Source organism: Cinclus cinclus, chromosome 2 (assembly GCF_963662255.1).
Source record: "Cinclus cinclus chromosome 2, bCinCin1.1, whole genome shotgun sequence".
NCBI lineage: Eukaryota > Metazoa > Chordata > Aves > Passeriformes > Cinclidae > Cinclus > Cinclus cinclus.
In genome coordinates, this window is record NC_085047.1 from 71,542,887 (window position 1) to 71,687,065 (window position 144,179).

Genomic DNA, 144,179 nt, shown 5'->3' on the forward strand with positions numbered 1-144,179 from the left:
CTCTCACCCCTGCACTCTCCCTTTCATTTGAAACTGCATTAGCTTTCAATTAAGTTGTTGTATCAGTAATTGTTCCCCCCTTTGATATTACTGCTGTACAGTGTACAGCTATTCTTTTTTTTCTTTTTCTGTACTTGCTTAGATTTTTTTTTTCTGTATTTGTTTTTGTGGGTTTTTTTAAGTTTTAGCTTGTCCAATAAGAAAATCAAGACTTGATGGATGACAGAGTAGATAATTGTCAGCTAAATATGTGGTAAGCATACCAGTAATATATGCACAGAACTTAGCATCAAATGAGAGTGCAATTTCTTCATCTGATCAAAACACTCTCCAGTCAGCACTAATAGCATCATAATGAGGGAAAACTGTCAGGGACTTTCAGCATATTCCGGAAGAAATTACAGTAAATTATCAGAAAAGAGCTGGGAGACAGCCACCTTCTCCACTAGAGAGGAACTCCAGAGGAATACATTCCTACGGGAGACCCCTGACACTCCACTTCCTTGCTGGGGAGGTCTTTTCCCTTTCCCTTTCCCTTTCCCTTTCCCTTTCCCTTTCCCTTTCCCTTTCCCTTTCCCTTCCCCTTCCCCTTCCCCTTTCCATCTCTGACTCTCTCTCTTTCTCTCTCTTTCTTTCTCTCCTTTTATTTTGGTTTTACCCCAAATTGTTTATACCAATAAGAGTCAAAACATGACATCATATACACCTTGCAAGTATTTTTATTTGTATATGTGTGTATGCCAACCTGATATCAGCAAAATTTTTAACAAGTAAGTAAGGAGCAGAAGAGCTTTCAGGATATAGTGTAGCTGTTCCATGAATAATAATGATTATAAATATAATTAAGGCAGATGGGCCCCCACTTCTCTCCCATACTTCCATCTTTCACATTAAAAGACATTTACATGTAATTAATAATATAAGTAGAGGAAACTTCAGATTAAGATATCCATTATGATTAAAATTATATTATCCTGCTTATTATCCAATAAAAGTGTACAGCATTGATTAGGGAAGGAAGTTATGTTATTAAATAAAAAACCAAAACCAACAGGGAGTGTCATCAGGACACACAGGAAGCACAGCCTACTCTGCCAGGCTGGTGCTTGCTTTGCTCACCTGTGGTGTTAGGCTGCAGCCTCTATAGTTACTCAAGCTGGCTGTTGGCTGTACAAGGCTAACCAGGAACTGGAGGTCTCCAGAGGGTCAGAAAGGCTCATCAGACAGTGCTTAGAGGTTGTCTGGAGCATGGCAGTGTGAAGGACCAGGCATAAGCATGGAAGCATGTTTTGTGTAAAACTGCCAGGGCTGCAACCACAGGGGCATTACCAGCAAAGAAATGATCATCCAAATCTACTCAGAAATTGTCAGGCTGCATCTGGATTGATGAGTGCTCTTACTGTCAACACAATTCAAAAGAGACAAGAGCAAGCTAGAGATAATCCAAAGGGACACCACGAAGATGATCAGAAGGAAGCAGAAAAGACCCTTTCTCTGCGAGCATTGCTCAGTAGTAACTAAAGCATCTTTGTTTTAGCAACACTGTTTCAATCACTAATCCAAAGCTCAGCCACGTATAAGGTACGATGGAAAACACTATCTCAGCACAGTGTTATTTCCTTGTTTCTTAGTGTTCTACATTTATAATGAAAAAATGCACATAGAAGTCAGAGGCAAACTTTCACATCATAGAACTGTTTTGTTGAAAAAATGTGAGAGAATATGGTATTAGTTTAAATCTCTGTTTATTTGCTTAGAAACTTTTAATCAATATAAGCATTAATTTATTCTTTTGGCAAAGTATGATAGAAAAATGTTCCAAATTCTCCCCAGTGATTTTCCTCTGTATTTGAAAAATTCATGGAATGGGGACAAAAACATTGAGCATTAAATGACCAGTAAGTTCATGGAAAAATTGCTAACTTGCAGTACTTCCAGCAGGCAGAGGGAGGAAAATGTCTTTTAGGTTTGACAATGAAATATATTTTCCACTCAAGCTGAAAATCATTAGGACCCATGTAATATTTTCTATGTGCTTATTGGAGTTGCAAGTTTTTCACCCTTTTGTTCCAATTAAATAGTTGATTAGTTTAAGTATTATTCTAAGGCACTCCTTTATTCCTTTTCCTTTTTTGATCAGGTTTCCCCCCCCTGTCCCCCCCCCCCCCCCCAGAAAATAATGCAGAAAGCCTGACAACAGGAGAGATGTATTAAGATATTCTGAGTTGGAAGGGACCCACAAGGTTCATAGAGTCCCATTCTTAAGTAAACAGCCTGTATGGGGATTGAACCCATGACCAAGGCATTATTAACATCATGCCCTGACCAAGAAAGCTAAAATATCAGGTCTTAATTATATCCTTACAAGGCCTGATAAAAGTATATCTTCTTAAGCATTTGAAATATTTTTCTTGTTTCCTCATTAAAAAAAAAAAAAAGGCTTAGTTGTTTAGCAATAGGTGTTTAGTTTTCTATGTCTCTATGAGAGGCTGTGCATGGAAGATACGCCACAGGTCCCGTAGCTGTAGAGGATCGGCTCCCATTTCAGTCAGCAGCTAAATGTTGGATAAGATTCCTCTAATCTAATAACCTCAACTAGCACAGGAGTTATGGCTATACAATTGATATGAACCCTTGGACTCATGCACTTCACTCGCAAATTGCAAATACATTTAAGTATCTAAATATACGTATCTACTTGGTAACTAGCCATTTAATCTCCTGCTACAGTCAATGGAGGCCTAGTAAAAAATCCTTCAATATCCAGGGGCAATGACTTTCCTTCTTAAATATTCATGTAGCATCAATAACTTCCTCTAGGCAAGACAGTTCATGGGAAGCTGACATTAAGTAGCAAGAGGAGCAATTATTCCACTGGGATCCTAGAATACTTGTAGAGACAACTTACCATTGCTTATAATCTACTGATTTGTTTTTCCTTTTTTAAAACTGTTTTCAATTCCTATTACCAGGAAATTATTTTTTTTCATTTTAGAACAAATATTGTTCTCATTTTTATATTCTTCAGTATCTTGAGAAAATGAAAATTACCTGATAACATAGTCGTGTTCGTCTCTGCAGAAATTTCAGTGATTTTTGGAGGAAGTTTGAGAATATTAATAATTTCCTACTAAATTACAGATTAGAAGTGGATTGTCATCATCAGGACTGAAAGGAGTTCTCTGCTTCTGTGCTTCCATATTCAACTACTGAGTAGAGTTTTGCATTTTCATTTGTTCTGTGGACAGCCCAAAACCTTGTTCTTTTTAGAGTGCTTTGTACTGACTTTTTAAATGTTCTAACTGAAACGAAAAAGTATTGCAAGTTAAATTTGCTAAAAACATGGAACAAGCATACATTTTAATTTCTTTGTTATAACATGACAACTTGCCAAAGAACCCAGTTTACTTTCTGCTATATAATAATTACCATTCCCTAAACTTGAAGTCAGGTTATTAACTTCCAGCTGATCAAATATTTTTATTTAATGTTTCATGCATCCCTAGCCAGAAACCCTATTTTACTGTGATTTAGTAGTATCTAAACTGCTTAAGAGATTGGGGTAGGTTATGCATGAAGCCTGGGGCAGAACAGGAAGAAATCTTCATGTCATGATGATAATGAATACAGTCATACCTGTAAAAATATTCCTTATGGAAGATTCATGGCAGTTTAGCAGACAAAATCAGAGTGAGTTTTCTCCAACTATAAAGTTTCTGCATTAAAAAAATAACATCCAAGGTGCAGAAGCAGAAATCATACAGTCTGTTTTCATATTTCCATCACTTTCACCTTAGGTGAAGGGGATGCTTCAGCTGTATGAATCTATCATCTTTGCTTTCCTGCTGCTTTCAGCTTGTTGAACAAATGTTTGCTTTTGTAGAAACTTTGAGACTAGAGAGAAAAAGGAAGTTTTAAAAGTAGTAAGTATAATCTGTCATTTATATTTTTTTATTCATGTGGAATACAGAAACTACATATTGTTCTACTTGATTTTTTTTTAATCTTTGATTACTAGAATTCAGTTGAAAGGAAAAAAATATTGACATGCAATTCCACATTTGCAAGACTTATCCTCCTGGTAAGTAAATTATCATGAGATTGTGAACATGACTGTATTTCCCACGATTCATCTGTTTTTCTCTCAAGACAGCATTGTTTTCAGCATAGAAAGCAACATTTCTTTCATGTTCTCTTATCTCATCCCTTTCTATGTGCCACAAACAGAAAGAAAGGAAGCACTTAATCTAGGCAGTGTGATGTTTTTGACATCTTTCCTAGTACCTTCAGTCTAATGATTAGTCCAGAGTTGTGCTGGTTCTATACTTTTCCATGCATTGCACTATTTCCATTTGGATTCTACCATATAGATTAATATGGAGGTATAGAGAGAAGGGCCATGTACATCTGGTTGTGAGTTTGATTAAGTATCAGTTACAAAGCAATATTTAGCTTTACCTCTGCCTGATCGATCAATCTCTGCACAACATACCAGGCAAAGTTAATGTGTAATTTACCTCAAAGCACTGAATCTTTGCTAGGCCAGCAGATCACAGTGCTGCCACACAGCTGCCACTCTTGACATATTGATGGTCTATGTGCTCAAAGGTACAAAAATGTTTAGTTACTACAAGCTACTAGTGAATCAGTCCTGCTTCAATTTGATTTCTGATTGCTAACTTGTCAAATAACTCTGCGATATTCAATGAAAATATTTTCTTTTTGAGGCAAGAAATGTTATAATGTCATCGAACAAATCTTTTCACAATGTAATTTACTCTTTGGTTTAAATACTTACGAAAATGTTTCATTGAAAGGAAATGATATTTAAAAACATGTCAGTGTAACTTGCTTATTATTTCTCTAAAAATATGAAGGAGATATGTCTCACAACATGCCGTACTGGATGACAGTAATATTAATAATGAAAGCAACAACACCTACATAATACATGTGCTCAGGCCTGTCAAAAGCATGAACTGATGTGTTCTGTTTCTGCTGTTAACTCCTTATGTGGTTAAAATAAATTAAGTAGCAAGAAGACATAAGAGTTACAACAAGTCCAGGAATGGAAACAAATACAGACAGAGATCTATTTCAGTCTGAGACTCACTGGCTAAGGACCTCAGGTGATTGATGGTATTACTTGAACACCAACATGTAACCCTCCCATCTAGCCAAGGAGAAAACCTACTTTTTATTCACTCCTCATCACATTTCTCTGCTGAAGAAACAGCAGTCATACATAAAACATTATGAATGACAACATAATTAGGTTAAGTAAATTAGAATTCTGAAACTCAGTGTATGTTGTGTTTCTGCTTCAGCCTTCCCACATGACAACATAATTGATACCACATTACAGAGTCAGAGTAAACTAGGCTAAAAAACTATCAGTTATGTGGCAAGCATTAAATTTTTAAGTGCAAAGCATTTTGTCCACATGCATATTATACTCTGTCCTTTTACTTTTTCCAGTTGTTCAGCTTCCAGATTAAGAGTACATATCTGCATTCAGAACTCCAACCATTCCCTGGCCAGGGCTGCACACAGCAGTGACATTCCTTTCCTGCTCACTCTGCCTCTATATGTGAGCAGAGATTGCAATAGCTTTTCTGGCTATAGGATTGTACTGGCAGCTGTGCTCCTTAAAAACCTCCCGTAAAGTCAATAGGACCGATGCTCTGACATGTAGATATAGTAGTCTGTATATAACTACGTTAACATATATCCTGCTTGAATAAAGTAAGAATATCATACTGTCTTGGAGTTTTGGAGTCTGATTCCCTTTCAGTGGTATCTACTCTCAAATTTCTTTTCTCTTATAATATTTTTTCTTTTTCTTTTTTTTCTTTCTTTAAATTTAAATAGCAATATAATGTTTATTTGTAGGCACTTAAAAAACCAAACATAAAACATTATTTTCATCTCGAGTCTGGTGAAAAATCCTTGGTAATAATTTCTGTCTTCTAAGTTTTCTCTTCCCTCATTAAGGAAAAAAAAAAAAAAATTTGAGAAATATTTAAGAAAAAATATTTCATCTGTCTTTTTATTTTCCACTTTTTCCCTGTCTCTATAGATTACATCACAAAAGATTGCTCTTTATTATTTGTAAAAAAACCCAGAACAATCTCTGGTTGAAGAACTTTTATTATCCTCTGTATATATTATGACCAGTAGTGAAACACTCTGAAGAATTGTCTTGGTGTAACTGTAATAAATATGCTACTTAAAGACAATCAACTTTTATCCAGTGTCAGAAATGTAGTGGTGACAAGAACCCCTCATTTCTAGAGTTTCAGTGACTATTGACAGTGGAGTTGCATCGTTGGTTTGCGAGTAATGGAACATCAAGAGGGCAATGCTTGCAAATAAGTCCAATCAGGAAAAAAGAAATACAGATGCATTTGAGGCACCTTGCTTTTTGCTTTTGGCATAACAGTGTATTCCTATTCCTCACATATAGCATCAGACACATATATTTACCAATAAATAAATTTATAAAAATGAAAATTATACAGCAATATTTTGTGTAAATTTTTCCTTATTATTCTCTTTCTATGTGTTTTACACTTTCCTTATCTTTCTTGAAATGGCTTACCTTTCACTGGAATGAATATTTATAAAATTTGATATTGCACATTCTGTATCAAATAATGGACAGACCTGATGTAAAGAAATAAATTGATTTGTTCCTGCACATGTAATTTTTCTACAGTTTAAAGTGATACCAGTTTAGTATTAAGTGTATAATTACCCTTGATAAACATATTTTGGGAATTGTGTTAAGCACAGTTAAATATTACAAAGTATAAAAGCTTTTTTCTTTCTACTGTTCTGATAACTTTAGACATCTAGGTTATTAGAACTTATGCAGATTCTTTCTTGATAGAAAGAATTCATGTTAATACATTATTATGAATTTAAAAAAAATCATTACTTTTTAAAAATTCAGTTAAAATATTTCTGAAAATAAGACACAGATGATCACTGGAGAAGGAAAGAAGAAAAAGGAGAAATATAAATGGAATAATACTGAAGTGATTGTCATTAATATTATGAACTTTTTGGGCTCAATTAGGAAGTTAAAACCTACATATCCATGGTATTTATCAAAATCCTTTTGCTATCCTGAATAATCTTTTTTTGGCTTTTTAGCTCTTCTCTCTCTGACACATTTTTAAACAAACTGTTATTACACACATACTTATTTAACTTGTAGTTCTTTGGAGTTCTGTATATTTCAATACAGTAGCAAGAAAAAAGTATCTTGACAAACTGGAAAAGCCAGCTGATTTGCAAGCAGTGTCCAGTAGATTTATTCTTTATTGGGAAGATAAAAATGAGTAGGTAAACTTTCCATCTTCTACCACTCTTATTATCTTGTTTTTTTACAGTAAAATAGAAAAATAAAAATGCTGATATTTCTAGTACAGGCAGCAGACTTGGTGCCATGTCAGCACCACATTGCATAGAAGTGCTGGAAAAAAAATCTGAAAGTACTCTGTCTCCTGCAAAGAGCCACCAAAAGTGGTTTTGCTACAGTAGTTTAGGTTTAGTGCAGATTTGCCTGGAGAAGGATGTAGTTTAAAATTATGCTGAGTTCTGTCTCAAATGTAAGATTTCAGATTATGACTCTTTTTCTTACATCCAATTAATTTTTTTCTCCTTATCTCTGTTTTTTTTACATAAATGATGAAGTAGAAAGAAGAAAAGGAATAGTACTGAGTATTTTCAAGGGTAAAAATAGTCTAAGTGGAAATTAAACAGAAAATAATGACAGTGTATTTTTAAAATATTCATAACTAACAACAGAAAAAAAAAAAGAAAGAGAGAAATAATTTTCTTCTTTATGATTTTTTTTGGTGAGAAAGAAAAAAATCTAACCAAGATTTCATTACTTAGATTTTGTCAGAGTGTTAGTAAAAATCCCCAGGAAAATGACAAATCTCTCCAACTGGAAAATTTATTAAAGCATAATTAGATTTTTATGGATTTCAGATTTAGCAAGACCAAATACTCTGTATGAATCAGAGTGTCATAGAGATGAAATTAAATTATTAAGAACACATGTAAGTGGATAAACCTAAGAGCAGTCTGTGCAGGTGAATGTCACTGAAAAAAGAGACCAGAAAAATAAAAACTCAGATTAACAAAAACCTTACTATGTAGAACAAGCAAAGGGATAAACCACCTAAATCCATTCCTCCAAGAAGGAAAAATAACATTCTCATATATTGCAAAAAAGATTTATTACTTGAATTAGGAATGTTCCATATGACTTTTCATGATGGCTTATATACTGTGACTACAACATTCCTAATTTTGTACATTTTTTTGTTCAAGAAACATGAGATCAGAATAAAAAAACCACAGACAATGAGTAGACTGAGAGGAATCAAGAGTCCTTTTTTTACACAGGAGAATACCGGAGCTTTTTCTTGTTTAGTCTAGAAAAAAACATCTGAATGGAAAACAAAATATGGATGGAATATGACAGCTTTCTATAAATACCTCAGGGACAGAAATATCAGAAAAGTTAAGGAGACATTTAATATACAGAAAATGTTGGCATGATAAAAAACAGATGGAAACTCTTCCTGAATAAATTCAGAAAATAATATCCTTGAAGATAGAAACACAGTCCACCCGATACGAGGTGATAGGATTTCATAACCCTGCAGATTCTCCCACCTATAAAGGGAAGATACTAGGTAATACTGAACTCACAAACATGAACACTGCAAAGGATTTAAGAAGTTAAGCTCCAAAAAATGATACAGAAATCAAATAAAATCTAGAGTCTAACCTGATAGGGAAATAAGTTATGCAAGGCATAGATACTGGGAGAATTCCTTGGCATTGACGAATCCCCACCTGATGCATTAGAACCAGCATTTGAACTTCAAGACAGCTTCAGTTTTCCTAAGGCAATATGAGCATAAAAAAAAAAAAAACAAAAACCAAAAACCTTGTGGCTAAGAACTTTACATGGCCTTTTTTAGCTCCACTCAAAACAGCAAAATTTCTGTGTTCAATAGGGGTGGGCAGTGACTGTCAGAACATGTCTAGGAAGACTGATACCTGCATTCCAGGCCTTCTCCAATTGTTGAAATTTGTATTTTTCACATGCAAGAGAAGTATCTGACATGCTACTTTAGGTCATTTTTCCTGAAGCTAGGCCATGATACGTGAGCTTTGGTGCTGAAAAGAGCAAGGTAAACTAACAGTTGTCTTGGCAGTGCTTCCAAAAGTCAGAAAGGAACAGGAGTACTGAAGTTTAAATACCCTGCTTGTATGTTAGTTCTGTTCTGTATCTAACAGCTCCCTAGTGTAAAATTAATGAACAGCAGTCCCTGGCTGACAAACAGCCGCAACTTATAAATCGGTATAAACAGAAGAGCCTTGAGACCTTAAGTTATCTTTTCTTCCATAATATTTTTATTTTCAAGTACAGTCTGAAAATCTGAGATTGTATTTTCTCTTTTGAATTTTGTAATAACCTAAGTGCCAAAACTGAGGAGGGTATACTACTTGGAAACGTTGCAGTCTCTTTGGAAAAGCTTTTATTTCTTTAAGCATTCCTAAATCAATAGCTTTTTTTCAAAATTGATGGAAAATAAACCACTGTGAAAACATGCATATCAAAAACTCGATTAAAAAAATACAGTACTTTTTTTTTTGTTGTCACTGAGTCTGTATCACCTATCTATCTATTTAATAAAATAACAAATTATCTTGTTATCCATGTCAGAATCATTCCCTGAGGACCTTCTTTGTTGCTTGCATTTGTAAATCAGTATTAAATCTTTTCATTAGTTACACATCTGTTTAAGAGTGTTTACCCGGTTTATTTTCCATAGAAATGTCATGTAGCATTTGTTTGGCACCTTCTCCTCATGTTCAAATTTGCGTTGAATTCCTCTGAATTCTGCTTAGCGTGGTAGAGCTTGCCATCCTTTGCCTCTTATAAGATATTTCTTCTATTACATTCTCTACATCTAAGAGCTTAAATGTTGTAATTACATTGTTTTGTGTTTTGTTTGAGTCAAAGAACAATTCCAGAAGTCTGATGGTATGCTTCTGATTCCAAGTCCTACACCAAACAAAAATTTACAAAATGAAACATGTTTTTATTTGTGTATAATGACTAGGCACAAAAACAAACAAACCCACTAACAAAACACAGGGGAGCACCTGACTGTTTTTGTTTGTTCTGTTTCTAAAAGCAATCTGAAGAGTTGACATTAATTTTAAATGTATTCTTCCCATTATTATTCTTCATAACAGTATGACTATCTAAGTTAAATATTTTGTGACTTTTTTGTGCAACTATGTTTTAGGATTTGGTTAAGTAAACAGCCATGTATTTTAAATAACTCCCTTTTTTTGTTCTATGTTTTATTATAAAATTCTGTCACAACATTCTTTAATTTTGCTTCTGATGTACTGCATAATTTAGTCTATTATTTAAGAGGCTTTTTATATATAATTAGACTACTGTTACTTTGAAAGTTGTAATTTTCTTTAAACACCACAAGAGAAACAAATTATATGAATATTTATATATTTTCAGAATGTGATTTCATTCAAAAAAGGGACATCTGGAAAACATCTGAGTTTTGAGCAGCTATGAAGAAAGTCTTGCTAAGAAACCAAGAAAACAAAGTTGCACAAAAAGGGAAATCTTTCTGAAGCAAAATAAATTGAGTGATAAACCAAAAAATATGAAAAAACCCGACATGCAATGCAATGGAAATATTGCAATATTTCATTGTTAGTTGCATTCAATGAAAAATGAGTAACTGATCTTAAAAGTTCCAATAGATGATCTCATTATATTAATGAGTTTCCTTCTAGTAGGAAAACAAAAACTTTTCATATTAATATATTCAATTGCAGATGAAAGCGATGTGAATTTACTACTCCTTTAACTTTATTTGAGTCGTCATTCCCTGAATATGTAATTTCTGCAAGTAATAGGCTTTCAAGAAAGATGAACCTAAGAGCCTTAAGACAAATTGTAATGGTGAAATCTTAGAGTTCGTTGTAGTTCTTTTTTTGTTTATTTGTTTGGGGTCTTATTTTGTGTTGGTCTGTTTATGTATTTGTGGATTTGGGGTTGTTTTGGGGGGGGGGTGGTTGGTCTCCTCTCATTACAATGGAAATACATTGTCCAAAGAAGAATATATTTATTAAAAGGAAACAAATATTCAGAACCTGCATGGAAAAGAGAGATGGAAGTGCAAGAGAGGAAGGGAAAAGTCTGTTCCTGTTCCCCAACACCTCTAAACTGAAGTCTGTCTGCGGTTTGTATAGTACATTTAAAAATTCTTTACATTTCACCTTGTTGAAAATAAGTTCATAAAGTTGACTGATCACATGCAAATTAGATTCCCAGGAAGAGGAACCCAGGGTTGGGAAATTAACAGCCAGCAACTGCACACTGAGATCTCCACAAGTTCTTAGTGTTTATCTCTATCTTGATTGAAATACAAAAAATACCACCCCTGTCATAAGAAAATCAATTATTCTTTTAACAAAATCACAGACTCCCATCATTTATCAACTTCATTGGTATAAGCAATTTTGAGAGAAAAATTATATTGACAAATGATGTGATTACAATTTATACTATTACAGCTATATTACTGGAGTGTGGTAATACTTATGGCTTGATAAACCTACAGATGTGACAGATAAAAAGCGATAAAAGAGGGAACACAACATACTCCAGAAATTTTTGGCTTTTATTTGAATTTTTTTAATGAAATTAATTCAGATAATTCTTCAAATTCAGTTTTGATGAAAATCAAAATTGTACGTGTGATTTCTTTTCAAAATTCTCCTTGTATAGTTACAGAATTTAAAAGAAAAAAAAAAATCTCACACATTTATTCAGTATAGAAGTGAAAAACAGAATAGAATGGCAACTGTACAAGTTTTTACGAAGTATATTGTGTATTTTCTGGGTATTCCACTGAGGTAATGTCATGAGCATAAGAAACTTATGAAGAGATATAGTTCGGACATATAAAGATTTAGATAATTTTTCTTAAGTGTAAAAGAATAATTATTCAAAAATTGCTGCCCAAAGCACTAGAAATTCTATGGAATAAAACTGAGTACAAAATACCGCTATTAAAATAAGTATATGGTGACATACATATATATAGCATGTATTTTGGCATTTTTCAGAATGAAATTAATGTCACTGTGTTGCTCCTGGGTTTTGTAGATTTTCAAAGATATAAAATATTACTTTTAATATGCTAAAAGAGTATATATTGGAGAACTTTATATCTTGAGTTTTGGGAACATTTAATGCTTTGTGGTGGGCATTTTTATGTCTGCTTTAGTTACTTTTAATGTTGTTCAAAGAAAGAAAAAAATACTGAAATATAAAAGCTATTGTAAATTGATTGTGAAGTGAGGATTATCACCTTGTTTTAGAATACTGTGTTGAACTAAATTCTCCATGTGCTGACCTCTTCGAATCATTTTTTTGTCAGGGACTTAAGGAGAAGGAACAAAATATTCAGATCTAAATCCTTTACAAGGCTTCAGTCTGAGAGTTCCTGCTTCTTGAAAAACCTATGTCTTGAAGGAGTTCAGTTACTACAGTTATGCCAATTCAATGACTGACAAAGGCAGTTGCTCAGTGACCTGGCTGTTACATCTTTATGGTAGAAGAGGCTAGCAATCATCCTTTTCTGTCTCCCAGAATCTTGCTGCCAAACTCCATGCAGTCCAACTGATTTCATATTAAACAAAAATGTATACTGTTTTTACTTCCTTCAAGGAATAACAGTTTTATGTAGTAGATCAGAGTTCACATTTTCTATCTGTCATCTTGTTTTCCCCCACATAAATTAGAGACTCCAAAAAAATTGGAGGATGCACACTTAAGTTAACTATGGATTTATTGTTCAATTAAAAGAACCAAGAAAAAGAACATAAAGTTTATGATATGTTGGTGTAAAAGTACATATACCTTTTTCCACTAATGTCAGAAATGTCCCCTCCAGTAATGCCAAAAAAACATTTGGAAAAGAGATCTTTACCAAGAGGATATATTTTTTTAAGTCCACAGGGAAAAAGATAAAAATATATTCCATAAGAGAAAAGGAAAGGTAAAATAAATACTTTACTATAAAAATGGAACAAATGCACTGAACAGTTCATATGATTATTGTAAGGGTATGGGGGAAACAGAAAGACATGAGTCTTAAATTTTTCACGGACACACTGTATGACATTGACATCAAACTGAAACCTTCCTTAGTGTGTTCTCATAATGATCAGATTTAGACTTCTGATAACCACAGAAGATTATTTTGGTTTTGAAAACATCCCATGACAATTTGCCATGAATACAACAAGGTTTTTTTAATTGAAAGTGCGAGGAGTGTGTTGTATGTAGTAAATTGAAACCGGTACACTGTACATGAAAAAATAACTGAGAACACAACTGATATATCCCTCTGTGTAAGTGAATCCTGTTCAGTGATTCCTTAGAGCTTAGTTCAACAATACTGGAAGCATATGACCTTGTTTTTGGGAAACATGATGGCATCGTAATTTAGTTACTTGTTCTGAGAAATCTAGAGAATTTTCATGGACGAGCTGCTGCTGAAGTGATTGTAGATCAGCTCAAGCCCAAAGCTCATAGGATATGATGTTTTCCCTGCTCTATTCAGGGCAATGACTGTGCATTATTCCATAGTACTTTATTTTTAAATTACTTGTAAAACATTTTTAATTAGAAAATTCATTAAATTCCTGAGATTTGTATTTGTCCTTTCAAGACTATTAACAAAATTTTTTAAATGTCCTATTTTTTAATGGCTATAGAAAGCTTAACAGAAATATTGTAATAGAAATTTATTAAAATGCATTATCAAATTTCTTATTAAATTATTATTCAAGATATTTTTAAAAAATATTTCTGTTACAGATTTTTTACAATTTTTTGGTATTGATTTATTATTATTGAAAGTAAAAGAAAAAGTAAATTTTCCTTAAATTATTAATTTGTCCAAAGCAGATTTTTACTTTATATTAGACAAACAACAAAGATACTAAAGATCTATGTTCTGTCCTTCAACTACAAAGGTATAATTGAATTACTGGAACAGATTCACATGTCTGCACTGAAGATAATTATTTATATTATCATGTGATTTCTACCTCTATGTTAGACTCTGGTTTTTGACTCCTTGGTGAAAAAAAAAAGAAATAAAAGCAACAAATGCTTCAAACCAAATCAAAGAAGTGAACTAAAGTATGACCTAGACACAAAGAATGAAATTATTTTAAAAGAAATATGCTGCTGGAAGAGAAGCATGAGGAGCTGATTGAAATATTAGATTCTTTTTAGTAATCTAATTTTCAGAAGCATAAATCAGAAAAAAATATTTGCAGGGTTTAACTCTGTAAACTAATCTTGGGCACTAGTTTAGTTTTTTTCACCATTTGATAAATTAGTTTTAAAATAAAATAAAATAATTCATGAGTACTTTGTTTTGTGTTGTATGCACACTCAGGGCGTTGAGTCTTCCAAAGAATCTGTTATATTAAGATTTGATCCTTATTTCCGTAGGGAGAAATGAAGCCATGTGTAAACGTATTATAGGAACATAGGTTACCAATATTATAACAAAAAATCCCACCCAAATATATCCTGAAAAAAACTCAAAACTTCAGTAATGGACTACATAATATTCTCCACTTCTAAAGGCATTAAACATGGAGTTTGACAGGCAGCAAAATGCTGAGAGTCTTAAAGCATTAACTGAAAATATTTATTCCCTTTCTAAAAGAAAAGTGAAAAATCAGGTTCTAAGTCAATAAAATAAGAATATTTTAAAAGTATTCTTTTCCTATCTTTTCAACTGTCACCATTTGTGTCAAAGGTTTACATTTTGCCTCTGTAGTTATACAATGCAAGACTCATATGAATACAAGTAGATGTCTGTGTCTCACCTAAACTCCCTAAACTCCCTTTACAAACAATCAAGATGAGTAGGCACTTCTAGGGCATGGCTCATCTCATTTTAAAGCAGATTCCCAAAATAGGTCAGATTAATTGTGCCTTAAAACAAGACTCAGTTACAAAGTCTCCCATCCTACTTCTGTAAAAACACATTAATGTTTACTGATTATTTATATTTATATTTATATTTATATTTATATTTATATATTTATATTTATATTTTTTATTTTTATTTTTATTTTTATTTATTTATTTATATCTTTAATGTTCCATGCAACAGCTCTAATTTTAATGAGGAATCAAATTTTACAATGTATCTATTGTAATCTTGTACCACTGATCTCACAGGGAAGCAGGAATATTCCTTGGCAACATACAGTACTTGTGACAAAACAGTAAATTTCTAAACTTTTATTCTTTTTGAGATGCACCATATACGAGGTATCTGTCAAATGTGATTTAATATTATTTAAGATGGAGATAGAGCCATTGAATAAGAACCCATTCCCAAAGCCAAAACAAAACAAACAAACAAACAAAAAAAGACAAGCAAACATAAAATACCCAAAAACAAACAACAACAACAAAAAAATACTTCATTTTCTCCTTTCAAATTTTTGTTTGCATTCCTAAAATACTTCTAGGCAAATAATAGTATATGCTCTATCCAGCTATTGCACTGATTTTGAGCTACCCCAATTCAGCTTTGTCAGTTGAAATATTTGTTGGAAATTGATATTTATGTAGTCAGTGCTTCACATATCATTTAAGAAACCTGATATGCTTTTCTCTTGCCCACTGTGGCACTGGTGTTTGATCTCATTTACCAGAGCACATACTATTCAGAATGTATTAAACAGCACCATTTCTAGTTTTCTTTTATAGGTAGAATTTTCACAAGAATTAAATAAAATAGGGTTATTTTCCTAACCTTGGTTAATAATTTTTTATTTCACTTTATTTGGATTATAAAGTACTTTAGAATAATTACCTATAGTTTATCTGTCAAAGATAATTTGTCAAAAATCAAAAAGATAATTTGTCAGAATTTAAAAGCTTTTTAGATATTAGACCCTTTATTCTTGACTGGAAAAAGTATTCAGGTCTCCTTACTCTAAGTGCTTTAAGTAGTGAATTTTTCATCTGAATGTGCAGAACACTTAGAATACAAATGTAGTCAGGGAAAGTGTTCTTCATTGATTGTATTTCTGAGTAGAGTCCTGATCTGTATTTGTTTTAGTGAACTAGTGCAATATTTCACTTACTGAGATTTTACCTGGAGCAGAGATTTCCAAGCCAATATGTAAACAATAATAACATTTGATTGAAACTTTCACCTGTAACAGACTGTCTCAGTTCAGTAAGGAATCATCCACGAGTTTAGATCTCTCCATTTCAGTCTGACAATTTAAATAATTGACAGCTAAATTAAGTTCAGTCAAAGCAGGTATGCATAACTCCAGAGCACCATACTAATCATTCCATACTTATTAGCATTGCTCATAGGACACAAAGGATTACAGAAATTAGTAGCAACAGCAGTACTACTACAGTAATGATATAGTAGTAGTAGAAGTATTCTTCTTCTTCTTCTTCTTCTTCTTCTTCTTCTTCTTCTTCTTCTTCTTCTTCAATTTAATAATAATAATAAAAAATAATAATAGCAGTAGTAGTAGTAGTATAAAACAAATTTATAATTACTGGGGAAATTCTGGAGCAGGAAGATATTATCTTCGAGGTCTTATATAGATTTCAAAGGCATTATAGAAATAAAATGAAAGGCTACCTGTGCCAAATGGATAAATGCAAAACTACAGATGAAATGTAGAGGGAATTTTAATTAATTGTCTATCTTCTAAAAAATTTCAGTAGTATTTTTTTTTTTTCAAACATGGTTAAATTAAAAGAAAAAGTGCATTTACATTTGAATTCCCTGAGGTTTTTTTCTGTTCTTTTAAATTTATCTTCATGTTATGCTTAATTAAGTGAAATGGAAGAATTTTAGTATTTATTAGATAATAACAATTGTTATTTTACCTAATGATTTTATATAGGTTTTGTAAAATATCTTGTTAATTAATCAAGATTACACAATTGTCCTCTTACTGCAGGAAAATATAATAATTTCTGCATTAAAAATATGGAAATAGTTAATTTGGCATGCCATCAAATACACTTTGACAAATTTGTCTGAGAGTCAATATCTGCCTTCTTTATTTTCCACTGAATAATTACCTGCTTATCACACAGATTGTTTATCTACTTTATATACTTCAAAGTCACAGAATTACTGTTTTTTCATGCTACTTGCCACCACACCCTAACACAGATTTAAATCATAGTAGTAATATTTGTAGGAAGTGAAAATTACAAAACTTTAAAACACTGCATGTTGTTTTATACTTTTTCTGTTTCTTCAAGACACCCATTGTTTGGAATAATTAAAATATCTACTAGTCTTCAGGCTGTGAACTGGAATTCATTTAAATAATCATGCATGCTTCTTATTGTTCCTAAACATATCTAAGTACATAGAGGAACTAATTTCTACATCCCTTTAGACCTACCAAAAAAGCACAAAAATTTTGCTTGAGTGTTTTTTTGTTTTTATTCCATACTTTTGTTGTTGTTGTTGTTGTTGTTGTATCCCCCTAATGCTGGAAACAGACACCTAACATAAATTGGATAAGCATGCCATAAAAATTCCTGGACCTCTCTGCTTTTGGGAAGAACCCCACCAGGAAAAATATTCTATTGCATATCTTCAAGAGAAACCTTTAATTTCTTTGTCATCTTTCATTCTTATTAGCTAATTTTGGCTAAGTAGTGCTTTCAGCTCAAACAACCCCATCTTGAGGCTCTTTTTCTAACAGATGTTATTGGTACTTCAACCCAGAAGTTTCAGATTAATCAGTTTTGTGGTTTTGTTATTGACTTACACAGAGCCAGGTGCTTTTTTGCTTTCCCTATTGCCATGCTGGAAAGAGAGTTGAGGGTTCCTTAGTTGATTAACTTCTTCATAGCTCATCCTTACTTAACTTCTGTCATAAGTCTCATTCATTTTGACGGTTTGAAAAGTAAGATTGAAATTGTGCATTAATTCTAGATAGTGCACTATTGGATGATGTCACCTGATACTTAGTAAATCCTCCATAGATATTCTTTGAAATAAATTATTTCAAAGATAGCTTTTAATTTCTTTCCTCCTATTTTGTGAAGATGTAGAACTTAAATAGATTCTCTACAGAACTGAGGTGCCTTTACATTTTGTTGGTGTTTAATAAAGTGGAAGCGTTTTGCTCTCATCTGTTAAAACAACCTTTGCCATTTTATTTATGACTTGGCTCTTAAAACACTGACGGGATACTAGACAACATTTATAGAGCGTGGCTGGAAGCAATATATTTGTTCTCCTTAACTGAAATCCATTCACCTTGAAAGTATGAGCTCATGAAGAATAAATGACCCAGAAGATAAGATCATTCTTATTACGAAATAAAGTAACTGGACTCACAATGATTTAAATTAAAGTGAAAGCATGTTTATCATCTTAACTTATTCAAGCAAATGCAAAAAGGTAATTTTTTTCTCCTCTGTATGTGTATGTGATCACACTTAACCAATTTACATTTAAGGTAATTTATTTGGTAATATTTAATGATTATTTATTCCTTACTGTACACATATAGGAATATGGTTTTTTTCTCTCTCTGGGTAAGGTTTGTTGTAATTGAAAAGGAATTATATGCATATAAATGCAGGATAATTTGGCCTCCTACTTTTTCTTAGTTGCTTGCTAGCTCAGTACAGTAAAGAACAACTTTTCTTCTTCCAAGTTTCTACTTTCCAGGAAAGATGTGGCTAAATAGTTTCTCCTCTCTATCAGCTAGGTATTTATAATCATATGTGCCTTGGATCTTGTTTTTTTTCCTTTTACTTCTCTCTTTAAATTAACTTTATTTATCTTCTGTCTTCACTGTTTTCTGTATATTTCTATTTTTTTTTAATTCTTCACTTTTCTTTTGGCTTATAATCTGTTCTTACCATTGTTCTTATTTTTTTTAAATTATCCAATCTTTGCCACTTGCTTAAAAATCTTACCTTCATTCCATACACCCACAACAAATGGTTAAAATCCTGTATATTTCCAGTCCATTTTCCACCTCCTACGTCTTCTGTAATTCAAGGAGTTGTGTCACGTCCCTCTACAGGTAGAAATAAAGAGAAAACAAAACAAAACAAAACAAAAAACTGATAAAGAAAAACGCATTGCAGGAGTATGGACGCTTTTTCACAATACAATGAAACCAGTGAAACAGCACTGAGGTGAGAAGTACATTGATATACTGACACTGAACAAGATGATGGTTCAGCAAAAAAAAAAAAATAGTTCAAAACCATCCGTTATTTCCGTAGCTCTCATCTTGATTTCTCTCATCAAGAGCCACATTTGATAAATTTTTTTTGTCATCATTTCATGAATGAACCAGGAAAATATTACTTCTGTATCTTTTTTTTTAATGAACAGATTACTTTAGAGATGTATTTGTCATCATGGAGCTTGCCACCCTTCTTCCTTGATCAATCAAAGCATTCCTGATGAGCTACTAAAATTAATGTTCTTTTCAATTAACATATTCATGTGATCCATGCAAGCAGTCTGCACATCCTTGATAAACACAGCATAATAATCAGCCCGTTCAAAGCTCAGTTACAGAGAGAAATATTTGCTTTGCAAATCACTGACCCTACAACTGTCAACATCAACCAGACTGTTTAACTATGACTGTGTAACTGAGAAATATTAAGAACTTGATTCTGGCCTGGCAGCACCTTGTATAGATTCTGATGCTGAAGAGGTCTGACAGGACTGCAAAGCTGATATCTAAAATTCTAGATGCAGTTTAAGGCATCTGAAGCTAGAAGGACCAAGCAGCCATAATATTTTATGCTTTCAGTTCTGCTCCAGAACCAAAAAATACACAGAAGAATTATTTTTTTTTCAGGCCAGGTTTATGTCTGATTTCACAAAGTCCTTGTGTGATCTCTTTAGGGCATGCTGCCTCTTTGCAACGAGACAAAATATACTGCAACTTGCCTATGGTTTTCTATCACATGCTTTCTTAGTATCTTTTTTCCCATTTTTTTCTGTCTTAAATATGCTTTATCCTCACAGCAGATTCTACTCTTCGGCACCCACAATGAGAGAATGTGATGTGAATGGAACAGTATATGGATATAGCTGCATGAGCTAAGAGTCATCCTGCATCAGCTGTCCATCAGAAAGCTTACCTTTCACAGTGCATTTCTAAGGACTGAAAAGATTAGCACAGAGCAGTGTGTGGTTGTGGGACAGGATATTTCGCCACTGAAAATAAAAGACAAATTTGACTGCATGTGTTTCAGCATACTGTGTGTGTTACCTTGCAGATATGGATACTTTATACAGAATGGGCTCATTGGACAGTGAAAGTGCACCCAGATTACTATTTTCAGTCTTAAGTTCTAAACATAATTTTTCCCGCTAAAAGAGATTTCTCTCGTTGCATGAATAGTATGTAAATTCCATCCATTTGGTTCATCCCTGCCTGTAATCTTTATCCAGACCTTCATTCTATCTTATCTTTCATTCTGTGATTTAACTATTTTATTATTATGTCTCTTACTAATTTAAAGTATTTTCTCAAATGAAGTCCCTAATTCCTTGGCTTTACCAGTCTTCCAATACAGAACTGAAAATTTTTATGTTCCTCCAGCTGGAAATAAGATATGATAGCATCAGTCTGACCTCATGACCCCATTTTCATTGCTCTTCCACTCACCTTAAGATCAATTCAGAGAGTTTAAAAAGGCCTGCAAACTGTCCCTGAGATTTTTGCAATCCCAATGTTCATGCATCCAACTAATTTTCTCTCTGTCTATAGTACCTATATATAATTAGATAACTCAGTTATAAAAAAAAAAAAGAAAAAAAAAGAAGAAATAGCACAGGAGTATTTTTTCTTCATATATATGTATAAATATATAGGCATAGAAAATAAGTGCCTAGGTTAAAATTATGAATAATAAGGCCATTTATAATTTATGGGGGTTTTTTGTTAACAATACGTAATGTTTTAACCCCAATGAGCAGGCAAGCAACAAGCAGCCTCTCAATCACTCCCTCACCTGTAGGATTGGAGACAGAATTGAAAGGTAAAAGCCAGAAAACTTGTTTAATAGGAACAGCAAAGCTACACACACAAGCAAGGCAAAACATGGAATTAATTCCCTTCTTCCTATTGACAGAAATGTAACAACAATTGGGAAGACAAACATTCCCCAAACATTCCTCCACCACTCTAAGCATTCCCCACTTCTTCCTTCTTCCTCCCAAGCTTTATATACTGAGCATGATACCATATGGTCTGGATCATCCCTTTGATCCTTTTAGATCACCAGCTCCTGCTGTGTCTCCTCCCCACCTCCCATGCACCCCCAGCCTCCCCTCTGGGGTGTCAGTATCAAAAGCAGAAGAGGCCTTGGCTCTATGTAAGACCTGTTCAGCAATAACAGAAACATCACTATATTATCACACTGTTTTCAGCAAAAACAACCAAAACACAACTCCATACCAGCCCCTGGGATGAAAAATAACTCTGCCCCAGCCAAACCCAGCACACAGTTCAGTAAGGACTTTAAATAGCTCTATTACTTATTGAATGTAAATTGATTTCAACCCTCTGTTATTGGTGTTACAGCACAATGAGGTGGGTGTGGAAAGGGTGAATTAATGAGACATCGGATGAAACTGAGGGAACAATCTCACAGCAAGTAAAGGAGCATTTTTACCCATTAGACAATTGAAAGAGTGGCACTTCCAGCCAAAGAACACTTCTGATGCTAAGGGTTTACAAGGGCTCTGAAGATGTATGAAGATTGAAGACTGATAAAAGCCATCTAGGAGGACTCTCATTAGTAACAAAAGTGAGAAAAATCTACCTCAGCAAATTAATGAACTCCAAATGTTGGGAGGGCAGTAAGATGAGTTCTTTAAATAAATATTATCTATGATACAGTCTGACCCTATTCAGAATGTAGATACTAGGAAAAGTGATTAGACCTGTCATCACATGTCTACAGTTAAAAAGCCAGCAAAACCTCTATCTCCTCTAGAAAGGAAATACAAAGGGAGTTTAAACCAAGTATATGGATTTAGTGAAAAATTACAGGAAAACATTTACAAACTCATAAAAAAGAACTGCAGAGAGATAGAATGAGACAATATTTCCTGGGTGAGATGTTATTTCACATCAATAGGATTTATATCATGTTCATGAAATATTTGTGGTAGAATACTTGCAGTGTAGGTAACTAACTAACTAACTAATCAGTTTCCTACTTAATTTTTTTTTTGTTTGTTTCCTTTAAGGGAATAAATATCTCTTATTTCCCACTCTTACAGTTTATAAGTTTTGCAGCAGAGCAGGATTTAATTGTTGCTACTTTTTGAGATATCTGACCATCCTCTGATTTAACATCTAATTTGTCAGTTTTTTAAATGACACACATCTCATCACTGTTATGATAGAACCTCATTCTTGCAAGATCTGTTTTTCTGCTTTGAGAAGACAGTAGGTCAAGAATTAGAATTAAACTTTAATTCAGGTAAACTTTAGGGAGAGCCAGAAAATTAGCAGTTTAAACCTTTCATAAACATCAGACATCCAGCTATTCAGTGGATTCATATAAATACTGAGTGTTACATGTTAACCCCAGTTGAAGTACAATTTTTTAAGAGATGGATAAGCACAGTAGAAAATAAAACTAAAGATGTAAACATTGAAAGAACCATTATGTTGCAGTAAAATATCTTGACAGATGCTATTAATCATTTGTAGAGGATAACATAATAATTTACACTCAGTATTAAAGTCAGTATAAAATCCTTCATCAGTGGTAAAGGAACAAGAAAAATATTATTCTACCTACACAGCACAAAAATGCTCTAGGGAACTTCAGTATTTCATTAATAAATTTTTAGAATGTTTTTTATATGTGGAGTTGAGTAGATCTTGGCATTTTATACGAGAAGAGAATTCACAAGGTATGCATATCATGGGAAAAGTCATGCATGCTCCAGAAAATAATCTTGGAAGAGATAATATTTATGATTTCAAATAACACAAATCCCATTTTTTATCTAATTTCATATGTCCTTTACATAGTCAAAAAACTGAAAAAAATATATTTTGGGTTTTCAAGCAAATACCTCAGGAATTTCAGGTAAAACTCAATATAGTTCTTATTCACCATATGACAAAGTAACAGTACACTCACTGCGTCTCCCATGAGTTATAGAAAGCTGCAAAAATAAGGAATTAGAGAAGTATCGCTCAAAGTACTTCTGGATGTCCTGGACAATTCATAGAGACAATTATTATTTTTTTCATTTGCACATAGCTACAAGCACGACTAATACAATGGTAGAGCGCTGTTCAGCAACACAGTTTCTAAATGAAATAACTGTCGCAGCTCATGCATGTGCATCCTCTATCATCCTTCCACATGATGAAGAGAACAACACAGCTATAAAATATTTTCAGAACAATAATTCACAAATTGATGGTGTTGCGGTATCATGTGGTTTATATAAGTCTTTCCTGTCTTCAAAGCATGCACTATTTTGTTGTCATGTTTAAAAGGAAGATGGACACCTACTTGTGGACCAAACTTGTTTTGGACACAAGTAGAAGACATTCAAAAGCACACTATATGTATTTTATGGAGAAAGCAGAATGTCAAGCTGAAAGTCAGTGTGACAAAGACCTGATTATCTAATTGTGGAGGAAAACATGACTAAAATTAAGCAGATATAAATTTCTACAGATGTATTGATTTCAAAGTATTTGTGTGATAAAAAAAATCTAGTCCACTTGCCTACTTTTTGCAAATGCATGTAAACTCCGTCTTCCAAATATATGTCCAAATTATTTCCTTCCCTAGAAAGCATCTTTTCTGACATCATTAGTAGAATATTTCTTGTAAATTAGACTTATAATTTGGACACTAAAAATCAAACTATATAGAAATCATAATGAATGTGAACCAAATAATCTTATATACAGTGTGTGCGCTTTTTTTCAATAAGTTTTGTAAAGCACTTGCTGACCTAAGGTATTACTCCATTTTCATCTTCAGCAATGAGGAATGTACAAGAAAAGGAAGGGAAAAAAGTACATTTACGATTTTTTTAATGGATGTTAAACCTCTGTGTGAAGATTAAAAATGCAGAAAATGAGCATGGTAGTAAAAAATAGAATAAATTTTCCCTTCCAGAAGACCTTGAAAAAATTTTTGCATTTAGTAACATGTGGTAGGACATCCCAGAGAAAGGAAAAGTGAATAGACACATTTCACTATTTCCATGTCAATGGATAAAAGCAAGGAGAATTCATTTGAAATTCAAGTAGGCTAAAACTGGATTTTTCCCCCCTTTGTGACGCAATGTTTCTGGCTGAAAATGAGAGGAAATATTTTATTTTTATTTGATGCATTTACTGTGGAAGTAAAGCAATGAAGAACTCAATAGCACTAATAGCAGTGAGTCTATACTGGGGCTTTTTCATCTGCAACCTACAGAGGCAAAAAAATAGAAGTCTAATATTCTGAGAGTAATGGAGAATGTTGTTTACTGTCTTTCCTAGTCAAAGGTCCAGGATGCCAGATTCAGAACAAAAAAAAGGAAATACTCAGCTATTGAACTGTTTGCCAGAGGACGTTTTGAGCACTCCAAGTTTATGTGTGTTCAAAAGAATATTTGGACAGATTTTTCAAGGAAAATCCTTTGAGGTCTATAAAGATGGATGAAATCACATAAGAGTCGGGAAGACCTTGAGCCACAAATCATTGTACACTGGGAGAATGCAAGTGTTTGGGAAAACACCAGTACACATGTACTGTTCTTATGCTCTTTGCTAAGAACCTACATTGCTCCAGTCAGAAGCTGTACACAGAACTATAAGAATTTCATTATTGAATTTCTATGTTATTTTATTGTTATATTCTCAAAGATGCCATTTGCAAGTAGGTACCTAATATGTATATGCAATCTTTAAAAAATATTTAAGTGACGAGTACTATAAAGAAACAATAATGAAAACAGTACAACAGTAAATAATACATTATTTTCATATTTATTCAAGTCATGTCACTAGTAAGGCTCTCTCTGAATCCTCTTGTAACTGCTACAGATGTGCATTGAGTTCAGGACTCAGAGTAATTCCAAGACTTTCTCTCCGTTTCAACCTCCCAAAGAGGGAAGGCTTTTTTCTGTTTTGAAGTTAGTCAAAGGTTGTAAAATTGTTTAAATATATAATTATATGTTTATGGATTGAAATTGAAATTGAAAAATCAACACAAGTATACATGACAGCTTCAACTTAAATTCTCTATTTCTATTTTTCTTTCAGAATTCTAAAGTAAAATGAAAATATACACTTCCATAATCATGATGTTGCTGCTACTCATGGTCAATTTAGTTTATGATAATGTGATGAGGAAGACATAATTTTCTCTATTTAGTTGATGAGCTTGGAAATGTTATGATGGCAATTGTAATCTTATGACAAAACTAATTTTTGTTTGGTTAATATTGTTACCATATTTTGTTTTCCAGCTCAGCTGGGGAAAAAAAAAATAGTTCTCCATGGGCTAGTAAATTTCATATGCAAGGGTTCTAATAAAAAATGTGTCTGAGTTCAGAATAGAAATGACTCATTAGTAAGAAATAGTTTAACAATTGTAAAAATACAGTTGCTGAAGTCTTTTTATGGATCCTTGAACTCATGTTCACATATGGATAATTGACAAAGAAAATTTCAAATTTGCCCTGAGATCTCAGACCATACATGATTTTGCTTGGTTGTGACTATGTTGTTATTTCCAATGACAATAGAAATAAGAACTTGTTAAGTCATGATCTTATTGTAAGACTCACAGTTAGTGTTAAATTCAAACTCAGAATTCTGTAGTTGTGACAATACCTTAGAAGCACCAAAATGCTGAAGAGCTAGATGTTGAACTTTCATGGGGCTTACTACACAGGGACAATTAATTAAAACTGTTTAATAGAAGCACCTGTCCTGGTTTTTTGTTTTTTTTTTTTTTCTTTTTTTGTAACTATACTTTTTTCTCTTTAATAATCTAGTAATACAATAAAACCGTATACTTAAGTTTGTGAGGAATGAAGCCACACAAAGACAGTAAAAACAATTTTAAATTCGCTCTGCATATACTCCACACAAAAAGTACTGCAGCTTCACTTTTTCCAGGTGGTTACTTGTCTAATATTTAGTTCTGCTGAATTCATTTCTTTAGACCAATTGGGTCAATATTTGTTTCCAGATCCAAAGAGATCCTCAGTGCAGCTCCATAATGGTTTTGCCTGGTATAGACGTTATGTTTCTCAGAGTAGTTCATTTATGGTACCTCATTTCGGATTTGTAGGCATCCGTTGTCATCCTCGAGTCAAGTGAGTTTCTGATGAATCTTGGGGTATCATAACTCATAGACCGGTCACAGAACTCCAGTTTGTTGTTGCCTAAATTGTGTGAATAGGTATATGTGCATTTGGGGTGGTTAAATTTATGGTTCTTGTCTTTGGAAACAGTTGGAGAGCAATCCTCAATACACTGATACATTTGATCATCCTCTCTGTTTTTTTATGAATATGCAGAAACCACAGCTTTGGAATCTACATCCCAAATTAATTAGCTTAAACTACAATTCATTGTTGGGTATTGATCTGCATGAAGCACTGACTTCTGTCTACATCCTTATCTCTGACTAGAAAGAAAAAGGATTCAAAATGTCAGAAGAAATTTTTACAACTTCAGTTAAATTTTTTTGAACTTGTATGAAATCGCATTTCACAATCTCCAAATTGATTTTATTTTAGCTTTACTCAATAAAAGACGGATGCAATACAATCTCATGCAGGTTTGGAGTCATGCTCAAGACTAATTTGACCTAAAAGCTATTTAATGTGCTTAGACTTCAGAATCTTGTGTGATGGAAATCAATAAATATTCATGAATACAGATGCAGGTATAATTTACAGCAAGCAAGAATATACACCCACAAGTCTCTTCTTTGAGATAGCCCTGCAGCCCTTTCACTAATGAGCTTAATTCTTCATACACAATTACTTCATTTTACTGAAGTTCAATGAAAGTAATGGTTAGGCCACCATACTTACTGCAGCTTTTCCTTAATGAATAGAGCCTAAAGTGCTATAGTTAGGACCTTTGTTAATTAAACATTAATCTCTTCATTTACTGTATGTGTAACTTAATTATAGAACTAGTTTTAGAGTAATTTATCATTTATGGATTATGAAATAAAAATAAATCTGTTTAATCATGATTTAATCAAACAAGCAATTCATCAATTAATTCAGCATATCACACCTACTCCACAGCTTGCTAATTAATACCTTAAAATTCCCAGTTCAGAGTAAAATAATGCCTTCAACTGATACCTTGGAGTCAAACTTCAATATCTATCTCTAGGTTTTGACAAACTGATCACAGTTAAGGTGAAAAAGGTTTTCAGATATCATTAGGTTGTGATTTTCTTCCTAAAGAAATTAGCCAGAGGTTCAAAATTAATTTTATGTTTTTATTTTTAAAAAAATTTAATTTCTCATTTGCACCTTAAACCAAAAGATCATCTCCTTCTGTAGCTAAGGCTTGAACTGATTTCTTCTTCATTAAATAAACCATATTCCAAGAAGTAAAAAAAAAAAAAAAGAGGTTCAAAAGTTCCAACTGGAAATAGTTATTCACATTCTACAAAACTACAAGCCCACTTTTTTGATTCCAAGTTAACATTATTATACCTCTTAGTAGGAAAATTTAGTCACATTTCACAGCCTCTTGATTTACATTCTGCTGGTTGAAGTGATATATTTCAAATAAACAAATTTTTTTTAAAAAAAAAGCAAATTAGAAAACTATTTAGAAAATGGTCAGAAGGAAACTTTTCTGATGTGTGAATTGAATTCTTCCTGGGACATAAATTATTCTAATAAAGTCCCACTAACTATTTTGGTACAAGATTTATAAAGGTGTTTTTTTTCCCCATTATTAAGTTATGACAACAAAATATAATTCCATTTTCATATAGTTCCTTTATTACTAAACACTTAATATTAGCATATTTATCAAGAAGTAATTTAATTCCTAAAGCAAAATAATTTTCATTGCTTTTTTTAAATTCCATTTAGTCAACCTAGTATGCATTTTGCAGATGTATGATTTAAAGGTGATGTAAAAAAGGTTGAGGCAATAACAAAACTTAAAGAAATAAAGTTTAATCAATCTATTTCTTTGCTGAAAGATTATTTTTTTAAACCACATTTGCCTTAAATATTTCAATTTGAGCTAGCTGAAAGAACTTGTTTATCTTTGTCTGGATAAAGGAGATGAGTGGGAGATTACTATGCGTGTGTGTGTGTGTGTGTGTGTGTAACTAAAGACAGGAGGCAAATTAACAGGAACACTAATACAAGTTCAACTAGATTAGAAATGACCTCAACTGGCTTTTTTTATTACAAATTTGGTGAGATGCTGAAGACTGAACTGCCAACTAGCTCTCTATTTCTATAGAACTGTTACTTACAGACCCTAATTGGAAGTACTGACTAAATAAGGAAAACATTAATCTGCATTTCGTCATATATGAAAATAAACTGCTTTATATAAAAACTTCCTGTGAGAAAAGAAATTAAGATGATATGAATATGCATTTTCCTTCATAAATTACACAAAGAAGGCTACATTCAGATCTTAAGTAAATATTGATGTAAGCAGAGTTGTGCTCTGCTTACATGTCACATCTGCCCCTTGCAAAAACAATTAACATAAAAATAGCAATAAACTTAAAAGAAGGTATAAATCTAATTTATTTGTATCTAAAAGATTAATAGATTCTATACCCTACTTAAGAATATTTGGGGTTCTACTGAGCTTTGATGACCTACTGTTTTCCATGCTACAGATCCATCTTTGAAAAGCCACGGATCTTACTTCTGCAGCAAGTCAGCCTGCTCAACAGAAAGGTCAAACTTGTGCAAGCTATTGTTTAATAGCTTGGATTTAACCCAGATGGCAACCATGCACCAAAAGTCACCTTCCCTTTACAAGATAAGTCAGGGGTGCAAAAATACATTGAAGAACATTTTTGGTAATGAGCTTTCCTTTTGGTGCAGAATTTTATTGGACATATTTTCTTCCTAGAATGCTTACTGATTTCAAATAAGCACCTAGGTAGGTGTTTCTACATGTACCTTATAAGATTTAAAGCAATGGATAAAACATGCAAATTAAACTTTGTTTCTATTATACCAACAGCAAGCCCATAACACTCAAAATTTAAGAAACAATGTGTTCAAAAGCCAAATATTTAAACGCTTCAGGATTTAGGATTGAAAAATATCACTGTATTTGACATTTCTACTTTTCTGTCTTTCCAGTTTCTAGTTCCTCTGCTACTTAATAGTTGAGCCTTTTAAAATATGGCAATCATTTAATTTTTGAATCCATCTGGTATTGCTCACTATTACTGAGGAATTGTAATGCTGTGGTTTTATTAGTAGAACTTGTACTACTAATGAAGACTGCATCACCATCTATACTCATTAACCCCTTCTTGTTTCCAGACTTACCTGCAAACACTGTGTCAATGGGCAGGAGTCAATGAGCTCTATCATTACAAAAACTTCTAGACTCTTTCTGGGAGGAGTGCTTTCCCTTACTGTGGCCACTCCTTCCCCATAGCTTTTAGAGATCTGTCATCTTGTTTACCTCACCACCTGATCAACCACATAAAAACACTGAAATTAAAAGACTGATATGCTCCTTGCAGTTTCCATTTCTCCTTTTCCATTACAGTGAGGCGCTGTATTTGTTCCTTTATTATGTTGTAAACACTCTTCAGCAGAGATGACGTTTCACTTTGCCAAACCTGTCGACTCTAATCTTGCTTAGTACCTTATATGGTGACACAACTAGTGTTGTAATAAGGCAGAATGACAGGGTCTGGGATGCTTCCTGACACTCTTTTTGATGTGGTAATTTTCCATTTGGCATTTTCACATCCGTTTTTCGTGATAGCTAGACACATCAAAGATGATAACATTAGGAGATAATATTTTAACTAAAAGATAAAGAACCATACAGATATCAGTGGAAACAGTAGCTACATTCCAAATGAAACATAAAGAATGAATTCTTGGTACATTTTCAGATTGGTAGAATTAATCTCTCATATCCAATATGTTCAAAACTCTCCATAATTTGTATCATTTTTTTTCTTAATAGAGACTGGTTGTGTTTCAGAAGTACTTCTTCAGCTTCTCATAAATACTAAAGTATAATTTAGATTCCAGTGTTCTGGAAATTTAGCCCTGGCAACTCAGGAGTGCTACAAACCAATTTAAACACAGAAGAGCAAAGGATTGTGTGTGAATAAAAGAGATCAGATCCAGAAAAATTTGAAATATACCCAAAAATATGATTAAACCAAACAAGGTTAGATGTTTATTCCAAAAAACTTGATGCATTTTATTTTCTAGTAAAAGAGGAAAAGAGATACAAAGAGAAAAGAATGAAAGAAATAAAAAAGAGTTGTGTGTGGAACACTTAGTATAGGTTTTAAAATGCCACTCTGCATTTTTCAACATGCGTTTTTTTATTTGTTTGTTTGGTTTGGTTTTTTGTTTTTGTTTGTTTTGTTTCATTTTTGTTTAAAAGATGCCTAGAGAACACACATAAGAATCAGAAACTATGACTCCCAGCGGAGTACCCAAGTCAACACAGGGTTATGTAGGTAGAAGTCTCCCTTCTGTAACTTAAATGAAGAAGTTTGTCTTCAAGAGAAATAAATCTCTGTGTTCTGGATCCCAAAACAAGGTCAAGCACAGTCACTCAAACACATGTATTGAATACAGAGACATCTTTTTGCTGCCAGTCTAACAATGATACACCATTGCTCTGAACACAAGTTATCAGGAGGCTGTCTCACCCTTCCATGGATCTGGAAACCATATTTTCCTATAATGTGGCTGAAGCTGAGTACTGAATGTTCAGCCAAATGCTTTGGATCTCATTCAGATTTTAATTGCAGGCAACAAATGAAATACCATTTGCAATTAATTATGCTTGTTTCCTTTTTGGATGTACACCTCAAGCCTATATGATTCAGGCAATATTTATGTCTCTAACTGGATCAAATTCTGCTTAAAATCTTTCCAGTTTTTATGTTTTACTTATAATTCTATTGCATGGATATCTTTGCCAATGATATTAACAGCTGTCAATGTACTCTTCAGAATAAAAAAAATATAACAGGTCACCTATAATTTCTGTGGCTTGAAAAAGAATTTATAAAATGAGAGAAAGTTAAAAAATAATTTGTTATCTCAAATTTATTTTATGTGAATTATACTAATCTTCCCAATGCAGAAAACATATTCTGAAAAGTCTAACATGCATTTTTCTTCACACTTAAAAAAATTAGCCATTGGATTGCATTTCATTAGGTATTAAAATAGGGACACTATAAGTGAAATTAATTTTAGCCATACAAAAATATAGATGAGGGTATTTTTTCAAAAATATTTAAGTAAAGTCTTTTTAGATAATGATTTTACAGCATTTAGTGTCAGATGCTTTGGAAGTTGCAAAACTCTGCATTTCAAATAACTTCCAACATAAGACCCTACGGAAAAACTGGAGAATCATGTAGACCAAGCATTAAGATGGGACTGAAGTCTCTTTTCCCGCTGAAATCAAAGATACATTGCTTCACACATCATAGTTTAAACCTTCAGAAAAAGATTGTGACTTTGCTCTCTGATGATGAATTTTGTAGGTAAGAAGTTCATATGGACTGTTTTTTCTATCTCTTAATGAGATACAATTAATCAGCTGAAGTTCACACTTCATTAGAAGACTTACCAAGTGCATCTTGCACTTTGAGTCTTAAATGGGAAGAGCTGGGTAATTTTGCAGTATTTGCAAGAAAGTTGTGCAGAGAGTCTTTCCTCTAACAGTCCCCTGTAAAAGCAGCCCAAGACTAAAAAGAATAACAAAAATTGAAATAATGCTGTTGTACTATTGCCAGAAAGAATTCAGAAAATGTACATACAAAAAATATTCGGTTGTTCTTTCTACCCTACAAAATACCTTCCTTCTGTCTGCAAAGTTTGGACAGACAAGTGTTGCCTTTCAAAATATAATTTACTCCCCTGTCAGTAGCTGTGTAGGGCCTGAAAATTTCCAAAAATATCATAGTTGTGCCTCTTGGGGTTAAGATGATTTAAAATGAAAATTTCCAGTATAAATAATTTCTTTCTTCTGAGAAGGACTTGAGGGTGTAGGTGGATGTGAGGCTTGACATGAACCAGCACTGTGCATTTGCAACCCAGAAAGCCAAATATGTCCTGACCAATATGCAAAAGAGCATGGGCAGAAGGGCCAGGGAGGAGATTCAGAGACACCATCTGCAGTTTCCCAGTCTGGAGAAGAGAAAGTGCTGGGGTGACTTTATTGCAGCCTTGCAGCATCTGAAAGGGGCCTATAAGAAGGCTGGAGTGAGACTTTTTACAAGACTTGGTATTCATATGACAAGGGGGGATGACTTTAAACTGACAGTAGGTTTAGATTAGATATTAGGAAGAAATTCATTACTGTGAAGTAGATGAGGCAGTGGAGCAATGGAGTTGTGGACGCCCCATTCTTGAGGTGTTCAGGTGCAGGTTGGATAGGGCCATGAACAACCTGGGTTAGTGGAGTGTCCCTGCCCATGGTGGGGAGATGTGAAACTACATGATCTTTAAGATCCCTTCCAGCCCAAATAATTTTTGGTTCTATGATTCTATGATTCTATTTCTTGAAGTTTATTGTCAAAAAGTTAGAACTGTTTTGAAAGAACATGGCATAGCTGCACATAATTCCTTGCTCTCCTACATCCCAGTGAGTATTCTACACCTTTTCAGTAAGAAACAAACCTTTTTTTTTTTTTCTACACTAGTGATAAGCAGACATTTTATGTACATATGTAGCACAGAGATGACATTTACTTTTTTCCCCCTCTCCCCATTAATTCCACAGCCTTTAGTTTGTGATCCTTATCCAGGCACCCTGGGCAGAACAGGACTGCTTCATTTACTTGGAATGCAGATGACTGTCTAATTTAGCATTGCATAGCTAAGAGCAAGTTCTAACTAGCATTGAAATTGGCTGGCTGCTTCTAGGTTACTTTCTTATTAAAGAAAAAAAGTGGTACGCACAAAGCTAAATCTATGAGTAATATTTTTAGAGTAAGCATTCTTCATGGAAATTAGTGTGAGTATCATGTTTTAGATATGCATTTCAATAATACTGGGTTCCCCTTTGCATTGTGCATTATCAGTTATTTCTTTCTATTAGCCATAACACTTTGCTGCAATTCATCATTCTTGGAGATAGGTTGAAAAGGAAGTTGATCTTGCACATTTCTGAGAATGAGCTCTGGAGCAGAATGTTCGTGTGTTTGAAGAAAAAAAAACCACATTTTTGCCCCCTACTTAATTTTTCACTTAATATTGAAGCAATTAATCCACACTGATAACAATTGGCATTGGTCATGGTTACATGTATTCCTTTTATTGGAATATGCTCTAACAGAGACCTGCTATTTGAGGCATTTATTGTACCTCTTTTAACTTTTCCTTATGATTCTCTATTTTGATACAGATTGGGGCCCAGTGGGGTAGATTAGAGTCCTGAAGGGATAATGCACAATTAGATTGACAAAAGGAGCCCTAAAATTGTCTTGTATGAAAAGGGCAGGAAAGGGCATTAAGTCCCATTGAACCTTTGTCACTTGGTATAAGCCATTAAATACTAATTAGGATGAGGACATTAAGAGTGATATACTGTGACTGTTGCAATTCAGAGAGTAAGTGACTTCTTACTTTAAATTAAGGAATCCAGAGCACATTCCAGTTCTGGTTTGCAGCAGTGTATTCCAGTTGATGGCAAGTCTAATTATTTTAGATAATCATATATCAGCAGAAAATTCTGCAGCAGACATTTACATGTGTGCACAAATATAACACAGAGTATGTTAGTAAGGAAGACCAGTACAGGCTATTTATATAGGGAGAAAACAAGAGTATTAATTGTGATACACTGGAAAACAGGAAAAGAAGACCACTAATTTAATTAGCTAATTTTTCAGTCTACTAGTAGTAGACTACTTTTTAGAGATAATTTTTTTCTTCGCATCTGACAGTCTCTTGTAAAATAAGAGATGCCCATGTCTTCTTTGGTCTTTCAAGAAGCACAGAAATTTTGTGCTGAAGTTTGGGGTAGACCACAGTGATTCATCTGTATTAAAGGTCCTGATGAAGAACTGAGTATTTTCATACCTGTTTTGTTGCTGGAATACAGTTCCACACTTTTCAGTGTATAGAGTAAGATTTCTTATTCTGATGTTATAGAATTTCAAGGAGCTTTGTAATTTAACTGAAGGATTTCATTACATTATTTTGACTCAAAGAAAACAGCTGTGATGCAGTAGAAATTAAATCACTGAGACCTGCATGTTTTTACAAAATACTTACTGGTTTTGATTTATTTTTTCCTAAAATCAGATAAAATTTGATTAATTTTTAGTTCATCCAGGAGTTTGGTACACAAATGCTGCAACAATCTCTCTATCTGCCATGTGGATAGCTACTGTATGACAGGTTTTCTCCATAACTCAGATGAGGTCAGTTTTGTAACTTCTCTTGCCTTGTCAAAAGTGGACATGATGTTTTTTATAAAGACCTGTCAGTTCATTGTTCCAGGGTAGCTGAAATAGTTTTTTTTTTTTTTAATTTTACACTAAGCACACAGTATGGTATATCCTTCCTACTCAAATCCTTTACCTTATTTTCCTCTCTCTGAGCAGTGCAGGAGGATGAAGAAAGAGAGCTTATGGTTATTCTGCAGCAGACTTTAAACCACACATGGCTGTTTTTTGCTATGATATATGCAGAATTTTGTCAAGTTGTCACAAAAATGTGAAGAAAACTCATTGAGAATAATTCCATATTCCTTGGGTATATTCAATGAAACGTTTTGAGTGGAAGATTTTGGTAATTCTTATTCCTCACCTTTGAAACACCGTTCACCAGATTATTCATTATGCAATGATTTGATGTTTGAAAAGATGGGACTGAGTACTGAAGTATTTGTGTTCACTACACTTCATACACATTCTTATAGACAGGAGCACACAAAATAATCTTGAGGGAAAATAGCAGGTCACGGATATTACTTGACATCAGAAACACGTTTGAGATAGCTTTAGGATACTGTTGCTGAACATTTTACAGGAGAGCCAGGGACACTTAACGAATACAGGACATTGAGGTTAGACTCACTGCATAATGTGACAGTGATCAGAAACACATTCTCATGAGAGACTTTTTGACATCACAATATTCAACTTATGTGAGATGCATTAACAGGTTGATTTAAATCTGTCCATCAGCGTATTAAAAATAATAATGCAGATACTAGAAACTACGAAAAGTTTTGGTGGAATAAATTTTGCACTGAATGGCAGTTCCTAAAGTTACCTTGAATCTAGAAGTAACCTTGGAAATTCTTCAGGAAATAAAGTATGAATACTGATAGATTATCCAATTGTTATCAAATTTATTTAACACATACCAGGATATGCCTTTGGTAGGCTTGAACTCTCTCTACCATACCAAAGTTCCTAAAACTATGTCAACTTGATATTAAAATCCCTAGACAATATTGTTTGACTAATTTAACTGTTCATTAATTATCTTTGCTGTTAATATTACATGTTGCTGTTATTATCAGTGAAATACCTTAGACTTTCATTCTTTGGCCCATTATTACAATGTCTCCTGTCTGAGAGCAGAGGTAAACATTGTTGATCTATAAAATCAGGAAGTCTGCAAAGAAAAATGAATGCAGCAAATAAAGTAAACACATATTTAAAAAAAAACAATAAAAATTGCTTGGACATCTCATCCCAAAACTTATCTTCATACTGCTCATGCCCAGCAAATTCTTATTTCCATTCTCCCTAAATTGTGGTTTTGATTACTGGAGAAAAACTTCCCATTCGCTCACTACATCAGATTCATATTCAGAAAACCTGATATTCTCTAAAACTGGGGAAAAAATCAATATAATCTCAAGAAAAATGCACATTTGCTGGGGATATTTGCTACAAAGAGACTTTTTTTTCTTGGAAGCTGAGTTTCATATCTTGGAAAGATAAATATATATGTATGTATATATGTATATATATATATATATATATATATATATATATAAAGTATATTGCTTACTTTGAGAAAGCAAAAAATTGAAACCTTTGCCTTTAAATTCACTATTGCCTTTCAATGTCTATTATAAGTTCTGATACTGATGGCAAAATTCTAACACATATTGCTCCCAAATATATATATATACATATATATATCACTATTCTGGAAAACACTTGTCTTGAGATATAAGGGACAATTCTAATTAAGATGGTCTTCTGTATTTGAAAATATCTTGGACAATTTCCTGCTTCAAAATGTCTTTGTAAGCTTCTGCCTGTCCACAAGTGCAAAAGCTGATATTTGTTTTCTCATAGCAGGCAGGGGAATCATGACTTTTTGCTGAGCAGAGAAGAATCATTAAAATTGCATCAGAATAGTCACACAAAAAAATCTCTAATGGCACATATGTTTATAGATCCAGCGCTCATTCAAATTTTGCATCTCTGTTGCAGGATCCTTAAGAAACTATTTCTACAGTGAAGAGCTCTTCCTAGAGCCTAATTCTTATCAACTGTGATAACTACTTATGATTTTTTTCTGGATATTCCCTCATGAAAGACACAGCTGGGAATAAAGCTACTGTAAGCCTGTAGCTCAAGAAATGTTATTACCATTATTGAAATTGTCAATACAAGGGAACCAGGGAGAAAAAAGTCTTAGCAACTTAGACACCAGCAAACACCTGGGTCTTCAAACCAGCATGTATTTGTTGCATTCAATTAGTATGTAATCCTTCTTAACAACAGAGAATCAAATGTTAAGAACATATAATAATGAATCAATAAGTGCATTATAAGATTTGTGATTCTGATAGCTGCAGTCTTTGTAGATTCTTATATTCCAAGATCAGGAGAGCCGTACTCTGGGGAGCCATGCTGAATTGAGCTAAAAGCAAAGAGATTATCTTCTCTGGGACCCAAACTCTAGTGTGTATCACCAGTATCTATGTACAATTCTCCATAGATCAAGATATGCCTAGGATGAAGAATGACTTGTTGCTTTCGTAAGTTAAAAAATCAGATTACTCTGATTTCTGGGATCTGGGTAATATCAGCTCATTCAGGCGTGTGTTCACATCTGGTCATTGATCACTTGACTCCCATTTAAAGCTAAAAGATAAATACTGCTATCTTCCTTATGTGACTATGCCAAGCCATATTTCAATATATGACTGGGTAAAAGGCAGACTGAATATCACAATTCAGCCTGAACAACTGCTAATAAAGCTGAAACTCTGATAACAGCAGAGTTAAGAGACTTTGCATTACTTCTGCTGAGACCAGGACTGCACCATGTTGAATTTGCTTTACCCAAATTTGACTTAAGGCTTGTATGAAGCTTTTTTTTAAAATTATTTTTGAAATTTACCTGTAAAAACAGTTTTTACTGACCACTAATGCATATCAGCTGTTTTATTTTCTAACTTGGACAAGAATAATAGACTCCCAACTACTGCTAGACCAAACTTTCCTTCATAAGAAGAAGATGTCTGTGGGCCAGTTAAGCTTTAAAGGCAATTTGCTTCACTCACCAAAGGAGCACAAGTTCTTCTGGCTCCATAATAAAGAGGAAAAGGACATGAAATCACTTTCTACGCAAACTGTCCTGTTTAGATTGCTTAGACCTTAATCTCTCCAAGAATGCAAATTTTTCTGAGTCTAGCAAACAATATTTCTCTAGATTAACAAGATACTTGCACAAATGAGTTTTGATATTGATAGGCACATGAAAATTAATCGCTTCATAGGTTGTAATGAGAAATGGTCCAATATAATAAAGCAAGATTTTCTTTATCGCCATATTTAAATTCTTGTGAATAGAACTAAGTGAAGAACTATGCAGAAAAAGTATTTAGTAAAACCCTATAAAAAATAATGCCCTGAATTTTTTTATTTACTGAGAACATTTATTAATAAAAGGACTTACGAAGCTACTACTTTCTTAAAGTTATATATTTAAGTACATTTGTTTCATAGCCATATTAGTAAGATAAAAATGGCTTTTAAATATTGCATTCACACAGAATATTAAAAATAAAACTTGACTCTCACCTGTATATTGGATATATGATTTATTACATGGATACAGTTTGAAAATTTGCATTGCATGCCTTCATATGAATTGTATCACATAAAATTGCAGAAAATAATGAGGAATTAGAAGAATTGTAAGACTTAATTAACTAAACTCATTCTGAAAGTATATGATAAGTTATAGTCATGAATTTCATTTCTCCTGTCCTATAAATATCAAGACAGATTCTTTGTCCTAAGCAAAACAACGATGAATGCCTAACTATAATTATTTACTGTAGGTTTTCACTCAATATGTCTTGAGATAAAGGTAGTGATTAACTACATCACTGCAGTTCTGTCTAAAAGGTAGGTATAAAATTTAAAATAGTTACCCAGGTTCCTTCAATGAAAAAACAGATATTTCCACTAAATATTTACGGAGAAGAAACTGGCCTGTGAAAATTCTTGTTTCTATTGACAGGTTAAAGAGAGAGTTTACAGTAGCTGCTAAAAACATAAACTTTAAGTACCTGTCTATATGTTCACTGGATATCTCACCAAATATTTATTTTCCACAAAAAAAAAAACCAAACAAAAAAATAACAAACAAACAAACAAAAAAAAACCTGTGCCATTTTCAGTATATGCTTAATTTTACAATCCTTGTGTCTTCCATACAATACTTCTATATATATGTTGCTCAACAAGAAAGCTAGAGTTTAAAAATAAAATTCATTTTATAATTAAGCTAAATTATTGACTACTCAGATAAACTTACCACAGAAGTAGAGTAATGCTACGGGTTAAAAAATAAATAGAACAATAGAACTTTGGTTTCAGCCAATTTCACCCTATCTATCATAAACCTTAGAGGCAAAATATAACAGGTATGATTGATATGACAAACAATTGCTTTCTGACCCACTAAGCAAATACATCTGTATAAAAATAACTCATGTCAATGGCAGTGTCTAAATTATGGCCATTGTATTATTCTAAGAGTAAAGTAAAACGCACCGGTGGCAAAAAATATCATCTGAGTGCAACATGATAAATGCAACATGCCTCTCAAATCCAAATACCAAATGGAAAAATAAGCAGAAAACAATAAAAATTATATTGTTAGTTGTTTGAATTCAGAAAATAAAAACCACAAAAACATATTCAATATCATACCACCATTATACACCTGTGACCTGCTATGTATTATATTTAGAAGTTATTGAGAAATATTTTAATGCAAGTAGACTGACCACCTTCCTATTCCACATTTGTAATTCACTGTGTTTATCAACTCTGTCCTATCTGTCTTCCAAAAAGCCACTGAAACTCCCTTAGAATGATGAATGGCAGGCCCAAAGCTGATCAGAACTTACTGGCCTGTGAGCTAAGCTTTTTCCTTTATCCTAAGTTTAGTGGAAAAGAGACAAGAATGATAGACTTTTTTTTTTTTTAAATTCAAAGTCCAGCTTGAAATAACATTAACTAGAATTACATTTTCAAGAAACTGAAGCTATTTGGTTTTGCCAATGCTACATTTTTTCCATATTAAGTTTCACAATTTGTCCTTTAACAGTTTTAGACCTGGCTATTGTCTAACAGCTACAGGTGTTGGAATTGTAGAAACTGTGGGGCAGTAAGTCCAGGGCCACCACCTGAATCCTTCATTAAAACATTGATATGGACCCTCTTCCTCTCAGAAGAAGAAGGGACACCCACAGCCCTCTTCTCTGATTCTTTTTCTTCTTTTCTTCCTTTGAATTTTATCCCCTATACTTTACAGGGTTCTTTAGAAGACTATGTTCCGTTACCCACCAAAAAAGGAAACATCTTCCTTATCCTTCCTGCTCCTTTTGGAACATTTCCAATCTCAGCCAATGTCTATTTAAAGGCATTTGACACTCGAATTGAGAATTGGCATTGTTCCTCAGTGCAGCTTTTCTGCGTAGATGAAATAAAAGAATTCTGAAATATAGAATTTTGTAGGATGAGAAAATGGTATGATACTAAACAAAATCTATTGTCCTCTGAATTGTCAGAACATTATATATAAATTCCTTGTTTAATAAAAATGGAATGAAAAATGAGGACAGCAACAAACACTGGAATTGGAACAGATTTCAAAATTAAGTATTAAATGCTTTAAAGTATGCAGCACAAAGAAGAAATTGCAGCAAATTAGTTCCAGTCATATGCTTTTAGTTTCTTTGAAAACAGAAAAAAATATTTTCAAAAATTAGACTTCAAAAGAACACTTTATTTTTTTTTCTTTAGCACAGGCTACCTTGGTAACATCATGGCATTTCTATGAGAGATACACGTGTGGTCCTTGAACTACCCCATTCACACTTATTATTCTGATTGAATGCACAATTTCTTCCTTGAGAGAATACTAATGAAGATATTCATTCCAAGGGCACTCCACCAAATCTGTTTGAAGTTTAAATTTAAATATTTCAGATCAATGGAACATAAAATGTCTATAGCTTTGCATATATGAATTAATATATTTAGGAATAAGCATTATTACGAGATGACAGACAGAAGTTTGAATAGCTACCCATTGCTTTTGTTAAATGGATGCCAATATTCCTTCAGTTCTTTCTTCTTGACTTCATTGTATGTCTCAAAATTTATAAAATCATACAGAAATCCTAGAAATTATGAAGATTTAGGTTCTGATCCTAAAACCAAATCTTCATATATTACTTTTCTATACTTTTGTAGATGAAAGTCAAGAAGCCATTTTCTAATTAAAAAATTATTTTCTTCTCTACACTTGTACATTTGAATAGAAATAAAGGTATCTCTTTTCCCTTGGCATTTCCCACTGGTATCTTCCAGTCTCTGTAGATAATTAGGATATTCCAGGGAATTCTGAATGGCACTGGGTGCTTATCTTTAGGGCTGTAAGCCTTATCTAACTCTTGACTATTTATAATTTTGTGTGGACACATCCAAAACAGAACTCAGACCTTGCAATTAACTTTATTAACTTATCTCCAGCAAACAAGCTTTGTGACTCCTGAAATACTGTGAATATGCTGTAGTTGATAGTCTCAGTCAATTGGAAGCAGCATGAAAAGACTTCAAACAAGAAATTGAAATAATTTGAACTTGATGCTGGAAAAAGAAAATGCAAAATCTATACTACCTAGAGAAAGAATAAAATCTTTCTGAAGTCTTGGTATGAAAATATTCTTTTAATCATGCATGTTTTTTCCTTTCTAAAGAAAATATCATTATGATAATAAATATATTAGAAGAGCAAAATCAAATTTTCAAAATCTGAAAATTCAAAAGCACTAATAGGATTAAGTTATTACAACTGTATTAATATCTAGTGATGACACTTCAACAGCTATTGCTATTCCTGGGTGGTACTCCATGAACACATTTCAGCACAGATCACTTGATTCAGAGAATCACAGAATGGTTTTGGTTGGAAGGAACCTTAAATATCATCTAGTTCCAACCCCCCAGCCATGGGTAGGGAGGGGTGCCATGGAATAGATAATCTTAGATATAGAAACTCATCCAACCTGGTCTTGAATACTTTCAAGGATGGAGCTTCCGCAGCTTCTCTGGGCAACCTTATCCAGCGCCTTACTATGCACTGAGTAAAGATTTTTTTCCTCAGTCTAATCTAAATCTCTTCTCTTTTAATTTTAAACCATCCCCCCTTGGCCTATCAGTATCTGCCCGTTTAAAAAGTCCCTCCTCAGCTTTATTGTAGGGCCCCTTTAGATGTTGACAAGTTGCTGTAAGGTCACCCTGTAGCTTTCTTTTCTCCAGGATGAACAATCCCAAGTATCTCAGCCTGTCTTCACAGGAGATAATTTTCTTTGATAGTCAATAGGCTAAGATATATATTTAGATCTTACAGTTTCAGAAAAGTATGGAACACATCAACTGTGTCAGCTGCTTAACTTGAAATTTATGCAGATTCAATAAAATCAGTGCATCTCAAAATTTTTAAGCAGAACTCTGTTTTGTTTGTTTGTTTGTTTAAACTTACTATAAGAATAGTTATCCATGAACAGAAGATTTAATTAATTTAAATTTTAATTCTATGGTAATTCATCAAAATAGTTAAAAGAGAAATAAATTTAATTAACGTGTGATCCTTTCCAACTTCATGTTGAATCCTGGGGGTGTACTAATCTTAATTGGAAGGCCTGTTTTCCTTGATGTTATGCTTCGTCTTCTTTTATGCAGCAGTTAATTTAGCTCTTTTTACTTACTCTCCTCCTAAAGTTAAAGGTGAAATCACAATCCATTTCTAAAATTGAGAAATACAGCAGAAAAGAAGGAAAATTCATGGCTCTATTCATCCCAAGAAAACTAAAAAAATAAAATCAAACTAATACTTCTAAGCAATTTCCATCATTTGAGGTATGTCATCTCAGAACTGAACAAGGGCAGATGTGCAGCTTGATTATGCTGGCTTGTCTCATCGCAGCAACTTGAAAAGCATTAGTAACTGAAACTCAGAGCATTACACAAATATATATCAGAACATAATTTCATAGAATGGTTTTGGTTATCTTACTCTAGCAGTTCTAAATTTATGTCTAACCTCTGTCTATGCTGGAGGGAGAAAGGTTTCTGGACCATGTCAAACTCTTCACAGAAATTTCATATTTTTTCTACTCAATTGTATTAGAACATATATAAACAACACAAAAGCTATTATTATCTCTCTAGTACACAGCATCATTTTCACATAGATTCTTTTCTAAATCACAGAAAACTAGCATTCTCTTTCAGACATCAAAGGAAGTACAGTTTCAAGCATCATATGTAAAAAAAGTAGATAAATATGAAAAATGTGAAGTGTATAGAAATCAGTGGGAAGCAAAGTGCATCAGAGAGGACAAGAAACAAATAAAAGGGATAGGTTTCAGTGGAATTCACAAGAACACCTACTCTTTTGAACAGAATATTAGCATGGCTGAAGAATGTCACCATAAATTAATTACCAAAATATAAGAAAAGAAAAAGAAAATTTAAGATACCCAGATTACCATATTAGTCTTAGAACCTACTTCTACCCACACTGTTTTCTAAATTATAAATGAAAAATATATAATTCTTTTTGCTTTTCCTTCAAATCAAATATAAGTTTATTAAAACAGTAAATGAACAAGTATATAAATATTTCATAAAATTGTGACGACATAACCTGGTACAATATGAGACTTTTCCGTAAGAGTATAAGGAGTGGGAATACCAAAGGAGCAAACAAAGACATGAGTTTACATACAGGAGCACACACATTACAGAAAAAGAAAGAATTTGGTAATTGCAACCAAGTAGTATACCATCCCAAATACACAAAAGGACTGCCAAAATTGAGACAAGTATTAACAATATAAGGGACAGACAAGAATCCCTTTTTCTTGGGCGTGGGTAAAGAAGAGACCCATATCAAGAAAGAGAAAACATGGAGAAGAGAGAAATCTACTTCTGTTATGACTTGTTTTGCAAGGAACACTCAAGCCTGGTCATTCTAAGAGTAATCAGGAACTGCAGTCATCGGTACTAAATGCATGGCATGAATTCCATAGTTCTGCTCACTCACAGTCAATATGGTATAAGCTTTTTAAGGACTGATAGTTTTGAATGCATAGTAAATAGCAATATAGTGGATAAGTATCCTGTATGAATACCTAGCAACATGATCTAGTGGAAAGAGTATCCTTGCCCATTTCTCTGACATCCTAATGCCCACGTATTTTGAATTTTCAATATACCTTTATTCTTATTGCTACAATATTTTCAGAAGGAGCAAAAGCATAAAAAAACACAGGAGTGGAGCAGATGGAATAAAGGAAGTGGAATAAGTCCTGATCTCTTATTCATCAGAGCTTGAGTTATCTTTTAGTCTCTTAGCCAAAAAAAAACACCCTTTTAAATTCACAGTGCCTGTAAGAGGCAGAATCTGGGCTATAATGTCTATGACACTCTCATAAAATATCTTTCTTTTTCCATTTCTCTAGTTAACTTCTGTATAGAGTTTCTGTATTTCTCCTACCAAAGACAATATTCCCTTCAGATTTCTTTCCCACGTATTTTGAAGTACAGTTGATCACTTACTTTCAAATATTTTTGACACAAGCATTTCTTTTCATAAGCCTCCCTATTTTCACTTCTCTTATCTGCACAGCTACTTTTTTTTCATCTTCTCAGTACTTATACTGTTGTTGTAGAAGTTATTGTTTTAAATAAAATTTATTCCCCAAACTGACCATCACAAATAGCCACTGCTGGCCCAGTACTTCTTAAAACTCCAAAAGGAAGAAAAGGAGAGGAAGAGAAGACAATTTCTTCATTTTCATAATTAATATTACTTATAAAGCTTCCTTTTACATATTATGTATGGTGTATGCATTTCATAGAAGGCAAAAAGTGGACACTGTGGGAAACAATTTCATTAGCTGATTTTTCTCTTTTAAAACTATCTACTGTTCTTAGTAGAGAGGAGTATAATTTGTATAATTTGTATAAAGCATTAAATTATTTTCTCTAGCTTGTAGATAAATAGAGTAATTTGTTCTGGTTTTATAGTCCAAAACTCTTCAACTCCCCAGCTTAGCATGCTTCACTTCTGATAAGAGCACTATCTTTAATATAGTACTTTCCAACTCTGATAAAAATGTTATTACAATATTTTACAGTATTTTGCAAGATATGATCCTTAATTCTAACTCAATTCTACTCTCAGCTTTATCAGCGGGAGAAAACTAGTAATTAGAAAGGCAAAGGTCAAAGATAGGCAGGTTCACAGCCTTAATTTAGAAGTTTCTTTATAGTCATTCAGAAATTACAGTATCAGTGAAACAACAGCAAAACATTAGTTTTGACCTTATAAAGTGACCAGAGAAACAAACAGACAAAAAAGTGAATTTATAGCTGGCTTACATTGCCAAATACTAAGTGCTTTTATAGCAGGCATACACTACTGAAACAATATGTGCACTTCAGCTCCAGATTACAGACACATATATGGAATTGCCTGTTAACAACTGAACAGCTGCTAGAGTATTTATTCAACCGCCTACACAGACACATAAAATGCAATTTGAGATTCTGTAAGGTATCTGAGACGTGTACATGATACTAGTATGTGACAAAGGACCTACAGAAATATTTTAATTTCTACAGGAGCTGCTGCAGGCTACGAGAGTTTTTCTCTGACATTCTTATTACCCTTGGATGCCATGCTGAGAAAATGAGCTATGTCTCTGTTTCAGGTGACATAGACTTCTGTACAGACTACATTTTGTTGGACTACAGTGACATCCTGGATTCTTACTGTCCATGTAGATGCTTGCGTGAAGATGACTGTACTCCTGTGTTAAAAGTCTGAAACTTAGCTGCAAAAACAAAGTCCATTTATTTCGCCTAATTTTAACTAACTTATAGCTAAGTATCTAACCTACTGGAGTGATTTATGGATTTAATAACATACTTATATATATTTAATATCTTTCAACTGGCTGCAGTGTAGCTGAGATACCCAGAGGAAAACTTCACATAAAAAATTTGTAAAAAATCATATTCTTCTGCAGAGGCGGTTGACCTCTCAGTCAGATCACCCTAGCAAATCTCAGGTGAAAACATTCCAAAACTTAAGCAATGGATATAGCTCTTTCATAATGAATCTGCTGTGATAATCACCACTATATGGTGATGTACCCATTTCCAAAACAACAGTTTTGGAATTTTGGAATTCTAGTAATGAAACAAAGGTGTAATTAAGTCCATCTTAGATAATTCCTTGAAAATAAAGAAAGTAAGTGGTGGTTACGAAGAGCTACCAGCTAGAGAGAGAGAACCTAGAATAAGGATAAATGCTGCTTATTGGCTACAGTTTGGTAAGGATATCCCACTTTAAAATTTTGAAAAATGAGTCCACCAGCCCTAGTCAATACTACAGATATATATAGCAAGGTATAGAAAAATAAGGTGGAATCCTATGGCATGGGCAGTCACTTATTCTGCCCATCCATTTGTGAAAAGACTGCCCATGACTGAACACTTAACTTCTATCCTGTCTTCCAGTTAGGTATATGCAAATAAAAGGAAATATTAAGACTACAAACAAAAAATGAACAGCTGGTGAGATCAATGCAAAACTTTTGGTGATAATACCTAAGTAGTTAGTTGTAGGCAAAAGGATTTCTGAGTTCATGCAGACACCTTTGGATGTTTTGTTTCTTTGTGATGTTTGAAAATCGGGAACATTTAAGGTTTGAATTTAATTATATTTTATTAATTCATCTCTTCAAAATGCCAAGAAGTTAATATATCTCTTATTACATTTGCTGTAAATATTATATAGATGCCTGATAGCACCAATTTCAAAATGAAATTTAAACAACTTTTCCTCAGGGTGAATCCACTTTTCTAGTAACTGTCATTACTAACAATGCTGTATTTACTATTGGATTGAATAACCCTAACCAACAACTAGGCTAAAGCAAAAAATAAATTCCGAAAGGTTATATGAGATTACTTTCTGAGTTGTGGTTTTCAGGGGAGATTTCTTTTGCTTGTATACAAATTCTTGAGTTTCAGCATTTCAAGTATCATATTTATGTAGTGAATCATCACCTAGAGAGGATTAATTTTGTTTCATGACTGTCATCTGAAATGCAGGCATCTAATCTGAACTATTTAAGGGATCCTTCTATATTCACTCTTGATGGTTTTTGGTGTAGTTACCTCTTTCTCAGTTAGTTGTGGATTATACCTTAAGCATGTGGCATGTGTTGTCAAACAATACACAAAATAAAGCTTTCACTCCCAACCTCCACCATCAAAGAAAGGATCTTTTGAGGAATTCAGAGACTTGTGTTGGTCGTAATGGTAAGGGAAAGACAAAATACGAGATGAAAACAAAAATGGGGGAAAAGATTGCCGAGTGTACTGTATTGCTGTATCTTTAACAGCTAAAAAATCTATTCACATCTGTTGTGGCGAAAATTTTCCTTTAAACATAGATTCCTTAGGATAGCCACAACCACAGAAAAGTCAGTGCAAGAAATTTAATTCTGTTATAAATATTTATCTTCTGCTTGAGCAATTCCTATTAGGTGTGCTTTGCTTTAGTATTTATGAATCCAACCCATCTAGATATTAATCTGCTTGACAGTGTTAATATCCTGTTGTGTAAAATCTTGTTTATGTGCCCTATAACCTGTTAGCAAACAAATCCCTATTGCCAAATGGGAAAACAGTGATACAGTTTCAAAGACTGTGACGATAGAAGACTTTGAGATGATCATTTACTCTTATACCCTGCAGAACACAGATGATAAGATAAAGTTAATTAATTTCCAGTTCAAATCCCACACTTTGTATAATTTATTTTTTAAAACAAACAAACATTTGTTTTCAATGGATAGTGTGGAGTTGTGGAAAAGCTAATTATTACCCTTGATAACTTGGCCCAATGGCAATTTGCTCCAACTCTGCTTTAGCAACTATTAATTTTCCCCTCTTCTAGCTAGCTAATCAACATGAGCTTGCTTTGCTTTGCTTTGCTTAATTACAGTGTGACTTTTTCCCCTCTAATTTCTGTCCATAAGCTTTGTGCTATATTCATCTTTTATCCACTTGGTTTTACAAACAGCTTGTTATACCATATTCAGTCCAGGAAATTACATTGTTTTAAGTACAAATCAGTAGAATTTCATTCATTATTCTCCAGTTGAAATTCAGAAGGAAAAAGGAATGTGTGGACAGGCTTTAACATCACATAGCATTAAATGTAGTTAAGGAATCATGCTTTACATAATTACCTGCAACAAGAGGTAAAAATACGACTGATACCTTAACCAGGTGCATTTGACACTCTCATCTGCCTGAGTAAATATCTATTTGGTAAAAAGCAATTTTGACTATAATTACAGATAAATGCTAAAAGTCATACTTCTAAATCTCAGGTGACACTTTATTTACTTACTGAAAAATAAAACCTATGTCACTGTCAGTCTTCATTGATAATTTAAATCTTTTCCCTTATTTCATACACTGGCATTACTTACACCTGTGTTGTTATATTTGTCTGGGTGTGAGGGGGGTTGATGTTTGTACACAACAATTAAAATGTCCATGTTTGGAACTCTGTTGAGGATTTGACTAGACCAATTTAATAGATACAAGAGGCAAAGCTGACAAAATTTGATAATCCTTTTTAGTTGCTTATGGATAAAAAGGGACTGGTGAACAGAGAAGGAAATAAGGACTTTAAAGGAGGGAAAAAAAAAACATTATGGACCCAAACTCACTTCACTGTTAGATCATTTAATTCTCCATAAAACAAGAATCATAAAAAACCCAATCATTCAGTAATCACACACTGATGTCTTGCAACAGAGAGGCAAAAGCCACCTAGACTAACTAAGCACTGCTGAAGAAAATTAAAACCATTTTTTAATGGCATAGCTTGGCAGGCACTTTCTTAAAATGGGCAAGGGGTACGGGAGGGAAGCAGAATTTTGGATAGGCACTAAGTAATTTCTTGCACAAATTCAGAATGATGAGGAGCAACACCAACTGGAAAGGTTCAGTATGGACATTAGATAAAAAAATGCAGGATTGCATGATATCCTGGTGAGACCTATACTTTTGGAAAAGAGATGTAAAGTACCAAGGCACCTGAATCCATACTTAGTGGATTCTGTGTTTGCGTAGGACATTAGACTTTGATGCAGATTTTAAATTTTTCTGCATACTACATGAAGATATAGTAGATGTTTTATTTGATACCATCGCCCACCCAACAAATAATTTATACAGTGTGTGTCCGTTAAAGTAAAGAAATAAAAGGTTTTCTATATAATTCTGCACGTTCCAAGAAGACAGTTATTGTTTCAATCATAGCAGAGAAAATTCAGAGAAAAATAAATAAATTTCAAGTATCTCCTTAAGGATGACAGTCTTGTGAGGAAGGTGTTTATTTCATCTCTCTAATCACTGATAATGACAAAGTAACTAAGGATTTACACATCTTATTCTTCACTTATTTCCTGTCTTGAAGTGGGCATCCTTTAATACTCCTAAATATTGTGTTAGAACATTAATTAATAAGAATTCAAGACAATTTATTTCTAAATTGTTGTAAATTGGAAATACCTAATTCTATTTTTATACCTAATTCCACAGACACCTCCTGATTGATCTTTCTTTTAGAAATAGCTTTTAGTATGGGGTATTATTTTTTCCCTAGTGCTATAGCAGAAATTAAACAGTTTTGAAAAATTAGGACAATCATGTAGAACACCATTAGCTAGTGTGAGAGACAGTAATAATGTTTAATCTAACCTTGAACATAATAGAACATGAAATATTATATGACAATATATGAATATTAGAATAGAAATACTACTTCCTTTCTCTCTCACCTCTTCAAAAAATCACACGAAGATACAAATTAATTGTATTTCAATAGATTTAGCTGAATAGTTTTAGCCAAATTTAAGGATTATTTTAAGAATGAGGCATGTAAGATGACTTGTGCTTATTTTAGTAATCTGCAGATATCTACATTTTTCTTGTATATTAGGAAAGATCCTTGCTGCCCAGATTTCTAATTTTTTGAAATTATGAGATTTATCAATGTTCATGAAATTTACCAAAACAAAGAAAAATGACACACAAAAAAGGATAACAAAATAAAAAAGCAACATCAAAAAAAGTGTTTCCAATCAGTGTTATTTCTGTGCAAATAATTTGATCTGTTAAGGTGAAATATTTTCTATAAAGACCAATATATGGAACAAAATGTTCAATGTCATGACAGGTATATGCTAACTGTGCTTCAATTCTTTTTCTTCTTCACTGTGGGCTGTTCACTAAATTACTAATTCAATTATGCAAATCATTTTACTTAGCCTTCAATAACAAGCCCTCCAAGATGGTTTTCAGATTCAAAAGAACAACTTTTCAACAGGCTCCTCTTAACCATTATCCTGACTATTTTGCTGAAATCTCAACTCAGTATTCACCACCACTCCTGTGTGTAGGCATTTGCTGCACACCTATTTTCCATATCTGTGTTTTCACTCATTTTCCATCTTCTCAGTGTCTTACTTTCTGTGTAAAACTGACCTGATTTTCAATCCACATTCTACTTCACCTTTGACACCTTGTTCTCAATTTCTCACCAGGCATTTCTTCCAGTATTAATCAACCACTAGATTATTATTATTCTGGGATAAGGTCTTAAACTATGGTTGATGGTGCATTTAAATTACTCCAATTGTCATAAAGTATTGAAAAGTTTTAAAGATATGCCTGCTAATCATACTCCTGTAATATACTCTCCTTTTTTTCTTGCCTCCTACTTCACTGCATATCACTGAATTCAGTTCTTTTGTGACTACCACTTCTTTATTTTATATCAAGAATATTGCAGTACTTCCCTAATTCTATGTATGGTCTTATATCTTTCTCCTATAAATCTTAATGAAACCATCAAGAAAAGTCCAGACAGAAATTAACGTGGGCTATCAATAAATAGTCTAAAACTAGTTATATAAGAAAAATAATCTGAGATACTTATATATGTCCCAGCTATAAGCAATACAGAAAGATTATTGTCTTCAAAGAGTGTCAATTTCCCTACTGCTGTTGCCTGGATTTTCTCCCTGGAATACCTTAACCCTTTCATCACCCCAGGTAATTTTTACTGTATTTTCTTCTCAAAATCAATATATTTTAATCCTTAGCAGTATGTTACCTCACAAATTTAAGTTTTGGGTGGTAAAGAGGCTAAATTTATTTTCTTTGTCTTTGTAAAAATGTATGTGGCCTATGTACATATAGTTTACATAATACAAGCCAAAAGAACCAGTATTGAAAGAAGGGTTGTGGGGAGTTATCCCTTGCAGCAATTTTCCAGTCTTTGCATTTCAATTAGATTAATTTTGTGAATATCTATACTGTCTTCTGATGAGATCCAGGCAACTCTGCCAATATAAAGACCTAAAATTGTAAAGTTATCATGATCCATTATTGAATTGATAAAACAAAATATTATCAACAGGATATATAAAAATAGCACATTTTCATATGTAACTGTCAGAGTGCTATATTAAAGTTTTCAAATCAAACTGTTCTATTTATAGACAGAGAGAATGGTGCAAATAATTTGTAACCTAGCCAGGATGTAGAGGTTCAGAAACACAGTTACTGCAAACAGGCCAGCAGATGCTAACATCAATCAATGCCTAAGGAAGGAATGAAGGATGAACTCAGTCCAGTTTTACTGTATAATCCTTGTCAGGAAAAATAATGTTTTCTAAACCTCTATGAAATAAGTTCATTTTTTTTTTTCCCTAAGACAGATTTTCAGGAAAACCTTGTCTTTTCTCAGATGCTTCCTGGCAAGGCTGGAGAAAGGTCTGGAACACAAGTCCTGTAAGGAGTAGCTGAGGGAGCTGGGGATTGTTGAGCCTGGAGAAAAGGATGCTCAGGAGGTGACCTTAGCCAGATGAGGGTTGGGCTCTGCTCTCAAGGAACCAGCCACAGGACAAGGTCAGAGCCTTAAGCTGCACCTGGGGAGGTTTAGGCTGGACATTTGGAAGAAGTTCTTCACAGGAAGGGTTTGGGTAGGTGCTTGTTTTATCTCTTTCTAAAAGACTGAAAGTGGACTACTGTTTGACCTTCTATTCTGCCCCTCGTTTTTAAGGCTAGGAAATATAAACTTGATCACAACACAAATAATAGTCTAAATCAATGTTCTTCCAAACTGTTTATCATCCACCCTTGTCAATGAAAGTTTTCTGATTGTATGTCCTCAATATAAGTGTAATTATTTATAAATTTTACATGTACTACGTACTACTGAAGTTCTAGTATTTTATTCCTAAACCACAATGAATTGGGATTTGCACCCTTGTCTGCACCCCAGATTGCAGCCCACTTATCTAGGTGGGAGTAAGGAAGAAAAAAATTATTCATTTTTTTTTCCCCCCACAGGACTGGGACGGTGGTGGTAGAGAAATAACTTAGAAAAAATTGTTTTATCATTGTATTGTTTGTTTCTTCAAGAACCTCTAAAATACATTTAACATAATTAGTTCTTCAAATTCTGTGTGAGAACACAAGAAATTAAAAAAAAATACCTTTAATACTCTCCCAATCAAAATAACAAAACAGCATCAATTTAAACTTGTAAAGATACGTACACTGAAGTCTCTCTATCACATTCTCATAACAGAAGTTTCATTGACAAATATCATCCGTTCTGCTGGAAACACAATCTTCTTGGCTTTCATCCAGAAATGATTGCTTTCCATTCTTATACACAATACATTTAACGTTTTTCTACACAACCCCAGAAAAGTAATTTTAAAGCTGAAATTATTTCCTCTATTGGCATCCTAGCTAACAATAGCAGTCTAAGATTAGGACTTCTAAGATTATCAAGAATTCATTGGTAAACTCCAAAACTCCATGCAGTCTCAGCAGAAGAGAGGGCTATCGTTATCATCAGTGCTCCTGTTTTGTAGAGTTAGATTTTTTAGTTCAGGTAATCAAATTTTCAGTGTACTTGGTCTTGGCCAAAGTTAGAGATCTAATAACCAGGAGAGGTGATGAGGCTACAATTATGGAATTACAACTGATCATTAAAGTCTACTTATCTCAAATATTATATTACATTAAAATTACAGTGGTTGCCCTTAATATATATTTAGTTAGACAATCACCAGTTTGTTCTTTGTGAGATTTCGCACAATTCAGAATCTGAAAATATTTAAAGATGTATTACTTTTAATAGATATGGTATCACAAATTTGGCTGATAACATGCTAGGCTTCATTAAGTCTTTTCAGATGTATCAAACAAAAGTAAAAATTAGTAATAAAATACTTTAAAGAGTCAGCTATTTTGAAGGAGGTGACAGGTAATCTGTTTCTGAATCTATTTGGCAATGATGAAGCAAATGCATCTTACCATAATTTAAAATATATTTTTTCTGTATGTTACTTTGGAAATTCTTTTCTTAATATCCCTCTTCAACCAACCTCTCTGTCCACAGGACTATTCAGTACTGAGAATCTTCATATTATACTTATGTTCTTAAGAACTTATGTGACCTTAAAATATCCTTCTGAATTATGCTGTGTCTCTGTCTGAGTGTAACTTTAATTTCAAATTTCATTCCAGTTATACCATCCAGTTTCTATATTTTTTTCTAATTGATTGGGAGTTACTTTCTTGTTAAGCTCAAATTCAGCCATAAATGAAAACATTATCACACCAGATTGTTGTCTTCATGAATGTAGTTGCTAATTTAAGTATGTATATTTTTTATTAATAACTTGAATTATATATTATTAAACTTATTAATTTATAAAATAAAATACATAGGTGTATGGAAATTTAGAGAACAATTTAATCTAACAGTATTTCATTAACATGAGGCAGCACACCTACTTGTCTAGGCATTCAGTAGTTATTGCACAATGTTGAGCTGCAGGAAAAAAAAACTACAAAACCAAATGAAAGGGAAAACCATATAAAAGAAGAAGAAAATTCCAGGCAAATTGTTTTTCATTTTATATTCTCTGAATTGACTATGTAACTCCTTCCTGTGTATCTTATTGGAAAATTTTATGTACCTCACTAGTGTACATTAAAATGGAATTGCAGGTATCCACACCTAAGAGACTGTCCTGAAAACAGTTATTAAAATGTGCAGTTGTTACCTAGCCTCAAAATCTTGGTGTTCTGAAAACACCTATGAATTTGATTGATATTTTTCTCAGGGATCTAAATGTTGCTTTACGTCACATACCAAACTGCAAAAGGTTCTGGAATAGACTCAAGCCTCAAATGTATTCAGAAGTAAGACTTTGCCTTGGGCACATCAAGCACCTAATTTGGCCAACATTCTCAGAATACAACTAACAAACAGAGCGTTAGACAAAATACTGCTTGCTGTGCTTCAGTGTAATTTAATTTTTTTTTCTTACTGACGAGTCATAGTACTCATATGAAGGTAAATAGAAGTTTAATTTCTGAGTGGTAAATACTGAGTCCCTGTATTTCTTTAGATCCATTTGTTATTTGTACAGTACACTGCAGAAGTCCCAGCCCAAAGTTCTAAATTCTCTTCACAAATCCTATGGGTAGATAGAAACACAACCTATGGTTTCATCTTTCACTTTTAGGGTAACTGCATAAAATAGGTCTTCCACATTTACAACTGCAACATCACTGTCTTTGGTACAGGTCTTCACTTTCTTTCCCTTCTATTTCCAATATTAATGTGCATAACATATTACATTTTCTGGTTTTGTATATCTTTTCACATTGAACAGTTAAGTTTAAAATAATTATCCGAATTCCCATTACACTAAAAACAAGCTAAGAGGTAAATGAGGAATGTAAATTATCTAATGATTTAGGAAGGATAAACTGCTGCATGGTTATAACACTTCCTTCCATAAATTATGAAATAACTATTAAGACAGAAAACTGCTAGAGTTTTAACCTAGCAACATGAATCCTACCTAGTTTGTTCAAAAATAAAATATACTGATGATACGTATTTTGAAAATTTATCATCAATTGATATGTGAAATTTTGGGTTTACCCTGGCTGGTAATAAGCCTCACACAGCTGCTTGCTTACTCTCCACACAGCTGGATGAGGAAGAGAATCAGAAAGGTAAAACTGAGAAAACTTGTGGATGGGTAAGTAAGGGGAAAGCTGTATGGTCAAGCAAACAAAAAAGGAATTAATTCACCATTTCTATGAGCAGGAAGGTGTTTGGCCATCTCCAGGAAAGCAAGGCTTTATCACATGTAATCATTACTTGTGAAGAGAAATGTCATAAATCACAACCAAAAACCAAACCAAACTAAACCAAAAACCCTAAAACACCACCACCACAACAACAACCAAAGAAATAACAAAACAAAAGCAAAACAAAACCAAACAAAATAAAACCACCCAAAAACACCAACAAAATATGTTTTGGGTTTTTATCTGTAGATTGCAAGTTTTTCAAGATTATAACAGTTTAAAAATATTAGCTACTTATGACATTTCTGACCATTTTGTGGTTTTGTTTATTGTTTCTATTAGGTTGTTTGTCTGGCTGCCAGATCCCCACCCAGATGCTCTCTCACTCAACAAGGAAGGAAAACAAGATGAAAAGCTTATTGGTTGAGAGAAAGACAGTGAGACTACTTGCCAAGAGCACATGGATAAAACAGACTTGCCTTGAAATAAAAATAATTTAATGCCAATTAAATTAGACTTGGATGGTGACAGACAAAGAAACTACAAGTTTGCCTAAACTTTACTCATTTACCTCCACCTCCCTTGCCTTGAGAGGACCAGAGGAGACAGCTCATAACTGTTGCTCTTTGCCACTGCTTCCTTCTCATACCTTTCCCCTTCTCTAGAGAAGGGTTCTTTCCAGCAGTTCTGGAGGATGAACTTGAAGAATAAGTCTCCAATGGCTGTAGCTCCTGCCAGAAGAACTTGCTCCCTCGTGGCCGTCCACGGGCTGCAGCTTAGTTCAAGAAACACCTGTGTGATCCACCTTGGTCCTCTCCATCAGCTCTAGGGAAACCTTTGCTACAGAACCTAGAGCATCTCCTCTGCCTTCTCCTTCTCTGACCTTGATGTTCACATGGCTGTTCCTAATGTTTTTCTTCATGCCTCACTGTTTATGGGCAACATTTTCCCCATTCCTTAATAAGTCTTTCCATCAAGATCCATGACTGCATGACTCAGTCAGCCATTCTGGTCGGTCTGCTGGAGCCATCGGGAACTGTGTCCAAAATGGGCAGCCCCAGCCTCATCTCACAGAACCCACCTTTGCTACCAAAACCTTGCCCCCTACATTCCATTCAACTGTACATCAGTACACTTAAATAATTAGATCAGTTCTAAGAGCAAGAGCAAAGGCTCAATGTAAGCTTCTGATCAGAGAAGCTATTTCCCCAGGCAGGTAATTCGCAATATATAAAGTAAATAAGAACACTACGGACAACAATATTTGAAGGCTTACAGATATGACAGACTCTGATTTGCGATAAAGGACAGAATGGAGTTTTCAATCTGTATTTTCCTATTATTTTCAATCCATTTAATAGGAGTGACAAAAATAAAGCAGGATAAAGTTCAAAATTAAAAGAACCCATCTTGATATAGTGAAAAGAGCTTTCAAGTAATTTCCTTTGCACAATGGAAATTCTTTTTCTTCTTTAGAAATTGTATAAAGTGGAAGATGACTTTTTGAAGTTACTCATTTCTCTGAGTGCTACCTTGTTCTCAAATCCTCTATGATAGAGACTAATCAAAACAGTATCCAAAGGGCACCCATACAGGAAAGGACCAGAAAGAGCTGTATAAAGAATTTGTATTCTTTACAAATAGCAAGCATAAGATCCTTGTAGATGCTACGATAAGAAAAATAGCAGAGTGACTGAAAACAGGTTGGAGAACAGATCTGTGTTAAATAATCAAGTGGTAATACTAAATAGGTGGTAGGGGTTTGGGTGTCTAGTGACACATGCATGCACATTTAGTGCCATCACTATCAAAGGGTAGCTGAGTGACATTGGCAGATAAGTCTGAGAGACCTGAATATACATATTTAGGAGCAACACCTGGAAGCTGAGAAATATATCCCAGGACAATAAAAATGGCACAAGACAGCAATTTATAAATAACTGAACTGGGCATATTCACTCAATAAGTACATGTTCAGGAAGCAAGATGTTCCTGTTAAATACTACTGCTTGTGGAAAAATGTTCTTCATTGTAGGATGAGCCTATATCAAAGCTCTCCATATACCTGAACTACTAAAATATTAGCTATGTCTGTCTTCAGAGATGTGGGATGCATGAGCAGGACCCCTGTTTTCAGTAGTGTCTTCACTTCCGGGTCATATGATTCAACTAAATATATGGGGGGGGGGGGGGGACAGGAGGGGGACAAAGGAACACAATTTTTGAAAGGTATTTAATATTGAAAGGTGCTCAGAAAAGTGTTTACTAACATTTTTTAAGTGTCTACAGCTGTGTTTTATTTTTGAATTGCTGATAGTAATCCTGGTGTATCGTTCATTGATTGCCAGCTAATTTTATGTCATGATGGAGAGATTAATAAGCTTCATCGGTCCTAATTTAAGTTAAAATAGAGATGCATTTGCCTGCAATGAACATGGCAACAATAAACTTCGTAGCCCTAACTCAGGTAAAAATTATTTAATTAAATTTAATTAATTCAAATAGAAGGATTATTATGTACTTTGGACTAGAATTATTTTAATATAATCTTTAAGCTTTCAGGAGAAGAAAATCAGGGCAAATTGTATTTAGGCAAAGTTATTGGGTAAGGTCTAGATGCTAAGGCTATTGAAACTGGTAGAAATAATCATACTGTTTTTGGCATCATGTTGTTTAAACCATAATTGCATGTATTGAGATCCCTTTGTTTTGTTTTGTTTTGTTTTGTTTTGTTTTTAAATTTTATTTCATTCCTGGGTGGAGGCTATAAAAGAATAATGACCTTAAAAAATTGTGAAGTAACACCACCAGATTTTCTACAGTCAAATACTACATACAGAGTCTATGCAAGAACAATTTCCTGACAATTTTGAATTTTTTAATTGTACTACAATTCAGTTTTCTCATGTTTAAATCTTTTCTTCATTACATTTTTCTGATGTCACAGTCATTTTAATACTATTTGCTACTGACACTAAAATTAAGGTTACAGAAACAAAAAACTAACTAACTAAAAGCACAACAGCAAAAACAGCCACAAAACAAAATCCTGTTTTTCTTCAAGTCACATATTAACACTTTTATTTTGCTACTTGTATCCCAAGTAGGGGAGTAAATTCTTTATCAATCTAAGCGTGGCATTTATGTAATTTTAATTCTATTGACATCTCAACTACCATTTTGCACTCTCCCTTTCTCTCACAAAACACAAAATTCGGAACATGATTCTTCCCTAAAGGTTAAAAAAAAAAATCTGGTATATCTAAGCTATGTCTTTTTGAAGATATGTTTCCAAAACCAAACCAAACCAAACCAAAATGAAACAACAAAAACAGCCAACCCCCCCCCCCCAAAAAAAAAAAAAACAAAAACCAAACCAAATCAAAAGCCAAAAGCAAAAACAAAACAAATAAAGTAAATAAATAAAAAAAGAGAGCAAAATCAATTTAAAACTTGACATTTTAATGAGGACAAGTCTTGGAACGAGTCCTATGTGGCATTCTCAAACAAGCATTCAAGAGTCTTTTAATTTGTTTGGGTTTTTGTTTTTTGGGTTTTTTTTTCAACATTAACGGGGCAGATATCTACGTGTTACAAATTCTAATTATATTGGTCAGCGTTTGAGAAGCATTGCTGTGTTTTTCTAAGAAATGTATTCTATCTGGGTGTCATTACTTCTATTCTAAATAGCAATGAAGTTTAAACAGATGAATTTATGTTTCATACTTCCTTTATCTCTCTCCATTCAGACATTCAGGAACTCTTGACATTTTAGTGCTTTATATACCTTGCAGAGCTTTCAATATTCCTTAAGCACGTCTCAGTATGCATCTGCAATATGTATTGATTCTCCCCAGGGATTTACCAATTCAATATGAATAAATTAAAAGAAAATATTATGAAGAAGTTCTCTTTAAAACCAGTCATCACATAAACCTGCATTTTCCCCTGAACAACTTAGGAACCAAGGGACACCTCTGAATAAGTCACCTTTGTCCTTGTGGGGAAATTCCACTTGACAGGTGTTAACTACACACTTGGTACAAGCAGATCCAGGAGATTCCTAAAACAGTGGTGTGAAAATTTTTACAGGTACTCAGGGAGCCGAAGTGGAGACATGCACTCTGTAATTTGTGGCTTTTTCCCAGGAAGGGTCTCATGGGTGGGTAGTTGGACGATAGCAACCACAAAGTCATCAAGCTTCAAATCTCTGTTGCCTTGCCTGCACCCAACTTGCTCCCGAGATGGACCAGGCACAGGCAAGTACAGTAGGAAAATCAGCAGCTTTTATTAATGTGTGCATGATGAAGTTACCCTAGGTCACTCCCTCAGGATGCCATGCCAGCTCCTGGCCAGCTGCCATCTCAGGGAACTGGCCTGATACTGGCAGCTGTCCTGCCATGTAGGACACTGGAACAGCCTGTGCAGAGCCTGGAGCCCCTGCTCTGAAGCAGGAAGGCTGTTTTTTTGCTCCTGAGGGCATGGGATTCCAGCTGGTGAGGTGAGGGGAGAGGCTGGGGAGCAGCAGGGGCTGTGCATGGCAGGGATATGGCTCTCTGCCCCTGCTGCTGTCACCAGCTCTCTGAAGTCATCAACAATTTAAAAATGAGTACTCCTATGATATATAATTTGTAATCCTCAAAAATCATGCTATGAATTCAAATTATTGTGCTCACGAGAAATAGTTCCTTTTATGATTTCAACAGATAGTACCACTCAACCCTTCTAAAACTCGTCCTAGATGCATTCAAGGGAGTACTGGCCCTCTGCAATTGCAGCTCTCTGGCCAGCAAAATATGTAACTGTTGTGATTCTCAAAAAAGCATAATTAAATTAATGGCATACTCTATTTTTTCCCAGTAAACAGCAGCTGCTGCAGGAACCATATTTTGTTGGTTCACATGATAACATGATTTTCTGCAGTTTATATTCACAGTGCAGGAAACCATCACTTATTACCACAATGACTGAAAGTGATGTAGTTACCGTCAGTCAAAATTGCTGCAGCTTTAACAACTGTCATTTGAAATCCTAAAATTCATTTTAATGCTACATCTCAGGTTTTCTGTGGTATGAAATATTCCTTTTTGCTTTGACATTGTGCTGTTACTCCAAGAAATGTACTGGATCCAAGCAGCATCCTCATGATGGTGAGGAATTAGTCTTGTAAGGGCCATGTGGGGAGAAAGAATAAAGTGACTGCAGCAGCCACTTCTGCCTGAATTCACAGAAGCCACATTCCTGAACAGTTACCAGAAATAAGCTAATGCACTGATCTACATATATCTGCTACAACCAGCTTGTTACTTTAAAAATGCAGCCAACAGGACAAGCAGAGATCTTTACAAATATTTCATGCATGTTTCATACGCAGAGCTAGATTATCCCACTTTACTGCTGGCTCTGCATTTGAGCAACAGCCCTGCTGATCTCCCAGAGGACACAAAAGAAGGAGCTGTAATCTGCTGGTATTTTGGCAGCTGATAGTAACAGCATGTTCAAATGCAGTAATAAATTCCCATTCCTTATATAAAACCACTCATCCAAGGGGGCAATAGTGGGTAAAATGTAGCTGATTTGTGTAGGTGCATCATATTAATTTATTTTTTATTCTTTCTTTGAAGAATCGAGAACTTTCAGTTGCCAGAGGCAATAAATTGGACATGACAGACTAGCGAGTTGGGCAAGTCCTGTGCTTATTTTTTAAGTACTCCCTGACAAATTCTAAAAATTTCTGAGTCATCTGGGATTATGATAAACTTAATAAAATTCTGATCAACAGCTACATTTTGTATTTTTTCTCATAGCTTAGTAAACCAGTGTTCCAAGACATTTCTTTGGACAGTGTGGTACTTGCAAAAATTATGAGATATAGGACAGTATACAAAGTGAACCTTGAAGGTCTTGGTGTTTATTTTGTTATTTTTGTTGCATTTTTGTAATTCTTTAAAATTTATTTATGTGGTTTACTTTATATAAGAAGTTTTCTTCAAAATTGCAATATTTGTTGCTTCAGATTTTTTTTATAATTTGCTCTGAGTTCTGCATCATGGTGACCTTTCCTCTCATCCAGTCAATTTGTCACAGATTCAAGATCTTATACTTGCTGGGGTGTGTAGATCTGGGAAGACAATAGATGCAGTTTTCTCTTTGGAATCCTTCCTGACTGGAAAGATATTTGTGATTTGGCAGCAAATTTAATAGCTTACCATTGTGTACCAATGGATAATAATATATTGTCAGTATTTAGTATCTATTCCTAATAGTATTTTTTTTCAAGCTGCATTTCTCTAAATATATTGGGGTCTGCTGTAAGACTTTGAAGGGATTTCTAAGCAAAATCCTTCCCCATCTAAAGGTATACAGGAAAGAATTTGAACAATCTCTCTTGCTCTCCTGTAGCCACCATTCAAACTTCAGATGATTCATTGACAGTCATCAGACAATAGGTACATTTTCAAGAAAGCCTTTTTATTTTATTTTATTTTATTTTTTATAGTTCCTTCCCTATTAATAATCAAGATCGATCTTCCCTACAAATTTGTGTGGAAACTTCGGGCATTGATATTCCCGATTCTTACTTACACTGCTGACATTTAAATCTGCCGAGTCAGTTATACATAATTTACTTCTTAAAGTACATTTGATATTAATGCTGCTTAAAATCATAGTTCCACTGTATATACCACTATTGCAACTACTACAAAAGGCCTACAGACTAATAAATAAAAAATACATTTTATATATGGTTTATATTCATGATATGTTTCACAATTTAATTTTATTAGAACTCAACTTCTTTCACTTCCAACTTATTTTGTTTGAATTCCAAAACTGTGTAGAAAGTCTGTCAACAGCAACAAAGCAGTTGGTAAGAAACACCTCTTTTTCTGTAATTTCTTCTTTTTTATTCCACTTTCATAGCACTTGAAAGAGTACAATCATCTTAAGATGTCACACTTCTGTCTTTCAGAGCCAGTTACAATATTAAAATGGAGCTGGATGCTGTGATTGAGAGCCTGTGTTCTCCTCCATGTTATTTACAGTGCCCTTGTACCCCTTGATATGTTGTGTTGAGCAGCAAGCACAAACCAACCATAACAAAACAATTTACTAGTTGCTGCCAGATTTTTTTTAAAAGATTACTAAAATGTCAAGACTTTCAAGCTCTTCACTCTTTCAAGCTTTCTGACACTTGTGTACTCACAGAACAACACAGCAAAGCTATTGTTATTTGTTGTAATCCTTTGTTATAGCAAGTGCAGTTAATGAAGCTTCATGTCTAGCAGAGAAAGCATTTCAGAATATTTTTTCTTTGAACCACATTTCATCAACTGCTGCTAAGCTATTACTTCTCTTTTCTAAGCATAAAATAAAGGAATGTAATAGTAAGTTGCAGTATATTTTTAATTTTTGTGGTTGTTCTCTGATATTTGTTGGTGCATCTGAAAAATATCACACTTCATAAGGAGATAGGTATCCCTTTCAGGGATGCAAACTGAGTTTTAGTTATTTTTTAGTTAAATTAACATTTTCTAAGGATAAATGATGGACATGGTGCACTCACTCTACAGATGGTCTGTTAAGTTATTACTTTAAGCAGTCAGCCAGAAAGTAGTGTGGCTGGAATACAGTTGGCAGTCTTTTCTACTCATCAAATAAGTCATATGAATATTTATGTGGTACAAACTGTGTATATGCATATACATATATACATATATATATGTATATAACAGTAGCAAAATTTATTTCACTTCACAGACACCTTAAGTTCTTCTGTATGTACCTTCCAGTTCCTTCTTTGCTGTGTCTTATGTTTCAGTTGACTGTATAGAAATAGTACTACTTTTCATAACATATGCCCTTACCAGCAAGACATTATCTTATGCACCTAAGAATTATCTTAGCATTCTTATCCACTTTTTATGAAACATTGATTAGGTATGTATAATGAAATTACGAGCACTGATAATTTTGGCAGTAATTTAAAAGTGGTCTTGATTGCTGAATTCCCAAGGATATTATATGTAAGAGATGATTTGATTTGATTTGATTAGTTGTACCTTATTTCTTTTAAATTATGTGAATATTAAGTAGATGAAAACAACCCAACTCCCTAGTCATATGTTTTTTTCTGTTCTTCTAAGAAAACCAAGCGTCTAGTATGGAATCCAGATGAATTCTGGGCAGAGGAGTTTGCCTTCATCACCATGAAGCTCCTGCACTGGTCCCTCTCCTGTATGGAGGACCTTATTCTTTACAAGTTTTACAGTACATGAGCAGATGTGAGGAAATGGGCCATTCTTTACTCCTACAAGCAGAGTCATGTAAATGCATCAGACTTTTTTTTCAAGATAAAAACAACAATTTACAGAATTTCTTAAAGATGTTAGACAATTTATAACAATGAGAATAATCTAATGGATTGAGAAGGATAATCATGGTTCTATTGTTTTTGTTTTTTTTTTTGTTTGATGGCAATCTACCCCACAGAGGCTGGCTTAAAGCAGAATAGGTCATGCTGTCAAATGGATCAGCTCTTGAAGAAAAAATCTTATGTCACAGGCCTGTTATAAAGCCTGCACTTTAAACACGTGAAATTCTTTTTCCCCCTCATTGTGTAAGGATCTGGACAGGAGCTCCAGTAGATTTACACATAAAATCTCGAAGAAATGTTTATTTCTAACATTTACTTAAAAGTCAAGTTTCTCTTTTACATGATAGGAATTTTATCTATAATCTTCTCAATTTCTTAGTCTTAACCACTGCTACAGTATCATCCTCCAGAGCTTAATATCAATAGGATATTATGGGATTTCAGGCTCTTAATTAACATTAGATTTCATTTAGCCACGTATAGCTAAGGAAGATGAAATCAGAACTTGGAAAGCATACAGAAGGAAATTAACTCGTTCACCTGATGAAAGATGAGCAGAATATTGAAGTTCTGGACATAATAGAGAACTAAAGTTTCCAATATTTAGATCAAGCAGTGTGCAGGTTAAACAAGCAGCGGATAACTAAAATTGACACATCACAGACTAGTCAATCAATCAAATTGTGGAGCCACAGTTACTGAGGCTACCAAGAAAGCAGATATTTCTTAACCTATCTTAATAATAACTTAAAAAACCCTCACCAAACCCACAATAAACCCAGAAAGCAAAACAAATTAAAGCAAAAAAAAAATAAAAAAATAACAAGCCCACAACTGCAAAATGCCAAAAACTCACACCATAAAAAATATACCCAGGCACTGGAAGGCAATCATGTCCACTGTTAGTTATTAAAATGGCTCCAAGTATGCTTTTGGCCTTTGATGAAAATCAAAGTCTCTCCAAAAATTCTTAGTTGTGGTCCATGAATTATGATCATAGCCAGGCATCATTCCCAGCACATAGTTTAAATTTGCCCACCTGATTTAGAGAGTAAATGTGTTTGTATTGCTACAGCTTTGGGCTGCTCTGTGTCATCCATCATGTTATGTATTTAATTTATTTTTGGAGATATATTTAATGGGAAAAAATAGGAGTAAAACTACATACTTAAACCTTAGAAGATAAACATCACTATAAAATGCAGCAATAGGTGTAAAAAGAAAAAGGGCATTTACTTCCTTTTAAAGCTGGACATAGATAAGTGAGACACTGCAATAGAAGTAGTGTACATGTAAAGACTGGATGAAATTCTTCATGCTTAATAGAGGCAAAATAGATGAATCTTGGGACTAAAAGTAATGAAAAAGTCAGGGAGTTTGTGAAGAAATTTCATAGTGAAATGAAAAATTGAAAAACACAGAGTTTAAAGAAATACCACAAGAATAAATGCAAAAAAACCCAGCCATAATGGGCATGAAAATATGTCAAGAATTTCATTTTGTCAACAGAACTCACTAACTGGATACGTGTGAAAAGAAATACACTAATTGTAGTAGCTAGGGGAAAAAAAACAGAGCAAAAAAACAAAAAAAATTTCTAATGTCTCTAAGGCTGAAAGAAAACTCTTAAGCAAGTGTTAGCACTCCAAAACTTTATTTATTCAGTAGTTAATTGTACTAGTATAGCCCCTCTTTTGCTAAGGGAGAAATTACTTGAGGAACATTACCATTTCTGAAGACTTAGATCAGGCAAGAGATTTATCAGTGGATAGATTTACTGACATTTTTAAGAAATAGGAAAAAGAAATAAAAAACAAGCAATCTCTCCTTACACAGCAAAAAGAAGAAAGAATAAAAAAAAGGATAAAGCAAACTTTCTGTTAAGGTATAAAAGAGGCAGGGGAAGGGGAGATGTGTCCAAACAAGTTCAAATAGCTTTCAAAAGAAGAAGAGTTTTAGTTTGAGGATAAAGAAGTAAAGGAATAAACTAAAATCCTTCTAAAATCTAAGATAAAAGGGTAATGGCATTGATGACTAAAATACTAACATAGAGAACAGTAGAACAAATTAGTGCAAAAAAAGGTAGTTCAAATTAAAATTTAACTTGGAATTAATATGTTCCTTCCTCTGCCAAGAAAAATGTATGCCTTACCCTGGAACATGAAAAATGTGTTGCAAAATGTAATGCTCAAATTTGACTATGGTATATGGGATACTATAAGGAATAGTGTTCTTAAACCAGAAGCTTAATAAACTTTTTTTTTCTTTCATTCTATTTTTCACATGTAAAAATTTAAAAATAGTAAATAGGATGAGAAAGTGATTTTCTATATGTCAACAGTAGCACCAAACATGGTAAGCACTTCACTATCAATGCCATATCAGGAAACAAAAACAGACTTTCAGTTCTAGAGCCCAGCAAGAAAAAAAATAATAAAATTTACTTACAAAGAGTAGTTTGTGTACAATGCTCTCAGCTGCTGGCAATTTAAATAGGAACTGTCAATACCAAAGCTGCTTCTAATAAAATACCTGCATAAATATTATACAAAATTGTATCATACAATCTTTTTTTATCTTAGATCAGATTTTAAAGTCCTCAAGAAATTATTTTAATTTAGAATTAATTAAAGACATGAACATAGGTGGTTTAAACTTACCTCAGTATATAAACAAATTAAGAGTGTGTTGACACATACCAAATGAAAGGTGAAGAAAAATATTCCTCATTCTACTTACAGAGAGTAATTAGAAAAATTAGGCAAAGATTCTCTGATATAAATTATATATTTTTCATAAATTATTGTTTTTATTCTCCTGAACTCATTACTAGAAAATAGCCAAGCTAGGGAAAAGTTTCTGTACAATGTTTCTTGATTTTTTTTCTTATTAGATTTCAGAACATGAGGATTTTGTATGGTATGTGGATTTTTCCTGTCACAGATGTGGGTGATAATGAACTTCATATGGGCACCATTAAATAAAATCCTTCATGGTCTAGCCTTTATCTCAGAGAGGAGGCAGCATAGTACAGCTCCCATCCACATGAACACTCTCCTTTTCTTTCCTTCTCCAGGGTTACCTTCATGCTGCCTTCCACAACAGTCCCAAGCCTTTGCTAACATCAGTGTGAGCACTGCCTCAGAGAATGCCTATACCCAGAAACACACTGGCATTTAAACTTGAAAAACGACAGCAAAACCAAGACAGTGTCATGAGCTAGTTTTGGACAGTCTTGATATTTAGCTCTTCCTCCATTTCACTTTCCGGCTGCTTCAGCTGCCTCCTTTCAAAATCTGTCTGCAGAGGGAGCTGAGTATTAACAGCACAGATGAGAGGAAATTGTTGCCATTTGGAATCGGGGGCACCAAGTCTTTCATTGCTCATCTTATCTGCTGAAATACATAGCCACCTACAGAAGTGGTCACTGGTTTCATCCAGGCTACTTCTACTTTATTGTGCTTAGGTATCCTGTGCACTTTCTTGATTCAGTATCATGTGGAACAGTACTCTTACTATACCTAGATTTCCTGAAGTTAGTCTGGTAGAATGCTTCCCTGAAAAAAACTTCATAGGCATGACAATTTTGCAGAGAAACAGAATATAAATGTCTATAGTATGTACCAGTTTGCAAAATTGCTAGTTAACAAAGAAAACTTATTTCTTACAAGTTGAGGATAGAGTAACAGGTAAATGAGATATATAAAGTAGTTAGCAGTATTGCACATTTAAATATGAAAAAAAAATCACAAAATATGAACTAATATGCAAATGAGACAATGTATAGAAAAAAGGGATGTTAATATGCTGTTCACGTATTAAAATTCAAGAAATAGAAATGTGCAAGTGTTTACATGGGTATATACAGGGATGAAGAAGGATGAAAAATATTTGACTTTAGTAATAGAACAAAATGCATAATGCATAAAAGAATGCTGCACTACACAACCTGTTTATTGGATAAAAAATAAAAAATTAATTGAAAAGTCAAGTAAGGCTAGCACTCTCATTAGATTCAAGTGATTAACTTTTGATTTTTGTTCCTTTGATCTTGGCAGAGTTCCAGGTTAAATTGCAATCTACAGAAGTAGCAAGATTCAATATTATTTATCAGCAGTATCTCTTGCATAGCAACTGCTTGAACTCAAAGTCAGATTTCATAACTGAGAATAGTTTTCCAGGACATGAACCATGAAGTACAAAAAGACAGTAAATAACCACAGACCACAGGTTTCTTAGGCATAGAGAAGTAAAGGAAAAGTGACTGGTTTGGTATGTTTCCTAAGAAAAAAACCTACTTTTAGAGCAATTATTTGGGAATGCAGTAAGTCTTCCTGTACACTGTGAAATGGTTTAATAAAAGTGGATAATTCTCTTTATCACCAGAAAAAAAAACAAATCAAAATAAAATTTCTGAAAATATTCCTTACCTTAATGTGTTAAATCACTTGTGGAGAAACACTTTAAAAGTATGCAAAAATCCTTAGTTAAAAAACAAATAAACAAACAAACAAACAAAAACAACAACAACAAATTTGGTTTTTTTCACTCAAAAACTTTTTTCATATCAGCATAACTGGATATGCCTGGGAACTTATAAAATATGACTTCAATATAAAGGTTTTAGAAAATAAATATTTTTACGTATGTATTTACACACACACACACACAGAGTGGTAGAAGTGCAAGCACTTATAAATGGGGCTTAGAGTCGTCGTCAGCCCTCTGAAATCATTGGCTCAATGTGAAACAACTGCCTTGAAAGAAACTGACAAAATGTTTCAGTTCATCAGGAAAGGCAATGTGAATACAAAAGAGATCATCTTGCTGCTGTAGAAAACCTTGTTGAGCTGACATCTTAAAAATTGCACCGTTCTGCACTTTTGAGCCTGAGGGAGGATACAGTAGAGTAAGAACAGGTAGAGAGAATGAAAACCAAAATGATATAGGAGATGGAGCATTGGCTTTGAGAATGAAGCATGAAAACAAGTAGGATACACTTTAGAGAAGAGACAGACAAGGAAGTTGGTTAAGCTTTAAAAATTCATGAATATGGCAAATAAATTAACACTACATTTTTAATATATGAAGGGAAATACCTCTTTGCAAAACAGGTAATGAATTTCTGTGACACTGCTGTCTTAGTAGACAATACCATTAGGTTTGAAATGGTATTAAACAGATTAATTAACAGCAGCATATCAGCAAATAACAGAGAGAACAACAAGGAATTCACCATCTTAGAACCATAGTAAAACTACAGTGAATTAGAGGAGATGGTAAGGGTATGAAGGAAACAGCCAAGTTCTTCTCCCTTCTTTTCATGGCCTATCCCATTGTTATTCCTGTAAAAAAAATATTGGGCTAACTGAATTGCAGTTTCCCTTCCAACTCGCCCTGAAGGTCCCAGGCATGTGACCAAGCAGGGGATGAGGATCCCATCACAGGGGAGGGAAATGCAGTGGCACACAGACCACAGTCCACAAAATCAAATCAAGCAGCTACAGGTTCTAATGAAACCTGGACCAGAACTGCTGCTGGATGGCAAAACCCATGATTCCACCAGTAGTCAAGGACCCCTTGGCCATTGTTTGCTTCCTGTAAGGATTGAGTGACTTGTTCTATTTTGTAATTGGAGTCTCCATTTAAAGACTCTTATACTGACACAGCAGGCCAGGTCTTAAGATTTGACCTGATCTGTGGAGGGTCCAGGTGATTAGGAACTGTAACCTAAGCTGTACTGTAAAATTCTCTGCTATGGTACTTATAAAATTATACTATACTGATTCTGTTTATAAAAATCTGTGCTATTCTGATCATAAGATTCTATAAGAAGCTAATCAGAAAAATCTATTGAAAAAAATTAACTGTAACTGCAGCTTAGGGCCGGCATTATTCTATCAAGGATCCCCAAAACAACCTATCTGTCCCCACAGCTTGGAGTTACAAATCTCCATGTTTTTAATGCAAATGATCTTAATCTTGTCTTCAGGAGCTAGAGAAGTAATTGAAAAGGAATTAAATAAATTAGTACGACTATGGAAAGCTGACATATATTTCTTTTCAATTTCCAAAATTATTTGTATGTATGATAAGTATTTTGGATGGAGAATAAACAGATTAAAAAAATGTATCCAACTTCTAAAAAAAAATCCTTTAACAGGTCCTTGTGGGGTTGTGTTGGGGGTTTTTGTTTTTGTTTGGCTTGTTTTCATTTTTTTGAAGAAACAAGAAAACTATGTAGAAAGATACAGAAATATTGTCACTGATTGTAAAATAAGGGAAAAATAAGTAGCACAAAGCAGGATGGCAAAAATACAGCAATCATGCATATAGTATTCTGTAGATTGGCTGCTGTTATTTATGGAATGCGTTATTGATTCAGAATAATAATAATAATTCTGAAAATTTTAACAGAATCCCAGGATCTATGAAAAGTCTGAGGTTCTGTAAAATTTGAAGCAATATAAACAATTTGCTTTATTTAAATCTAATTTGGCAAAACTCAGGAAGTGCAACTACACTACATGAATTGTTCAGAGACTGGTACCAAAACTTTAGTTACAGAGGAATAGATAATGGAGACATCACCAAGCTGAGTGGTGCACTTCATGTGCTTGAGAAAAGGGATGCCTCCTAGAGGGACTTTGGGACATGCTTGAGAAATGGACCCATGCTAGGCTCATGAATTTTCAAGTGAAAGTTAGGGGCAAAATCTCTTGCCAGGACTGGCTGCCTGTAATTTCTCATCACACAGCCCCACATAGAGCTCGTTATCTCTGCAACTGGCTCACATCCAGCTCACTGCCCCAGAGCCTTTCTGGGCCTTGTGGTTATTCCCAACTTGTCTGTCGTTACCCTGTATTAGAACAGAATGGCTCCAGTTGGAAATAGCCTACAGTGATGTATTCCAACTGACCACTACAGGGACGACCAAAAGTTAAAGTGTGTCATTAACGGCATTATCCAAATGCTTCTTAACACAATCAGGCATGGAGCATTAACCACCTCTTCTAGGAAGTGTGTTCTAGTGTTTGGCTATTTTTTCAGTAAAGAAATATTACCTAACATTGTCTCAACCTTCCGTGTTGCAGCTTTGAGCCATTCCCACACATCCTGTCACTAGATTCCTGTGAGAAGATATCAGCACATCCCTTATCACTTCTCCTCTGGAATCTATGGAAACCAATGAGGTCATCTCTCAGTTTGCTGCTTCTTTCACAGGGGCAGAATTTTGTGCCTGTCCTTTTCGAATTTCATGAGATTCCCTCTGGCTTATTCCTCTAGCCTGTTAAAGTCACTTTGAATGTCTTCCCTTTGCTCCAGCATAGCTGCTGCATGCCTCACACTTTGGTGCCTCCTATGACCTTGATGATAGTTCAGTGTCACCTCCTCCAGATCACTGGTGAAGATGTTAAACAGGACATGTCCCAGTAGAGACCCCTGCATTTCTCTTCTTGATGCCAGCCTTCAGGCAGAGCATGACCCATTACCCACAACAGGTTTTATCTGTCTAGTCGTCTGCCTATTCAGACTGTAATATATCAATTTAAATATAAGAAACAGGAGGAAAGGCTCACTAAAATCAAGATAAAATTACATTCTCCACTCTCCCTTTATACACTGAATAATTTTGTGCCTGAGAGTAATCAGACTGGATTTTTATATTCTCCTACAAGCTGATGCTATGTAAATCCAAAGCAAAGTAATCAAGAGATGGTTTCAAAATACATTTTAGATTTTCATAATGTTTCATTAAAAAATGTGTAGAATTGGAACTTGCTAATTGCATCTTGAAAGGCATATATAATAAAATGAAACTCTGACTACACTTAGCAAAGGAGTGCAGAAGAAAAAAAATAATTCATAGTAATACAAGACTCATTGCTAACATTTTTTTTGCAAATGACTAAGGACGCAAATCCAATTAGCCATCAAGGTTGCCTCCACACAAAATATACTGTGCTCATTTATTTTGACAAGTGAGTTTTTACTTTAATTACTTACAATGTAATTGTAAATTTTGCTAATAAATCAGGGATGTGTATCTTACTAAAGCAAAACTTCAAAGTAGTATGAGGTCCCACTGAAGCTTTCTTCTATTAAGTCTTCTCTGCAATAAGCAATAAACAGCTCGATACATGAAATGGAACTTAACAGCTACTCCAGAGAAGAAAGGTCACACTCAGAAGTTTTATATTATTTCATAGTGAGGGAAACAAATGACAATATGTAGAATGTATACTAAGAAGGCAGAAGGGTAAATAGTCAGTGGGAATAGCCTAATAGACCCTGGTGGGGGGGAGGGGGGTGGGCAGGGAAGGGAAGAACCACAGCCATTTGTGTCACAGGGTGACCTGCTGCCCTTCCCTATTGTACCCCCAAAATAAGTGGGAGGGACAGGGCAGGTGACATTTTGTCACATGACATAGTTCCTTGCTCTGACTAGATCACCTCTCTGCCTGCCTGAATTTTCTTTATGGAAAACAGAACCCACCAGAGGTCAAATCTTGCCTAAAATATTTACCTGGATACAGCTTTGCCAAAATGATGCTGTTTGGACTTTGCCTTTTTCCATTATATGTTGTCTGTATTCTTCGCATATATATTTGCAACTCTGTCACCTGTTGTATTAGTAGGTAATTTTCCCATTTCTTTTCAATGGCCATTCCCTAGGCAGAAAGACAAAAGAAATTACAGAGCTCCTAGCCTCAGAGTGTACAAGGCCTCAGTGCTGTCTTGGCTCTCCTCGGGAACCAAGGTTGAGAACTCTTCGAAACATATTATTCTGGAAAAAGTAGACCTAGTGCTGAAAGGGGGCTCCAGAGAAGGGGCTTGACCTGAGGGGGAATTGCATCACCATTGTCTGCCCAACTGGTCATTTTTATCAATTATGCTAATTTCCTAAAACGATTAAAATTGTACTCATCCTTGTAAGAGTGGGCTTTTGTGGACATTTTTTGATTACTGCTCCTGAAGGCTTTCCTTAAAGATCTGCTCTTATATTACCTCCTTACTAAAGTTATCTTGATTTTCGTTTCCAGGTTGGGAAAAGGTAACAACAGAACTAATTCCAGGCATTGGGAAATGGTTCAAAGCAGACCATAAAAAATGTGGCTTCAGTCAATCCCTCCTTTCACAACCCTCCATGTTGTAGACACATTGTAAGTGGCTGTTTCATAGAATCATAAAATCATAGAATGGTAGGGGGTGGCAATGGACCATGAAGATCATCTATTCACAACCCAGTTTGCCATAAGAAGGGAGACCTCTCCCTAGACCAGGTTACTCAAGACATTATCCCACCTTGGATTTGAACACTTCCAGGCTTGGGGCATCTATAACCTCTTTGGGCAATCTGTTCCCGTGTCTCACCACGTGCACAGTAAAGAATTGCTTCCTGGTATCGAATCTAAACCTATTTTCATTCAGTCTGAAAACATTCCCCCTTGTCTTGTCACCACATGCTCTTTAAAAAATTCCCTCTCCAGACCTTTGTAGGCCACATTACGTACCGGAAGGCTGTTATAAAGCCACTTTAAAGCCTTCTCCTCTCCAGCCTGAACAACCCCCAACTCTCTCAGCCTTTCCTAACAGGAGAGGTGCTCCATCCCTATGATCAACTTAGTGACTCTCCTGTAAGCTCATTCTAAGAGATCCACATCTTTCTTGTGTTGGAGTCCCCAGATCTGGACATGATGCTCCAAGGGGGGTTCTTACAAAGACAGATTAGAGAGGGAGAATCATCTCCCTGGACCTTACGGTCACGCCTTTTGATGCGGCCCAGGATGTGTTTGGCATGCATACATTGATGAATCCTGTTCAGGTTCTCAGCCATGAATGCCTCCAAGTCATTCTCCCCAAGGCTGTTCTCAATCCATTCTCTGCCCAAACTGTATTTGTGCTTGAGATTGCCCCAACCTAGGTACAGTACCTTGCACTTGGCCTTTTTGAAATTTGTGAGGTTCATACAGGCCCATCTCTCAAACCTTTCAAGATCCCTCTGGAACTTGTTTTAGTTTAGCTTAAAAAGGTTAGTGGCTTATTAATGTTTTCAATTGAATTAGGTGAATTAATATGGCTATCACAGTTGTGCCAAGCAAAAAGAGAAAAGCCAAGTATTTTGACCCATAATCCTCACAAAAAATACAATTCATACCTAGCAGAAATAGCTTCTAAGGTATTCCCCCTTTGCATTCCATAAGTAATAGATAATTAGTAACCAGGACATGAGTTGCTAATAACAGGAATGCTTATTTTTCTCATTTTGTCCTTGCTCACATTTTATCTCATCTTGTTCTAAAACATATTAGAACAACATAACTGCAAAGGAACATTCTGTGAATAGGAGAAACTTCTCAATAAATAACTGTGGCCAAAAATAACCATGGAAAAAAATAACCAACCTGTGCTGGGAAGAAGGCAGGCACAGAGAAGCCTCAGTGGAGTCTTTAGCATTTATCTACGGCAGCAAAAGGGAAATGACACTGAAAAGCATACTTTTGCCAACGTATTGGTCTCAGAAAACATTGAATAATAGCAGTAATTTCATTTACAGAGGAATTACATTACAGAGGAGTTGTTCCTGGGGAAAGCAAATGGTATGCAGAAAAGAAAAGAAAAAGAAAAAAATAAAACAGAAGGCGAAAAGGGGGGCTGCTGCACTGGTAGTTGCAATAACTAAGTATGGATTTTCTGCTACAAATAAAGCCACAGGAATAATAGTACAATGTAAAAGTAAGTAGGCCTGGCTATAGAAACTTATTGCCTTGAAAGAACAGACGGAATTGGTGAATAAACCCTGGATAAGCATTTATCTTCCCTGCACTAGGCTTCTCTGAACTTTTCAAGAAGTCCATCATAGGAGCTGGCAAGTATGTGTTTACCACTATGAAAATGAGATCAACACACCTGATCATTTGCAGTGCAGATTAAGTGGTAGCTTAAACCCTAGTTCTCTTTTGAACTGTTTCCATGAAATATTAGGCAGGACTGAGTCTAGTTGCAAATATCATTTATGTTAGCCAACCACGTAAAATTTTACTTTATCTGGGAGATGGGAATTGATAAATTTGGGTCTTGGATTCAGTAGTGCAGCAGAACAAACATAGCCATAATGTTTTTACAAGAAATTTGAAATATTAAGTATCTAAGGGATCTGGACTTCTGTGATCTTAAAATGCAACTCCTCATTCAACCTCAAATATTATGTTTTAGCCTTTGACCTCTCTACATGATCAAGGTTCCATAGTTGAATGCTGTGAATCCAGGCAACAGCATATAATCATGACATAGCTGGTGACAGTATATGAATACTTTGTAATATTTATGATATCTTAGCACCATTAATGACCACAGACATTAAGCTAGGAGTAGACAAAAGAACTTCATAAAAATATGAGCAAGAATCTAAATCTTTAAAGAAAAGAAATCTTGAGGAGCGGGTAATGATCCCCAAAATAATATACTAAGATGAGATAATTTCCTTCTCTTTGGGGGTAGGGTCAGAAGCATTGGCCCTGAGATAGGAAAGAGAGGCATCAAAAGATACGTCTCAACTTCTGTTCCAGTTTCCCTGTCGTAGAACACGATCACTTTGATATAGATGACTAAGAATGATCATTAATCACAGCCACCAGTGTTAAAAAAAATTACTTGCATGGTTCTATATATTTATGACTAGCTTAGGACAAATTTGTTAAGTAATAACTGTTCCATCTATATGCTGATAACACTTGTTAGTGATTAAATAGCAAATCATGTGTATTGTTAATGTGCATTGTTAATGTCCAGCAAAAGATTTCTTTCAAGTTTGAAACAGCTTGATTTAACCTCTGCCCTCAGAAAAATCTTCAATTCCCTAACTGATGTATAAATCTATAAACTGAGCTGTAACAAACTCTATTGGCCTTTGTTTTTACTTTAAATATGTACTCTAATGGTCAGTGGGAGAAAAATGATGGTTACTATGCAACCTTTGCTAAGGCAGCACATAGCAATGAGGTTTCTGATCCATTCATCACCAGCACACATGCTTGTCTCAGAAATAGCTATAAACAGCATGCATGAAGGTGACTACTAAAATATCCAATGCCATACTAAACTTTTGATTGTTTGGAACATTATGCATTTTAAAGAGCAATCCATAATCTTATGAGGATCTATATTTTCAGACTCTCTGCTTGAATATTGTTAAGAGTGTACTTTAGCAAATGTGTCCTCACTTTGGCTAAGAGAGATTCAATTTTCTTCCTAGTTACTTATACAGTGCTGTGGTTTGGAGTTAGTATGAGAATAATATTGATAATGAAGTGATTCTTTGTTGTTCCTAAATAGCATTTTTTGTAAGCCAAGGACTTTTCAGGTTCCTATGCTCCACCAATGAGCAGGTGCACAAGAAGCCATGAGGGAACACAGCCAGGACAACTGATGTGAACTGGCCTAAGGGAAATTCCATACTGTACAGCACTTTGGCCAGTAGATAAACTGGGTGGGGGGGGGAGTTGGCTAGGAGGCACTGATCACTGCTCAGAGACTGACTGGGCATTGATCAGCTGGTGGTGAGCCACTGTATTTTGCTCAACTTTTTTCTTTTGGGATTTACTTCTCTCTCCTTTTCATTACTCCTCCTCCTATGATTATTATTTTTGTTGCTATTGTAAGTATTATTGTTATTGTATTTTACTTTATTTAAATTATTAAACTGTTCTTACACTGACACGTAGGTTTTACCTTTTCCTTATTCTCGTATGTATCCCACCATAGAGTGGGGACTGAAAGAGCAACTGTGTGGAACTTATTGCTGCCTTTGGTTAAACCATAATAACTGGGGAAACAGGGAGATACAGATGTACACTGACAGCTGGTTCTTCTAGTTCTTCATCTGCCAGGAGAATAGTGTGATACAAATGGTTTCTGATTTTGGTTTTCTGCTACTGAACCTTGCATGCTGCAATCCAAATCAGCTTTTTATTAGGCTGTTTCTATGCTTAGAGGTTAACTGCAGTATATTCCTTGCTTTTAAAGAGTACCTGATAAGCAATTATTATCTTTCATTTAGGAGGTATTCCAGTGTATTGCTTCACTGCTTTGTCAAGCGTTAAACAGAATAAATATTTTAATAATGTCATTAGTATAAAACAAATATTTTTACAAATGTGAAGATCTGCTAAGATTATATTGCTTGGGAGTTTTTAATATCTGCTGACCTTAAACCATAGGGCTCAAGAGCAGGCTGGATGGGGCCTTGAACCACCTGATCTGGTAGAAGGTGTCCCTCCTCATGGCAGAGGGGTAAAGCTAGATGATCTTTAGGGTCTCTTCCAATCCAAAGCATCCTGTGATCCTATGACCTTTGTTTTTCAAACAGGATAACTAATTCCTCTCATCCTTGCATGTTTGCTTGGAAAAGACCAAGATAAATGAAATAAATTTTATATGAAGGTATTACAAACAGATTGGAATTTAATTGCAATAAGAGCTTGCTTTTATTTATAAAAATGTCAGATCATAAATGCATATCTGTCAGAGTATTATGTCCTTTGACTTGGAGCTGAAATGCTATTTCATTGTTAGAAGTAGTGTTCAGAGCATTTGATTTGTGCTTCTGGCAATTATGTCATGAAAATGAAAAGCATGACAGCAAAGATACTAAACTTTTACTGAATTCTGTGAAGGAAATATGAAGAGCTTCATAAGATTTGCCAATGTGAGAACCATTGCTTTGACTGTATAATACTTAAAAAGTCCCAAATCAAACACCTTCTAAATTAAATTTATTTTAATAATAATGATGTATGACAAGTCTTTCTCCTTGGTGTTTATGTTTACTCTGCTGTATTCTGACACCTCTTGATTGAGATGGACCACAGTCTGCCTGTTAGGGAATTATTAAATCAGAAGTATTTTCTGGCTAGAAGCCCTGCTTGATGTGCAGGACCAAAAAAACAGAACTTTGAAAACAAGTAAGAGGTGAACTCTTGAAGATAACTGCCAACATCCTCCCTTTTCTGGACGTATTGTGAAAGGCCAGACTGCCTAAATAACTGTAAATTCAATGCCTTTGCTGCAGAGGTACTTCAAACTTTGAAAGTGAAAGGTTGGTTGTTTATATCAGACAAAACTCTCAGTGTTGCCAGACTAGTTCAAACCTGTCGTTTACTCTAGTCATTCAGTTTTGCGATGGAAAAAAAAAAAAAAAAGAAAAAGAAAAAAACCTCAGAAATATAGCTATAGCCAACATACAATAAATACTATATTAATTTTCACTGGAGATATTCAAGAACCTCAGCATTGTGCTCTAGGGTGACTTTGCTTGAGCAGGGAATTTGGACCAAATGACCCACAGTGGTCCCTTCCAGCCTGATCCATTCTATAATTTTGTGATTTTCCATTATTTTCACAATCAATCACCCAATTAATCATTTTTTTCCAATTTAAATTACCTTTTATTTTTCTGAATTTGTGAATTTGTTTGTGCATAATTTTCTCCTCCACTGATAAGAGAATTGCTTCATAAAAAAATAAAAGTAATAACTGTTGAGTCCAACTGGAGCATTTTCCTCACAATTTTATGCCCTGTGACATCATTCCTTCCTAATCGTCTTTCAACTGAACAAGGTCCCATCTTGTCTTGGTCTCTCCTCTTTCTGCACAAGGGTCTCACTTCAATAATAAAATCCGTTCAATTCCACTGACAAATGGTTAGTAAATGAGTAAACAATTGCTACAGTCTTTTACAGACACTATGCAGCCTTGGACATCTTAACACTGTCCAAACCACCAAAACAGAAATTGTATAGAGACTGCAAAGCGTTTGGAACTAAATGGGGACACTGAAAACACAGGGAATTGTCAGTATAAGCAATTTATTTTAAAATCAGAATGAAGCTAAAAAAATGGAAAAGTTAGCTGGGATTTCCTATTAAGTTATATAATTTCTAAAAAGAGGCTTAAAAATGGTATTATTATAAGATTGCCCAGTTGCAAATTGAAAGGAAAAAACTATGAAATTACGTTACATTACTGCATCTGCTTGCGCTCCTATACCTATATGGTATTTTTATCTACTACTCTAAAATGTTCTTTTGAAATGTTTGTTATTGTCACATATAAACACAAATGTGATTTATATAACATTTGAAAACACTAGAGCCAAAAGGTGACCTGAAGAACTAATTTTGTGGAAAAGTCATTAACAAACATAACGAAAAACTTTGTGTCTACTTAAAAAGTTGCATAAACTTTAGAGCTGAGAACCATACCAAGTCTACTTTTAAACTTGCATGAACTGTAAAGCTGACATTGACATCTATTAGCCATTAAAACAAAAAATGACTTTGAATGCTTGCTCTAAAAAAAGGGGTAGAGAGCAGTGGCTTTGGAACAAAAAAATCTTTAATAATACAAGTGATATTATTAAATCTTTGAAGTTACACCCTAATAAACAATTTTGAGGGAATTATCATATGTAAATGTGTTGTATTTTATCCCTGGGCCAGATACACTACCTTGATTTTGAAACCTCTTACAAATATGGTTTTTCTCCTTGTCTCTGTGCGTGACCTAAGGAAATTATTTTTAACTCCTCACAGGTCTATGGGTTAAATGGAAATAGAAGCCAAGTGTCAATGTAGTGTCCTTTTGTACTTGTAGAAAAATGTCCTTCAGGATCTTACAGCACCAAGTGGTATATTAATAAACAAATCGACTTAGTTGTTTCTTGGGGTTATAAACATTCCACAACTGAATAAAAGAGATGCCACAAATGAGGGAGCAAAAAGTATACCAGTTCTCACAGTATTAGGCATCTGAAGGGCATGGCCTATTTCATTCACATCTTTTACTTAGAGATTCTTCGGCAATTTTCTTTTATAGAAGAAGAAGCAAGACTTTTTAAGACCCACTGTGTTTATTTTTTTCAGTTCCTTATCAAAGTATAGAGTCTGCATTCTAAAATCCTTTGGGCATAGCTGACCAATTAACATTGAAACTAACTTTTAAATATTAGGTTAATACTGACCTTTGGAAGAATATATATTTTATCATAAAATATTTTGGTAGCAAAGTACAACAAATGCTTTTTATATGACCAAAATTATTTATAACTAGTGAGATTTCATTTCTGTCCTTATATGCTGACAAGACATCAGTTTTTTGGTTTCTCTCACCTTGTCTCCCAAGAACACTTCAATGTGTTCAAAACTTAAAAAAACCCCTAAGAAATAGTAAAAAACATCAATTAAGGTACCAAACAGAAAAGAGGAAAAAGAAGACTTTACAGCAGTAAGAATTAGGATTTAAGGTTTGGGAAAAAGATGGAGAGAAAGGAAAGGAGCACAGAAGGAAAGTTGCTGTAGATAACATCATTTGGGAAAGCGCTCTTAAAAATAACAGTTAAAATAATATCTTACATCTAACATTACTCCATTGGTAGATAAATATAGCAACATAATCAATACAAATGTAAGACCCCAGAAAACTCACTCAATGGGACTTTTAACATGGCTTACAGTTCTTATGTACTCTGAGCCAGATGCAGTAGAAATACCCTTAAGATATTCTCAAGAGGTCAAAACAACAAAAAGCTTTACTGGCAACTTCAGAAAATTAAAGACCTTTGCAAAAGTTTAGAGCAGCATTCAACCAACATAAAGAAGCTCACAAATAATTTACTTAGACCCTTCAAAACTCCAAGATCATTCAGTTTTAAGTTTTTCAAAATTCCAAGAAGAGGAAGTTAGAAGCAGAAAGAGAAGAGAGGAAGACAGAAAAGATATAGAAAGGAGCAAGAATAGCTGATAGCAGTCCTGGTTTCACAGTTGTTCAGCTGATAGAAACGTCAAGAGATGTTACAGTCAAGAAACACCCTTGCCTCGTGCTTTGGCTTAAGTACCCTTTGCGTTTCCTGGGCGCTGCCCCCAGGTGGGACCTGTGGTCATCTGGCCACTCAGGAGCTCCCGAGGGCTCCAGAGGCAGGTGTGGAGCATTGCCTCTGGTGTGCGGGGATTGGTGGCCACTGCAGGGCTGGGGTACAGGCCTGGGGTGTGCAGAGCAGGGCATTGCCTCACCCGGGCAAGGCATGACCCGTCCCTTCCCCCACAAATGCATCCAAAAATGTTTCAAACCAGCAATCCTTCCAGTCTCTCACAAGTAATAACAAAAATGTGCTTATTATGTGTGTTAGGGAAAAAAAAGGAAAAAAAAATCAGAACATTGACTAATTTGGAAATGACCTGCAAAAGTATAGACCTAGTTGATTAAAACAACAACAACAAAAAAAAAAGAATAGAGAAACCAAATTCTACAGGGAGGTTGTACAATTAAAAACAAAAAATCAAAATAGGCTAAGGAAGGTGGGTCTACTAAAGTAATTGACTACTTTCTTTTAAAACAACATATCTTGTTGATAAATTTAATAATATTAATATAATATATTTGCATTTCTGTTGCACATTCTACTATGTATTGTACTATATTTGAGTTAAGAGGCTTGCACAATGCAAAATTTAATGATAAACACTTGGTAGACTTAAAACTGTGAAGTCTGAAAATACAGCTGCAAACAGACCATTGTAATTTAATTAATTGCAATTTTATTCTAATTGGGCTATGACCTCTTGGGGGTCATGAATTGTTTTTTATATTACTATTTGTAGACTCTGGCAAGAGCATAATTGACAGGGTCATGGTAGATGATACATAATTTAAAAAAAACAAACAAACAATAAAACCCATGAAAATAATGGTTGCTTAAACACCTGGACAATATTATGCAATATTATGTAAAAAAAAAAAAGTAAAAATGATAGAAAATTATAGTTATCACATATGTTCTAATACCTTGACTCAGGCTGAGTAAACATGGAATGACAAGTAGTCCAACTGAACTGGTGTTACTCATAATGTCACAAGTAAGCATTGAAGATTTGCTCCTCATAAAAGAAAATCTATATATTATTTCTTCTTTGAAAGAGAACACAAACCACTCTAGTAAACTAATGGGTTTATGTCTTACACACTTTCATGGACCAGAGTTAATCAGGAGTGACTGTCAAAACTGAAGTTAACACCAGAAGGACAGAATCTTTAACAAACTTATGAATCCAGTGGCAAAACATTTTCACCCAACAAAAGGCTATGCTAGATCATAATCACCACTGACAAGTGTGAAATTCAAATTACACCTTTTTTGAAATGTTAGTTGTAAAGGCACGAAATTGCATCCTTGTTTTGCAATCAACTCAGTGCTGTATAGGAGGAGATCTAATTCATCACACACTAGTCTTTTTTTTGCATAACTGCCCTTTTATAGATGATTTTAAATTCATTCTTTTGCAACTTGAACCAGCATCTAGAAACAAATTTGAAAAAAAATAATGACTAATTTATAATAGGTTATAATTTTTTCTTCACTTTTGCATTTGCAAATTATGGTGAGTACACAGACACTGGTTTTGCCATCTGTCACTGTGCTAGAGCAGTCCAGTTTCCACTCAGTGGAGAAAAATATGGATCCTGGTTTAAATTTATTTTGAAAATAAAACACTTATTCTTTCTTGGAAATCAGAAGTAGTCAAGTGGCTAATACACAGAATAGAGATCAGGGAGTTATGGATTCTGCAGTAGGTAAATCTCTTCTTGTTCTTTGCTTCAAACCAGCCCTCTACCCACCGGCCCCCAAAAAGAGGAGGAGCAAATTTGAGCATGTCTCACAGACACACATCGAAGAAGACATGAATACACATGCACATAATCAATCTATAAACATTATATATATATATATGAGATGTATAAACCTACTATATATATATTAACTGGGTTTGAATAGAGTACAGCAGGGTTGAAACATCATACAAGAGACAGACTCAGTGCTGCTATAGCAAATAGATTCTAGTTAATATAATTTGAATAGTCTATACAAGGGAGTTTTAACTATTTAGACTTGTTTCCCCAGCACAGTTACTTACCCTTAGTATTATCAGTCAATAACCAGTGCCATTAATTTGTGACACAATTTTCATTTCACTTTGTGAAAACCTTCATGGTCTGCTAACTCCTAACACATTTTATTATATATAAAATATTTTTATATATGTTCTAAGCCCTTGGCTATCTTTGCATGACTTTATTTCTCTTAATTGACTGCAAGTCTACCACTATTTCATTTGTTGGGAATTAAACATTCAAATGAAATATTTAAGAAACTTAGTTCAAACTGATTATGCACTTTAAATTCCCTATTGTAAGTAATCACCTTTATATTAGTAGTTGTCCCATAGGGTTAAATTAATGCAACTCTACATGCAGAGCTTAGTGCCAATAAAAATATAACAACAAGCATATCTTTTTGAGGTGTTTTAAGAGAAAATATATTATATCAGTTTAAATTAGCTCAGACCTCAAAAATCGTTAGGTTTTTTGTGAATTAGAGTGAGTTGAATCTATTATATGAGATTTTTAAAATGCTTTTAAAAGGAAGCTTGCCAGATTTTCACGCAGTAATTGAAACACTGCTACAGCTGCCAAAAAATTACTTTAAAAGGCTTTAAAACCTTGCAAAAACTTGTGTTCTTTTTTCAGTGATATTAATAAGAAAACTTATTCACTTGGATCTGTTCTATAAACTATGGCTTTCTGGTTTGCTTTCTGATTTCTTTCCACTTAGGAAACAGTTCTGTAACTATTTAAGTACTGGGCATGTTATTTTTTAACTGAGTTGGTAGATTTGATTTGATATTTTTTTTCTGTCAGTGAAAAGACAAAAAAATATTCAGAAGTATATAATTTTTCCTTCCTTATTATTTTTGTTATGTAGAAACTGCTTTCATCCTCACATCTGTAATAGCTAACTTATTTCAGTGGAAATATACAAAACTTCAATGTGTTAAGGGAAAGCACATCTTGCAGATTGTTGAGACTATGAAACAGTGCTTGGATAGGGGAAATTTACATCAAGCTAAAACTTCTTTGATAAAGGTTGTCAATTGGTCTGAGGATATTTGTTATAAGAGAATTCTAGAGATCCTCTCACAGCCAGCAGGCAGAGATTGATACTTTTCATGTTGAAAAATTCTTACCAAGTGCTTTCACCTGTGCTTTGTATGTGTTGTTTAAGCCCATCAAGGACCACAGAAAGTATATTTGTACTCACAAGTAAGTGTAGTGGGTTGACCTTTGCCAGCTGCTAGATATGTGCCCAGATTGTCTTTCATTTCCCTTCTCAATAGTACAGGGGAAGAAAACAAGATAAAAAGCTGCTGATTTCAGATAAGGACACTGAGGTTGCTTACCAACTGCTGACACAGGCAACACAGACTTGACTTTGGAAAAATGAAATAAATTTATTGCCAACAAATAAACATTTGATTAAAAGATTAAAATAAAAAAAAAAAAGACAAAACCTCTGGATGCCTTCCCCACAATCTGCAATCCCCTCTATCCCCAGGCTCAGGTTTACTCCTTTATACCAACTCATCTGCCCATCCTCTGGGAATGAAGGTTCATGGTTAGCAGAACTCCCTCTCCACCACTCCTTTCTCCTTACACTTTTTCCCTGTTCTAGTTTGGGTCCCCCCACAGTCTAGAGTCCTTCAGCATATGGATGTTCTCTGATATCACCTCCCCCAGTTGCTATCTTTATCTTGACGCACAAGGTCTTTCATCTTATTTTCTCTCTTTCCTGTTGAGGAGGGGGATTGAGATTGAGATAGACATCAGGATGTCTATCTGCCACCCAGTCAAAGTCAACCTATTGATGAAGACAGTATTTTGCACTTCATTATGTTAACATAAGTTTTGTTTTCAACAAGCCATTCACAAAACTGAAATAATTTATACTACAACTGCAGACTATGCTAAACTGTGAGGGACCCACAAAGATAATTGAAGTCCAGCCCTCCATGGGACATCCTGAAGAATCACACCATGTGCCTGAAAATAAAATGTACCTGTGAAATAGATGTCCTTAGACACAGCTGTTTTTACAATGAAAATTAATGGTAAAGCAAGCAAATAATGTTCACTAATTATTATCCTGCATTGAAGGTAAATTTCTGGAAACTCAACCTCATTAGCTACTGCTAATCAACACTATAGCAAACACACATTTCATTTCCTCTAGACTATGGACTGCAAAACCTCAAATGATTGGTACAGTTAAGCATCATATTTTTCTATGTAAGCTGGGAGTATCCAAAGGTCTTGACTTACAAACATAAATAATCTGTGCAATGTGAAATCTTGGCTGCTTCATTTGAGTGTTTGGATCTACTTCAAGTTCAAACCATTATATTGAAGAGACAAAGGAGTAATTTAATTAGATGCCATAGATGAATACCCATAATAATTTTTGAAAGTCCTGGTTTAATATTTGCATTCATTTTGTCAGCAAGTTCCAAATTATGTTATCTTCAAACTTTGCAGTCAGGTAACTAATTTTTTTGTTCACTTTAGAAGGCAGGGAGACATTAAGAATATTTAAACCCCCACAATATTAATTTATAAGAAAAGGTATTTGGATCAGATTAGTCTGCAGATCAGCTGGCAGATCAGATGAAATATTTTAAAAATAAAAGCAATTAGCACAATATATCCAACATGGGCAACTAAATACAAGCAACCAAATACTTTGCTCTGTAGGTACCCAAACATAGGTGCATGATACTTGAAAAGTGATGAACTAGTAATTTAAAAAGGCTCAAGGATTATCTGTGTACTGAATTAGTGATGCAGACATAACTGAAGACTTTCACAGAGAATCTGTGTCTTGCATTAAGGAGTCCAACACTGACAAAGTGTTGAGTCCTGCACTTGGATCACAACCTCATGTCGAGCTGCAGGCTTGAGGATGAGTGGCTGGAAAGCTGCTGACAGGGAAAAGGACCTGGCAGTGTTTATTGACAGCCAGCTGAACCTGAGCCAGTGTTTGGGCCCAGGTGACCCAGAAGGCCACTGGCATCTTGGCCCGTATCAGCAATGGTGTGGCCAGCAGGACCAGGGCAGTGATTGTCCCCCTGTACTCAGCACTGGTGAGGCTGCACCTCAAATCCTGTGTTCAGTTCAGGGCCCACCAAGTCTGGAAGGACTTTGAGGTGCTGGAACCTGTCCAGAGAAGGGCAATGAAGCTGGTCTGGGGCCCAAGTCTTATGAGGAGCATCTGAGGGACCTAGGGGTGTTTAGTCTGGAGAAAAGGAGGCTCAGGAGAGACCTTATCACTCTCTACAACACCCTGAAAGGAGCTTGTAGTGAGATGGAGGTTCAAGTTGTGCCAGGGAAAGTTTAGATTAGATATTTGGGGGGGGAAATAATCACGGAAGGGGTTCTAAAGAACTGGAACAGATTGCTCAGGTTAGAGTTAACATTCCTGGAAGTGTTCAAAAAACATATGGGTATGACAATTGAGAACATGGTGTAGTGGTGAACATGGTGATGGTATTAGTTTGATGGTTTAACTTGATCTTAAAGGTCTTTTCTAACTTTAACCATTCTACAATTGCACTATAGTTACAGGTTCAATTGAAGCTCTGAGCTGGTCACTATAATAGTTTTGATAATAAAGAAGAAGAAAAAATAGTTTTAGGATTTTTAATCTGAGTAATGTTAGATGTTTATTTTAGGATCATATGAATTGTATACACAAACTGTGTGAAAACTGTTGTGTCACGGACACAGTTATTTGATGGTTTAAAATACAGATGGAAAATGCAGTAGCATCTATGTTGTTAAATACCAAAGTGAGAATATATGTAAAAGTCAGTCACAGTTATCTTAAGCACTTATCCGTGATCAAGGATCATATTAAAGCAATAGAAACAACAAAGGGTGCCAGTTTTCTCAGAGAATAGTACAGCAATCAGGAAATGCAGCAGGTTTTAATGCGTTCTTTGTGTTCTTCATCTTTTGGCTTTTAATATTAGTTTCATCTGTGCTCATCTGTCTTACTACATTGTCTCAATTTTTAAGTGGAATTTTTTTTTCAATATATTAATGACCTTAAATCCTCACCAGGCAGACATTTATTTTGCCTTATTTTTATTATTTTTTTTTCTGTTTGGTTAATCATGTCTGTCTTGAAGGTCATGCAGCACATTGTGATTTGAGCCCACTTAATTTTATGACTTTTTTGGTCATGGATTTCATCACTTTAAGCTTCCCTTAATATGTCAGGACCTATTGCTAATTTTAGATGCCTCCTCTTTCTTTATATTAAAAAAATGTTATTTTAGAGTTAGAAATTTTAAATGGGAAAAAGAAAGAAAGAAAGAAAGAAAGAAAGAAAGAAAGAAAGAAAGAAAGAAAGAAAGAAAGAAAGAAAGAGAAAGAAAGAGAAAGAAAGAAAGAAAGAAAGAAAGAAAGAAAGAAAGAAAGAAAGAAAGAAAGAAAGAAAGAAAGAAAGAAAGACCTACTAAAATTTATCTTTCCTTTGCATTAACTGGATTTTAGAAGTCGATAAAAAACATTTTGGATAATGTTAGATCATAATAAAGTTTTGATGTCAATGCAATTTAGAAGAAAAGCATAGAACTATTTGAAAATAGGTTTCAAATTTTATTGTGAAAGAAAAGGAGAATTTCATTCCTGCATAGTCAAGAAAATGCAGATCAGAAAGAGGTCAACACTAAAGAGGCTTTCTGTATACATTAGGACATAGTTTATAAATTTTACTATACCATTAAAACAATTTTTTATCATACAAAGAAAGAACACAGAAACATGATGAGAGTAGTGAATATGCATTTCTTAAAAGATTATTTTGCTATTGTTATTTGTATCTAGAAATAAATGAAAGTATTTTCTATGTCAATCATAGGAGAAATAAAACATTTACAAAAAATAAATGTTGTAATTTAGTTTGTTCTAACTAGGCTCATAATGACACTAAAATCTTATATTACATGAGATAGGCTAATGTAGACTGTGTATAAAGTGCTTTTTTTATATACCCTTATATGAAGTACAAGAATAAATACTATTTGACTGTCATATAATAGATACTCACATTAGGAGTGTTGACTATTTTAATTGTAAAGTTCAGAAAATATTCATAAGGACATAGATATAACTAACTATTCATGTAGCTCCTTTCCTGTTTGAGAACCAGTTCCTGGGCAAGCTGGTAAAAAACACTGGATTTTTGGCACCTACATTTATGTCCCCTGAGAGTTATTAAAATCTTAATATCTACCTTTTTTAAAATATCTCCCCCTGACAAGGCCAACCAAAGTTAGGTAGTAGTCTATCTCCACTTCAAACTTTCTTAGGAAAAAAGAAATGTTTATATTAAGTAAGATGTTTTCAATATTTTTCAAGTTATGCTATGTAGGCAATGACAATCTTTCCCCCAAGAAATCAGATTCATATTTTTTACAGCCTAAGTACTAAAATATCACAACCTATCTAAGCTCATAGACATCCATTTTCCAGTCAAGATAATTAGAGCTGTCAAATATTCTGCTGCTAAGGGACTCAAGTCTAGAGGATTATTTGTGTCTGTGTTTCAGTCTTTCATCTTAAGCTGTCAATATGCAGAACTCATCAATGTCAGTGTCAGAATCTAGAACCAATATTTGTGGCAAGGCAAACACCTGTAGTTTAATATGTTTGTGTTAGAGACTGTCAACTTTTTCACAGTCTTTCAATTTTGAGATTGCTTTTAAGATAACACTGAAAATAAAAAGAAAATCTGAATATATATCATACTCAAATGAAAATATTTATTACGTACCTTGTGATTATCTTTTATAAATTTGAGATATCTGCGATGTCTTTTTTGCTATTTAAGTAATTCACTGGGGGAAAAAAAACAAAAAAGCAAAAATCTGTCTTAAATTAAGTCTTTTGACATAACAATGAAACTAAGGACTGAAGAATGTGGAAGAAAGGTTGCTCAGGTAAAATGATGCGTAAACAAGTGACAATTGCTTGATTCAGAATGTTGTTGCAGTCAGGGATATTTGAGGTAAATTTCTCAGAAGGAACTCTATAGAGTGTTATCGACTTTGATCAAACTAGCATTCATATTTGCTACATTTGAGGATGCGAGAAGGATGTTGCAAAATCTGTCATAAACCTGTAATTTATCTGGTGGTTAAAACAAGCTATGATTTCATCTGTCTGTTCTGAAATTTAAGAAAAGTCTAAACAAATTTATTTGTACTAGTTGATTTGGAATAATCAGTTGGAATAATGATAGAAGTTCCACAAATACTTCTAGGTACTGAAGGACTTCCTGGAGCCTTGCTTATGTATGTCATGAATTGGAGTACTCCTGTACTTCTCTTTAATTGTTATTTGAGTTTTGGTCAAAAAATGAAGCCATGGGAAAATATATAAGGATATTTAGAACACATCAGATCTTTTCCTAACTAGTCCCATTCAGTAAAGAAATTACACATGAAACACTGTGCTCTCTTTTTATCTCCTCCCATTTGAATATTATATTTGTATGCTTCCTCTTTTCCTCAGTTACATGTGAGGAAAGCAACGTAAGACAGAAACAAAACTAAAATATGCATTTATTATCCCAGACATCCTTATTCAGAGAAGCTGAAGAGTACAGCATTGAGTGACTTTCCCTGTATTTTCTTATAGATTATCACATCCATAATTAAACTAGAGTAGTTAATTGCTCCCAGGAATCTGTACTCTCAAATACATATTATAGGCATGTTCAATGCATTAATTTCTTTCACTTACATAGATGTTGATACTCTCAGTCAGACCAGCAGCTCATTCTCTGCTCCATGCAGAGGAAATGGCCTGAATGTGCAAGTGAAATGGATTGCCAATGTGTTTCAATTTGCAGCACTGAATGCCTGCTGGCAAAGACACCACAAAGAATGTTAAAAGGCAGAGCGCAGGAATGCTCAGTGGGAGGGATGAGAAGATATAGACTGGTCACATATTCCTAGTAGTGTCTGTAAAAAATACTGTTAAATGGATAAACATATATATTTGGAAAGCATAGACAGAGATTTTACTCATAGTCTATTTTAAATGTTTACAAATTTACGAAAGAGAAATAATTGTCCTTTCTAATTCCCTGCTGTTGAAGATAAACTTTCACTTAAGTCTGCATGGAATGCCTCAAATGATGTTTTTCTTAGGCCAAGGTGCAGAATTAAATAGATTTTTAGGTCCAAAGTAAAGGATTTTCTAGTGATTAAGGAACTTAATCTAATATTTAACAAAATTGGATTTAACTCCCAGCTATGCTGTAAACTCCTTATATTACACAGGCACTTAAGGCTAATTTTTCAAAGATAATTGAGCACATAAAGAGACATATATATATTAGTGAGATTTTCATAAATGTCTGATATATTTGTACCACCAGCTTACTTACTGTTTTAGATAGCAAGCTATTGAAAGATCTGAGCCCTAACCATCTCCTTCCCTGCTGTTGTCTCAGTTCAACTGCCTGTGAGGGTGTAAAATAAAACATGGATGTTTCACAAAGAGGTAGGAGAAGAAATACATTCAGAATTTAAAAGGGCTCAATATACAGTACTGGGAGCTGTATACATTGCCTAGCATAACTGATTTTAGTGATAAACCACCTCAAAAGGTTACATGCAGAACTTACAGCTTCTGTCTGCAACCACAAAATGTCATCAGTCAGGAGAAGGAAGCCTGAGAAATATAATGGTCTCTCTGATACCAACTTGCTTGAGGGACTGTTGCTTTGGCTCTGCCTTTTCTTCCAGGAGTTTCTGATACTTTAATTGTGCACATTACTAACTAAATGAATTTATTTTTGTGAAGAAAATACGTCTCCTGTCAACAAGAGTGGGAAGTATATACCAATCTCTCAAGTACTGTGAGGGAATCTGTAAGTATCTAGGGAGATGACATCACCTGCTGTGATCACTTCTTTTTAACCTATTCCATCTCTTTTTCTACTGCAGCTGCTGCCTTTTTCTTGTCCCATTAAAGTATTCCAAACCAAATCAAACCAAACCGAAAGTGAGCATTGTACTTAGGACATGTACATGTACATGTAAGGTCACGTTTTGTCCTTGGTCTTTTTTTTTTCATCATAGTGTTTCTGGAGCCTGTGGCATAGTGGAAACTGTGGAAAAGGGGGAGTATTTCCAGTAGTCACATGGAGACTTATTGAATAATATAAAAAGACAATGAGGAAGATATATATGGGCATATGGACATGTATATAAAAATGTACTTATTATAAGCTATGTATCCAAAATCACTGTACAGTATTTGCTCATGTGATACCCTAACTTTTCTGGAGTTTAAAAAAATTCAAAATTAAATTGATTTAAATTATTTACTGTTTATTAAAATCCTTTAATATAATATGCAATATATTTTAGATCATGTCATAGAAAATGTTGTGCATCTAATTTTCCTATGATGATGACAAAATAACAAATCATCCACCACTAACTGAATGAAAAGGTTACAGTGGATAGGAATGATATGATCTTTACACAGCTAAGACACATTGTTCTTTCCATTTTTAAGCAAGATTTCACACTGGCATTGGAGACAAAAGCTCCAAGACATAAACACCACGATAAACCCATGGGAGATAAGTCAAAAACCTTCACTTTAGAATAAAAGTATCCATTCTCTAATTGTATTGTGTTTAACTGGAGTTTGAAATTATTATAAATATATATATATATATAAATATTGCATTATATAAAAATATAAGTAAATATACTTTCTGTTTCTGCTACTTATGAAAAAAATCCGACAAAAACCAACCAAGAAACCAAAACAACCCAATAAAAAATAACATAGATGAAAATCTGTTCTCTTATTCTGACAAACCACAAGCTACACTGGCAAGCTGACACGGCAAGCCTAGATGGATATTTTTTCATTTATTTTATCAATGGAAATATCTTCTTCTGTGACAGTTGCAAAGTGTAAGATTTAAATAATTTATAACACTTCTTCTCTAAATGTTCTTCAAGGTATTATCCTGTGTCAAAAGGTTACATTCACGTCCAACATTTAATATGCTAAATTATGCCACTATGTCCTTTTCTCAGTTTCGCATTCCTCCCTAGAGTTTGATGTTTATGATTAATAGCTTGTTCAGAATTTCAATAATATACATAGACGTGTATTTTAAAATACAATTAGACATAGAGTAACTTCGTAAGCACGTTCTGAACCATGTATTGACATGGTTCATGTTTGCTTGATTTTTTTTGACAGACTCATTTCAGTCATGCAGACAGAGGGATCTGGTGCAATACAAGCTCCCAGAGAATCTCCATGTGAAATGCTTGGCCTCTGGATTGGCATGGGTTATTGAACTGTGTATGTGCCATAACATTCCTGCAAATTCTTTGAGGATGTCTCAGAAGACCTCGGTATGCCAAATAATACAGAATATTTGGTTGGCACAATTAAATTGAGCCCAGATTATCTGTTCCCAGTGAAAGCACCATAGGATTTTGTAGACATTTTACTTTTAACAGTGCATCCACATCTGCATACAATTTAAGTAGGACACATTATTGGCTTATCCTTGTCTTGTTCTGTGTTCATCTCACTTTATATCATCCATACAAAAGTTATTGTCCTGTTACTCTTTTACTGCCTAAGCTTTGTAGTTTATTGTTAATAGAAAAAGATAGTAATGGAAAATATCTTCACTAATTTAGACATATTTATTTAGACTGAATAAATTACTCTGTGAGGGTACCTATGCCTCCTAAAAAATGTCAAATACTCAATAGATTCCAAAGCTATCTCACAACTACCTTTTAGGTAAATGAAGCTCAATATTAATTGAAATACTGATGCATGAAACAAAAGCTTTCAGAAATTATAGTAATAAGCCTGGGAAGGAATATGAAGGACCCAAATAGTATTTAATTTTTTCAACTTGCTGTAAATCTTGCTAAAGGTCTGATTTTTGGACACCTGCTCACATGCACATATTTCCAACTTTACATTAGATTTGCAACAATAAATTACCCAATCAATAGAAAAAGAAAATAGTCTTCTGCTCTGAAGATTTATTATTTCTAGTGCAGAGAGATTTCACAGAATGACAAAATCTTTGAAGTTGACAGGAAACTATTAAAATTGCCTTGTCCATCCCCTCTGCTGAGGGGAATTGCCCCAGGATGTGTCAAGTTAGGGATTGAGTATCTAGTGGAGTGGAGACTCCACCTTAACCCCTCTGGTCAACATGATCCAGCACATAGTAACCCTCATAATAAAAATATTATTTTCTCACATTTAAGTAGTATTTACTGCATTTCAGTTTGTTCCCATTTCCTCTTGTCTCTTAACTGGACACTATTGAGAAAGGACTGACTCTGTTTTCTTTACTCCCAACCCCAGTATTTAAGCACAGTGATAAGTGATAACAAACTCTCCCCTCGCGTGACAGATGCTCCAAGACCTAAATCCTGTTCCTGACCCCTTGCTAGACTCGCTCCAGCATATCCAGGTCTCCCTTGTGCTGGGGAGCTAAGGGCTGCACTCAGCAGTTCCCGTGTGGCTTCAACAGTGCAGGATGGAAGACAAAGGTGATCTTCCTTGACCTACTGATGATGTTTTTACTAGTGCAGCCTAGAATACTGTTGACCTCCTTTGCTGCAACTTTGATCTACTTGTAGCAGTGAGGGAATTCACTTGCGATATTTTGCTTTGCTTACAGAGTAAAATTATGAGTTATAGAGTTTTGGTTTGGTTTTTTTTTTTCTATTTTACTAGAGTAGGGTTTATCAAAAAATTAAATAAATCACTTGCTTAAAATAAAAAAAAATCAATTAGGATAAATTATCCATTATATTTACAATTAATTGATTTTAAATATCATATATTAGTAGTCCTTTACCGATAACAATGCAATTGAAATACTAAATTCAAACAATTTAGTCTATCTGATTTAACTCAGGATCTAAATTAGTAGTTCAGGCAATTTACCTCACTTGCACACATTATTGTTTCATTAGCATCAATATCCTGTTTTTGGCAATGCTGTTGAATGATAATTCACAAAAACACTTCACCCAACAACTTTCCTAATTTATCTAGGCAGCTGTGCTATGCTTTTTGTGAACAAAAAAACCACTTTATGCTACATAGAGGGATGAATTACTGTCTTTCCACACAATGTTTGATTCTCATGTTTTAGAGAACATCATCATAAATTCCAATAGTTCATGCAATTAGTCAAAAATATCAGGCAATAAGCTGCGGCCCCGAATCCATATTTTCTGAAATATATATTAAAATATGTGAACCAGATTAAAAAAAAGAACAGGAAGCAATGTTGAACGTTAACAAATAGTTGTTATTGTGAAACATTCTCGGAATATTCTTTATTTTACTGTGGATTAGAAGGATTAGGGGGGAGTGGAATGTCTTCACCAGTTGGAACAGGATGCTTTTAATATCACTGTCTTAGATGACATGAAAATCAAAGTCCTGAAGTTTAAGTTTAGATTACGGAAAAAATTCTACCTCTTTTAACAAGGAAAGCCAAAAGTCAAAAACAATTTCACAAAATGTACTTATTGCTCTATGTGAATGAAATAAAGAAACATTAGCATTTTTAACAGATAACTGTAATTAAGTAACTAGCACAGGAAAAAAATATAATAACAGAGGAGGATTCTATTGTCTGCAATAACTAAAACAAACAAACAAACAAATAAAATCAAACAAAATCCCGCAGAACAGAGGACTAAAACAGACTTCAGATTTTTTTCTTAAGGCTATGATCTTAAGAAATTTTATTTCTTAAATGCTGAATGATCTTCTTCCTCTGAAACTGAAAAAAAATCAAAATCTCCATGTGGAAAAGTAAATTTGACTCCAGCCACTGTTATAGTTCATACACAATACAGAGAATACAAGTACCTAGAATAAAAGGTCAAGTGATTGTTTTCTTACAAGTGTTAACATTATTGGCACTGGTACTAAACTGATATCATTAAAAAGTATTTTAGATTTTTATTACATCAGTCAATTTTTCATGCAAGCCTTATATGCTGCTTATGGCTCTCTCTCTTTTATTATTTATTCACATTTGAGTACAAAATATGCTTGCATTTACAATATTTTAAAGTAAAAAAAACCCAGAAACTAGATATGAAATTAGATAGTTCTTTGTGAAATTCATAATTCTGAAATAAGTGAGAAAGTTCCTTTCAGATACATATAGGAAGATGGAAAGATTGTCAAGGAGACAGTCTTAGCTAAAGTTGCTGAATTCAGACATCTTAGATGACATTTGGCTTTTACAATCTTTAATCTTTTTCATTTAATTTATTTTTTGTAGCATTAGTGAGGTAATTAAATATACTTACGGGAATATCTCTGTTTGCACTTTAATTACCCATTTACCACACTGTTTCTTTTACTGTATTGGCATTTCAGTAGTGAAAAAAAATAATAGCTCAACAGGTAATTGAATGTTAATTCATAGATCATTCAGTGTTTGGTAGGCTTTTTAGCTGCTTAAATAGACTGCCCGTTTGCCATAAAATTTAATTTCCTCACTTTTGAATTTTTAAGGTACTATGATTTGCTATTTTGTTAAAAGTAGGGAAAAATTACCCACTCTACAAAAATAAAAAAAAAAATCTTATGAACCTTCGCACTGTTGGGATTGAACAAGGAGGAAGTGGGACAAGTAGGCTGGATGACTCTTCAGAAGCAAGACATGGGTCATATAGTACAAAACTACTAGTAATCAAAATAATTCAAGTTTTGACTTCTATTGAATTATATTTTATGAAAGAAACTAACAGGTTAAAATGCTGCAGTAGAAAAATAGCTATTTAAAAGTATAGTGTGTAACAAGGTTTAGAGATAAAAATTAAATCAGAAATATAATCAAAAGATGAAAAAAATGAAAACAAAATTATAGGAAAATACAAATAAATATATTCCAAAATAAAATTGATTTAAAGGATGCATTGTATTTCAATTTTTTTTTTTTTTTTTTACTTATTATTGTAGGACTTACAGTCCAGGACTAATTTATTAACACTAATGAATTTGGATTTGTAACATTCCAGCAAAACATTGTCTAAGACATTTACGGTATCAGTCTCAAAGAACATAAACAGCTCTTAATTTTCAAATCTTTCTTTTTTTACTGAAAAAAACATGTATGTCATGTCAGTATGTATAAAGTTCTACAAAATAATCTAACTGTATCAAAAAATTGATGGCTTCTTCAACTGTGAATATGTAAAAATATGTCAGGGTTTTTTTCCTTAAGCATTTCTCTATTTTCCCTATAATATTTTTATTCAAAATTGAATAAAATTTGTGTATTTATATTTTATTAATTGAATCCATTTCGAATTTTACATGACTAATACTTGAAAGCTGTATGCTTTTGGAACATTCTTGATTTGACCCATCTTCAGCCTGTCCTAAAAGAAGAAAAATACTCTTCATTTTTAATTTGCAAAAGGAAAGTCAAAAGATAAAGTATATACAGAATGAGATAAAACCCAATCACTGTATTTATTAAAAGAAATCCAAATGTTCCAACTTATAAATGTGTTAAATAAGAACTGCTTATTTTTCTTATCACTTATAAATTGTAATACTCTAGATTATAATATTAACTCTCCTAAAAAATTGCTCACCAACTAGTTTAGTTTGTCTTATAAATATTTGTTGTTAGATTTAACCTAAAGATTTTTTTTAAACTAAAATTCATATATTTAAAAGTACAGTTGTGCACATTTGTTTGTTTGCTTTTTCCTACAGTGCCAGAATGTAGATATTTATTCTAGGTTTAAAAGCAATTGTCTGAGGCACTGACTCAGCACACACCTGAGATTGAGTTAACTAAACAAGACAGGAGAAGCTGCCAGATATGAAATGAGAAATTGCTGGAAGTCATAAATAGAAGAGTGAGAAGTTTACAAGAGTTACAGAGCAAATAAGTGTGAGAAGTTTACAGGAGTTACAGATAGCACTCCAAGCTGCTGAGTGGGTGGCTAAGGGAGATATTTGAGACAAATGGCCAAACATGCCAGGCAGCTGAATGGCAGCACTGTGGACCTTGTGGGGAGCAGCAAGGCAGGCAGTGCCTCAGTATCTCCATCTGTGATACTGCACTAGGAACGGATGCTTTAGGTACCAGCACTAGATAAACCAAATTTGGACATGGGCATAGCATACCAAAGTTGGAATTAATGGACTGCTTATTTGGGAATAGAAAAAGGCAAAGAAAGAGAGATATTAAGCAATAAAATGTAAGGTCAAGAAACAGGAAAAGGAATGGAAAGATAATGATTTAACCCCAGCCAGTAACCAAGTACCAAACAGCTGCTCTCTCTGTCTACCACCGCTGGGGTGGAGGAGAGAACAGAATAATTAAGGATAGAAAATTCATGTGTTGAGATACAATTTAATAGGAAATGCAAAAGCTGCACACACAAGCAATGGGCCACATCATGCTCAATGGTTACCCAGGAAGACAAATACCATCGCTCCAACCATCCTCCTTATCTTCCTTCCTCATTCCAGTTTATATCCTGAGCACTATGTCATATGGTATGGAACGTCCCTTTTGAGTCATGTGTCCCAGCTGTGTCTCCTCCCAACTTCCCATGCACCCCCAACCTCATCACCAGCGTGATAGCACAAAAAGCAGAAAAGGCCTTGGCTCGGCGTAAGCCCTGCTCAGCAATAAAAATCTCTGTATTATCAACCCTGTGTTCAGTGCAAATCCAAAACACAGACCCACACCAGCTGTTGTGAAGAAAATTAATTCTACTGCAGCCAAAATCAACATAATGAAAATCAGGTGACTGGGGCTACTTGGGGATCCCTGCCAACCATTTCTGTCTTACACCTGATTAGTGCAATCTAAATCAGAATAATAACCCAAACTTGTGGCTCTGACCGTACAATATGTTTCAAATCATCTTCCAGGGCCATGGTGATCCAGTGTGCTTTCTCTTGTTAGCAGGACCAGACAAACTGAACATCCTGATAATACTATCTCTGTGTCTGATTTAGACCACATGCCATCAGCATCTGCCCATCCATTCTGGATTCCTTACATGAAATACGCTGGGAAATAAAATAAACATTGAGGTGTTTATACATAGCATTGTCATAAGAACAGTCTGTGTAACTAGCATAGCTTTAATATTTTAATCTCCCAGAGGAAATGGTAATTACAAATCCTATTTCAAATATTCACAGTAAGATCAAGTACTGCTTTTTTTATATATTATCTTGTTAAATTATTATCTCTGGATTCATGTTATAAAATATGCATCATATATAGCAATACTAACTGCTGTTAAACTGCCCCATGTGTAAACCATAAGACTCATTCCTTCTGAAAAGAAAAATAGTGAGAGGTATCTTCTCTAGCATTAGGAGCTAGTTTTGTAGAACCCTTAAAAAAAAAAGATTAGAAAAGTACATCAGTGTACCTAATAGTATAGTGCTAGACTTAATTTCTGTGAAGTGTTAGACTTTGTTTTGTGAAAAATCTGTGATATTTGACTGAAATTGTTAAAATTGCTAACCATCTCTCTGTCTCATTAGTTTGTTTTTTTTTTCTTTAATTCTTGTGAAGATCTAAAGGAAATTGTGTGCCACAGCTGCTTTCCCAGTTAAGATTGGTTTTTATATCACTATATTGACCCTATGGGAACTTACATTAGAAATATTGCACATGAAAGCCCCCTTAGTTTCCAAGTAAAATTGGCATCCTAAACAACAGTTCAGCTTTTGTTATAGTTGGTTTTGTTTTTCAGCATTTTGTTTGTCTATTTTATTATTGTAGGTTGGATTTTCGTTTGTTTGTTTGCTTGTTTTTTACACAATTTTCTTCTGAAAGATTAGAAATTAGTATAATATGAACTCTATATTATTCCAGTCTAACTACTGCTCAAGAGTCCCCATACCAACAGAATAAAAGACTTTAATCACAATTCTGGTAGCGCCTGTACAAGAAACATCAGAATGAAGGGTAAATTTAAAAATATATGTTTGTTTTGACAATTTTCTGAACTGCAGACCAGAACCACATTTTTATTTTAGGGTAGAGTATTACCTGTTCCTGTTTCATTTAAGGTGGAAATGTTCAGGAACTTGTGAAGATCCTCATAAAAGGGTTTATTTATTAAACCAAATAATATTTATAAGAAAAAAAATTACTGTGCAAACACAGAAGTTTGTTTTTTTTTTAAAAAGATATTTTGAAACATGAAGAAAATAAGTTTTTTCCTTTTTTTATGGTTAATATCTGTAACATATTGTACATAGCACACTCATACCCTGCAGAGATTATTGTCTACGCAAAGAAAGCCTTGACCACATATGAAAATAAGGAGTATGCTAGAAGAAAACAAGAAGTAGACAGGTTGTCCAGTTTTTAAGACCTCTGTTTATATTTCTAAGAAAACTTTTTTCCATATTTTCCTTGAAACAATTCTCCACCAATTCTTATTCTTCCAAGGTTAATTATACACTTCCTCAAAGAACATCTTTGTCTGAATAGTGGATTTAGTGATAACAAATATTTTACTGCCTGTCATAATACTTGGAAAGTGCACATTAACTCCATCCCTCTATATGATTTTGTAATCTAGAAAAAACCAGCTGTTTTGTTTACACCCTACATCAAGGAAAAATTGTGAGTTGATCAGTGTGCTCAATTTAAGAACTAATCACTCCTGAAAGTCAGGGGATGTTAGTGAGCTCAGTTTCCATGTTGAAGGATATAATAATAACAATAACAATAGCAATAGCAATAGCAATAACAATAACAATAACAATAACTATTATTATTATTATTATTATTATTATTACTATTATTATTTACACAGCATTTTGATCATACATTTTAAGGGTAATATGCTTATGAGAGAATTTAAGAATTTGTGTGTCTTGCACAAGTATTGCTAGAACATAACTCAATATGTTTGTAGGTGAATGTGAACTATTGTTTACTGCATGTTGTCATGTGCCATCTCAAAAGTAGATGGAAATGTAGATATGATGCCAGATCTCCTCCCCCCACATTAGACAGAAAGAGCTGTTTGTCTCTAAGAGACCGTGCTATCTCTTCTGAAAGAGTACCAAAAAATTTGTGCACGCATAAACTCAACAGCTGGAAACACTCGGAAACTTCATGTCAGCAGTCAAGTTCCCCCCCACGTGCCTTCTAGGGTATTGTGCTCTGCATAAACACTTAACAAAATTCTTTGCCTTAAAACACAGTAGTCCTTGTTCCATGTATGTGCAGTCTGCCTATTGCCAGAATTTATTAGGATGTTCTGAAAATCCCAAGTAAAAAAAAACAAAATAAATTGTTGCAATGATTATAGGATTTAGTGCTCAAAAAATAATTTAACATTTGAAAAATTAAATATAGAGGTTTTCACCCAGGCAGTGCAGCTTACCACTCTTAGGCTAACATTTTAGTATAAATGTCAAACTCTTGAGCTCTATATATTTGTGGAAACTAGAGATAGGAGAAAAGCTAACTGATAAAAAGAACATGGGAATAAGAAATGGATCTTTTTGGGGGGGTGGCAGTAGAGAAATTTGATATTGAATCAATTATTTTTTTCCAAATTATACCAAAGTGCAAAGAGATCCATCAAATGATGGGGATGTTTTGATATAATATTTATCTGTAACTTCAGTTTCAAAGCACTTTGCAAAAGAACAGATGGAAATACAGTATAAAAGCAGGTAAGTTTATGTTTTTTGGATATTAAAGCATGGTCTTAAAAAAATAGAAATATGAAAGTGATTTAAATATGATCAAAACCAACTAAATTTCTGATTAACAACTACACTTGTTTAGAAATTACAGATATTCCTATTTTTTAACTTGTATATTAGAAAAAAAAAATTATATACTTTGTCCTGGCTAATGAGTTGGACTATCTCCATAAGATTAAGTTAAAATATTAGAAAGGAGAATAAGGAAAATATTTTCTCTCTTGGAAGTAAAAATTATTCTTTTGCAAATCTTAGGAACATAAAGACTGAGAAATTATATGATCACAGTTATGAGTACAGTCAGAGATTAAATACTACTCAGAGAAAAAATAACATAGTATAAAACAAAACAGTTGGAATGATTTTCCCAGCAACCTTTCTGTTAAAAATGAGAGATATGAGTTTCATCCATGGACTGTCAGATGATCTAGGGCACAGGTTTTGTGACAAGTGGCTGAGGGAGTTGAGAGTGTTTAGCCTGGCGAAAAGGAGGCTCAGGTGAGACCTTATTAACTCTATTAACTGTATTAACAACAAGAAAGGATGTTATAGTGAGGTGGGAGTCCATCTCTTCTCTCAGGTAAAAAGTGACAGGACAAGAGGAGATGGTCTCAACTTGCCCCCAAGGAGGTTTAGATTGGATATTAGGAAAAATTTCTTCACAGAAATGTTGGTGATTGGAACAGTTTGCCCAGGGAAGTGGTGGTGTCACTATCTCTGGAAGTGTTAAAATCCCACATGGATGTAGCACTTAGGGGGACAGTTTCGTGGTGAGCATGATGGTAGTAAATTAATGGCTGGACTTGATGATCTTAGAGGCCTTCTCCAACTTTTGTGTAGCTATGGTTCTATGGCCTTTGCATTGGACAGAGTGTTAAAGAACCTAATTTCAGATTACATGGAATGAAGTTTTTGTTAACTTGTTGAAGTTTTGTTCACAACTTTCTGTTTTCTTTTTAGATGAGTTCTACTTTATGATTTTATGTCAAGATATCTGTGAGAAAGTTACCTGTATATTAGAAAGCTAATGCAGCATAGACTTCTTGAATTAAAGATGTGACCCAAATAAGCATCATAAATTTATAACAAAAGAATCAGGGAGTAAGGAGATATTTCGAATTTGGGGATATTTTCTTTCCACTAACAGCCAGAGTATTTACTTTATTTTTCCATTTATTACCAGCATGGGCTGAAAACACTGCACTTTCTGATTTTTTTTTTTTTTTAGTGATTGATTTATAAGGCACAAGATGTAAAAATAAAGTTATGTGTGGAGGGAGCAGGGCCCCTCACAAGACCTCCCTGGAGAGCTATTGCCAAGATAAGAATTTCTTAGTCGTGATGACTGGGCTGCGACCCTTCTCCCCACTTTGGAACCCCACTCTATCTCCTTGTAAAACTATTGGTCATATTTCCTCAGCCCCAAATCACTGGTCCTTCTGCCAAGCCTTACCTTCCCTATAAAACCTCTGCTTCTGCCCAGTTCAGTGGAATTCAGCTGTCACTGGACTCCCTTTGCAGAAGCTGCTGATAAAGAACTCTGTGGAGCCTCAACACAGCGCTTCCCGTCCCTTCTCCCTGCGTCGGCCGAGGAACCTCGTGAGCTAAGCTGAAATCACTCAGAACTCAAATCACTCAGAGCTGAAATCACTAAAAGAGATGATTGCCTGGAATCCAGGCCTTGCTTGCATTTGGTACCTTGTGGCTGAGACAGCCTGGGACCCCTGCACAGGCTGCTCCTTGTTGGACTTGGCTATCTGGGATGTCTGTGGCAGACAGGGTCAGATTGAACCCCGGTACCAGCCACAACAGTTATGCACCTTATTTTTTGGTAAATATTTCCTTTAATTTATAAAAAAATATGTACTTAAATACATGGGAAAAAAAAAACTTTCACTAATAGCAGAAAAGAAAATTAATCAGAAAAAAATATTTCTAAAATAAGCTGTTTAATTTCTTTTTACAAAATATAATTGCCCATAATTTTACTGAGTTATTTTCATGACAACGGTTTAGTGATTTTAATATGTATAATTTCTTCAGTTTTACTTTTCCATCAGACATTCTGCATTGAGCAAATTGTCAGAATGTAGCTGCCTTAATCCTCTGAAAAGTGCACTTGACAAACACGAAATTCCTTATTAGAGGACATTTATTAACCAGAACAGCTTCAAACTTGCTGATTTTAAAATTCTTGTTAGAGGTGCAACTATTGACCCTCAGCCTCAGGTAATTTTTTTTGAGGTTATGGATTTTATGACTGCACTGGCTCAGTCAGGGTTTTTCTTCATAGTGGCTCATATGGGACTGTGTTTTAGATTTGTCACCAAAACAATGTTTTACCTATTGCTGAGCAATGCTTAAGCAACATCAAGGCCTTTACTGTTCCCCAGTCTGTTCCACCAGTGAGTCGGCTTGAAAAGAAGGTGAGAAAAGTCTGGGAGGGGAGAGGGAGATGGGACAGCTGATCTCAACTGAGCAAAAGGATATTCCATACCATATGGCATCATACTCATAAATATAAGCTGCATGGAGGGAATTTTTTCAGCATAACCATTGTTCATTGAATGGATATCAGTGTGCTTGTGGGAAGTGGTGGGTGATTGCATTAACATCACTTGGCATTTTTTTAGTGGTGATTTGCTGGGCTATTTCCTCCCCTTTATTAAATTGTCTTTATCTCAACCTTTGCACTTTCTCAATTTTGCTCTTCCAGTTCTGTCTTCCATCCCGCTGAAGCAGAGTGAATGAGCAATTTGGTCAGGGATTATTTGCCAGGTGTGGTCAGCTCACCACAGTCACAAAACAGTAACTGATGGAAATGTACAAGCAGCTCTTTAAGAACACTGCAAGTGCTTGCTCTTCTTAGATCACTTAATTAAGGCTCAGGAAGAGTCTGCATCTGTTCTTTTTGGAAAAAAAAAACAACAAACAAAAAACACCCCCTTCTCAATATTACTACCACAGAGCCATAGAAAACTGATCAAATCCAAAGTGGAGGAGAGCCCTGTCACTGATTAGCTTTGTGTGAGATACTATTTACCTGTCTGTCTGCTTCTGTCACAAACAAAGTGAGATAAGGAAAACACAGGTGTCTTGGAATAAATATTTCAGAACAGACAGAACATTTTGTATTTTCAGTGAAAGTGTCTTAGCTGTTTTAATTCTTCTGCCATTAAAGTCATGTTACCTAAAATCTGATGTCTGAAAAATCTTGAGATTTTATCAATCTTTTTTAATTAAGTACAGCACACATTACTGCAGACCATTTCATTTACTGCAGAAAATACCACATAAATGTTGCACTCCTCCAATAACAAAAACACATCACCTCCCATAATGGCATGAGACAAGTAAAGAAAAAAATTCTAGCAATTTGTACCACTCATGCGCACTGACATCACACTTTCCACCTTTCATTTTCAGTTCAATAGTTGGAAATATTATTTTGATTTCTGTTAATCATCAAATTAGAAAAAGACTTCTGCAACTCTTCAGTTAAACCAATGGATTTGCTTTCTTCTTCTCCTAGGACTCAGAATGCAAACGTAAGAATATGTCCCCTTAGCTTCATGCTTTTTTTTTTTATTAGATTATAGCCTGTGGCAGAATTATCTTTCCCTTAACTTTCCTTAGCTTGTGCACCTTTTTCATTGCAGTTTCCTTTCTATATGCTTTTTTCCCCATTATTCTGTTTCTTTCTTTTCCTTATCTGTGTAAATTATAGGCTAAAAACAAAATAAAAAGGTTATGGATGACAGAAAACAAAGAGAATAATCAATTTTTATTAAAAACCATGTTATATATTTGGTCAAATACATATACATATACATATACATATACATATACATATACATATACATATACATATACATATACATAGCTTTCAAAAATACAACTTTCATATTAAAAAAACATATTTTCAAATGTAAGATATTGATTTTCCAGTCATGACCAAGACATTAGAAAAGTGTATCTATGTTTTGTGTATATCTATTGGCCCTCACTAAAACTGGAAATATACACAATAACTAAAGAAGCACTTTAATGGGAAGAGAAAAGGAGTAAAATCTTCTTTCTCTTTTTTTCTTTATTAACAACACCATTTAAGATTTGCAGGATTTAAGATTTGCAGGATTTAAAATTTAAAGATTGAAAACATCACACAGAAATCAGTGAAAACCACTACCTATAGTCTTAGCCTCTTAGAATCTGTAATATGTTACAGAACAACAGGGGATAAAAAAAATCAAATAAACTAATAGACACAGATTTTGAATTCTGCTTTATTATCATTAAAAATGGTCTTCTGGGATTGATTAGCCTGTCATTACAAGAGAATTTGAACTTTTTTATTCAGACAATAAAGTCAACTACCAGACAAAGTTATATTTAATACCAGAAAATTATTTCCACTTTGTTTATGTATTTTCATTCTTGAAGTGTTCATTTGTAAATTACTCTTCTAAATGTGTAGTCTTACAGGGGAATTTAGTAGAATAAGTCCACTCCAGAACATATTCCTAGCCCACTAAGAATGGCATCACAAATTCAATTTAAACTAGTGACAGTCTGTCTGTACTACACCTGCGTATTCTGAGAAGTTTGCTCTGTGAGAAGAAATTATAGAAATAAATTTGGCTTGCAAGTTTCAGCCGATGTTCTAATTGAAAAAATTGAAATTGGAATAGGTTCTGTTCCTTTTTTAAGCACAGCAAATTTTCTATTAATAGGAGTGTTTCTAGACTCAATGATCTTTCTCTTCATCAGCTCTACTGTCTGCTCTGTTTTTCTCTTACCAAATTAGCTCATTACAGCATACAGGATTTGATATAATTCAACTATATGTATCTGCCTTTGTCACAGAAAATTTCTGCATTTTTTTCTAAAGAAAATGATTTAATAAAATTTTTTAATCGATTTTGAATTAATTGCAAAACCTTGGTAGCATACATTATTAATTCATTACAGAAAAAAATGCAAATTAATGTGTTTTTTTAATCCGTTCAATAGATTTTTAATACATACCTAAACAAACAGTGACTAATATTAACTGGAGGGGAAGAAAGGGGACAAACTATTTAACAGGAAATTTTATTTTATTTATTTTATTAATTTCATTTCATTTTATTTCATTTCATTTCATTTCATTTCATTTCATGTTTTTTTTTTTTCTGTCAACCCTATAAAGTCCATTATTCAATACACTCTGAATCACAAGTTCCTGGCTAAACAGAGTAAATGAATAGTTTAAGATTATGGTTCTTCAAACAGATTGATTTAAAAAAAAATAATCTGTATATATATGTGGCTTATAAATTACCAATGCTCAAATGCAACACTTCAGTGAAGATGTGGGGCCTAGCCCTGTCTGGAGGACTAAAGGGTTTCTTTCTTGCTGTGTGTGTGAGTGATGTCATTACAAAAACAGCCCCTTGCTCTCTCCATGATTGTGCCTAGCACAGGAATGCAGTAAGGCACACAAACCTTCAATTTCTGCTCCTGTCCTTGTCACACAGCAGATAAAGCTTGCATTTTATGACATAAATCAAAAATCCAACTGTAATTCATAGTCTTGTTAATAATTCTTCCATTATACAGAGTATGTAACCGGAGACACTGGAAGCATGCACAGTCCTGGTCACCCATACAGATATTTACTCATTCATCTTTCCATGATTTTATTAAACTGTCATCTGTCTAAGAAAGACTGTGACTTTCTTCTGAGAATTTCAACCACTCGTCTTAGCATTGCTGTCACTTTTCTTTTACAGCAATAATGTTAAAGCAGGAGTTTTAAGGCAAGTTTTAGGTGTCAAGGGAAAGGCAAACAGTGGTGGAAAGCACTATGATCTGAGTGGAAATGTCCTTGCTTGCTGCTCCATGATGAACCCTGGCAAGTAGTCCATGACTACCTATGATGAATAGACCACAACTAGAAGAAACTGGAGCAGGGTACACACCACAAAGGTGCACAAGGCTGGAGGGGGTCAGTGAGTGGAAAAGAATGCTCCAACTGTAAGGAAGAGCAACCTGGTTGTGGAAATATCACAGAGCCTTCTACTGTAAGTTTAGGAAGGTTTCAAGTTCTAGAACCTCCCAACTGATATCCAATCTTTTTGGACCGTGCTGAATCTTTTGCTAGTGCTCAGTCTTCCAGGGACCTGCTCAGTGCCATCCAACACCATGGCTGGGATTACATGGTCATGATGTCGAATTTTTTTTTTTGAATGGCTGAACCTCAACTACAGAATTCTTCAGTTCCTGCTGAAACCTGGAATACTTGAATGTCTTGGTCAGGCTGTATGAAAAGATGTTATTAAATGAAACTTTGTGCCTAAATCTGGGATAAACTTGTGTGGACTTGGCCAGATTTCCATTTTCTTTATGTTGTTTCCTCACTGATGGGTCACGTCTTACCAGCTGTCCTCTTACACCTCCTACTCTCACAAGAAGCTCTTAATGGTCTTCTCTCTAGTGTGATGTAGTGTTCTAAAAGTCAGTCCTGTGCAGTTCATTATTTTCTGTATGGGAACAAAAGATGCTAAAATTGCCCTACAACTTACTTTTTCTTCCTAGAATTTTACTCACTTTGTGCAGAAAAGGGTTTGTCAATATGAATATTAGAAGAATGTACCATATCAAAACTATTCTGGAGAATTCTTCCTTGCGAAAGATCCTACCAAAAGTCAGTAAATAGTTGCTGCTATGAGTTTTCAGATATTACTTTATTTTACAAAACATGTCATTAACATTTAAACAAATATTTGTGCCTGTTTTATTTCAGCAGTTTCCACTACATAAAACTTGGTCATGATTCCTGACTTGTAATTAACTTTTCATTTACATTGATCATGCAGTTAATCTCAGTAAGTTTTAAGCTTTTTATGACTGGAAAATGTTCAGAACTGCTCAAGCAAGAAAGGGTTTTGTCCACCCTTATCACAGTATGAAAAAGACACAGTAGTTAATTTTATGTTATTGAATTATTGGGCAGTGTTTCTAATATAAGAGTAGAAAAACAGTAGGGTGCATCAAGCTGGCTGATGAGAGCTCAAAACAAGGGTAAGTAGGAAGAGTGCACCAGAGAGAGATAATCTTACAAATGATAAGGCTCTTTATAAACTGATCTGCTTTTGTTTTTCTTCTAATGTCTCTTTTTCATCTGATTTTCTCTATGACTTCCCCAAAGTTTTCTCCAGTTTTTCAACTGAAAATTTGATTGGTTATTCTATTTCTTTTATTGTTCCATTATGTTAAATCATTATTTTTACACCCTCTCATTATCCTTGCAGATATATTCTGCTGCTTAATTTTTTGTCAATGGGTGATGATGAATGAGTACTGTATGGATATGCTTTCTGTATGTACCATTTTTATTTATGAATATCAGATTTTTGACTTTTGTTTAATTTGAAAATGTTCTGCATCATCATTTTTCACCAGCCAACAATGCTTACAATTGCCTCTTGCACTATGATTAAATAACTTCCCATCCTCTAAATAATGGGTGTCACACAAACAGCATAAAAAACACACACAAAAAGCCTCATTTCCATATATTTGTCTCTATGGAAAATGATCTCCATAGTAACACTCAAAGTTTTCCACCTTTATCAAGAGAATAGAGATTTGATGTTTGGGTTATTTTTTTTTTTCCAGAAAATGATAAATTATAAAATATCCATTTTGAAGTCTGTCAAAGGAGTGTCTCATATGTGTGTATATATATATATATGTGTGTGTGTGTGTGTGTGTCTGTGTGTGTATATCTAGCAACAGAGGAAGGAATGTCTCATGGAAATTTTAACATAGGAAGCTGGAAAAAATGCTGAAAATATCGATTTTTCAGTAGGCAGCAAAAAGCCATGTAGGTGGTAGGACAGATATGTTACTGCTGGTGTCACCCAAGGTTCAAATTTTTTCATTTTTCATCAATAGCTTAGATGAAGAGGCAGATGTCTCCCACAAGTACACTGATGGCACAAAGTTGGTAAGTGTGGCTGATATCCCAGAGTACTGTGCACATCAGAAGGACCTTAAAAAGTTGGAGAGATGAACAGAGATCTGTCTGAAATTCCACAAAGACAAATGCAGGCTCCTGCACCTGGAGAAGAATAACGCCATGCACCAGCACAGGCTGGGGACTGACCTGCTGCAAAGCAGCTCTGCGGAGAAGGACCTGGAGGTCCTGGTGGGTAACAAGCTGTCCATGACCCATCATTACCCTTCTGTCCAAGAAAGACAATGATATCCTGGGGTGCATTAGGAAGAGCATTGCCAGCATCTCAGGGGAGATGATCCTGCACATCTATTCAGCCTCAGTGAGGCCACATATGAAGTACTGTGTCCATTTTTGGGCTCCTCAATACAAGAGAGATATGGAGCTCCTGGAGCAGGTCCAATGGGGGGATATAAAGATAATTAAGATCCCCAGCTGAGGAAGCTGGGCCTGTTCAACCTCAATCAGAGATGATTTAGAGGGGATCTCATCAAGGTATAAAAGTATCTGAAGGGAGAGTGTCAAGAGGTTGGAGCCAGGACCAAGCCTATTGCTGGTGGTGCCAAGCAATAGGGCGAGAGGGTAGAAACTGATGCACATGAAGGTCCACCTGAATGTGAGGAAGAACTTCCCTTTGTGCGTCACTGCGTACTGGAACAGATTGCCCAGAGAGGTTGTAGAGCTTCCCTTGCTGAAAGTATTCAAGAACTGAATAAAACAAAACAAAAACCTGTTCAGTGTGTTCTGTGGTGACCCAACTTGAGCAGGGAGGTTGGACCAGATGACACATTGTGGTCCCTCCCAACCTTGCCCATTCAGTGATTGTATAATATCAAACTTTAGGAAGAAACTCATCAGTACTGATGTCATAGATAGCAAAAGACAGAAGCAGGATTTGGGCAAGGAAGATATAAATATAAGAGGGTAGAGATTTGAATATCTTTGCAAGGAACCATTGGAAAATCTATCAAGCCATTTTGCCTACTTGACCACACTGGACTACTACTGCTAACTACCTGCCAGGAGAGAAGGCAAGCACAAATTGTTTTATTTACACTAAAGAAAATGGAAGAAGAGATTCCTACTTGGGTCACTGCTCATTAAATTTTCTTGGTCCCTCAAAAAATTACAGAAAGAAATCCCATTTTGAATTAGTCAAGGCCTGGAAGAGATAAAGATTTTACGTCTCTAATTACTTTATGTATTTTTAAAAGGACTACACACACCAGAACTTAAATATACTATGTCATATGTGATTTATACTGAAGAGACTTCTCAGAGATTATCAGTATCAGTCAGATTTATTTCATGAGAATTTTTCACCAAAAATGGAGAGTTTGGCATGTAAAAGTCTTCATAACCTTCTAAAACTCTTCATGCATTTACACATCAAGTTATTCTACACTTCTTTTTAATAACCAGGTCTGTTGAGGTATTTACTCAAGTTCCATATAAAAGTGCAATCAGATGTTAAGACGAAACTAATTATATTTTTAGGTTTAATGAGTCAATCACAATTGCATTTGTGTAACTGCGCTCTAAAATAACTCACTTGCATTTTGACAGATATTCATGGAATCAGATGAAAAAAACAATAGAGAGAAAATATTGCGTAGCTGATCCATTGAACTCTGAAACTTAAATAGAAGCCATTTTTGTTTATGTTTTTCTTTTTAGGTTTGCTTTTAGCTATCTCAGTCCTTGCTATAAAAACCTCAATGTTTCTTTTTTTCTGAAGATTATATGAAGGTGCCCAATTTTTATGTTATCTTGATTTGATCTCTATTGATAGGATAGTCTATATTGATAGAGATTACAAAAAAGTTAATAGCATATTTTCCTCTAAATGCAGATTAGGGTACCTCAAACTATACATGTTTGAAAATGGACAAATATATAAAGAGGAAGTACTGAAATGGTTTCATCAAATGATCTGTTAATAGCTTTGCATCCTGAGCTTCCCAGTTTCAAAGAATTGTTTTTAAAAGTCCACTTGTGATCTGTAACTAAATTAATAATTGCATTTCAGATTGAGTAAAGTACTTGGTTAAATACCAAATATTCTCAGATAATTTTCATCTTGTCTCAGGAAAATACATTTTAGATGGTTCCAAATCTTTTACTCATGACTTTTCCTTCAACCATAAAATACAAGAAATACATTATCTGCAAAATTGTTATTAAATATTCTTAGGCAGGTAGATAGATATATATCATATCAAGGCATACCAATAACTAATCCTATAGGCTCAGAAGGGCTATCCATGACAGGCGTTTGTGCCTAACTTCCCTAACCAGAGCATGATAACAGCTACATGCTTCAGACTGTAAAATGAGGAATTGTAGCAATGAGTATTGGCTCTGGCCTGTAGGGGAATACCAAGGAGTCAAAATGGCTTTAAGTATCATGTTCCTCAATTATTTAAGCCTCTCACATTAAGAGTCCTCATTAATCAAAATCTACCTGTATTGCCTTTGTCTGAGGTAATTTTCTTCACACTATCTGTGTTCTAGGTTGACCTTGGCATGGGTTGATTTTTAAGTCAAATACTGCATTATAGTAGGGAATCAGAAGACAGAATTTAAAATATTAAAATACATGTAAGGTGTATTTGACATCCGTAACACTTTTTTAATGTCTTCCACAATTGCAACTACCAGGAAAAAAAGCAACAACAACAAAATAAAAGCCCACAAAACAACAAACTAGAGATAGTATCTTTCTGCTTCCAGTGAAAACTAGATTGCTTGGGTACTATGTGATAAAAGGTGTCTTTTTAAATGTCTGTAAATTTCCTTTGAATTGCATGATTTGTACGTAAGCAACAGCGAGATATGGGGCAATAACAGAAAACATCATCTATTTTAGGCTTGAATCCATCTGGGATAATGACTGCAAAACCTCATTTCTAATCAACCTACTCTGACTAATTTTTTGGCTGTTTTCCAAATGGTAAGCATAAATGAAAAAAAAAATAGTGGAAAAGACCAAAATAAAGAGCAATTTTTCTTGACAATACAATTAAAACCTTTGGTCCAGGCAGGGGAGTAGAAGATTAAGGAAAGCTTTAGACTGAAGAGAAAATCCTAAATAAAGATGATTTCATTAACGCCTTACTGCATACCTGTCTGAAATTTAATATTTTTCTTAAATCATCAGAAATTAAATTACTCTACTTAGTAGAATTTTAGTTGGATAAAAAAAAAAAGTTCATTTAGAAAAAAATAGTCATAAGCAAAACCAATCTGGAAACAACTCTGTAAGGTTCATTAGTGTTAAAAGAGTTAGAGGAATGCAAGGTAGTTCAGATGGCTTCAGAGAGTGCCACAGTTTCTCATCAATATGGAAAATATATTTGGCTGCATAACTAAATATATAAGATGTATTCATTACCTTTATGGGGAAATTAATATATTTAATACCTTATTTAACAAGCTTTGAACAAAGATTCTTTAAAAATAAATGCTGAAACTGTACCTGTAGCATATTTTTTTGTTACTTTACTTAAGGGTGTTTGTTCAGTGAAGATAGATTTTAAACAGTATTCTTGCAGCTTAGTAAAGTTAATCTTGCATAGTGAACTGCTGTAGGGGAAGATTTCCCATGCAAAAGGTGTCACATTTTTTCTCTGTCCCATATCCCTCTGTACCATCATGACTGCATGGAAGATAAATCTTGTGGAAGCCTTGTACATGTGGAAAGTTAGATTGCAATTGTTCCAGGAAATTGTCCATGACTCCCAAACAAAAGCAAAGGAGTTCATTTATGCTTAAATCATCTTAAATCATAGGACAGTAGTCTTGCTATGCCCACACTTGGCCTTTAATCCTGGCTGTCAACTATGTCAACTATGTCAATGCCTCTCTAAACCTAAGACATAAATAATGTTTCTTGAGTACGGGTTTGTATTCTCTCATTTCAAAGCATCTAGGATAGTGGGAGGTTATTTTACAGTATATAAGAGTGATAATTTTCGTACTAAAAACTGAGGTTATCACCTGCACGACTAAAGTGCATTTATAACAAATTGGTTGAAAATGCTAAGGTTCCTGGGACAACCAAAGAATCACTTTTGGCACAGCCTCATTTATAATATCTGTCAGAAGTGATCCCTACAGTAAAAAGCCCCTGAAGCACATTTGGCCATTATCTTGGACAGATGATTTGGAGCACCACAAAGCAGAGGCAAGCAGTGAGCAGGAAGCAAGTCATAAGGAAGTTTATTACTCAAATACGTTTGTCCATCCTTTTTATATTTAGCAGAGTAAACAACTACTCTACATTTTTAACAGCCTTCTGCATGAAAGTGGACCAGAAACATTGCATAGGATATTCTTAAACTCTGATATTTTTCTCATTTTGGTAGAGGATACAAAACAAAAGGCATCCGATGGAAAAATGATAATTTAACACCATTTCTTTGGAGCCACTGAGTAATTTTTTTGCATTTGGTGACATACTGCAGCACAGAAGGTTGTACACATTATCCTGGAATAGTTTTCTGCTCTGTATTCTGCATACACTGCTCTGACAGCTCTATTTTGATTCCTTCAAAGTAAACATGTCTGAATTTATAAAACAAACTAATAAAGAATGATATTAATTATAATGTCAAGCTTCAATAAAACAATTTTAAAAGTTTAGAATTAGAAACAAAATATTTTGAGAACACCAAAAAATAAAACAGATATATAAATGAAACCTTTAGACCTAACCTAGTGAAATATTATTTGAGATAATAATTTGTACATTTTTGATTATGTATCCCTCAAATCAGGAGCCCAGAAAAAAAAAAAAAAAAAAAGACTGCTTCAACTCCATAAGCCCATATTAAATAAGGAAGAAGGCTGAACATGAATTCCCAAAGGGCATGTGTGGAAATAGGCACAAACAATACAGACCTACAAAAATGCCCAGCTGATCACACGAATCTCAGACAGCAGCACAAATGATTCACATGAACACAGCACAAAAATCCTCTTTCTTCTCCCCTTATCTTCATCAGGACGACTGTCGTTGGAAAATGTTTATCTATAGATTGTGCAACATGGATCCCTTTAGCTCAGGTACTTGTTCTGACCCTTAGTTGCTCCTGCTTCCCAGTCTTCCCAGATGAAATGTGCACTGTGCCCCCGTGCTGCAGTCCCTCCATAGTTTCTGGTACAGACGCCCCTGTACCTACACACTAAACAGACACAAAAACAGACACAAACACACACTTTGCCTCCCTCCAGACCTGGGATCTCACACAGTACATCCACGTGTTGATTCTGGATCTTTGCTCTCCAACAGTTGCCTCTGGTACTGATGGACAGAAGTACAGACATGCTAGTTAATTTCAATTGACCTCTTGGCCAGGGCAGTGTTTGTCTCTCCAGCTAAGTTATTTGGCTACCCTTGCCTGCCCAGTACCACTACACTCTTCGATGTACAGAAAGATGATCCTTTTATTGCATAACCAAACATTGTTCTTGAATCATTTAAGCCACAAAGCTTTTTTGTCTTTTATATTTAACAATCCCAGTTATAAATGACATGCCAATGTTTTGATGCAGTTAAAAAAAGCAGCAAATTATTTTTCCTAGGACAAAGAGTCTAAAATAGTGGATTAGTTTGAACTTTACTGATACTTAAATAAATAATGTCATGCTATATTTTAAATTAAAGAAGACATTAATTTATGCAACATCAACAAAGACAGTTGATGTATGTGAAATGATTGCAAAAAATTTAATATGACTTAGGGAAATACAGGTTTAAATTGAACTTAAAAAAAACTACTTAGAGCTGGTATAAATTATCAGACATCAGTTCTTGCAAAAAATTGTGTTAAGGAAACTCAGTTAATTTTGAACTCTTAGTTAGACCATATTGTCTAGACAAGACCATGAAAAGAAAAATAGTGTATAAGAAGACTCTGTATGCTGGAAAGCTAAAAAAATTACTGTTCTTTGAAATAAATCCCTTTGTAAAACAGAAGAAAATTATTTTAATAAATATACTGATGATTCACTGTGGAATACCATGAAAAATTTCAGAGAACAGCAGCCTAGTTAAGCCTTTTTTGTGCTGACTCATGAGATAGTCTACAGCTTTTGTTCCTGTGAAAAATGAAAGAACAACCCACAGCTCTCAAATGAATGCACATAAAATGCAAGTGAATAGAAGTAGTCACTAACGGAGGAAGGAATACACAATACACTACTGCAAATGAAATGTGTAACAACAGAACAGATGTTGATGCTTAGAATATCTAGAAGACAACAGGTGACATAATTTATGGTAACAAGAGCATTTGCATAAAACTGTGTCTTCCTAAAATGAAGCAGTATCACAACACTGATGTGAAATATGTGTCACTGCTGTTTTATTGTAAAGTGGTGACTAACTTAGATGAGAAGGCAGACTGCAGAACTGTTAATAGGGCAAATGGAATATCCTCAGGATACTTCCCATGAAAGGAGAAGTCAGCCTGACATTACAAATTTTGCTCTTGCTCTACTGAGGCAACAATTACCACAGCACAAAATTTCAACTCATAAAGTTGGAATGAACAAGGAATCTGCAGACTCTTTAAGTCTAACAAATGCAATTTTTTTGAGTCTCATATTTCTCCAGCCGACAAGAATACAAATTTCTATCTAAGTACCTGCTGATTCGTGGTAACTTCTTTAGAAAAGCTCAGTCATTGCAAGCATAGGTAGGTGTCCTTTTTTGTTTCCCATGAGGAGAGACTGATATGGCAAGCAACTTTGACCTCAATGAACTGCCAATCTTCTCCTGGTCATACACAAAAATATACACACAAAAAAAAAGAGTAATGTGGTTACAGACCTTCCTTCAAATGAGAGTGACCAACTCTGGTTTGTCTATTTTGCTTTATTACCTCTCTCTCTGTCTACCTCCATTCCACTAAGTAATTATATGTGCACCAACTGACATCAATATCTTGCAGCATACCAAAAATACTAAAAAAGGAAGAGATGATGGTTACAAGGAATATCTGGAAGGCAACTGGAGGTAGCTCACCAAGGGTCACTGGTCATGAGCTCTCTAGGGCAGGAATCATATGACAGTGGACTTGAGTGGGTGGTTATTTTTTTTCACAGTCAACTATGGTAAAGAGGAAAAATCTTAATACCAAGAATTTTATAAAACAGTGGCTGCTTCAATAGAAAAAAAAATCAAGACATCTGGCATTCAGGACATTTTCATAAGCCTGCTTCTCTGAATATCAGGAAAATTATCCCCCAGTCAGTTTCTCTGGCTAATGTTATCACTGGTGCCACAAAAAGAGACAGTGTATGACACTGCATTCCTGCATAAGGCAGGCATGGAATGGCATCTGCAGCACCAAGCCCACTGAAGATGTAGCACCTGAATAGCTTATTAAGAAAAGAAACAACCTCTAAGGGTATCAGAAAATACTAGATTTAAATACTAGCCAGAAAATACTAGATCAGACTTTTAAAACAAAATATCTATTTAATTATTATATTTATATTAATAATTTAGAACTATATCTTCCTCTTTGTGAGGTTTGGTTGTTCTTTGCTTACTATTATTTAAAGGTAATTTTAAAAGCTGTCTGGTAATTAAACTCTCCACCTTGTGGGCACAGATTTATGTAGGCTCCTGTTCTGTTTTCCATCTTTGCACATTTTAGGAGAAAAGCAAGCAGAGACAATTGTTTGCTTCTTAACTGAATTTTACTTTGAGCACTCCACTTTAGTTCCACCTTGGTGTTGTCTGAACATAAACGTTTTCTGAGGTTTCAGAGTATTTTTAATTGGCTCCAGAAAGTGAAACCTGTAATTTTAAATTTCTCTGTGTGACCAGTAGACATCCCTGAGAGAAGACAGGGCTTTTAGTGCAGGGAACTGATCTAGCTTGATGGCTGCTAATAAACATAAAACATCCGAATGATCTTGCAAATAAATGTACCAGATACACAGTGATGCATATCCAAGGTGATAGTCTGATTTATATGACATGCTCTGTAGTGTTTAGGTGTAAGTTATACTGAGTAATGAATTCAGCATTTTGAAATGTAATGCTGATTTTTTTTTTTTTTTTGCTTTCATACAAATTCTGCAATGTTGTTTCTTGCTCTTTGTTTTCCTGCTACCTTCACAATGGTTACACACGATTTCTTTTCCCAATTAATGTCCATTAGGAAGTCAAGGTCCAAGTCTTGGTGTCTGTGTTCTAATGATCTTTCAGGAACTTTGACAATAAGTTTCCAGCTAGGTGAAAAATTCTACTCAAATCAGGCAAGTCAGGTACATCAAAAATATCAAAAAGGTTGGGTGACATAGTTGGGCTAATTACAAGGTTTTACATGAATACAGTTTACTCCACATATTATGTTTGATGGGATATGTTGCCTTGGGTTTTCTTTCAAGACACAATAAGACGTGACTTTCCAGATCACTAAGATCAATGTGTCGGTCTAGACATGGCTTAACGAAATCCTGCAAGGACCCCCAAAATACACATTAATCTTCCTGTGTCCAGAATTAAACCCACAATTTAACAGGCTATCTTGATTGTAGGCAATCTTTTTTTTCCCCCGTTTTGTAATTAAGATACCAAATCCAGTAAAAAGTAACATAAAACCTTAAACTACTTTCTTACCTTTCCAATATCAGTTATTGAAGAATTTTGCCAGCCACAGGAACTACCTCAGATCACTACATCTCTATGTTACATATGCTATAAATATTTCTTCAGCTGTAAAGGTAAACTAGATAAATTATTATAAATTCTGGTTATAGATTCTGATTTATAAATATAATAATTAGTCTATCATATAAATCAATGTAACCATATCAAATCTTATTGTGTTTTTTCAGCTAGTACTTAGAGATAAACTTCATCCCTTTCATCTGGTGTGAAACATTAAGCACCAGGAATGGACTCCAGATTCTTCTTACTCCTACAGATGAATAATTACATTGTGATCTTGAAAGTACTTGATATCTTAAAATTTGGAGTAAAACCATGCAGAGTACAGACCGAACTTAGGAAGAATGCTATTACTTTCATTTATGATTCCGGTTCTTCAGCAAAGAGTGTAAAATAACTTTTGGGATTAAAATGCAAATAAATGTTAAGGTTTATGATCCTGTAGAATTATTTTAGATTTGTTTTAGCTTACTGTTAAGGCGTTAAATCAGCCAGACTAATAAATGTTTTAAAATTCTGCAACTGTAGGTGAATATATAAATAAATGTGGATACTTAATAATATAAGAATATCTGTACTCTTATTAGCTCCTGCTGTGGATAAGGAGTTTGAGAATTGAAAAGAAGAAAAACAATAAATTGGAGGGAGCAGACCAAAAAAAAGTATTTTTATGTAAAGTCATGGATACAGAAAGGAAAATAAACTTTTATTATATTCATTGAGTGAAAAGACCCAAAAAACAAACATGTAAGAAACAATGTGTTCTTTTATTATAACCTCTCTGTAGCAGGCTGTCTTTTAAGTATTCACTACACTGGGAACTAAGTTTCCTTTCTCATCTTTGCAATATTTATGTTTCTACAAGTAATGTTCTTATCTTCCCCCTCCCCAGATCAAAAGTATGTATGATGAAATCAATTTCTTAGGCAATTTTGTGATTGACAAGTTTATTTTTATTACAAAGAAGAGGAAAAAAGAAGTTTGAATGTCTCCCACTGAGAGATTTTTAGAAATCTCACAATTTATTTTCCTTTGTTGGTAAAATATATTTGAATGTATCAGTTCTGAAATGTCAGGATATTGCAGAAATATGAAAAATGGAGAATAAAAGCTGCTGTGTGCTTCTCCTTCCTAGTCTTGTCTAATATGCCAGTATATCGTTGTGTGCTGATACAGGAAGTCTTTTTGGATATAGACTGAGTGCTAAATAGTGATCCCTGTGATTCTTTAGTCAGATGGAGGTTTTGTAATGAATCCTTTCAGGACAATAACTCCTTGTATGTTGTACCTGTGAAGTACACAGGTATCTCAAGTGGAGTCTGGTTCTGTAACAGACATTTTAGCAGACATTTTACAGACATTTCTAAACATTCTGGTTTATTTATGCCCAGTCTCAAACTTCCAGCACTTTTCAATAGTTTTGCATCAGCTTTTCATTTTAGAGATTTGATCTCATTCTCCAATATGTTAATCATGAAAGTTGTTTCAGAATTAAAAGGATGGCAATTATGGCATTAGAGTCAAAAAGTGTTACCCAGCCTCAGAGGAAGTAGACTAGAACCCCTAGTGAAGCATTTCATAGATTTATTTTTATTAATGACTTTTATGTGGTTTATTTTAAGAAATATTGTATACTAACAGATTCTACCAATGAAAACTGCTTTTGCAGGAAAACCTCTATGGATTTGCTATTAACAGACTAATGTAGCCAGTAACTATGACTACATCAGTTTCTGAAATTCTTTTTGTACAAAGGATGTCAGTATTGAACATATGTGACTATAATTTTTAAGCAGTTATCTTTTCATATATTTTCATTTCTCCAGACATTTGGGAGATGAAAGAATGTACAGGTTTTCCTGCATGGACATTCTCAGGTAACATTTCACTTAAAGATATGAAACCAAAAGATAAGTAAATTTATAATAGTAGCAATTATACTGGCAGGTTAAGAAAGCCTTCAAGTATTTTGCATTACATGTTCTTCACACAGGAGTTCCCGTTAGCATAATTTATGCCAGCTTTGACGCAAGAAAGAAGAAAAACCAAAAAGAGGAAAATGTACAGATTAGAAGCAGAAGGTTTCTAGGCGATCTTTATGTCTTGATCTGATACATACTGGATTTGCTATAATTTGAGGAATGATTTTAGGTGTTAGTTTGCATTTTTGCTCTAGGTGGATTTTGATCAGATATTGTAAGAAATTAATTAACTTTTACGTTACTGACTCATCTAGCAGATTTCAATTAAAATACGTACTTGGGACATGAACTAGGACAAAAATAAATTAACCTGATTATTTCACTTCCTCTGGAATCATCTGTGGGTCAAGGTCACAGAGTCTGATACTAAAATTAATTTTTTCAGTGACAAAAATAATAAATAGATCCATTCAAATCATCACCATTAATTGTAATTTGCCAAAAGCCCTTGGCTGCAATTTCATTCCACTTTTGGAGGCGTAGTCATGTCATTCACAGTTTGCTAATCTTGATAAGATCTTCTGGTGTGAAAATTTGAAATCTCTTATAATTTTTTAAAGGTGATGCCTCTCCTTCTCCATTCAGCACAGGAAGAGAGCACATACTGTCAAGTAGTTTGGTACCTGGCTGAGAGTATCAGTGCTGTCCTTTCTAAAACCCTTCATTAGTCAGTGAGGAGGGGTGGGAGTACCTGAGAGCATGGAGCCTGTAAGCTTTCAAGATGTCTCATAGAGTACTCTGAAGCAGAGTGGGGAACACAGTTGCTATGATTTACCCTGATAATAGTTCAGCCCCACACAGCTCACTATCCCACAGTGAGGCTGGTGTCTCTTCTGTCTCTTATATTGTCCAGGTCACTGAGGATACTGGAGGAAAAGGGATGCACCAGAAGTTGGGAGGCGACATAGACAAAAGGCCTGATCCAGCCAAAGGGATATTCCATACCCTTAGGCATCATGCTCAGATTATAAACTGGGGGCAAGGAACTGTCTGGGCATCAGTCAGCTGGCAGTGAGCAGTTGCATTGTACATCACTGTTAGGGAAAGTTTCATGTCTGACCATACAGGAGTCATTGTGGCAATCACACTCACACCACATGAGCTAGGACCAAAGAGCCTTCACAGCAAGCAGCTCCGCAGGCACTGTCTTACCAGCTCAACCCCAGGATTCACAGAGCAGAATCTCAGACATCTGGATCCTTAAAATAATTTAACTCCCATTCAAAAAGAGAATAACATCTCAAGCTGGTGCCTTTGAGGAGAGACCCTAAACAGAGGACTCCCTGAGCTTTCATACCCTCAGTCTGTGTGTGGTGAAACCTGGGGTCTTCCAGCTGAGTCCTCAGCTCTTGCTGTGTCTGCCTCTGAGTGTTCATCTCCACAAGTCCTCGTGCCAAAGTTTTGGCACCAGCTCACGGCCTCGTCTCAGGTTCCAGGCATCCAGAGCTCAACCTGCAGCTCACACAGCAGCTGCACACTGAGCTACCAGCACTGAATGTGTTTCTCAACATTCAGAAGCTTTTTATATTCTAATTCTATTATTATTACTGTATCTTACTTATATTCTAATTATATTTTATTACTATATATTATTATATATATTATTTTATCTCATTAAACTGTCATTATTTCAACTAATGAATTTTACTTTTTGTCCAATTCTCTCCTCATCCAACAGGAGAAGAAGGGTAAGAAAACATCTCTGTGCTGTTTAGGTGCCTCATGGATTAAACCACAATCATACATTAATTTTTAGCTATATCTCAAGACACTATAAACCCATGTATTATTCAGAAGGAATTTAACACTATTATAGTTAAGGAAGACAATGCTCAACTTCATCTAAGAATGCATTGCCTGCTTGTAACATTGAAAGAAAATTACCACAACTGCACTATAGCATACTCTTATTAAAAATAAATAAAAAAGAAATCTTGCAGTTCTTGATTTATTTTCATTTTTATGAATGTATGGAGCATTGTTTTCTCTTCATAGAACCACAAAAGATTTTAGGTTGGAAAAGACCTATAAGATCATTAAGTGCAACTGCTAAATCAACACTTCCGAGTCCACCAAGAAACAGTGTCCCTAAGCACTGGAGCTACACGTGCTTTAAACGACTACAGGGTAGTGAGTCTACCACTTCCCTGGGCAGGCTGGTCACTGCTTGACTGTGCTTTTAGTGAAGAATGTTTTCCTAATATCCAGTCTAAACCTCCCCAGTGCAACTTGAAGCCATTTCCTCTAATCCTGTCAGTTGTTACCTTGGAGAAAAGGTCGACCCCTACCTCGCTACTGCCTCCTTTCAGGCAGCTGTAGAGAGTGATTAGGTGTCCCCTGAGCCTCCTTTTCTCCAGGCTAAGCAGCCACAGCTCCCTAAGCTGCTCTTCATCAGACCTGTGCTCCAGACCCTTCACCAGCTCTGTTGCACTTCTCCGGACTTGCTCCAGCACCTCAATATCTTTGTTATTATGAGTGGCACAAAACTAAATAAAATAAAATAAAATACTCAAGATGCAACCTCACCAGAGCCAAGAACAAAGGGACTGAAACTTCTCTAATCCTGCTGGATTTTCTGTGCTCCTATGCAGTATTTCTAGTTCAACATCTCTTTTGGCAGACAGGCTTTACATTCTGTCACACTATGGATTAAAAAAAAAAAAAAAATTTTCTTTCTCTCCTTTCAGATTTTGAATACTTAACGTAATTAAATTCTTTAATACTTCAGATTTTACTTTTAAAATCTGTTCTTTTTATCTTAAGATTCCTTATGTCTAATGTCATAATTACAACCTACAAGTTTTTAAATTGGATTGTCAGAACATGCTAATTTCAGAGTTATTTTAGAGTTTCTTCCAGATGGAAATCTGTCTTCTCCCACGTGACTTCTGCCAACCTGAGCTAACTATGCTGTATTGCTATTTTAATGAAGATAGAGACTTTAACTGAGCACCTGGTTCCTCAAAAGTGTCTGATTTTCACAAAATTGGTAATATTTTGATTGTTTTTGAAAATGTAGTTGTGTAAAAGCAGCTTTAAAGAAAATGCAGACTGAGTAATCTGCATAGCTTTTTTTATGAAACAAATCCTTCTAACAATATTGAATTTTTTGTAATTTCGTCTTATCTAGAAAAGTCAATCCCAACCCAAACTGATCAACCACCTTCTCTATGCACTAATCTATCCCAATCAGGCCTACAGAATGTTTTAGGGTCTTAAAAAATCCCCAAAACACAAAACTGTGCCAAGAGGAACTTTCTTCAAGATAGAAGAATTGATATAATGTCAGGGTTTTACAATAGTCTGGTAGAGGATGCAAAGTATAATACTTGGAAATCTTCAAAAATTGTGATGCATATATATAGATAAATCATCTTATGTCTATGAACGTTTCGGCTTCTTACATATGACAGCTATAGTTTATGTATGTGTGACCTTCATACTGCAAGAGTATAAGTTGCTTTTCTCAATAAAATAGCGTTGTAGGTTTGATTTAAAGACATAAACCATATTAACTTCTCACAGAGAGGCAATAGCTTTATTAGACCAATTTGATTTTAAAAAGAGTTGAGTTTTCCTTAGATAATTTTTCTATATTCATGAAAGAGAAAAACCTGCTTTCAAAACTAAATACACATGTTGTCACTAATACTTCATGTTCAATTTGGTAATTTGACTTGTAAGTGTTGTGGTTTAACCCCAGCCAACAAGCAAGTACCACACTACTGCTCACTCACCCCCCTCCCTTCCCCTGTGGGATGGGAAAGAAAACTAGAAGAAAAGGTAAAAACTTGTGGTTTGAGATAGGAACAGCTTAATAACTGAAATAAAGTGTAATAATCATTAAAATAATAAAATAATAATACTAATCATAATAATGAAAGAGAGAGATAGAGGAGTAAAAAATTAAACTGAGGAACATTAAGTGATTCACATTAAATTGCTCATCAAGCACTGACCAATGCTCAGCCAATCCCTGAGCAGCAATTAGTGGCTCTCAGCCAAATCCCTCCAGTTTAGAGACTGGTCATGATGCCTTACAGGATGCACTATCTTTTTGGCCAGTTTGAGTCAGATGTCCTGGCTTTGTTTGCTCCTGGCTTCTTGCGTACCTGCTCACTGCCAGAGCATGGCAACCTGAAAAGTTCTTGACTTAGAGTAAGCACTACTTAACAATAGCTGAAGCATTGTTTTGCTATCAGCACTATTCTTATGATAAATCCAAAACACAGGTACCAGATACCAAGAAGAAAACTATCCTAGTCAAAGCCAGGACAGAAAGAATAGATGACAAAAAAGGGTAAGGAACAGGGAAGGGGCTACACATCATAGAGACAAATGACACATACAGAAACAGACTTGGCAACGTGTCCCAGAAGTAAAAGCCAAACAGTGTACCATTGCAAGAAGAGAATGAAAATAATTTATCATTAATAAGAAAATTTGTGACATTGTTATTATATAAATAACTCATCTGATAGATGTTATTGGTTTTATAGACTAAAAATTTTGCTGTATAAGTTGTAAATTAAATTATATGAAAAATCTTAAACTTTGGGGTTTTTATAAACTCTGAGTAAAATGCTTTATTTTTGAGCTCGTACATTTTGCAAGAAAAGTGTTTTGATTAAAATACTGGAAGCCCTCAAACCCCATGAATTATAAAGGCATAAAACTGTAATATCTTACACATTCACATAAAGATGTAAAAAGTGTGAAATACTCATGTGGAGGATATGAACAGGTGCAAATATATTTCAAATGTAGCAATTAAATGATAGGCATCTATTTAACTGTGGATGACATGCAGTAGAAGATAAAACATCATAATAACCACTTTCACTGCTAATGTTTTGTCATTGGTTTGTATATGTTATAAGAAAAAGACATTTCTAGGTAATTCCTAAGTGTAATTCCTAAGAAACCATTTAGGCAAAATTCTAGGAAGTGACTTCAGCAAATTTTAATGAGCTGTAAAAACAGAAGCCCTGTAGTTACTAATTTGCAGGAAATATTATTTTAATGAAATATATCTCTTTCTAATTTAAAATAAAATAGTTATTTCAATACCATTAATAACAGAATCTCACAACTCTTTAGTGAAAAATTTTGACATTTTATAGACTAGTATTTTTAATGAAGGAATTTGCTGGAATTTATTTTGTCAAAATGTAGCTAAATATATATATATATATAGATATGCATAGAAAAATAATCAGCATTTAGTCAGAATAAAGCCTCATGAAAAAGAAGTGTTGTGAGAAAAATTCAATCCTTTTTTTAAAATTGTGGTCTCTTCACATGATAATTAACACAGGATAAGTATCTTAACACAGGATACTTAACACAGGAATGATGAATTTTGTGATTAATTTTATGTCAATATATGAGAATTTTCCATCATATTGGGTGAACCTCTTAGACCAAAGACTTTAGAAAAAATGTGCATTTATCCATAGAAAATGTAACACTGGATCCTAATTCACTCGCCTAACTTTGACCTTTCACACCGACTTGTGAGATTCTTACTCTTCTGCAGAGTGGATTAATTGAGTCACCTTTGAACCCACATGTTAGGTTAGATGAGACAAGCTCATATAGACACCCACGGGAGAGTTCAGAGAGACAATTCCAGGAGGCATCAAATAATGTTCAGCCAGGGTATGCTCAGCTCCATCCCCGTGGGAGATCCCAACAGACCACTCCATGTGCCTCCAAGGGTGAGAGCAGAGAGGGTTTGCTGCTGGGAACAGTGAGGGGTTCATGTGAGTGCTCTGGGGGTCTGCCTGGTACCCATGTACCTGGGATGTGGTGCACCAGTTTTAAGGACGGGCGTCTGCAGGTCAAGGAGTTGGGCTCAGTGGTCTTTGTGGGTACCTCCTGACTCAGCATAGTCTGTGCTTCTGTGATCCTGTGGTATGTGTGCTCTGTGTGCCTGTGTTGGTGTCAGTCTTCCTGCTGGTTGAACCTGGTATAACCTGGAGCTATGGCAACCTCATCCTGGCCACAGTGGATTTTCCTCTAGCAATATCCATCTGATAATTGAGCAAGTTATTGTCTAACTTCCAGGTAATCCCTTATTTGTGGTGTATCATTGCAAAATTTCCTTTAAAATACTTTCAGTATTATATCTGAGGAATGACAGAAACTAATTGTGAATTTAAGATTGCTTTTCTATAACTGAAAATAACTAATAATTTACTGAGAAGACGATTGAAAATAAGTTACAGACAGTGACCTATAAATTACAGTTTGATGTGAAGAGCTTTTATACAGTTCCTATTCACTGCTTTTGTTCATCTCGGTCTTGTACACCATGAATACTTTTTTGAGCTTTAGGTTGAAATAAATAACTTACTTCAAAGCAAGATTCAGTCAATCCAGTGGTGTTTCTTGAGTTTTCATGTCTACACCAAATGAAATTGCAAGCAGCTATTTGATATAATTCCATAATAGACCCATTTTGTTTCTTGAAAGGTTTCTGCACATTGGGAAGTCTGTTGAAGGGTTTCAAGCCTGCAGAAAAATCACAAGTGCCAGAAAATTAACCAAGTTATATTTTCTCTAGCTAACACCACCAAGTGCTAAAGCATGGTTAATGACTAAACTACTGAAAAAAAAAACCCTAAACCAAAAGAATAAGAGGAGGTTGGAATTACAAATGAATCAGTGAGTGGAATTAGCTTTCTGTGGGAGCTGTTTGCTACCTGATTGTACAAGCATTTTTGAGTTTTTTTCAGTCACTTTTGAAACTGATATTGCTTTCTACCAGACTGTCTCTTTTTGAGGGAAAATCTGATTTCTAGCCCTTCATAACACTTCATGATCCCACCAATTCATACTTTTCCCAGTATTTTTAAGTGTAAAATTGCTTTATTGCTGATATAAAATTATTTCAGTTTTTTTTTTTTTTCATTTTGTAGGGATTATATCTGGGTTTGCCAAGTTCAGTTATTTGAATATAATGCCAGTAATGGTTTTTAATGTTGTTTGTTATATGCCAAAATATGTCAGATTTCTGTTGGCTTTATTGTGCTTTTTTTGTTGTTGTTTATTTGGTTCCCTTTTTAATTCTGTGTGACATTCTATTGCATAGAAATATTGACATTTTACCTTACTTAGCTCAAATTTTTACCTTCACTTAGCTCTAATTTTGTTTGGAAATATACAGTGGTATATACATATATATGTATTCATATTCAATGAACTGCTTCTGAAAGTACATATCAATAAAGCTTTCAAAGGATCAGACATAAAGACTGTAAGTGTCTTGTTAGAACAACTTCACAGTGTGGCTTATTGTTCCTGACAGTCCATTTCTAAGTATTTCCTGAGCAGCAAATTATGCCTGTCCTTGAACAGATTTCTGACAAGGCAGGGGTTTTTTTGTGCAAATGGGAAATAATACAGTAAAGACCAAATTAATTTTCACCTGTGACCTCAAAAATATTTAAGCTATTTAATTAATTTACTAAAGTGTCATTGCTGTTCTCAGAATTTTGCCACATAAACATGGAAGTTATTGGCTTAAAGTGGGAAAAAATATGCTGATACGAAACCAAAGCATTGAAAGCTGACAGAAGTACCACAAAAGTTCAATACCTGTTCTAATTAACACCTTGGAATTGTTATTTAGATGTTGAATAGTTTTTCATTAAGAATCTACCCATGTAGCATTTGACACCTCTTTGACAATTTTGCAGAAATCTACTGCTAAAATAGGTATTTCCAGATCAAATAGTGAACTTGATACTTGATACTTGATAGAACCTCCTTATCAAAAACTCCACAAACATAAACTCTTTATCCTCACTTATTTGAATGGATTTATCAAGTAAGGCTTAAAGTCTGAAGTGTCTCATGTTGTTGCTGTTTGTATTTCTCTGATCTGCAGCCTGCAATATCATCCACAGTCTCTTCTGTCATGGCTATAGTGTAGCTTTATCCCCTTCCTGCCATAGTTTCTTAGAGAAATACTATTAGCATTGCCATTGTTGAGACCACAATTGTTGTTACAGTAAAAGAGTAGCATAAAATGTTAATGTAGAGGATTTCGAAATATTCTTAAGACTTACATCTGTGAAAGCCTTAAATGAAAGTCAGACAAAAGACTTTCTAGATTTTGGCAAATGCCATTTTGAACCAAATACTTCAGGCTTAATGTGACAAAGTGGAACTGGTCAGTATTACAACACAGTATTATTTCTGGGAGTTTACTCCTTTCTCTGTTGTTGGAAAGAGAATTCTTAGGAATCAAAAGGATGATATTTAACAAAAATCAAGCACCTATTATTTTTATCACTTTTTTCCCCTTCTTTTCGAAACAGTTTTAAAATTTGGTTTATTGTCTTTTATTGTGTTTCCTGAATCATTAGATTTACTTTTACTAAAAAAAATGAAAATAAACAACAATCCCCTCCTTTAACCCTGATACGTTCAGACAAAAAAAGCCTAATGAAATTCATTGATCCTCTGTCTATTCTCTAATGCAGTTTCTATATTTAGTGAACTAATGATCCCAATTTCATTAGTGAACTAGTATAATTATGGTTTTTTTCTTCAGTTCATGTCACAGCCCATGCATATGGCATTTCCCTCTGCAATGTGTGCCATAATAATATTATTTGAGCCCTAACTACTACAGTACTTCTAATCAGAGAAGAGGTAAAAGAATACTTTTTGTGTGAAAATACCCACACTCCTCTCAAATAATTTTGAATTGCTATTTTTTCTTTTCCCTCTGGTAATTCTAGATTAGTCATTATTCTGAGCATTCCTTTAGCTAAGAATGAAAAAAAACAAAAAGTGAAAAAGCAAAGGAAAGGGAAACATTCATTGACTAGACTTTCAATCTTAGAGCTAATATTCTTATTTTTTAGAAGAGAATCTTTGCCTCTTTTGAGAATATAATAACTACAAAACTATTTGTCATATTACCTGGGTCATCCTTTGGATGACTGAATACTATTTTGCTAGAATATTGTCATTCACATTCTTTTACTTAGACTTTATATCATTGACAGGTTCATGGTGATAATTTCAGAATTTCAATTTTGAATTTTCTAAAGTCTGACTTGGAAGTCTGGTTATATGTTTTACAGGAAAGTGGTTCATGAAAGTGTTCATATATAGCTGACTTTAAATGGTTCACAGATTAGATATGTGTCTTTAGATATACCTGTTTCTGGTTTTGCATCTAAGTAATTTTTCCATTTACAACAAACACATATGCAAATGATGTAGCTGAACTTTATTTTTTTTCTTTATGTCATTTTTTTTCTCATAAAATTATTTTCACTGTATTCAGCAGCTGTTCCTGAGGTATTAAATTCTTACATCTCAATTTACCAATTGAAAACATGGCTCTGTAGATGATTTTCTTCAGAGGTCTATTATATAATTTATATATATATATACAGATAGAAGAAGTCATAAATTACTTCCTATTTCTAAATGTGGTCCCACTGCTTCATTTTATTACATCTGTCTTGTCTGATTTAAATGCTTTAAATGCTTGTAATCTCTTCTGGCTTGGTCTGTCTATTTCTTTGATTTAGAGGTTCTTACACAATATTATCTCTAATTATGTCACTCCTATTAACAGAATAAAGTTAAAATCAAGGTAATTGTCTTCTACCCTTTCTGGCCTTTAATACTTTTATTTAGTCTAGTGTTTGGAACTTGTCTTTTTTTTCTTTATTATCAGCTAAGCTATTTTTTTTCTTTATTGCTTTTACATTTATACTTTTGTCTTTCTCATATCTCACTGTCATTAACTCATCCTTTTGCTACTTTTTCCTCATTGTAGCACTCTTGTTTTTGTACAACACTTCACAATGTACTCAACATATTTATGGAAAGTGTTCTTTACCTCTTATTAGTGTATATTATGCAATCACAGCAGTTACTGAAGATAAAGTGCAAATGAATGGTGATATTCTAAATAAACCCAAATAAATACTAAACAGAAAATCAAAACTTTAATGGGGGTCTGATATGCAACTTCGTTTATTCAGAACAATGAGAGTAGCGTTGCTTTCCAAGTATTGTTTACATACTTTTTAGTAATTGGAAAGTGATCCATTACTTAATTTTGGCATAAAAAAATGACAAAGAAAAAGAAGAGACAAATCTCAGTTTGCTGTATCTTAATAGATGTCCCTGATGTTTGGAAAATCATGCAATGTTGTACATGTTCAGTATTATTTTTAGCCATGGCAGGAAAAAGAAAAAAAATAATCTTAATATATAAAAGATTTTTCCCATATTGTTACTTGTATGGTCACTGCATATAATTTATTGGATGTAAGATGTATCCAGTCTGGGAAGTGGACACATTGTCATATTGGCTCAAGAAATTTCACAAAATAATAATGAGAAATGTCAAGTAGGGCAATATAAAACACAAACAGGAAATTATAACATCACTGTTTCTTTCTGATTTTCTGAATACAAAGAGAGAAAAGTAAGTTTGTAAATTTATTCTAGGGCTTATCAAAAATAATAAAGGAGAAAAGTTTGAAAATTATGAAGTCTTTAGAAATGGATCTTTTTGTCTTTTGATTGAAATTTAAAAAAAAATGTTAATCACAGTCCCCAGAATCTTCTAAGAACCAGAGTAGATTAATGAGACAGACTGCAGGATTCATTGAATAAATTATGGGTGTATTAAGCAAGGTAGCATCAGTAATCACAGTTATTCAAGTTTGCCACCTGCCTAGTGATTATCTTCCTTTGAGCCTCATCACTGTAATGCTTTAATAAGGGGTTGGGATGAAAGTGAAGTGTTGGCTTCACAGCTTTTTATGGGAATTATTTTCCTACTGATCATGTATACTATGGAAGAAATGAAATGGATACAACAGTATTATGAAGTTTTTTCCATTGCAGTTGCCCTATGGATTATTTCACTGGGGTGAAGCTTCAGTTGGAGGTCTATCTTCCATAAAGAATCTGATGTAGTGTTACAGTGGATATGTAGATCCCTAGACTGGGAAAATTGCTTCCCATTTTTGGTCTCCATAAATAGTATCTCTGGATAGCTTTTTTTCCAAACCAGAAATAAAATTGTTCATAGTTGATGAATTTGATGAAAATGTAATTAGCTCACTGTCTTTGAAAATGAGTATTTTAATGAACCCCTTGTCTCTTAGCAACTTCAAATAAAATTCAGCTCCCATGAGAAGTTTTCAAAATCCAAATGTACCCATTTATCACAACCAGGTTCTAATGTTGAGGTCCCTGCACTTCTCCAGAGAAGACACTCTACCCCATAAGCAGCATATCCTGACAAGACTCACAGATTTAATAACTAAAATCTCTCCTCCAGCAGATCTCTACAGGCTCTCAGGACTGTAATATACCCCATAATGTATTCCCACCAGGCCTGGAGTAATTCACTTGCCATAATTCACCAAGGATACAAGTGAACAAAAGCAGATTTATGTTTCATCTTAGATTTTGATCTCTGAAGTTATGTTTAAGAAAACAAACTGAAATGCAAGGCCCTTTTTTTTTTTTTTTTTTTTTTTTTTTGGAACCCATTTGTGATTTATTACTATAATGAGGTAAACAGGCCTAGCTGAAACATTTGATCTATAGAGAGCAACCTTCCACATGAACTAAAAGACCTTTTCCACTGTTTAAAAGGATGAACAAAGATCAGGACCGTTCCAGAGGGTGGCAGAAAGACAGTACAGGCTTCAAAGAGTCAGCAAAACTCTTTACAGGAGTAATAGAAAAACAAAACAACACTGTTCTCTCTAACACAACCCAAACCTGTACACTATTCTTGGAAACTAAAAACCACCCTTAGTTTTCTATAACTAGATTTTTTAAAAAGCCTAACCAAACCCAAAAATCTGTAGATTTTTAATGTGATTTTTTTCCAAATAATGTAATTACAAGGTTAAAAAACCAAACTAACAAACAAACAAGAAAACCCATAAATCTTTGGAGAAGAAGAAGCATTAAAATATGAAACTGTTGACATTATTTTATGGTTTGAGAGCCTGAGAGAAAAAATATTTGACTGGTCTCATTAGGAGTTTTTAGGGTGTTTTTGATAGTTCGGGTTCATGTGTTTTTTAAGGTTAGCACTTACTTTCCAATCTATAAGTAATTTTTAATGCTTTTGTTACAGTGCAACCACATTTGTTCTATCAAAATACCCTATGGCTTGTTGTTGCCTGTTACTTTATGAGATGTTACAATGAACAGTACTGCAGTTCATACAGCATGCTTTCCATGTATTAGCCCTTTTCTTTTACATGTTACAAAAAGACTGTTGGAGGAAAATTATAGATAATATCACTGTGTTTTGAAAGGGTTATTCTGTTATTTTTTTACTTTTATTGCAAGATCACTGGGGCTTTTTCACAGTTTTAGCATGATGAAACTTACCATAATGAATATGTGGATTATGTGATTAAGAAATAAGAGGGAGTACATTTTAAACTGTGGAAATATAGATAGTAAAAGTCTTTACGTAAACAAAGGAGTGTTTAGAGGATGCGATGGGGTAAACCTGGGGGGAATGTAAGAGAATACAGGAATCTTTCTTACTCCTTTATTAAGGTGTTGCACCATCAGTCCTGGTATTTCTGGAAAACTGGGACCTTCTCCTTGGGACTTGACAACAGGTGTTGCAGAAGTTGTTTACAAGCCTCCTGCATCCCCTGCCACAGTGCATTTGTGATGCTCTGATCCACCACTGTACCTCTCCCTCACCTGTTTTCCTCACAGATGCAATACTTCCCTTTCCTCCTCTCCTTATTCATAGACCATTACTGCGTGGAGGTGACATTTTCCTCAGAGAGGAGGAAGACAATGAGAAGGAGTACATAGAAAAGGGCTGAGGGAATAAGAGAAATTTTTGTTTCAGTTCTAAACTAGGATGTTCAAATCCAAGGATCAGACTGGCTATAAATGGCAACGGAGGGAGCAATGGAGTTGAGAAGGGATTATGAATCCAATGCACAGCCAGGTGATCATTGAATAATAACAAAAAGGTCTTGCACGGAAAAGCAAAAGGCTCATATTGCAGACATCAGTACCTAAAAGTTTTGATAGTATTTGATATAGTATACACCTGGAAAAGTACTCCTAATACATCAGCACATATGCATCACAGATATATGTGATGACAATTCCTTGGCATTCTTAGAAGATATTGCTATTAGCCAATGTTTGTTTTTTTTTCCAGTTGTTGCTCCACTCAAAGGTTCCATTACTCAAATACAATAAACAGAGAATTAATAAAGCAAATAATATAAATAACTGCAAACTATAAGAGGTTTCTCCCGTCTCCAAAATATGCTCCAAAAGAGATCTTACTCTCTCACATTCTTTCTTTATCATCTGTTTGCTCTCTGGAGTGATTTTTAATTTATTTCCTACCAATACATTTATGGTCTACTGCTTCCTGACATGTTTGGGATACTATGTTATGTCTTTTGACATAACAGAAATCATGACTTCTGCAAGGGAAGAGTTTTACCCATTCTTGCATTGATACAGGTGCCCTAATGCTCCTGTCACTGCTTACTGTGATTTTAAATAGCATCAAAAATTATTTATCTTATATGTCCTTTATTCCCTTTAGCTAGGTTTTTTGGTTTTCTTTTCCCTGAGAATTCATAACATATGTTAACTTGTTGCAATTGAAGTGGTATATGTTTTATTCTTAACAAACAAAATCTCACCATTAAAATAAGGATATGAATCAGGACACAAAATGGACTGACTTTTGTGAGTTTGAAGCATTTTTCTGGTGATCATATGTGCTGCTTTCATCACTCTTTAGAAAAGTATGTTTACATATGTACAGCTTTACAATTCATCAAAATTTACAATTCATGAAAATTTATCGCCATTCTCCAAGAGGTAGAATACTTCATAGTAATATAAGACATGATTATTACTAATATGTAAAAAAATTTGATTAATTGTATGAGATTTTAAGAACGTAGTTTTTACTTTTTAAAACAATATTAGAAATAATATATTTTTGGTTTTATATTTGATTATTTACTTAGATTAGTAAAAGCTTAGGTCAAAGAAATGTCATTTAAAAAATGTGCCTTCTTCTTCTGTGACCTCAGTTTAAACTGTAGCAAAATGAACAATTCAAATTGCCACAACCACTAATTCTGTATTTAGGACTTGTTATATTTTCAAAGGAATTGACACATAGAATAATGATAACATAAGGATCCTTCTTTAAAATTAGAATGCTCATAATGAATTATATTCTTATAATTTATTTATTTTTTTAGGTGGCTATTTATTGTTTTGACAGTGACCAACGGCATCATGGGTATGGACAAGTGATGAAAAAATGGATTGTATAGATTTATCAATGATTCTTCAAATATATCTATAAAGTAATGATTGAGAGGTGAAGTGTATTATAAATTTTCTTAACTATAAGAACAGTTTTAGTAGCAAGATTTATTATAGCCCATAGATTATCCAGTGGAGGAGAATTATGTATTACTTCTTCCTCCATAAGTTACAGATCAATCAAACTCCAAAAGGTCCTGGCATGTGGGAGGCAGCGAGAATCTTCTTGTCTTTTGAAGCAGTGTTAGAGGATCATAAAACTCAGCATTTTAAAAAGGTTGGTTTTCATGCTGCTTTTAAAATAACTATATCCATATTAATAGCATATCATATGGAAAAATATGTCCAAAATATTTATCTGGATAAAACCCATCAAAGTTCTAGAACTGTTTTACAGTACTGACTAATTTCTAATGCATGTTTGTTGAAATGCATGTTGGTAAACCTGATTAATGTCGGTCAGACATGAATTTCTCTGTCTTATCAGAGTAAGTACAAATCTTATAGTTTGATTGTAAATAATTTTTAAAAGTACTCATATATTCATGCAACATAGCATTGATACTCTGAATAGAAGACGCTAGAGACAAATATAGCAGCTAAGATATTTTTCAGGTTTATATATGTCATCTTTAAACTAGTCTTTGACAATTATTATTAATAAACCCTACCATCAAAATATCCAGGAGATCTTAACGTGCTTACCCTTCCATCTGTCATTATATACTGTAGATTTTCTACTGATTTAAACAGAAGACAAATTTTCAAATACTTTCCACTGACAACACAAGGATGTTAAAATACTTTTACTGGTTTCCCCATAAGAATTTCCCTATCTGTCTGGGAAAGGGGATGAATCTTGTATTGAACATTTTTTTTCTCTCTCTCTTAAGGAGTCTATATAAAGAATGATTTTACATGTTAATTTGTATACAATGGGTTTTTCCTATTTCTGCTAATGTTTTTAACACCTAATAGTTAAATATTATGAATAATAGGCAGTAAATTTTTTCTGTGATGTTATATATAAAATTCCTGTCTAAATTTCCTCGTGTTCAGATCATTTTTCCTTCTAATATACCAAGATAAATAGGTAAATGTGGGTAAGCAGGAATTCAGTAATATAAATTTTTATATTAATGTCAAAGAATGTGTCCCAATTTCCATTTTCTAAGCAATACATTTAATTGTTTTAAACTTCCACATATGGAATAAATGTTAAAATAGTCTTTGTTTTTTGATGTATATTTTGTCTTCCTAGTGTATCCTGAAAAAATTACGCATAATATTTCATTTTAGGATCTATCTTCAAATTAAATGGTAATATATTTTCAGGGGTTTTTTTTTGTTTTGTTTGTTTGGTTGTTTTTGGGTTTTTTTGCTTGTTTGTTTTGGTTTTTTTTTATTCTTGTAATCTAGCTCTCTCCAAGTAGTTAAAATCTAGTTTAGAAATTGTTTTGATTGGTGTTTTCAGCTGGTTTCATGTCCAAACTGCTAAAATAATGTCTACACTGCCACAATAATGCTTAGGTTTATTTCTGGAGTTCTTGCAGATTATATTAAATTAGTGAATGTCTAGACTCTTTCAACTTGCCTTTTATACGTCCTTCTTAGTGCACAAAAATATTGAATATCATCACTTTTGCTGATATTTTGTTCATTGATTTTTATTCTTTGGGAAGTCACTTAAGTTCACAACATTTCAGGCTCCAGGAATAATCAAGCCTTTGTACAGAGGCTGAACAGAGTAGGCTGATACAGCCACGACAGTTTTGTTTATCTATAAGATGTTCTGTGGCAGGATTTTGTTGTTTTCCAGCTGTTGCTCCTCATCTGAGCAATTTTTGCACATTCTGGAACAACAGATGATTAATCAAACAAGACATAAGAGGAATAATATTATGCATACTGGAAATTTTCTGTAGCCATACAAGCAAGGAACCTATAGCTATTAAGATACAATGTAGAGGCATCCAAGATAAGCTGAATTTTTGTACAAGTTATGTAACATTAATTGTGAATCCTGATTGCACTAGAGGCTTCCACATTCTTCCTTCAAATAAATTTTGATTTTATGTTTAATTGGGTTCCTGTCATTAGGTTCATTGCTGTGATTTTGTCATGCAATAAAGGCAGTTATTTTAAAAGAATTTTTTCACTCAAATTAGTTAAATGTTCTCGTATTTTTGTATTGCCTTTATATGCTTTTATGTTTAGTGAATTCTGAATATTTATTGTCTCCATTCAATTTAGGAAAATATAATCATAATATGCTGAGTGAACAAACTACTCTTAAGCCACTCTTGCTATAGGTCTTAGCAAAGAAGGTCCTGTGCAATTAGAAAACACTATGATTTTTTTTTAATATCAACATTCTAGAGGTACAACATAAATCTATGTAACTTTAATTCCAATTTCTTTTTAAGTAAAATACAGACTGAGAAAAGATATTGAAGCAGAAGAAGATTTTTTTTTTTTTTCCATTCTCCATTATGAGGGCTTTCTTCCTCTCTCTTTTGTTTTCTTTTTTTTTTTTTTTTTTGGTCTTGTTTTGTTTTGTTTTGTTTTAATATAGTAATGTTCAATAAGACAGAGAAGAAATCATGTGATTTATAGGTGTTGTGTGGCTCATGCTTCATTGAGCTTTATCATAAAAGTACTGTGGCTAGTACAGTGAAAACATGTACCTGAAACAGGAAGCCCAGGAAACACATGGCAAGCAATAAAAAAGGATTTCATTTTTTCATGGAGTCTTTTTCACACACGAATTGCACTTTAATTGTCACCTCAATGTTGTTTAAGGATAAAAATGCCATTTTATCAGAAATGCAGTAAAACACTGTTGCCAGAGATGCAACATCACCCACCAAATACACCTGAGTGGGCTCCCTGGAAGGGAATAATTAAGATATTTAAGATATCTTGGTCCAGTGCATAACAATGAGATTACAGGGCTTTGTGTTTTCATATCTACAGACGGTACACTGCAAATTTGGTGAAAAACAGCATATTCAGGGCATCTCACAATTGAATATGAGTTATATTTTAAGATCTAATTGGACGCAATAGTTGACTTGAGTCATTCATATTTCCCAAGATACATTTGAAATTGTTTTTTTAAAAAAAAGCTTTTGGAGTTTGGAAAAAATTGAAAACAGCACTCTTTTAGACAAGGTGTGAAGCTACAAACTGTACATACTCAGAACTCTTTAAAGTGAGATGTGTCTGTATATGGATACGTACTTTCAGGGTATTTCATTTGATGCAGTAGGCACTTAGAGTAAGACTTATGTGATCATATGTAGATGTGCTGCTGCTTTGAAATTAGTAGAGAGAAATTAGCACTTCTATAACATATGACACCTTATATAAAATTCCAAATAAATGTATTTATATATGTGTGTTCATTAATTAGACATAAAACCAATACACCTATAAATCACACGTACATATCTATTTTAGCTACATATGTGGCATTTTGACTGTAATAGTAACTTCTTGTTTAGACTTCTAAAGATTATGATAAAACTAAGAAGAGACAGGTAGGACTTCAAGCAACCTGTTTTGTAACTCCAGAGAAATAAATGGATTATATTATCCCCTGAAAAAAAGCCCTTTATATCATTACTAGGGTAAAAAAAAAAAAAAAATCCAGATTTTGGATACATGACTGATGGATGAGAAGAGTATGAAACCCTTGGTCTTTTCATGTGGAACGGTCTGAAACAAGAAATGAGGGTGGGGGGAAGACTTTGAATATGTTTTCAGGATTTTTAGAGCAAAGGTAAGTTGAAGATAACTATCTTTAATTGCATTACTTGCAGACTAGTTGCAGTATTAGTTGTAGACTTAGTTGACTAATGTTTTGAATGATTCCTACTTAAGAAATCCCTGAATATTGAAGATATGACAAACTTGTATTCCTTATGTATTATAAGTATTAGAAATGCAAAATTTCTCTTTGTTTATCATAGCCTAAAAAGGTGGCAATGTGTGAGGATATTTTTTTTTCTTATATATTTAAGAGACATAGCAGCTAAAGTAACTGAAGTTAAATTAAAATTGGCTTGTCATTTATGAATAGCAGAAAGACTGAGTACATGAACAGTGTGGCATTGGAAAGATTGTATGAAATATCAATTTTATGAAATAATGTTAAGCATTAATTTTGTAATGGCAACTAGAATACTACAGTTGCCAAATATGTCCTGTAATCAGGGGTTAGACTCATGGGGGTGAGACTAGGTCTTTATGGAGATGATACATGATTTAAAAAATTGTGGTCCTGACAGTTATAAAAGGGAGAAAACAACATTCTGTATATACTTGGTATTGTTTTATTTTTGCATTACTGAATTATAATGAATGTTACAATGTGACACATTTATTTTATCTGAGAAGGAGGCAATTGTGGGTAGGACATAATATGGAGCAGTAAGGAGGTGTTAAAATACAAAGAACAGCAGGAGTATGAATATATGCAACTAAAGAAATTTATGAAATTTATGAAAGAAAAGCAGAGGTCTGTATCCAGTTTAAGCAAAGAGGAAAGTCAGGTTCATATATTGAAATATTTTCATTAAATGATATAATAACAGCCCTGATTGCAATAAATTGAGTTTAGAGGAAGTACGACCAGGATTGTTGATGAAATACACAACAAATAATTATGTGAGTTTTGACAATTTCTATGGTATCAGGCTTTGGTGCTGTATGCATACTATTTCATTTTAATTAGGGATGTCAGGAGGGAATAAAATACTCCCTGCACTACACCAATATTTCTGGGGCTTGACATAAAAGGAAAATTGACTGCGGTGGGCTGACCATGGCTGGCTGCCAGCCAGCCACACAGCTGCTCTCCCACTCTGCCTCCTTAGCAAAACAGGAGAAAAAGAGATCCTGCCGCAGCATGGGCTCATCGTGGGCTGCAACTTCCTCCAGGGCATGTCCACCTGCTCCACAGCAGTCTTCCATGGGCTGCAGGAAAATCCTTTTCCGGCACCTGGACAGTCTCCTTCCACTCCTCTTTCCTGACCCTAGAGCTCACAGGGCTGCATCTCAGTTGCTCTTAACTGCTTGCACATCATTTTACCCTTTCTCAAGCCTTACGACCCTTAAATGTCCCAGGCATGGCTGAGGGGCTCAGTCACGCCCAGGTCCAATTAAGCTGTCTGGAATTGGCTGCATCCAGACTGGAACAGCCCTGGGTGCTCCTCACAGAGGCCTTGCTGCCACCATTGCCAGCCCCTGGGCACCTGCACCCAGTTGAAGGTGCTTCACATACACCCAGGATGCTCTGTCTGAAGTGGGGATAATACAGTTTGACAGATAGCCTTTTTGTGAAACTATCAATGGTGAATGGGAAAGGGAGTGTCATGTTGCTTTTGCTATTGAATAATTCTGGTAAGAGCTTTACTCATCAACCCCAGAGTTAAAGACCCTGAGGAAGATCAGTGTCCCCTCCTAGAAACTGGCACCAATGAAGGTGTGGCAGACCTGATAAAGGAACCAATGAGTAACTGTGCTGATAACTGGTCTAAAGATGCTTAGCTGACACACAACTGTATCACTTTATACTTTATACTATAAAAGTCCAGTCCCACATTATCCCTAGCATACTCTTTTTTGGGGTATGAGTATTATGGTACGGGTGAGTGACCTAAATACCTACATAATAATTGTGGGGCTTTGTAAGCTTTGCTACAATTGCTTCAGTATTACTTAAAAATAGTGCACTATAACTATAGCTATCCGTACTTTGCAATAAATAATTCTGATTAAGATATTTTAGTCTAATAATTATATTAAAATATTAAATATTTATTTACATAAGTGTGTTTTGCCTTTTTTGATCCTGAAAGACAAACCTTTCTATAAAGGCTTAATTACAACTATGCAATCCTTTAGTCATAAAGGATTAGTTGCTTATTGGCTAAGTCTGGGGCTAAGACTGGATCCAGGCACACCCAGCCTCCTCTCTGAGAAGCTGGGCAGGAAGCAAGGGGGTCCTCTCTGTGCCTTGTGATTCCAGGGGAGGACTTCTCTAATGAACTCTGTGTGAAGCTCCCATTCTGCCTGTGATGCCAATACATTGACACAAGGTACTGAGATTAGTTTTCCTTCTGACTATACTTCTTCATGAATCACATATTTATTTTTTAATTTTAATTTCATGTATCAGCAACAAAGAATTATATCAAAAACTGATAGTCCCATTCTAAGTTTTTCATTCATTTAATCATAATTTAATAATGTTATTTGTCTCATGGGTTCTGAAATAAACAGACTCTGAGGAGGCAAATGTGCAGAACAAAATATCATTCTACTTTTGGTCTGAAACAGAAATGAAGCATTGCATGATGTATGATTTCAGCCTCAGGGTATTTCTTGTGTATGATGATTTCTTTTATTTACAATAATTTCACTTTAAGGGCTAAGAAATCAGGGCATGTAAATCAAATAATATTCAAAGCAATGTTTGTATCAACATCCATAAAATTATATTCCTATAGAGTAAGAGGCAGTAATGAAGTAAATATAAATCCTTGATGATACACTTGAATGAATCAGCTGATGTAAGAGGTTAAGCAAAAGTGGCGTACCCTTAAGAATGAATCCTAATATAAACATTTTCTGTTGATTTGTGTTATGGTTTGGGGGTTTGGGGTTTATTTGCTGATTTAATAATAATAATCATCATCATCATCATCATCATCATCATCATCATCTTCAGCCTCACTTTTCTATTGCTAATGCTAGATGGTATTCTCATTACCAACATAAAATGCATCTGTACTTCATTTGAAATTAAAATATTAAGTGAAGCAAAGGATCCTTATGCCACACAGTCTGTTTTGTTTCACAAGTCAAATATGCTTTGTTTAGTTTAATTTCCCTTTGGAATTTCATTTTGGAAGAAGGGAACATTTACCTTAATCCTGAAGGCTAAATATCCACATGCTTCAAAAAGATACATCAACATGATGAGTTCTCAGTGTTAAGAAAACAAACAAGAAATCAGCATTTCAAAAAGAAGCAACTAAGAATTTGCCCTGGAAATAACCCTGGACAATCTGCAGAATCATGATGAAGGTCCATATGAAAGAATAGAGGCAAAATTTACTTTCCAGACCACAATGCCAACTTGGAAGACTGTAGAAAATAAGTTATTTGTCAAACAATAAAGAGAAAAAAATCCCCAAATGTCAAGGAGAGTAAGACAGATTTTAATATCATTCAGTAATTAATTTGCCTCACCAAAGTAAAAGGGGTCCTTTTTTAGGTCTTATAAATGGATGTGGTGGATATAATAAACATACCCTGTGATTGTTCTGTCTCATGCAAATGATGGTCAAAAGAAGTGAAAAATACATTGAAGTACTGACAATAAAAAACATTAAATGCAAAACCCATAGGAAAAATTACAATGTAGAACAGTGTAACACTACTCAGGAGTTAAATAGATAAAAATATCATTCTTTCCACGTGCAGCATGTTGAGAGTAACAAAAAAACAAAAAACAAACAAAAAAACCCTTCTTTAATAAATAAGGGAAATCTTATCCTAGGAGCTACTCCTAATCCTAGGAGTAGTAAAGTAGTACTTAGAATGTGGATATATTTAAGCCCTGGGTTTAAGAAAACCTCTGACAAAACATGCCAATCCATTCATAACTGCTGTTAAAAATGTTTCTTTACCAGTTCTGATCCTCAGGTAATCCATCTACATTCAAAGCAGAGCTGTCTACTTCCCAGAATGTATGTGCTTCATCAATTGGAAATAGAACCACATAAAACAGCTACAAGAGAGCTATCTAAAAGAAAATAGATCACTGGAAGAAAGAAAAGGGCAAGCAACCAGTCTGATACCATCTTAGCTGTGAAAAGTCCCCAAATTTACAACTTCTAAAACAACTTCTAAATGCAAGGGATGGAGATCTAGAGTGTCTGACAGTTAAAGAACCAGGGTTCATTTATAGAGTATTCATTCCAGTTTTTCAATTTACAATGCTATCTCTGCTCTCCTATACATAATGGCTGCGACCGAGGCGGGGGAGCACAAGAGAGGGGGATGTTTTCTGTCTCCAGCAGTTAGGGAAGCTGAGATGAACAGATGGATCTTACTGAATTATTTTTTCTATTTCAGTATCTAGCTAATACAGTGATTCTGAAAGTAGTTGAAAAATAAGCCAAAAATGGATTTTTCATCTGTCAGGGACTCTATAAACTGGGTACAGCTTCAGTCATTTGCAGCTGCTGTACTTTCATAGTGAAAATGCCATCAAACATGTTGTTCACCTTCTCTGTACCATTTCCTTTTCCTCTTCTGCCCCCAACTTTTTCAATTATTTCTCAATAATATGTATTTAATTTATTATACATTTAACAGTTGATCTTTACTTTTACCTTAAGCAATTTCATATTTAAAATTAAAAATAATGCAAAATGCAAAATTTTGCCTTTTACTAATCTTTTATTTATGAGATAAAAAGCTTTTAGGTTTAAGGAAAACAAATGTAGCATGTTTAAAAGCAATTTACCATTTTGGTTAATGTATTTTAAGTCGATATTTCAATTTAAAAACAAACAAACACCCCACAAAATCTTCTATTTCGATTTTAGTTCATCATCTTCAGAGGAGAGAAGGATTAACACAAAAGTAAAGAAAAATGAGCTCTCTTTTTCTATGTCATGCTTATAATACTGTGGGTTTTATTTATGAATTTTTACTCCACTAAGAAGCAAACTACTTGAATGCATCTCTGCTTAAGACCAATAAAGAACTTAGGTACAGTGCAAAAGGTTTGAAGCCAAGAAAGTATGGGAATGCAAGCCAGTGGACTTTTCTTATGTAATATTTCTAGAACATAAAAAGAAGTTATAAGGGGTGGGATAAAAATGGATTCCAGGATAGTTTTCAGATCAACACTATGCAAGTAGAGAATAGCTTAAAAAACATCCCAAACATAAAAGGGGGAAAGGAAACCATGGTTTAAACTGAACTTCCTTCTCCCCACCCCCTATTTCAATAGACAACGAATTAATTTGGGTGTTCTGGTTTTAGTTTGTTTGTTTGCTTTTCCTTGACAATAATGTACCTGTTTAATTTTGTGTTGCTTTGGTATTCTGCATAATCATATTATAAACTTGGCATTCACCCATTCAAAAGCTAGTTGTAATTAATTTAATCTCTAAAAGTCAGCTTGAGACCCCGCACATTTAAATTCAAGTCTGCAAACATGAAACGGACTGATAAGTACCACCATGTGAGTTGGTATGGTCTCATTACAAAGCAAATGGATCTAGTCACTATAGTGGAATTCAGGCAGATATTCTGCTCACACCAGAGTAGACACATAAAGCAGACAGAACAGGATACATATCCCTAATTGTAGTAATGTAGTGTCACTGAAGATGACCAAAGATTGTACAGCACAGCTACATCACCTGTATAAGTTTGGCAGATGGAAAACAGGAGTTTTGGCAGACCCCAGCTGGAAGCCCTACAAGAAAATTTCTGAATTACCTCTACAGTTACTGGAAAGATATGTGTGCTTCAGCCAATCGATTCATTCCACATGAAGGTGAATGTCTAAGGGAGTTACTGTGAGTCATCCTCTAAAATGCCTACATCTTGAAAAAGAATATTCATGGAGGTATTAAAAAACTCCTGGAGTGCAATGCAGTGATAAGTCTCAGCTGAACATGATTGGCTTACCAAACATGATTTCCTACTATGACAGTGTAACCCACTGAGCTGATCTAGGAAAGCTGCTAGATGATCTTTTTGGATTTCAGCAAAACTTTTGATACTGTCTCCCACAGAATCCTTCTGGACAAAATGTGCAGCACTAAGTGTGTTATGTAATAGGTGAGCAACTAGCTCAAAGGGAACATCATGGGGGTGTCCTGTCACTCAGGGTTTCACAGGGTTCTATCCATGGCCCTATCCTTGTCAATATCTTCATTAACAACTTGAACACATGATTCAAAGGAGCAATAAATAAGTTTGTCAGCAACAGTACTGGGAGGAGTTGTCGATTCCCTCAAGGGCAGAGAGTCCCTGCAGAGTGACCTCAACAAATTAGAAAGACGAGCATGAATTTTAACATGGGCAAGTGCTGGATTCTGCATCTGGGATGGGGCAAACCCATATAGACCAGGGAACAAGAGGCTGGAGAGTGCCACTGTAGAAAAGGACTAGGCTTGAAAGCATCTGAGGAGCCTGCATAGACACAAGTCAATAGGACCCAATGAGATGCATCCCAGGATTCTGGGGCAATTGGACAATGTAGTTGCCAAGCCACTCTTCATTATATTTGAAAAGTCATTGTAGTCAAGCCAAGTCCCCAGTAATTGGAGGAAGGAAATATTGTACCTATTTATTAAAAAAGGATAACGGAGGACCCTGGAAACTACTAAAAAGTTAGCCTCACCTCAGAAAGTTCATGGAACAGATCCTGTAGGAAGACATGTAGAAATACATGGAAGTCAAGGATGTGATTTGAGACAGCCAACATAGCTTCACCAAGAGCAAGTCATACCTGACTATTCCAGAATCTTTCTACAGTGCAGGGTCTGAATCAATGGACAAGGGAAAAGATATAGATATCATCTACCTGGACTTCACTAAGGTCTTTGATACAGTCCTCACAACATTCTTAGTCCTAAATTAGAGAAAAATGAGTTTGATTGATGGACACTTTGGCTATGGCCAAAGTAGATTAATAGAAGTAGATTAATATCCAAGTGGACACCAATAACAAGTGTTGTCCCTCAAGGCTCTGTAGCAGGACCAATGCTATTTAGTATCCTAATCAGTGACAGGCAATGAGATTGAGTACACCCTCAGCAAGTTTGCAGATGATAATAAGATGTGTGGTATATTTGATATACTTGAGGGAAGGA